Below are 144179 nucleotides of genomic sequence, written 5' to 3'. Positions count from 1 at the left end.
TTTTTCGTCATGAAATATTCATAGCCTATTATCTTGTTTTCATCGCATTCTGAGATTCATTTATTGTTTTCGCTTCAGAATGAACAACTCTTCCATTTCTCTAAACGACTTAACTGTTTTAGTGTTGAATGTTTTAAAAGTTTGATTCTGTGATGTAACCAATTACTTGGTATGGGTCTGATGTTTGGGGATATTATTTCAGATGATATTAAAAGCGTGCAATATAACTTTTGCAAACAGTGCTCCTAAATCTGCCAATCCTCAAATGTACGTATCAGTGATACTGTCCACAACTACTTTAAATAATCTACATTAGTCCCAGAAAATGGTTCTAGTCCAATGATCACTTTGTAATTTTTCAGGTTGATTCCAAACTGATGATAACGGACAAGATGTACGAGAAATCGAGGCGAAGGGGAAAGGTTAAGCCCTGCAGAGTGTGGCAGGTCAGCCCTGGAACATTCGATGCTGTGTTAGACATTATTCTAGCCTCGAACCCGGAAGCTTCCCCTATGCAAATAAAACCGCAAAAGGTTACTCGAAGGCCTGATATTTTGAAACATCTCTTGAGCAGGAGGATTAAATCACAAAAAATTGTAAGAATTTGTATTGCAATGTATATGCTTGCAAATATTTCACCGCAAATATTTCACCGCGAGTTCAATCGTATGCATGTATATGAACAAGAGATCAACAATACTAAACCTAGGAAAAACGAGCGCATCTTCAGTTGCATGTTGGGAGTGCTTCTCTTACAGTGGGAAGATGCCTGGGAACAGTATTGCGTGACGTCATAGAAATGGTTTTTCAGAAATGTGTATGCATCACGTAGCTAATGAAAAATACGCGTTGTGTAAGAACATTTAATGTATTTGATAAATCATGAAAATATTATTTATTATTCATTAGTACAAGGAATAATGAGTCTTCGTTGCCTTCACTTTAATTGCTTTATCCTGCTGAAACATGTACGTGGCACATTCATTTGTTCTCTTCAACTGAGAATTCCAAGATAAAGAGGAATAAGGGACCTAAGTAGAACTCACTAATTCGGATATAGTATTACAAGATGGCAACATTTACTACCATTGTGTGTGTGTGTGTGTGTGTGTGTGTGTGTGTGTGTGACAGATAAAGATAATTGCCTTGCTACGTTCGTATTCATTCCTGACTTTTGTCATTTCTTGCAGACAATTTCCTGAGCGAAGTCCTTTGTACACGAGCCGTTCAATTCCAAAGCATTGCTCGATAGAAAAGCCGTCTTGTAAATATGTCAGTCAGTATATGGGTACAGTAGGATCTGTCCTCCACATTCTTCCTACATTCGGATATTTGGAAGGGGATTTGCATCGAAGGAAGTTGTTAAAAACACCTTACCCACCTCCCTCCCTCCAAAAAACCTGAAGATTTATCCTCTTACTAAAAGAATAGCAAATTGAAGAAGCCAACGGGGTAAGAAAATAGACGTTGAAAGCCAGAAAAGACTTTTCCATTCAACCACAATTGTGGCAACGTTATATTACGTGGTGGCAATATGTGGTGAATATACTGTTTTTTTAATTATTCGAAGTCATGATATAATACTACCACCTTATGAAAATGTTCAACTATTGAAAACCGTGACGAATAAAAGCTGCTTCTATTTGTGACACATGCCCCTCTGCTGGCAAAAATATCCAAATGTTCATATATGCATTAAAAAATTAACTTTGGAAATTATGTATAACTCACCCTAACAAATTTTAGTCTAAAAGGTTAACAAATAAAATTGACAACGTGCTATTACAGCCTCATAACACACTCAGCTTTTTGTAATGGCATTAAAACACATCCTGCTTTGTGCAACGTCATCAAAACACATCCTGCTTTTTGTAATGTCACCAAAACACATCCTGCTTTGTGCAATGGAAACAAAACACATCCTGTTTTTTGTAATGGCATTAAAACACATCCTGCTTTGTGCAATGTCATTAAAACACACCCTGCTTTGTGCAATGTCATCAAAACACATCCTGCTTTGTGCAATGTCATTAAAACACATCCTGCTTTGTGCAATGTCATCAAAACACATCCTGCTTTGTGCAATGTCATCAAAACACATCCTGCTTTGTGCAATGTCATCAAAACACATCCTGCTTTGTGCAATGTCATCAAAACACATCCTGCTTTGTGCAATGTCATTAAAACACATCCTGCTTTGTGCAATGTCATTAAAACACATCCTGCTTTGTGCAATGTCATCAAAACACATCCTGCTTTGTGCAATGTCATCAAAACACATCCTGCTTTGTGCAATGTCATCAAAACACATCCTGCTTTATGCAATGTCATCAAAACACATCCTGCTTTGTGCAATGGAAACAAAACACATCTTGCTTTTTGTAGTGGCAATAAAACACACCCTGCTTTGTGCAATGTCATTAAAACACATCCTGCTTTGTGCAATGTCATCAAAACACATCCTGCTTTGTGCAATGTCATTAAAACACATCCTGCTTTGTGCAATGTCATCAAAACACATCCTGCTTTGTGCAATGTCATCAAAACACATCCTGCTTTGTGCAATGGAAACAAAACACATCCTGCTTTTTGTAATGGCATTAAAACACATCCTGCTTTGTGCAGTGGCATCAAAACACATCCTGCTTTGTGCACTGACATTAGAACACATCCTGCGTTGTGTTCACACAAGTTCAAGCTATAGTAAATAACAAGGAGTGTAATAATTCTGAATGCAATATTATGATTGCTACTTGGACGAAAATGTTTATGCTAAATTAAATTTGTCTAGTTAAGGTGGTTTTATTCAAAAACATTTAGTAAACCTCTAGGATGGCATTTAGATTTCTCAATGAAAGCAGCTGAGGTACAAAAGTAAAATTTCATCAAACTGAATTTTTTATGATCCAACTATGAAAGGTTGATCATCTAATTAAGAGGAACATGTCTCCTCTACTTGGGTGCCAAGAGCAAGCAGTTTGTTTGATATGCAAACATTGGGTACTGTTCATGGTACGCTAACATGCTAAGGTATGAAATTACTTGTATGATACGCTGTCAATACTATTTTCTCGTGTAGATTTGCTTAACTGTTTAGCTCACTTTTCACTTGTATTTAATAGGAAATAAAGGGGTATGTTGTAACAAAGAATGCAAAATAAACATTTTCAATAGTTTTGTTTCTGTTTATCAATCCATTCATTTTCCGGAATTTAAAATGATTTGTAATTTTAAACAAGGTCATTCTGAACTTGTTTTCTGTTCTGCTCCGGCTCCATTGACTTTAAAAGCAACAAAGTCGTACATCTCGTCATTGTTTTTATATCTAAAAGGATAGTTAAAAAGCGTAATGAAACTATAAGTACGTCTGTATAAGTACGTATGCCTGAAGAAGCATACATTAAATGCGAAACTAGTTGCACAGAATTTTCGGCGTTTGTGTTGTTTTTTTTAATCACATTTCTTAAGTACGTCTGTATAAATACGTCTGTATAAGTACGTCTATATAAATACGTCTGCTTCTCCTATTGTCATTAAGCAGGCCTAAGTGTTACTCGTGAGACGAATTTTGTTTCGGCTAGTGGATAGCGAAATCCATGTGCTCAAAGATAGATTCTACTTGTCCGAATAATTCACTTTGAATAAAAGCCATATCGAAACACTGGCACGATCTGACAAGTTAAATGTAAATTTCAGCAGTCTCAACATGCATTTAAATTGTCCCTGGCAATATATTAACTTTTGATATTGTCTCTAATTTAGAAACCTAAGTACTATTGGAAATATAAAGACGTAATAAAATAAAATTTTGATTACGAACTCCAACGGCTAGCCTTGTATGTTTCTCTCCTTTCTTGGGCCATACCAAAGTCACGGATATTACATTTTCAGCTACAATGACCTTGACGTAGCTACTGCTTCTTAGTAGGCTCCTGTAATGGTTGCCAATTCATTTCAAATTATCAATAAATTCAACTCCGATCGATATACAAAGCAACCCTCCATATAATGAGTTGAAACTGCATGCGCAACACGCAGGACACTTGCAGAGGTGGTTTTGTAATTTTAGATTGCAGGATAGGTACATGACAGTGACGTAAAATTGTCTGGGAAGAATTCTGCTACTGTGCAAACAGTATGCTGTAAAATCAGGCTACTCCTAGGTTAGTCTGACTGATATTAAGGTAGACTTGGATGAAGTTTGCATATGCAATTATGTAACATCCTACAATCCTGAGGTGGTTTTGTAATTTTAGATTGTCGTGAATTCATGGAAGATGACCCATGTTATGCAAAACCGTTCTCTGCGGTTGATGAGCGGGTAAAACAACTGCTGCGAACGTTGACATTGAAGTTGCTCGAGACAGTGGAATATATTTCATCATCACCGACATGCATTGCATTAAAAATTGCATTTCTCTTAACAAAGGCTTTACACATATCTAAGGAATTGGTGAAAGGTAGCATTTTCGCAATCAAAATATAAGTCTTAAAAAAAGATGTTTGTACTGGCTTACATTTGCATACATATTCATACATATTTGCATACATATTCCCGAGTCTGAGTAAAGAACTGGCTTCATATGGCTTAAGAATCTCAACGTATCAATACGCCATATCAAACTAACCATTCGGCCGAATCGTGAGCAAAACGTGTAGTTTTGTGCATGTGAAAGATTTTACATCGTATAAAGTTATGTCATGTGTAACATAAAAGTAATATTTAAACATTTACAATTTTTCTGTTACTGAAGTTTGAAATTGAACTCGATTTATTCTCCAGTGTGATCATTTTATTATTGATCTCAAGAATAAAAATTAAAAGGCCCATGATAAATACAAATATATCATAGATATACCACCTGCATCTTTTCGAGCTAAATCAATCATTTGATCATATCGATAAGATGCTTAAATTTAATCATAACCACGAGCGTATTGTAAACGATGTCTGGAAATCAAATTCTGACCTCGGTTTCAGCTTGAGCTTTAAAAAGAACTTGACGTTTGTAACAGTACTTTTGATTGGTTAAGACTCATAGCTTGATCTCAATTTCAATCTCGTAATTTTAATCATACATCGACCTGAACTCTTGTTTCACTAAAGGGCCAATGCTTTGTCCATGGAACTGAGATTTTGGATTTGGATTTTTTTTTAACGTAGCTTTAACAATTTTTCAGTCATATCGCTACTCATCCCGGGATAAATAGCGATCAGATTAGTTGAAACTATATGGGCTACACTGTCAGTGATTCTGTGCTGTAATTTGTAATTGCATAAGAAAGTTGTAGTTGTAGAAGAAAGGGCATTAAATTCCTGTATTTATCATCAACCTATCGCGCAAATGAGTGAGGCAAGCGTACCATGCAAGAGTCCAATGTTTGCCAGTTCTTAGTCTAGGTTTCCTCCTATCACTCCGGATGCTTTTTTACGTTTAATGTCAAATCTGAAGTCCAGTGAAATAGCACAAAGGTACAGTGGACAATGATCTGTTAGTGTCTGGGAGTCACGTGGTAATCCAATCTTCTTTCCATTCACTGGAAAAGGTACAGCTTCAGCACCAGTATTTTGCGCATTACCGGCCCCTGATCTCAACTTTCTCAACTTATTATTCGTATGCCTGGTTAAGTCCTAAAATATATATCTTAGAATGTCGTGAACATGTTGTCCTGAAATATATATCTTTGAAGTTCATGAACATGTTGTAGTCATTTAATCTGAAAAGAGCATCGCTATTGTATGATATGGTCACGTGCTTCACAAGCATAGTACCGAGATCGTTTACCAAGAAATATTAGGATCGCCTTTGACCTTCATATCAAACGACACTGATACGCGTACTGATACATTGCGAATTAGTTTTGAAATTGTTAAGTAAGGTTTGTTCAGGTTTAATTTGTGACAAAATGGGGTGTTAGATGTAGGCTTCTCACCCATGCGACAGAGAAATCGTGCTTTTTTTTTTTACTAACCTTACTTTGCTTATCTCAGTTCGGTCGTCTCGGTCATGGTGTCCAATCGCTAGGAACTACTTTTATCAAGGAACGCAACCATTTTTTTTTTTTTTTTTTTTTTTTTTTTGCCAGATGGAGTTGTTTTAAAAGCAAACAGACGCCACACTTTCAGAAATGTATCAAAATAGTTTTGGAGGAGAGAAACAAATATCTTAAAAAAGATGAATATAAAATGTGATAAAGATAGAAAAAAAGAAAATGGACTACAATCTAGGGAACACCGCGACTCTTAAAGGTAGGAGAGGAAAAACTGTAAATATTTACTGGGTGACTATTCCTTATATACAGTAAAAGTTCTGGATGATGAAACTTTTCAAAATGTTCCTAAAAATGAACTAGTAGTTTGCCAAGATTTGCCAAAGCATGATACAGAAGATCTTTCCTTTCCTTCTCGATTATTGTCAACAAATGAAATACAAGTGTATTCGTTTGAGAAAATAACAAAATCAGGAGAAGAAATTTAAAACAATGTGAAACAGTCAAAGAGGACAGATTGAGAGAAGTGCACAAAGAATTTGATATAAAATTTTGTTTTTTTAACATGAAAATGTGAATACCAAATGTGAAACGTTGGACACATAAACTTCAAGAATATCTAGAGAAAAACAGAAATACGCTCTATACATTAAGTTCCAGCACCGTACCTCAACATCATTCTGTTTCCTTTCAGTTCGTCAGAATGATGGAAATGAATAAGAGCCAACAACATCGAGAGGTAGAAGGGCCTATATGCTGACTACAAAATTTGAATTTAAAGAATGATGTATGAACAAATAAATGATGCACACCGCACTTTAGTAAATTTTAGTTTGTTAAAAGAGAAATTAATTTGTGAATGAGTACCGAATACATGGAACAACCGATTTCCACAAAGCATTATGTAATAAACAAGAATCTTTATCACATAGCTTTACAACGTACATTATATTATAGAATAAAGAACTTGACTCGTAAAGCAATTTAAGGTATCTCCAATGTGGATAAGACAGTATACAAACGAGAGAGAGAGAGGCTATTTGGTATCCCTAGCTACATGGCTTTTTGGAGTTATAAAAGTGATTTTTGCGACCCCGACTATCCATTTTACCTTGCCCCTGTAACTCACGTTCATGCACCTGAGCCAAATGAGCAATGGTTTTTATTGGCAGCTGTTGGAGCAAGAAAGCATAACACCCTAATGACGACATTAACTATGAATGCAAACTTGCCAGATTTGCTTTATGAATGCACTAAAAACTAAAGCGTGAAAAAAATAGGAAACAACGTTCCAGGCACACCGGCTGTAGACATCACTGACCACAAAATTCCTAACTCTCTCAACAACTACCAACAACTTAGAAAGCGACCAGAAATGTATTGTGTCAAACCTGCTTTCTTCTAACTTTGCTAATCATCCCCCTAGTGTCCCAGTTGAATCAAAGATGTACACGCAATCAGACAGGACAAATCATTTTGCTTTTCAATCAGAGCGCACATTTACCAGTTCACACGTTATTCCACAAACATTTTTCCATGCGGCATATCATCGCACTTTTAACAGCAACAGATGACATATTTCCAAGACAAAAATCAAAATTTTCCAAGAAACCGTGAACTTGAAAGTTCAACACAAGGTTTCCGTGTGGGGACTGTGTTTGGATGGGTCTTTCATATACGCGGGTAATTTTATAATTAGTATCAATATAACACTAGTTATATACGCGATAGTGGCACAGATATCTAATTAACTATAAATAATTGAACACATTGTCACTCATGCTGCATTTTGCTCCTCGTTACAGTAGAAGTGTGTATCAGTATCGTATAATTATTTCCCATAGAACTTTCCTTAATTAGAATTGATGAAAATGATACATTTATCTTGTAATAATATTAATTATCTTTTTTGCCAACCTCATATAACATATATTAAGTGCAATAATACCTTAATACAATCAAACGTTTTTATCTTATTATTTTCTCACGCGTAAAAATAGTGAATTTCGGACGGACAGGCCAGGAAACAGGCCTCATTATCATATACGTATTAATGCGCCTTATTTACACAACATTTGCGCGTGACTTTAGACCTCTTCGCGCACTACTTACAATACGTAACAGTTGTAACTGTTAAGATGTTGCTGTTTGTGGGTGAGGGTGCATAAGCGGTGCATATAGTTGGATTCTACTGTTTGAATATTCTGATTTTCATTAAATATCATAAGACCCAATGACCTACAGATGAATGCGAAGAAACAGTAGTGACTGATGAATATTGTATCCGTTGAATATGCTAAACAATATTGCAAAAATGAAGAGTTTTTTAAAACTAAAACGGAAAGTATTGGGTGAGGAAGATAATCTACGATGGGGTTTGTTCCAATACAAATAAATCCAAGTCGCGGGTTTTTTATTTGTCTTCTAACGAAGCAGAACTTCGTGGGGTGACAAATGATGTAACCCCTTGAATGGGATTTCCTTTTCTAAGCTCAAACCTCACCAAAGATTCTGTTGGTATAAGAAGGTTGGTAGAAATCATTCAGTTTTGGTTGAGATAAAATATCATCGTCCAGGTTGTTTAATGAATGAGTCACAAAGACTTGTTCTTTCAAGCTTTCGTTCAAGTAGTCAATTGTCTTTAAATCTGTTTTCACTGCACTGGGCGATTCTTTTTTTAGTACTCTTCATACATATCGATATCTCCGATTGTTTTTTTTTAAAGCGCCAAAATACTGAAATAACTTCAAATTTTGTTTTACTTCCTGTCAAAACTAAATGCTCAGATAGTTTGCTCCTTCCGTTATACCTGTTGCTTTAACTCTTCATTTGTTTTATTATGACTAACAAAGTTTGATTCTGAGATCAGTTTTAATTTGATACGGCGACGGCTCTTTGAGAAAGACCTCTGATTCAACAAGCCAACTGATAACAGTAATGGAAAATATCCATTTCATTGCAAAGAATAGATTTAGCTGTTCGGTATTAAAATATTTCCGATTAAATAAAATAATACAAATGCTTCTACATCGATGACAAGAATGAAAGTACTGTTTCTGTTTATGATGCTTATTAAAACTATTGCGAATTTTATTTAAGAAACAACAAAAGTCTAAAGATGGAGACAATGAAGATATCATTACTGAATATTTCCAACACAACTCAAAATTAAAATCACTTACGATAGCAATTATACAGTATGTATCCCCAACGACAATGATAAATTGCTAAGTCTCTATTGACAGAGAACTATACTATAACTTATACAAATTACGGGTAATAAGAACCAACAGATTTATATATTTTTCTCGACCAGATCAACAATACTAACCCTACACTAATGGTTATTATTTGCATCACGTGCGTATAAAATTCCTTGATTTTCTAATTATTTTTTTTCCTTCACAGCTGTCACATTAAACAAAATTAATTATCTTTCAAAAACACGACTGATATCTATGTATTGTTCTTCAGTCATTACTATGAATAGAGTAGTAGTTGCTTCTATTTCTCAACTGTTCAACTATTGATCGTATCGTCTTATGTAATTTTTGCTGTTCATTTTTTATACTTTAAAAAATCTTTTCACTTGTAACCATGTCATCTTGCTGTCTTGGTCTTTTCGAGTTATTTCTTCCAGTTTGTAAACTGCCTGATTACCCAAAAATCTTGTGTGATTTTCAAACCTTTCTTCGCAAAAGTTTGGAAGATATTCCTTTGCTAACATTATTTAATAGTTCAAACTTTGACTATTTCACCAATTTTGAAGTCAGCGTTCCAAATGTATCTGTTTTCAAATAACTGAATAGTCTGATCCATAGTTTCGAACCGTCTTTTTCCTTGTTCTTTTAGCTAGAGTCAGGTCCAATGACCTCTAATGTGTATTATAACAATACATTAGATTTTGTAAAAGATCAATCCATAAAGTGGTTTCATTATGCGTGAAATACTTACAACATTTTAACCTTCAATGATCTACTAAAATATTCCACCCTATATGCACTTTTGTTCAAGTAAGTTGAAAAGTAAGCAATGCGTTTTTTAGGAACAAATCTTTAATATTTTGTTGTCAAACAGCTTTCCTTTTCATCAAACGTTGTTTTTTTCAGGCTTTCTTTCTTTAAAGATTTGGTTGAAACAATTACGTATATCAATCTCCCTTTATCGTTTCTACTTTTTCAGACAGAGCGTATTTTTGGAAGATATATTTATCTGCCAACGTGCTTTTGTAATATACAGGTGGATTGTGCTGTTGAACCATTCTTTCAGTTCAGTGTATATTATTTTCTTTTTATCGCGTGTAATTTGTTCCCACAAGAAAATCATATTAGGAAAATGGATCTTCATGTTCGCAGTTAAAATGTCTTAATATTTTGCTAGCGATTTAAAACGGTATAATTCCTTCTAGAGAATACTTTGCACTTGCAACCTGTCTTTAGGCTTTATCAACAATCCAACAGGGCAACCATCTACCAGAGTACCGTTTATTTTCTTCAATACCTATGAACGTATGAATGATTTCAGATTTATGTCAAGATTTGCCACTGATATGGTTGATTGAAAGACAGCTATTTCATATACTAAATGGGCATGTGTTGCTTTTCATTAAATTGAGTCTTTCTTAAATTTGGTATGCATTGACGAATTTACGAGATCTTGGATTTGAACTGTAAATCCAGCCATATACAAATTTGTATTGGTATCCACATCAAATGCTTCAATTATTCCTTTCTCATACCGTACATATTTAGCCATCATGCTATCAAGGTTGATCCTACTTATTTCAGTGTTATAATCATTACATTTAATCGCTAAATCCGCAACTTTTCCTAAATATTGCTATCGTTTTGATATTGAAATCAATAAATAATTTATTTTCTCTTGAATGTTATTTTGTAACACAACTAGCTATCAATGCACCTTTCTCTAACCAGAAAGTATAAACATACACACGTTATTATTTGATACTGATGGTGTTCCGTTATGCTAGACTCGTGTAATATTTGTATCACCTTTCGAAAACTGTTGACTATATCACAATATAGCGTTGTAGCTCTATTCAAATTGTTCAAAATATATTTTTCAAATTGTTTTGTTTTCGCCTTGGTAATTCACCATTTATACTAGAAGTCATGGGTCTGCTCGTGGTGTTCCCTTAGCAGCAGGGGGGGCGAATCGGACATTTTGTCCAATCGTTATTTTGCTTAATTATTACTTTCTGCACTCAACGATCTAGTGTCGTCAGCGCCTGGTAAAAAAAAAAACGACGAAGTCGTTGGGGGATCGTCCAAACGTCATTTGGTTTAATTAACACCTTCTGCGCGTTGATCCCCAGCGTCGTCAGCGTCCGGTAAGCACATCGACGACCGCGTGGATGTCATCGCCCCCTCTGCTGCTAAGTGGTTATTTACAATGAAAGTCTTTATGATCTTACAAACAGAGTGATCACTAACTCCTCCTCTTGCAGATCAATTAGGTTATTTGACTGATCGGTAATTCTAAAATTAATTCTCGTTAAAAACCGATCATGGCATCGCATATAGACCGGATTAATCGGACTCTCAACGATTAAAAATCCCGGAGGGGCTGTTGGTGAAAACGAATAAAGGATATACCCCTGTTGAGCTTGATTTGATTGCTTGGTATCCACCTGATAACTCCCTTCGATAACATCACACACTAGATTGATCGCTATCACTGATGCGATATTTACGTTGTATGGAGCAATATGCCTACCACCATCTCCGTTATCGTGTCTGAGGATAGTTGATGGGGGGGGGGGTGTCCGCGGGTGGATTCTCAGGCCATCCTAGTATGGTTCTTATTGAACTGTTATAAATATCAACCATATACCCCGGTGTGCTTATTTCAATCGTCGACGATAACGTCGGTTCATGAACCGTAATAGCGATTTTTGATTCCTTTCCTGTGATCGATTTTATCCTGCGTTGAAATTCTTTATTGATTTGCTCTATTTGGTATGACCCAGTTGGTATTGTAACCTCCTCCCAGTTTGGGGTCCCATCGGGTTTATTTGTCCGTGCAAAAACCAGCGAGTTATTAGGTTGTTGTCCGTTAAATGCGTCCGCTCGGATATTAGGCCAACTGTGATATACTCGCAATTTTGCCAGCGCTATTTCCTTTACTGGAACCGGTGATGGGAAGTTCACACTGAATTCTGGCTTCGTTGATGTTATCGATATCATACTTGTTTGTACCGGAGTGGTGTTCTCCGCGATCCGCTGAAGTAATTGAGACCCTTCGGGGTTCAGCGACATTATTATTATTCGTTGTTTTTAGTGTCTAATTTTAACAACCAGGTGGTTTCGGCTTCCAGTTGAAAATCCTCGATTTTTGACATCGCGGAGCTATATAACTGGACCATCGTGGAGAATTCAACATCGGATACGAACAAATTATCAATCGATAACGAGATCAACCCGGATAATTTCGAGTATGCGTCGGATACTATTTGATGTTTTACTGTATACTCGTTGAGTTTTTTCTGAAAACACGATGATATCTTCCTAGTGATTGCGTTGGCAACTCCAGCAACTGTTGTCATTGCGGAGACAGCGATTGGAACAGCGATCGGGGTTATCGTGGTCACCGTGGATAAAATAACACCGGCGCCAGCTACTATACCCGACACCGAGTACACGACCGCGTCGATGGCGGTTATTTTACGACGGTATTTTTTTATTTTTACACGGTATTGTTCGGAAAGCGTTTTCAAGTTCGCGGAAAATTCTTTTGCGGTATCGAATCGATATTGATGTGACGTCGGTGATACCTCTGATTCAACTTCCTTGGTGGTCATTTTTATTTTAAAAGAGCTAGTGTTTTTAATTACTTAGATTCGCTGCAAATTCCACATACCATGTAATGTTTGCCCGGGCTAGATTTCTATCAACGGCATAAATTGTAAACTGTTCAGTTGCGTTCTTGTCTATAATTGTTGATATTGTATTGTTAAACCCGGATGAACTCGACGATAATATATTAAACTGCATCATTGAAACCAGTGTCAATCGATAAATGCCCTTAACAGTTGCGGTGATATTTACTGTATTCTGTGTAGGAGTCCAATCGAATGATCCATGCCGAATTGTGTATACTGTGTTGATGATGTTCTCATGAGGGATTTTTATTTTTTCGAATTGCTCTGCTACTCTCGGTAGTCCGTCTTTAATCGCTTCAACATCAGTTTTAATCGTTCCTATTTCCTGTATATGCGTGTCCACATCTTTTTTGTTCGCTGCAACATTAGTTTTGATTGTTTCTATTTCCGGTGTATTCTCGGTTATACTTTTTTTGTTCGCTGCAACATCAAGTTTGATTGTTTCTATTTCATATGTATGCACGTCTATGCCTTTTTTGTTCGCTGCAACATCAGTTTTAATTAATCCTATTCCCCGCCAATATGCGTCTACATTTTTTTTGTTCGCTTCAATATCAGTTTTGATTGTTCCTATTTCCTGTGTATGCGTGTCCATATTATTTATGATCGTTGTAACATCAGTTTTGATTGTTTCTATTTCCCGTTCATGCGAGTCTACATTATTTATGATCGTTGCAACATTAGCGCCGATTATTTCTATTTCCCGTTCATGCGCGTCTACACTCCTTTTGTTCGTTGCAACATCAGTTTTGATTGTTTCTATTTCCTGTCCATACGCAGTGATATCATTTATAGTTATTGTGATTTCATCCGGTTTGGCATTTTTTTTACCAAGGAATTTATCAAAGTTGTCATCGATCCTGTTAACATTTTTTCGTAACGAGGTAAATTGGCCCGACAGCGTCGTAAACTCCAAAATAGTATTTTTTATTGTTGCAAGATTCGGTTCGGTTACCGTCGGGGTTCCAAAAAAACTAGCGGTAGTGAGTTGTATATCGGTGACAGATTTTTTCACCTCGGTGGCAGATTTTTTCACATGCGCGTCAAGTTCGATCACGGATTCATTCAACCTTATAGTACCGTCTCGGATTAATTCTATTATTCTCTCTATCTCCACTATATGTTTACCTGATCTGAGTCGTCCGTCGCTGGTATACAGCGCGATAGCGTTCTCGGCGGCATCACGCTGTCGTATTAAAACGTCATTCAGTGACACATTACCGGATTTCAATTTACCCTGGCGGTCTTGAAATACAACTATTTCGCCCGGGTCAACACTTGTTAGATTCAACATATCAGCGATTTCATCCTCAATTAGTTTTTTTATGTCGACGGCGGTCGTTTCCGCGGATTGTTTCAGCGCCGAAACCGGTCGCCCCCAGATATCAATCATTATTATTGTAAATGTTATTCTCTAAAATCCGTTGAGCTTCTACAACCCCACTAGTGTATTCGTTTACAACCACATGAGGTGGTTTCCGCGATGATGAAATCGCCGCGAGTACGTTCAATACCTCACGGCCACATATCGGTGGGTCACTTAATTGCTGTGTTGGCAGCGTGGAATAAAAAACCCGGGCTGAACACGCCCGGACATACCGCATGAACTCTTTCGGCGGGGCTAACCCGTATGAATCAAAATAGACGATTGCACGCGGATCAATCGCGTACGCAACCCAATGAGTTCCCGCTCCGGAGGACCCATCGAGGTTAATTATGCCTGTTTCAGTATTCCTTGGGGCCGCCGGTAATTGATCCCTCATAAAAACACCTCTGAAGTTTTTTTATCGCTAACGCGTTTGCGGCGTCTATTAAATCAAAATTAGACATGGGAGTCATTGACTCAGGAGTCATTGACTCCCGAGTTAATAAACGGTTCCCGGTAGTCTTAGACCCTTTCCCGAGTACCATGAATACGGGGTTCCCGGTAGTCTTAGACCCTTTCCGGCTACGGGTCGTTTTTTTTTGTAGCCTTTCCCGGTTGCCTTCTTCAATGCCATCCCCGCCGCGGTACCAACGGCCCCCAACGCAGCCGCCTTAGCCACTGCTGGGGCCGCCGCGGCAATCAATGCCGGAATCGCAGCTAACAGCGGAAATATCCCACCGGTCTTTTCCATGTTTTTAATTGCTGCGGCTGAAAAATCTATTTGAACTCCCTTTTTATTCTTCATCGCATCATTGAAATGTTTTATTTGACGCGCCGTCAACGATATCTTATGATTACCACCTGCCATCTGCGACGGCTTCAGCGTTATTGTGGTCCCGCATTGTTTAGCCGACTTTGATCGTAATTTCTTGACTTGACCATTAGTCAACTCTACACTGACGACACTATACGACATTTTATTGTAAACGCGTTTGTGTTTTCAATTACATGTTTTCTACTGGTGCATCAATGATTCTCATTCGTCCACCAACACCTTCTAGCAGCATTGATTTATCGCTGAGAATGACAGCAACCGCTCTATAATTAACACCACCCGGGGCTATATGAGCTCGGAAGTGTATATCAACGACGGATTGTCTCGTTAAATCAAGATGTTCCAACGAAAAATAATAAATCGGATACAGGTTTTTAAAATCAAGTTGTGATATTTGCAAACCAGTGTCGACGTTTTGATCACGACCCATATACGACAGCAATCGATGATACACACGTGCGATATGGTTGTCGCCGTAATTAAGCTGTATATCCTCGGATGGTTCCTGTTGTCCGTTTATTCTCAGCGAAACATCCCTGACTCCTAATTGATCAAATATCATATGGCTGCGTTCTTGACTACCCAATCGTTCCCTATTCTGCAGCGCTATGAATATATGACGCGGGGCTGAAACACCCTGTTTTGACGCCAGGTGCCATGTAAACGTATCGGCGACGTTATCCTCTTTAGCATCAGTTGTTACCGCTAGCCAACTCAACAACGATTTCCCTCCCTGTTCCATAAATGCTAACAATCGTGCTTCCGTGGTAACTGATGGAGTCAGCACCGGCATCCACAATGCCATTTTAGTTAAAACGACTTTACCGGCAGCGACGCCAGCAGCACGCCATATTGCATTGTTATCATCGCCCCTTCGCGTCAGCGCGATTGTATGCTTAGCCCCATAGACAACTTTTCTGACATTTCTGCAGAATCCAAATATGTGATGGAGTGGAATCGCGCATGAAAACTGTCGGCGTGGTCCTTGCAACATTCCTACTCGTGCTGCGAATCCTAGATTGTAATCATTGTTGGTGCTTTTTATAATATTGAAATTAGCGCCTGGTCTTGCTCTGCGGTCTGGATTGGCTGCTTCAGCCTGTGGGTCAACTGCGGTATCTCTTTCCGCCAGCACGTTAACGTACTGAAGATGGTCAGCGTTATTGGTGGTGTCCTTCGAAAACATCATAGATGGGCCCGCCGATCTTGTATAATCATCCGAGTATCTCGCCAACCCAATTATCGTTGTTGCAACATCAACCTCGCGTTCTATTGATTCAATTTCTCGCCCGTCAATAAGATATCTGGCGCTCTCAAATAACGCCATGATACCGTTGTTGACGAAGCCAACTCGAACACGATGGTCATCTGCGTATGGTGCATTATCGGCGGCATTTGTCACGAGTTCTCCCTCGATTTCGATAAACGCTTCACACGGCAAAAAATATTTACTGGTATCTTGGACTTGAAGTTCAATTCGCGATCGTAGGTCGGGTTGCGCTGCATAATAAGAATAAAATTGATAATCACGGACAGAATCATCCCTGCGCACTGGGGCGTCCATATCAAACGCGGGATCAGCGGTTCGCGCAAACATTCTATTATTTATCATGTTGATGTTTTCAATTGAAATCCATCAACGTCGTTTTCGTCGTAAATTCTTTGAATTTAAACCACTCCCCGCTATCGCGTTCATGAGCGCGTTGGTTGCCGCATCGGCGGATGGCGAAGTCGCCAACGACTGAGTCGTCGCCAACGACTCTAGTTTTTCTTCCACGGCGTTATTTATTACTTTACTGACATTTGCAGGCATCACTGTCGTTGATGGCATTACCGGTGGTTTCTGTTTTCTTTTTGAAAATCTCTTGGATTTCACCAACGACATTAGTTTGTCCCGCGCGGCTGAAAGCGCCTTTCCGGCAACATCTCCAATAGCGCTGATTCCCTTATCACGAATAACATCAATAGCCTTCATTCCTAATTGTTTGGCTAACGGCGCTACTTTTGGAGCCATTCTTGTAAATAACCCCGCAATGGTGCTACCGAGACCATCTCCATAGTAGGCGCGGTAAACAGGTAATCGCGAGTTTACCACGTAGACGAGTACTGGTTTATCATGGTTGTAGTGTATGATCATCCTTATTAAAACACCAGTTTTCCAATTAATCATCCACGAGCTCGTCTATGAGCGTTCGATATGCATTAATGTCCATAATACCGCCTGCAAATAACCGCTTGCAAATATCAGCGGCCTCATTGATTATTTCCGGAGAGTTATTTCCGGCTCGTTTTCCTCCGATTAGTACTTCCAGCCGTGATATATCACTGAGAACACTATTAGGACAGGTAACGCCGTAGGATTCTTTACCAACAGAGTATCCTTTTCCTTTTTTTGGTGTTATACTCTTAACTTCCTTGTGGAATGCGTCGTAATCGGATTTACTACGATGTGGTAATGCATCTTTATGTTTACTCGCTAAATACACTATTCTTGCCCAGTCCTTTAACGACTTTATATTTTTCTCGTAACCGCTATTGATATGCTTCTTATCTCGTATGCTCTTAGCAAAATTGTTGGCAGCAAAATTAATTAATTCTTCCCTGTTGCTGAAGCCTCTAATTTCATCTATTGTGCTCTTCTTGAGTACAATACGGGGTATATTCCCCTCTTTTTCTTCCGGTATTTCTTCTTCTGGTGTTTCTTCGGGTATTTCTTCTTCTGGTTCTTTCGCAGTAGCACCTAATTCTTCCTCGTCGGCCATTGTAACATAAGGTTCTTGTGGTTCGGTTATAGCGAGTGGTGGTGGCCTCCGTGTTGTAGCAGCCGCTATTTTTGCAGGGAGTGTTTCTAAAGACCTTTTTGTTTGTTTTGTCTCTGCCGCTATCTTTTCAAGCGCACCAAGAACGGGTACAGTTGCCGCCGTAACATCCTTAGTCGCTTTAGTTACCGGGGCAAATAACTGTTCACTTCCAACAGCAAAATCAGTTTGCATTTGTTGTCGCGTTTGAAGTTTCTCTCTCACTCTGTCTCGTAACGGTATAAACTTTCTAAGCGCTGCTAGCCGCTCTCTGGCTAGCCGAGTAGTAAGTGATTCACCTACCATTATTGTAAATTGATCCGCAATTTTCTAATTTTCCGCCGAGTGTACCATCGGGGGCTCCACGGAGTTTTCGTCTATAATCCTTCTAATGTTTTTGATCTTACTAGAAATCTCCCGGCGTCGTTCATAAACACGTCCGAGTTTTTTTCGTATTATTTCAACGGCAGTAAATAGTCCAATGAATGCATTTGCGTCATTGTGGTACAAGTTTTCATTGATCGTATGTTGTAATCGTTTTATAAAAAAATACTCGCGGGCCAGGGTAAAACGCCCCCGTTTTGATTGCTCGTTAATAATTTCATAATCGGATAATATTTTTTCACTGTCGAGACCATCAGATAATTCAATTCCTTGATTTTTTAATTTTGAAATCTCGGCTAATATATTATTGATGTCTTCGATATTCATTATTCTTATAAAACATCTTGTTTTTAAATAAAAAGAAAAATGAAACCCCGTGTATCAATTCCGAAGGTGTTTAATAATTCGTTAGACGTGACCTCGTCAGCGCCATAGGCGCCGGTGACTTCATCACTCGCTGATTTCTGTTATATATGAAAATCGAATTCTATGCCCGGTCTTTTTTGAGATCGCTGAATTCTGTATTCCTTCTGCAACAAATCGTATTGAGGCGATATAAATGTCAAAATATTTTCCTGCCTCATTCATCGACTGAAATATTTTTTCCTCGTGAGTTGTTGTATCAAATGACTTTACGGGTTTTGCTTTCTTTGGGTATTTACCGGTTTGGCCTTTTTTGGTATTCTGACTTTGCGAGATAGCTTGCAAGTTTGTAAGAGAATTATCAGTCTTATTATTATTAATATGATCAATCACAAGCCCATTTTCGATTAATCCGTTGAATGCTTCAAATACAATCCTGTGAACATAATACTTCTTTTTTCCGGCACCAAACATCAAATACCCCTGATTACTTACGGTACCAACTGGGTTTTTTAGTCTACGATTTCTAACAATGCCGTCGCGAGATGCCTCGTAATTGACGACCAGGGGATGCGGCTGAAATTCTTGGTCCATTTGTATAATAATACTACTTGTCTAATTTATTATTTGGTTTAATTATGAATCTTTCAACGTAGTCTTGGGGGGTTTTGATGACGAAGTCGGCGGTGGGGTCAATGACGGCGTTTTTAATTCGCTTGTCATAATAGCGTTTTAGTTCCCTGTATCGCTTTCCGCCACAATTGATACACAACTGCGATTTTCCTCTTACACCGACGTGACAAACCAAGCACGGGAGGGGGCCAAGAGAACCATTACGAACGCTCTGTAAATGGTACCCGCAGAATTCACCTCTACATGATTTATTGCACGGAGTTGTCGACCCAATCATCAACCATTTGCAGTGATTCATTATACTATATTCTTTCATTTAAATACTTGTTTTAATTATATGGATGAGTTTGAGAGATTAGCAGTAATTAAGCCCTGGAAAAATATTAAGTTCAATCTCGATAGAGTCCTCAAGGACACACCAAAAGCGTTAATAAACGATAGAACCCTGTTGAGTAAAATACGCGATTGTATCAATGAATTCAAGCGTGATGGTGCATCTCATAGTTGGTCAACATTTCGAATTGATGGTGTTGTTGATGCTACCATGAACGACAACCGCGCAGCAACGATAATATCACAACTTGACGGTAAAAGGTATTTCTTCAGAGTAAAATTCATTGTCCGGGTGGAATCAGGCGATTGGATCATACGTGATAAATTTGAACCAGTTCTCAGCGACAAGAAAACAGTCACTGTCAGCCGCGACTCCAAGCCGGGGTTGTTAACCGGAATTGATAGACCATACTATGAACGAGCGTATCCTGAAACAGCAGTTGTTTATGGAATATACCCGTTAAATAAGAAACCTGATATCGGAAAACTGAAACCGATGAAACAGTCAACTGGGATAAATTGTGTAGCAGAACGAATAATAGAGCATTTTACAAATGCATGTCGAGGAAACAAATTGACTGATTTACGACGTAGCAAAATCAACCAGTGGGAACTAACCGTAAAAGAGCGTGGAGCAACCATCAGCGACATAGCGAGATTAGAAACATCGCTGAGATTTCCAATAACCGTTACAACGATAACCGGTGAAGTATTATACGAATCGAAGTATAAATCGAAGGGAGCCCCAATCAAAATTATCGATCATAACGAACACGCATGGACGCCCGTGATCACAATATTTCCACGGGATAGAACAGTAAAGTATATACCCGAAGAATTCCTGGGAGAACAATTCTCCAAGGATGGTTTTCTCGCGGAGAGGAAACTATTTGATGCTATTGCCTACTTATGTAAAAACGACCCTGTATCAGTGTGGTTACTTCGCAGCGCTGAAAACGATGCGGATACCTTTGATCAGTTTGTAAGACCAAACGGCGAATTATATCGCACTGAAGCATTTCACAACAGGATGAAAAAAACCGCCATAGAATTTGAGGAGCATGATGAACAACTGCTAACAAATTGTTTTACGATTCCATCGGTTGTAGCTCATGTTGCAGCAAGGAAAAATGCGTGGAGACCAACGCGCAGGGAATTTCTGCCGGATGTACAATCCAGTTGTTTGGAGTATTATCACGGTGGACTATGGAACACTGAATACAACCGCGACGCTATGATCTCGGTTGATATGGTTGCCTGTTATCCAGCGAGTTTTCTCGGGTATGGATCTGCCGCTGAGTATTTCAAACGATTTGGACACCCCAGACATGAAATGACTCGTGTTGCTATTAATGGACCACTGCCTGATTTTGATTTAACCGGATTCGCTCGCATAGTATCATTTGAATTCGCGGCAGGACTTCATCGCTGTTGCTATATTTGGATCGGTAGACACATGTCTGAAAAGAAGTGGCTGCCAATAGCGCTGCTACGGTATATGATTGATTGTAGCATGCTAGTTTCGTTGATTGTCAGTGATGCGATTATATCATACCGGGCGCAGACTGAAGTCTGGTTACCAGAACCGGAGCGTCTAGATAGCATAATTGACGAGTCCAGAAAAAACATTGATGCCGACGAGGAATATATCATCGAATGGTCCAGGAGGATATTTAACCAACGAAACCGCGAGGCAAAAGATCTCGGTAGAAGAATAATTGGTAAGTTCACACAAGGTGGAAAAAACCACGACTACAAACGATATTGCTCACGGCTGATTATAGATGACGCAGAATATGATTTCGTAATCAAGGACGCAGTGGCAAAAAATAGATACGTGAACTGCAAAACAGCTTTCTTGTCCAATGGAACGAGGTTGGGTACAGTTGTTACCTACAGCGATGGAGACAGCCCGGCGTATCCACATTTGAGGGCGTCTATGCTGGGTTACGCCGCTATTAATTTATTCTCGATGATAAATAGATTCCCCGACACCGCGGTTAGAGTAGCCGTTGATTCGTTTTATGTTAACGTAGCGTATAAGGAAAACGTAGCCGGGTTTACTAGTCCGGACGAGAGTTGGGGTACATGGAGAATTAAAAACGAAATACGACGCGATTATTCCCCGTCAGCAGATGTCACCGTTGAAAACAATTACTTACGCGGTGATAAATTATCAGAATGGTCTAATGCACCACCGTGTTCTGATCCAATTTGTAGACACAAAACAGTTTATTTAAGCGGCTGTGGCGGGTCAGGAAAGACGACTCGGGCAATTGAATTATTTCGAACGCGGGCAAGTATAATCGTGCTTACACCGACCCATAGACTAGCGCGAGAGATAAAACAACGAAATGTTGACGCCGTTACTTATCACAGCTTTTTTCGATACAGCGGCGGTGAGTGGACTCCTGATCGAATGGGTGAAAAATTTATTCCTGGGGTTATCATTTGGGATGAGATATGTACTGTTTCGTTAGATGTTTTACAAATGTTTCTTGATTGGTTGGTGCTCGCGAATACAGCGGTGATCATGTGTGGCGACCATGGCCAACCACCACCATTTGTCGGCGAGGGTCCACATGATTGGTTAAGGGGTTTTGTGGACTATTATGAAGAAACCGATACTGATTACCGAGCACTTGATGAACAACTGCGCGAGGTTAAAAAATTAATCAGATTACAGCCGGATAGAATTCAGTGTGAAATAATCCGCGAGGTAATTCCGGAAACGCCGTTGAATGAATTCTGGGAAACATGGAGACCAAACGATTTGATTGTAGCGAGTAGAAAGATAGTCAGAGACACACTTCAGCGGAAGTTGTTTACGTTGCATAAGGAAAAGTTTCCAACGCGCCCAGTGCCGTTATGTTATAGACCCGCGGACACACGGCGGCAAAACATTGAAGTTGAAATCCCGGGCCCGACAGCGTCGGGGGCAAAAAAACAAATTCTCGTGCTGAATGATATCGTGCTCGTTGATATCAGCGTCGTCGAGGACGCGCTACGTGCTGATAAATCCCCGTGGACGCTAGGATACGCAACAACAATACATTCCTCGCAGGGACTAACCATCACGGACACAATTGTTTGGATAGTTGATAATCGCATCGAATGGTCGAATCTAGTCTATCTTGCAGTGTCCCGAGTACGAAGGATAAATCAGCTTCGAAGAATTGTTATTGACGGAGCCGGTGACGGAGTCACTGACGAAGCCGGCGACAAAGTCACCATCGATGCAAGCGTCATTGATAGAAAACTCTCGGGTTACCGCCAACAGGATAAAAAAAAACAGCGGCGTTTTGATATTGATGCCGAATTAATAATCTCGCTACGACAACAACAGAATAATCACTGCGCGAGTTGCAATTGTATAATGAGTTGGCGTTATTCGGAGAAAGACACTCGCCAATTTACCGTGGATAGGATCGATAACAGTCTCGGTCATGTCAAAAACAATGTGAGGTTGACCTGTCTTGAGTGCAATAGACGCAACGGCGCTAGTTAAGACCACGTGGGGGCAATTGAGTATCGTTAGGTATCACTTGTAGTTGCTCGCGTGTAAATCCGCGCTGAGGAGCAGTTGAATCCAGTCTGTAGATCGGTGGTCTACCAGTTGATCGTGTTATCGTTGATATGTTATGTGTGGTAACACTCCAAATAGGATCAGTAGCTCTTTTTTTACCGCCTTCAAGCTCTCCTGGTTCATATAGATATCTAACAGTGACATCGCCGAGAATCGGCTTGGAAATGCTATTTATTTTTGATTTTCCGGGTATATACTCGTATTTAATCGCGTCGCTGGGCTTCATGTTGATTGCTCGGGTAATCTCGTTATTTAACGCTGCAATTACACCTGGCAACCTTTTAACCCATTCACGAGATCGTTTTTCTTGGATGAATTCCTTCGCGTATTGATATCCAAATAACCGTTCAGCGAGAGTCCGATTGAATCGTTCAACAATTGCCTGATCACGATGTAGTGCAGTATGACCTCGTCGTATCGCGACGCTATGATGTTTCAGCGTTGATAAAACAGCGCCGCGAAATTCACTACCGGGATCAACTTGTAATAGATTTGGCCAGCGCAGAGGGCCTCTTCGATAAATTCTTTCAAACGCAGCGGCTACTTCAGTTGCCGACTTTGTTTTTAACGGCTCCGCTTGTTTGTATCGACTCGCAACATCAACTACGGTTAGCGCGTATTTGTAACCGTTGTCATGCGGCAAAAATAGTATATCAGCCTGATGAACTTCATTAGGTACGCTGACATCAAAGCGCGAGAAGTTGATTTGTTTAGGCGGTGGTAGATAGATTTGCCATATAGCCTGTTTGGATAACCAATTAGCCGCAGTGGTCTTTGTTACCTTTGCAGCGCTTGCAAGCTTACCAATTGCGGCCTTCCCCTTCCAGTATCCTCTCGGAGAATAATAGATGGATTCCATGTTGTTATTATAAACGCTATCGTTTTCAATTACCAGCGCCAGAAGCTCCGCTTCCAATCATTAATTTACCTTTCATAGCCGATTTTACCAACCATGAGGCCAATTTTTCTTTGACGGATTTATCAGGAATAGCATTTAATGCGTGAATTAATTTTACATCCGCGATATGACGCTGTTGCAGATCGCTACTTTTGTAAGCAACATCATGAGCATGACACGCCTTATCGATAGCGTTTATTGGATACTCACCGGGTTTGGGCTGATTTTGATCATCGAGTCTAATATCTAATCGTGTTCCGGGGCCACAGTAGCTATATCCTGGGAGGTGTTTTTCTCCTGGATACTTTGCCCACGGTGTTCCGGGGAGTTTTGCCAATTTGGCTGCGATGTCACCTCCTCGCTTTTTTTTAAAACATCTCCGGGTCTAATAGAAATAAATCTAAATTTCTTTGTACCGCATTGTACACACTTGCCAGTAAGGGCCGATCTGTTATTTCTTGTTGTAGCGGTTGTCATATCATTTGTGCCAGTACGTACTCTACACTTCACACAATATAGATCCATAATTTATGTATAGAGATATGAATATAATTGATTTTTCGGCGACTAAAACAAGAGAACCAGTTAAGCATGTTGCAGCGTTACCAAACTCGATCCGGATGATTATCATCGGACCATCTGGATCCGGCAAGACGCAATTGTTACTCAATTTAATAATGAGATGGATGAAGTGGGATAAGTTGTATTTGGTTGCTCCTAGCGTGGATGATCAACGATGCTACGAGGTGTTGAAAGATTTCAACGAGAATGCATCAGCGATCGCTAAAAAAAATGTTATTGAGTTTATTACGGATATCAATGATGCACCGGGTATTGATGATATTGATGGCGACGTTAACAATCTAGTCGTGTACGATGATGTTATGTTAGACAATCAAAAAAACCCAGCTAGGATATTTTCCAGAGGCAGGCATAAAAACACTGACGTGATATATGTCACTCAACGATACACTCAGATTCCAAAAGTAATTAGAGACAACTGTAATATTCTTGCTGTGTTCAACGGCGTTGATACACACACGCTACGAAATATTTGGCAGACATGGTGCGGCGGTGACATGGACTTTAATGTTTTTCGAAACTTTTTTAGTCATGCTCAGTCGACCCCACATGGATTCGTAACGATAAATTTACATGATCCTCGGACACGATATCGTATCGGACTTGACCAAATATTCGGTTAGTTGTAAATAATTTTCATTGTAAGCAGCAGAGGGGGCGATGACATCGACGCGGTCGTCGATGTGCTTACCGGACGCTGACGACGCTGGGGATCAGCGCGCAGAAGGTGTTAATTAAACCAAATGACGACGCGACGATCCCCCAACGACGTCGTCGTTTTTTTTTTACCAGGCGCTGACGACACTAGATCGTTGAGTTGCAGAAAGTAATAATTAAGCAAAATAACGATTGGACAAAATGTCCGATTCGCCCCCCCTGCTGCTCCCTTGGCACTTTTGTGCAGGAGTTTGTTCTGAAGCATCATCACAGCACTCTATACTGACTTCTGGTGATTCTAGGGCTGGTCGGCTTGGTGTCAGGATAATGTGACTGGGTGGGACATCATGCTACATGTCTGCGGCATGATGCCCCCTCAGTGCTAGACATCACTATAAACTGTCACACTGAAGACATAGTAGAGATATGACTGAACAATTGTTAAAGCTACGTTAAAAATACAAATCACACACACACACACACACACACACACACTTCTGGTGATTCAAAAATATTCAAGCGTGCTTGACTTTTATTGTACTCAAAGACAAAATGGCAATGACAAAAATAATACAAGTGTACTCGCACTCTCATGTCCAATCTACGTTTTTCAGTATGCATTATGCTATATTTTGTTATTAGTTAGTGTAGTGTCCTCTAGAAAATGGTCTTTAAGCTTTATCAACAATCCAACAGGGCAACCATCTGCAAGAGTACCGACCGCTCCGGTGGCCTAGTGGTTAGAGCGTCCGCCTCGGATGCGGGAGGTGGTGGGTTCCATCCCCGGTTGAGTCATACCAAAGACTTACAAAAATGGTAATGTCTGCGGCATGATGCCCCAGTGCTAGACATCACTATAAACTGCCACACTGCAGACATCGTAGAGATATGACTGAACAATTGTTAAAGCTACGTTTAAAATCCTAATCACACACACACACACACACACACACACACACACACACACACACTTCTGGTGATTCATAAATATTCAAGTGTGCTTGACTTTCATCAGCAAAATGGTAATGATAATAATAACACAAGTGTACTCGCACTCTCATGTCCAATCTACGTTTTTCAGTATGCATTATGCTATATTTTGTTATTAGTAAGTGTAGTGCCCTCCAGAACGATGCTATACTCAGAAAATAAATACTGTGAAGCTTCTATGCGTAACCATGGAAAAAATTGTGCAATAATAGTTCTTCACACAGAGCAGTTCTGTTTGCCAACAATGGTTATAATGTAACAGATTTTCCAACCGACTGTCTATCTCTCTGTTTATGATTTTGTTTTAATATCTAAGTCAGTCAAATAGTTTTTAAAAAAAATTGTGTTCGAACCTCAAAGAGCCTAAATAATGCTCTAAATCATTTCGACTTCATATTAAATGGCAACGCAGCACTCTCACAAAGAGAGGAGGTTCGAGTTGACGCGGGGTCTGCTGTTTTTTGTGGATCTTTTTGTATTTGGTGAATCTAAAGCAGGGTATGGAAAAGTCCGGCCCGCTACAGGGTTTTATCCCTTAATTTACATCATAATTTGTGGCTTTAAAAAATCACTTATCCGGCCTGCCCCCTGGAGGAAGTTGCCCATGCCTATTCTAAAGCAAGCAACGGTAATTTCATCTCATACCTCGAATTTAACCATCAATCTGGAAAACAGTAAATGCAGAGTGGTGGTGAATTGCTTACTGAGATGATAGCTGTTTCGAAAACTATGGAATTTAGGGTAAAGTGTGGGGCAATAGTTTTTTCAAAGTTTTCATTCTTCAAGATCACGTGCATGTTGGAGACTCTTCTAGGTACTGCTAACCGATTTATGGATCCAACAATAACAATCTGTTCTTACAGCTATGCTATTTTTAATTCCTTATTTATGTTTGTTGTATTGACTTAGTTCGATGCAAGTTGTTTATTGTAACTTTACTACGTGTACAATAAATAATTGGACCGGATTTCAGGTGACATACCTGTAAGCGTATATGTCGTATTACTATAAAATCGATTGGTGATCTAAATAGCGATTGCAATAACACAATTTATAGCTGTTATGAAAGTGCAATAAAAAGCCATCACATATTAAAGGGCAATGTTTAACTAACAGCTCTTAAAATATAATTTATAGCTCACCGTTGACAAGATTTAGGTCTACATCATCAAATGAAATTTGTGTTTTAAGTGTTTTGAGTTTGTAAATGTATACAAGTACTCTGTCGCCACAACATTAAATAATACACGGACTAAAAAGGTACAAATAAAGTGCATAGCGTCAGGCATGTTACTCATCTGTACGGATAGTGGCATCATCATAGCGTACAGGTAACAAGCTTTCTTTGCATTTTCCTGTCCCGAGTTCGATTTCAGGTTTTGAAACGTGCACATATGGTAGTAGTAGTAGTAGTAGTCGGAGTAATAGTCTATCCAAAGTCTGTGGTTTCCATTGGTTCCTTGTGTTCTTCTTTTTCAAGGACCTGACGTTGAGATTGCAGCGCATCAGTTATAAACGAATGTAAAATGAATGTCGCTAAAACTTTGAGTTCTCTTAAACAAGTTCACAATTCACAGAGCAGATACATATGTTGAAACTTTAACGTGGCGTCCAGTTTTATGGGGCATTAAATATTTAGGTCAAGATGACATTTTGACCAATTATAATTGTACCGAAATAGTTCAGTCATTTAGAAGAAAATAGTACGGATCACGTATATATGCTTCCCCGTGTGAGTGTGCTTGTAGGTAAGTAATGTAAATCAGAAGAAACTTCAAACTAATATTTTCTGGACAATGTTGCATTTTGATATAGTCATTTGCTGCATGTATTCAACCTTGTAAAAATAAACGCATTTTCATGATTGTATAGTTAGTGTCAGCCTGAGCACCTATGCTGCTGCCCCTAGCAAATGAAAACTCCAGTCTCGCGGTGCCAAAAAACAATAGCATCCTGATGCCCGGATTTGGAAATCTGATAGTAAGCATCTGGTTTTGCTCTATGATGGTTGAATTACTGGTCACAAGAATGGTATTCTGGGCTCCCTTAGCACCAAGCTCGGATGGGGAGGAATGGGTAGAATTTGTTGGCGTATTGAGAAATCGTTATATGTAATGTATTATACTTATATAATGTTGTGCAACGGAAAACTTTATATTCGGTCTAAACCTCCTTATATTGCGTGCAAACTTCTTTATAATGATGAGCAAAGACGAAACATTCGCAGGAGCGCGAAGGGGCTTAAGGGGGATATAATGTCTCATGGGGCGGATTAAGGCTCACTGGTGCCCTAAGCACTGACAAATCTTGGTGCCCCCCTCTTTTCCACGTACACCTGGGAAGATAACCCTAGGGTGCACCATGATCAAGAAACAGAACATTATGATCAATTTGCACTAGTTTTATCAATTTTTTTTTACAAATCTTCATTCGTTTTTTTTCTTTTCACCCTTTTCTCAACTTTGTGGTGCCCCCTTTGGCCCTGGTGCCCTAAGCACGTGCTTAGTCTGCTTAATGGTTAATACGCCCCTGATTATGTCTCACTACACAGGTACATCAGGCGCCGTAGCACGACGTAATGGCTAAAATTCTGAGACGATTTCTGGACTATCTTTTATTTAGACCTTTACTGTGCAATTTGTTTTAATAAAAAAAAATCGATTTATCCCCCAAGGCCGCGTAGGTACTACATGATATGAGGACAATACACAACATATAAAGAAACTGGTGTATAATAAAGGACAAAAGTACATCATATAAAGAAGTTTTTGCACATTATGTAAAGACAGAAACAACTCATACAAAGAAGTTGGCACATGATATAAGGACAAAAGCACATGCTATAAAGAGGTTTGTGCATAATATAATTAAATTTTTCATCTTAAGGCAGGTCTGGTGTTCCATACAGCCGTATACTGTGCCCCTCGTTATTGAATGACGGCCGCTGCCAGCGCAGATTCACATGATTCTACGTCACTGTTCGATATAGGAACAAGCGCACTAGCAACGACTTTTGCAGTTTGTCAGCCCGTAAACAAAGCCAGAGATGTCTGAATTTACACAGGTATCAACACAGTTTAGTGCATGACATACATCTCGCTTTGTACAGTATTTCTATTCAGGCAGAGGCGGCGTTAGGAGTACGCGGGGCCTAGGGCCGACCATGACCGCGCGGGGCCAGAGTATCGGTATCTCGATTGGTATGCTACTGCAAACACTGATTATGTCTAGACTAGATCAACTTTCGCGATTCGGCGGAGAACATAGCTTGACAAACTCATAGGGGTGACCTTAGGCCTGAAGCGCGGGGTCCCCTCAAGAGCGTGGCATGGGGCTCTCGCCCCACTTGCCACCCCAAACGCCGTTCATGTATCCAGATATATGGAGGGGGGGGGGGTTTACCGCCATAATTCTATGCGTGTATTTTCTAATCTTCCTTGATGCATTATTGTAAATGGTTGCTTGCAAGTGCTACTTTCATAATTGTATCCATGTATATTGTATTCTTCATTGATGCAAATTGTACGTAGCAGTTTGCAAGTGCTGCTTTCTTTCTGCATCATTGTAAATGACTGCTTACAAGTGCTACATTCATAATTCTAGTCATGAATTTTCTATTCTTCATTGATGTAAGCTGAAAATGGCTGCTGGCAAGTGCATAGATCTACTTTTCTTCTGCGTCATTGCATCTTGCAGTTTGCCAACTACTGAATTGATTCTGTCATTTGTCGTATGGCAAACGCTATGTCAGTTATTACAAGTTTTGTATATTCTGTTTATAAACTTGCCATATTACAATTACATCATTCCAACTGCTGTTTTCATACATGCTGTTGAAATGTGATATTCCAGTCATCTGCGTAACAGGCAGATCTAGACGTTGTTCTCAAAAGTAATACAACTTTTTGTTAGGTCGTCATGTACAGACTACACATTCCGTCATAGGCTAGTAACAGACATCAGTCATATGGCTACACTGAGAAGCTGAATGAATATACTATGATCTGTTTCAAAATATGCTACATTAAATTTATTTAACATCCCCTTTTCTTTAAAGAACTAGTTATCTCTACTTCATTAAATGATTAAAAGAAATACTTGGGTATGCTAGACATATAATGTATAGTAAAATCCAAACTTTATATCTTTGCTGTCTGAATCTATTATCAGATTATCAGTTCATATTACTAAACGAAATAATGTAAAATTAACTGACTAGGATCTACATGTTAAGAGTTATTAATTCACTTGTAGCACACAAAGTCTTTCAGGTAAACAGGCTCCCTGATGTTTCTCTTGGGTCTGACTCTTTGTACAGTCGTTGTCATTATATCTGAATTTGGCAATATGTCATCATTAACATTCTCTGAAAGTGAAATTCTGGAGCTATTTGTTTCGCTTGGTGTTACAGTTGTTTGATCTTTGTCGCTATTTGTAGGTACATCATTGTTCTCGTTCACGTAAAGGTACGTACGTACTTTTATCTTTGTGCGTTGTATGTGCATACAATTCCGTCTATACGTTTCTTCATCCAGCCTTTCCACGATGTACGAGCGCTCACTCATTCTTTCCTTGATTCTACCAAGTTTCCAGTTTTTCCTTCCTTGTGTTCAAAGTATTCTGACTCTTCGATACTCATTGGTTATAAGGTTCGAGCTCTCTTATCGTACCATTTCTTTATCGAGCGTTTTCGCGCTGATCGGTAGTTATATTCTTTGTTCTTTATTCACATCACTTGTCGATGGGATCATTGATCGGGGGTTTCTTCCGAAAAACACATCACTTGTCGATGGGATCATTGATCGGGGGTTTCTTCCGAAAAACACATCACTTGTCGATGGGATCATTGATCGGGGGTTTCTTCCGAAAAACACATCACTTGTCGATGGGATCATTGATCGGGGGTTTCTTCCGAAAAACATTTGAGTCGGACTAAGTCAAGTAACCTGACGCGGTACGTTTCTAAGTTCTAACAAGTCTTCATATTGATCTCTACCATCTATGAGTGTCTTTTTCAACATGTTCCGAATGACCTTAACAGCAGATTCAGCCCTTCCGTTTGCTTGCTGATGATTTGGGGATGACGTTCTGTGATTAATGTCCCATTTTTAATGGACTATACGAACTCCTCTTCTGTAAAGTGGGGTCCATTATCAGATATAATGATGGTGGGAATTCCAAATCTGGAAAATTGTTTCTTAAGTGCGGTTACAACGTGACAACAACTTGCCGTACTTAAATAGTCCACTTCTGTGAAATTTGAAAAATAGTCGATCACAACGAGATGCTATCTTTGATTTCCAACAGATCCATGCCCACCTTATTCCAAGGTCTGTCTCCATCTCTGTGCTGTAAAAGCGGCTCTCACTGGTTTCTAGGTTTGCATTCCTCACATGCTTCACATGATTCACCTATTTGTTTAATTTCTCCTGCCATTCCAGGCCAAAATATCTTTCCTCTAGCTCACCTCATCATTCTATCGTAGCCTAAATGAGCGCTGTGAAGATGATTCTTCATATCCTTTACCAATGATTTGGGAATTATAACTGCCTCTCCTTTGACAATTATTCCATCTTAAACGCTTAAGGACAATCCGCATATCAAAATATGGTAACGCTGAGTATGGCATGTTGTCTCTAGCTTCAGGCCAGCCATCAGTAACGAGTTTCATATGTAACTGTATATCATCGTCTTCCAAAGTTGCTTTCTTGACTTCTTGCAGTCTCGCAACTCAGAAGTTGTCGAACATAACGTTCAGGATCCTTGGTCATTCAGTCTTTAAAACCAGAGTTTCTAGATAAGCTCGGCTAAGGGCATCAGCGATAACAAGATTTTTTCCTTTCACAAATCTAAATTCGATGTCATATCGAAACAGTTTCATCATAATATCTTGTTATCGTTTAGGGGCTTTGCTTAAAGGCTTCTTTAGTATCGCAGCTAACGGTTTCTGATCATTTTGTATTATGACTTTTCTTCTTTATGTGTACTGGTCAAAACGTTCTAAACCTTAATGCATCGAAAGAGCTATTTTTTCAATCTGCGCCCACTTTCTGACGGTTTTAGTGACCTCGACGCAAATTCAACTGATCTACCATCCTGAAGTAAGACAGCACCCAGTCCATTCTTGCTACTATCTATTTTTAGTGCGACTTCTTTGTTTACGTTAAAATATGCCAGCACTGGTGCTTCGGTCAGCCTTTTCCTAATTCTCTGGAAAGCAGCCTCGCATTCTTCAGACCAATTCCTGACAGAATCTTTACGTGTGAGTTGACGAATCGGTCCTAGTTCATTTGCAAGGTCTGGAAGAAATTTCGCCATATACTAGATCATGGTACATAGCCTCTTCACGTCAGAAATATCCGTTGGTGTGGGCAATTCGTGTATTGCCTTGACCTTTGTGTTGTCTGCTTTGATTCCTTCACTTATTATTTTGTGACCATGGAAAATGATTTCAGTCAATCTTACTTCTTCCTTGTCATTATTTAACATGATATTCCGTCCGATGCATCGTTTGTACAAGTTTTACAATTTTCTTTCGTTGTTTAGTTTCGCCTCTTGTTCAGAGCTTTTACATTCAACAACAATTATATCATCCGATATAGTGAAAACTCCATCCATATCTCCAAGTGCTTCAGTGAGTTTTTGTTTTAAATATTTCGCTCGAGACCTTTAGTCCAATTGGTAACTTCGCCCATCTGTAACGACCGAATGGTGTAATCATTGTAGTTAGCTCACTTGATTTCTGATCAAGTCTCACATGCCAGTATGCCTCACGGACATCAAATTTTCTGAAACATTTTGCATTAACAAGTTTCGGTAACAGTTCCTCAAGTGTCGGAAGTTTCGCGTGTTCGTTCATGAGCGCAGTATTTAGTGGCTGTGGATCTATGCAAATACGCAAATTTCCATTCTGCTTTCGTACAACAGCCATCTGACTAACCCACTTAGTCGGTTCGGTAACAGGTATTATAACTTCTCATTCGACTAATTTATCTATTTCTCTCTTCACATCTTCTTGAAGTGAGAGTAGCTACTTTCTGCACGGCAATATTTTCGCTGAAATTTCGTTGTCGACTGTAAGAGTTGCTTCCCCTAGATCACAGAGTTTTGTATTGTCGACAATAGGGGGCAGGGTCCAGTTTTTATGTACAAATTTAATGTCGCAATCAGCGACCTAGTATAAAAAATCATAAAAAATCAAATACACAAGTGAGGTCAAAAAGGTCCATATTTTTAGATACCTATATTAAAACAAAGCATAAGAATATTATTCACTTGACCAGAGAAGTCAATGGCAGTTCACAGCAGAAGAGGATCATGCACCCCAACCCCTATTTTATACCTGCATTTTTCACATCCAAATGCCATTTTTGACAGCATGTGGTGCTCACAGTGCAAACGCAAGCCCTTTCCCTGGATGAAAATTTTGAAAAACATTGTCTACTAAATAGTTTGGTGCAATTCAGAATAGTTGTCATCCAAGCCGTTTTTGAGATACTCTAGTTGCCTTGAACCCACGTCTTTACTGCTATGGGAGGCTAGCTCTTCTTCCTAGCCAACTATTGGTATTTCACTATCAACATACTGCAGAGCAACTATGGAAGGTGTACATGCCTGACATCAATTTCAAGAACAACACAAGCCCAAAACACCTAATTCACAAAAATATCCATATGTCTATCAATACTAAACAATAATAGCTGAAAATGTCACACCATAGCCTTAAGTTAAGAAATTTGCCAGGGGCCAATTTACGAAACTGGACCCTGCCACCTTAAGAATTTGGCTAAAATTGGTTTATGTCAAAAGTTGTGTACATATCACATATTTAGACATGATCTAGTACAATGGTATAAAGGAAAACTTTTTGGGCACAAAACTAAAAATGGTATTATGCTTTTAAAAAAGTTACATCTTTGCGGCAAAAAGCACTGCATTATTTACATTGTGAATTATGACTGACTCCATTTCTTGAAAGATTTCAAATTGTTTGCAATCTACAATGCTCTTGGTCTTTGTTTACCACCATAGCATCAGTACAAAATCAAAATTCCTTTACAATGTTTCATGAATGTCAAGAAGAGATCTGGAAGTTATAAATTTTAGGAGGGAATGACAGAAATGCTATGTTAGGTGTCAGTGACAGAAGTGAAAAGTTTCTATAAACTCTTCTAGCAAACTTAAAGAAATCATACATTTAAGTAAATCATGTGCTTTAGAAGTACTCTTAGACTGATATAAAAGAAGTGGTTCCTAACTTTTCATTATCATTCTGGAGATGCTAATAGCAGCATCAGTGTTGTGTCAGTGTGTGTTGTGGCGGGGGGGGGGGGGGGTGTAATCACAACACAAGTCTAGCTAGTCTGGAGAAGTCAAAGTTTAATCAATTAACATCAGACAATGCTGGAATATTGATATACTGATGTGTGTGACCCTAAAAGTTACAAAGTGACATATCAAATAAATTCATTGATACATAGCCAATGAAATTGACCATACATATACAAATTACCCAGTACAATTTAACAGAGAAATCTCTTCTCAGACACCGATTTACTTACAACTGACTTTAATGTTTTCTGGAGTTTACAAAATCATAGTAAATAATAAGATAAGGTATAGAACAAATATTTAAAGTGGAAAATCCAGTTCAAGGTAAAAATCATTTCACCGGCTTGGCTTTTGATAAGCACGTACCATAAAACAACTCCTGCAGAAGCTAAATCTGTCCATCAAAGTCACTCTCTTGTACACTTAGATCAGAATGAGTATCTGGATGAGATTGAAGCTATTGTTTCTTTCAGCATGACTAACCGATTAATCCTAATCTCCTACCATGCAAACTGAGACCTGCAAAAAGAAAAGAAACCAGTGATATTGATGTACTTTTAACATTCAGTGAAAACATAAGACTTTCAGAGGAGAAACTGTGTGTATTGTCAAATGCATGAAGCTGCCACTTAATTTTAAGCTTTTCCCCCTTTGTCAACTGAACCTTGAAATTTCAAGATATATACATAACACTGAAACATTTTCTATTATCACCCAAGTGTGAGATATGAATCTCTTATGTCAACTTCAGAGTGGGGTCATGAAGGTAGAAACTATGTCGGTGTGCTAAAACTTTCATTCTTTTCACCAAAATATAGCAAGTAATATGCCATATGCATCATTATTTCTAAGACCATTCAACTGGTGACATTCAATATTCACAACAGTATGTTTATGTATGATTCCTCTGAATTCTATCTGCTCCTGTGGAGTTAAATTACTTTAAAGAATACATGTTGACATGCTATGCAATTGTTTAGGTGTGTCTGTATTGAAATGTGAATATTATTCATAAAAATAGGGGTGCAAAACCTTGACAGCTACAGAAAATGCAAGACAATACATTATGGTTACCATTTTGTTCCCATATTTAGTAAGTTAAGTCCAAAATATGCTACTTTGTCATGATGTAAACAGTTCTCACATGGAGGTACAAAACACAGTTACCTCCCTCTCCAAAAAGCATTACATACAACACTAAGTGATGTATGGAAAAAGAGAGAAGATATAATAAAGTTAATGCATACAAATTATTTAAATAAACACAAAGAAACAAAAAAGTATAATAGATGTGGCTGACTGCACCATCAAAAAATTATCAATTTTCCTTAAGGGGGCAGGGTCCAGTTTTTATGTACAAATTTAATGCCGCAATCAGCGACCTAGTATAAAAAATCATAAAAAATCAAATACACAAGTGAGGTCAAGAAGGTCCATATTTTTAGATACCTATATTAAAACAAAGCATAAGAATATTATTCACTTGACCAGAGAAGTCAATGGCAGTTCACAGCAGAAGAGGATCATGCACCCCAACCCCTATTTTATACCTGCATTTTTCACATCCAAATGCCATTTTTGACAGCATGTGGTGCTCACAGTGCAAACGCAAGCCCTTTCCCTGGATGAAAATTTTGAAAAACATTGTCTACTAAATAGTTTGATGCAATTCAGAATAGTTGTCATCCAAGCCGTTTTTGAGATACTCTAGTTGTCTTGAACCCACATCTTTACTGCTATGCAGAGGCGTAGTTATGATATTTTGTGCCCGGGGACGAACTATAAAATTGGCGCCCCAGCCCCCTCCCCGTTTAATCACATTTTTGAATATTACCTTTGTTTACTTATTATAATGTAACGTTGTAAGCCTCATTTTGGCGCCCCTGTACCTTGGCGCCCGGGGACATATGTACCCCCCTGTCCCCCCCCCCCCCCGCTACGCCTCTGCTGCTATGGGAGGCTAGCTCTTCTTCCTAGCCAACTATTGGTATTTCACTATCAACATACTGCAGAGCAACTATGGAAGGTGTACATGCCTGACATCGATTTCAAGAACAACACAAGCCCAAAACACCTAGTTCACAAATATATCCATATCTATCAATACTAAACAATAATAGCTGAAAAAGTCACACCATAGACCTTAAGTTAAGAAATTTGCCAGGGGCCAATTTACGAAACTGGACCCTGCCACCATAGCAATAAATCTGTCACTGTTAACAGTAATCAAACCCATTTGCTGAATAGTTTTCGATCCTAGGAGGCTCGGTACAACTACTCGAGTAGCAGTTGTTTCTTCCCCATTTCTCAGATTAATAATTTTCAGATCAGCTTCTCCAAGTGGTTTCATATGTGACTTATTTCACATTTTTAAGTTAGTGTTGTCGGCCTGACTTGTTCTTTACGAACATACTTCTTGCAAATAAGTGTTGATGTCAGCTATCTAACTTGAAACGCACTTCACAATTGCTGACATTCATTAATGCGGAAATTCAGCTTTTCTGGGTTTGTTTTTGTCGCCATCTGCGTCCCATACAAATTGATCATAAATACCCAAAATATGCGGTCCTGCACAATGCAAAATTATGGCCATTTGTACCTCATCTTCTTTATCAGTTGATCCACTTGCAGTTAGGTAAATCTGCACTTGTCTTTTCCAATGCTTAAAGTTGTCAGAGACGTTACCGTCTGGTACATTTAATATTGGCGGTAAGCGGAATGTGCTTTGGAGACCGTCGGCCATGTTATTATTAGCTTTTCCGCCACTAGACCAGTAGTGTGATAAAAGATGCAAAACGCGTAACTTTTAAAATCAGTTTACCTCGGACTGCAGAATTATCAACGCGTCCTTATTTGGTCTCCGCTGCCACCATGTTGATATATTGTCCACTAGGAGGGGACATACCAGTCAGCTGCTTAACAGGCAGATAAAAAAAGACGTGTTCTCAGAGCAATACAACTTTATTAGGTCATCTAGTACTAATATTAGTACCCTTACTCGCACCTCGTGGACAGGGTACTAACATGAGCATATACGCGTTAATGGAGCAAGCGCCGGGTGTGATTCATACCCGGCGCTCTTTTAGCCTAATAATAACACTTTAAAAATATTCCTTGCATATAATCCAATAAATTGAGTAGTCCTCTTTTTTAATACCGGAAGTATCGAAAATCATTGTAGAAATAGTTGTAAAATCTCGTTTACCTTTTTTAGCCGATATTTTCGTTTAGATCGTTCGCCGTATTATTTCAAATAATGATTACTTCCGTTCTCAGCCTCGTTTGTTTGTGCGCCATATAAGGACATTGACGCCTTATTTGGAAATGTAAACAAATCGTAGTAAAAATTTGGCGCCGTTTGGGTCAGAAATTCTGCGCATTAAAGTAAATATGGTTTATCGGCAACTTTGAAATTCCACCAAGAAGCGATTATTCGCACTTGATTGATAATAATATAGCGTAGAATATCCAACATATGGTCTGGCAAGCCTTACGTAGAAAAGGGGTCACGGCGAGAGTCTCGCGTTATCTGTCATGGCGGACAGGATACGGTTAGAGTGACCATGCCAATTTATTTTATCGTGTAAAGGCTTAATAAATTCATAATAAGCCAAACTTCTTTCACAACATGATTATAATTATGTAGTTGATCTCTACACTGTTTGTTTTTCTCACTTTAGTGATGATTTTTTTGTGCTCCATTACATGATATGGGATTAGTTTGTAGCCTCAACAACAACAAATCAAGTTGAGGCTACGACATCGTAGCTATAGGTCATCATGTACATACTAAACATTCCATCATAGTCTAATAACAGACATCAGTCATGTGACTACACTGAGACGCTGAATGAATCTACTATGCTCTGTTTCAAAATATGCTACATTAATTTTATTCAACAATTTGGCCTTGCAACAATGTAAATACTAAGTTTTATCAGTATCGGCTTTGTTGTCCAGCTCGTGTTGTCAACTGTTTTAATGGCATACTAGAGATTAGCATGGCATTATGACAACAGACGGCACTCTAAATTTCTGAAGTGTTTCTGTTACAAAAAATAATTAATGCACCCCACAGAGCTTTTCTGCATTCATTTTGTCGGGATAACAAGCCAAATTTAAAATTTCATCTCAGGTTAATAAATATGGTATTTTTGAGAAGGTCAAAAGCATCAGAAATAACAAACTGACTAATAAAGTATACTCCTTTTCATGGTTTATGCTCATAGCAAGTGCAAACAACTTATTTTATTGCGTGCCAAAAAACAAAAGATTTCTCCAAAAAGTGAGCATTTTATGTACAGTGTGTATACTGAAAACAAAATCCAGTAATGGAATGTTTTTTTGGGGTTAATTAATGAAACAGTCACTAAAGAATATAACCAGACTGTTCTTGAGGCACAACTTACAAATGTATGTGGTATATAACAGGAAATTTGGGGGAAATGTGCCTCGGCCAATCCAGAAGTTGCAACTTTAATTACTCAGAATTTACAATTATGAGTGTATGTCCAATCCAAAAGCCAAATTATGTGTAAAGCTTGTTTTTATTCATGTGAAAGTGAAAACCAAAAGGGATTGATAACACATACCTCCTTACTTTTCAAAAGAAATCTATAAGGACAATGTAACAAAACAATCCAGGTATTTATTCCTTTTAAATGCCTACCTGTATGAAAATTTGTTTAGACTAATTCATCTAAAAATATTGTTTTATGACATTAAGTATGTATAAAATATTGATTTTTCTCTAATATTTCCAATAAAAAGTTAAAGACAGTACTGTATATACGTTTTATTTTTATTTATTTATTTATTTTCCAGTTGCTTTATTGCATAGTTGGATTGTGCTGGCATTTTTTGTAGCACTGAAGCGCCCTCTAGTTACGTTTTTATCGCGGCGGATTTTATATCGATGAACATTGTAACTCTTTTAGACCCCTTTTTAAGGTGTACGTTAGCAATGAAGGTTTAATCGTTCAATAAAACCTTGTGCTTTCTCGAAGACCTAAGTGATTTATAGCACCTTACGAAAACAAAAACGCATACACTACAGCAGAGTGGTCGATCATCAATCCAAGTTTTGACGCACTTAAGTATTTACTTTCATCGTTTAAGAAATCTACTTCGTAGTGATATCTCTCATTACTTTGGGGGGGGGGGGGCGAGTGGCCGAGTGGTCTAAAGCGCTCACCGTTACGGATCACTGCCATCTCACCTCTGTCTGCGTGAGTTCGAGTCTCGAATTCGGCTATGTGGTTATGTGAGAAAGCTTGCCAGTAGCTTCTCGTGGGTCGGTGGTTCTTTCCGGGGGTTTCCCGGGTTCTTCCTCCACCATTTATACTGGCCGCCATGTATAGCCTATCTCGTGCTGAAAAATGGCGTTAAACCTTACAACAACAACAACAACATTACTTTGGGAACATTAGTTATTTTAGCAAAGTAAGACTCAGACTCTTCATCAGACGACCCCTGGTTGCTAGGATCGTATTTTACGTCACCCATTTTGACGCACCTCTCAGACGCCTCTTGTAATACTATTGTACATAAGCTCCGGCAAAAATAATATATTTCAGAGCAACATCAGTAGCACATAAAAAAGTTTATAGGCAAAATGACATTAAAAAAAGTTAAGCATTCCAAAGGCCGAAATCAAATTGTGGAAAATCATGTTCATATCATGATACAAATGTTTACTTGCACTTAGAAGTATTATATTTAGTGTACGATTGTTTTCCAATACTTAATTTGCATTGTTAATGTACAAAACCTCAACCTTTGAATGTATTTTGTTTAAAAACAACAATAAAAAACAGCCTTAAAACTGGTTTGCATCGTTTAAAACTTTTGTCTCTAAATGTGGAAATAATCAGACACAAAATACATAATGTTACAGGAGATTTTACTTTTATTTATTGTAATTCTTACCATTATCAAGCCAATTAAAAATGACAAATTGGTTCAAGAATTGTAAAAATATAAATATAGCACCCTTAGGTTCTAATTATTCAGTAGCTCTTTGTCACATGTAAGATTGAAAAAAAACTTATAAATTGTTTTTGAAATAAGAGTGTAGTGACGCATGATTCTGACTTATTAAATGTGCTGCTCTTTGCAATATCAAAGTAGTTTAGTGAATTATCTATGATCAGATCAGAGAGAGAGAGAGAGAGAGAGAGAGAGAGAGAGAGACAATGCACCAAAACTGCACATTTCATTAAGTTATTGTAAGTGTATACATTTATCCGGGGTTGACGAGCGTGTTTTGGGACAGTCTTAGGGTCTTTCCTTCAGCAAGTATCAACGAGAGAAAAAAAACTACTGATCTTACTCGATAATTATACAGGGTAGAATTTCACTGATCAATGTCTTTTTATTTGGTTTAATTCTGTTTAATTGTCTACATGTATCCTGGGTAGTTGAGATTGTTTTCGGATAGTCTTGTGCTAGCCCCATGACTTTCAGGGTGATAGGCAGAAAAATTAAACTGTTGGATGTCTAATTCATGCATAAAAAAGTTGTTGGAAATAATCAAACATAAAATTGCTGGACAGATTTGGGGAGGCAAACAAGTGTTAAAAACATTGCCTAAGCTTTTAGAAATTTTTTTGCTTTAATATTCTTCAAAGGAATAGCCTATGGAAATCTTAAGAATGCACACATTATGGTCAATAAGTATTGGTTGCTTGACTTGGTTATAGGTATGGAACCGACAGTCCACCATTTTTCTGCTAAATGGCTTGTCCAATCCAATGGTCAAATGCATGAATAGGTAGCAGATGTGCCTTAGATATCTTCTGATTGGGATTTCCTACCATGTGACAAGTGTGACAAGATCTATGGTACTTATAAACTTCACTTTTAATTTTCGGCAAACAAAAATGTGATAAGTCTTACTGACACTAAAATGACCAGCATAAAGAGTTTTATGGGCTAGACTATGAATTTCCTGTCTATACGAATTAGGAACAACAATTTTGATTGTTCGCTGACCAGTCATCACCAGCAGGTACATCAGGTGGTCTTCCTTTTCTCATAATGACCCCATTTTTCACAAAGTAACAAACTGGTACTTGTGTGGCTTCAATTTCTGAAACCCAGTTTTGTGCCTTCTCTGAGGAATAGTACTTAGGGGCCTATAATTCACATTAAAATGCCTTGCATGCTTATAAAGTAGCTGTTACTTTCTTTTCATATATCTTACAAATGCAGCCAGATATTGGATAGTGGTTTCTATTATTCTGTGAAGAAACAATTTTACTTATGAATCTCTCTCTCTCTCTCTCTGAGTGATTAAGACATTTAATTTGTGGAATTTACCTTATCCATTGTTCCAAGGCACATATATTAAGGACAACATGCAAAATTTAAAATTTCATCTCAGGTTCATAAATATAATAGTTTTGTGAAAGTCAAAGCATCAGAAATAACAAATGATCAAATAAAATATAGTCCTTCTCCTGGTTTCTTGCTCTTAGCAAGTGCAAACAACTTATTTTATTGCCCGCAACAACAACAAAATTTTCCAAAAAGTGAGTGTTTTTGTACAGTGTATATATCGAATATAGACTCAGTAATGGAATGTTCTTTGGGATTAATTCTTGAAAGTGTCACTAGAGAATATATATATATATATATATATATATATATATATATATATATATATATATATATATATATATATATATCGTATTTCATGTAATTTTTCGTACATGACAAATAACTAGTAATTTCAGTGTATGAAAAATTATATGTAAAATAAATAATTATCATTTGGTGGTACTGGCCGTGTACGAAAAATAAAGGGATCGTACGTGAACAAGTTCTATGGAACACACGCTACTCGACAACCTAACAGTACAAACGTACAAAGTAAACGTATATTTTCTGTCTCATTCTGCACTCAACTCAAGAATCTAATTACAATAAAAATAAAAGTACTCAAAAAGATTTTTGTTGTTATTAGTGAGCCAGAGAGAGAGAGAGAGGATTATGTCTCGGTGTGCAAGCTCGTCTGCATTTAGAGCACATGTAGCTGTTATGTTGTGTAATGTTGGCCAAATGATTAAGATGGTTTGAACATGTATAGATAATTCACGAATGACGTCATCAGCCACCATATTCGTGGTCAGCGGGCAGATTTACCGTTAACTTTATATGGTGTTTGTAAGCTGAAATGTATTCATTCAATCTCAAGATACTTTAACAAAAATTACATATATAAACAGAACGCAAATCAGTGCTTCAATGTGCCTTGATGAAAATGATAATTTTGGTGATCGCATGTAGGAGAAACTGCCAGGTTGCCCATCGTCCAGGTCAACTGGGCAGAATATCGTCTGCTAGTGACCTTATCGAGAAGCATCTGTTAGTTATGGGTATTATTTATTGGTAAATTGTACGCAACGATACGAGTCCACATAGTCAACAAATAAAGTGCAACTTGTATTTTTACAGCAACTCTAATCTCATCAAATTGCAATAAAAAATAAATAACTTGAAATCACATTTTAGTTAATGCGCGTGAGCGCGCGTATGTATGCGAGAGAGAGAGAGAGAGAGAGAGAGAGAGAGAGATATGAAACAAAATGTTGTCAGTGTACAAGACAGTGTTTATTAAGGGTAGTTTTTATTTGTAGCTTTTGCAATGAGACAAAAAAAAAAAAGAAAAAAAAAGAAGGCTATTTTCAGTTACCTGACGATTGTGATAATCCTTATGTATTACGACCCTGCTATATTCCATTATCAATAAACACCGCTAAATCAACAATTCATTCTTGTATTAATTACGATGCACATGTACATTGTCACAACAACCACATGGCTATCCAGTGTTATTTACACGGTAATTAAACATGTTAGCGCTTTGGTTATCCAGTTGAAACCAGATTGAGGGCAAGAATGGACAGGAGAGGTCAAATCAGTGAGGCTGCCAGTAGGGAAACGAGGCTCTCTTTAGGGTTGTTGACACCTTTAGCTCTTCCCAGCATGTTAACTGGTTTGAACATTTAGGTGACACTCTGGTGTTCCGGAATAGGTGTGTTTCGGTGTGGGTTTCCCTATCCACCCAATTTGTGTTTCAAGTTTTTGTGTTTAAAATAATAAAATATTTACATAAAATAAGTGTAATTTTGTCAGGGTTGCTCTATGTTTTGTTCGTCAAATCATAGAGTTGAAATCATTCCAAAAAAAAAAACTTGGGGGATATGTTTCCTTCCCTTTGCCTGGGCTGGCAGTGGACCTGAATACTAACCTCCCTTGCTTAGAACTTAGGGTTGTACTACCTCCTTTTGGTCCCATTAGTTTTGTATGTTGAAAGTGACTCTGCCAAAGTCATTTTTGTGTTATGCAGTTGTGAGTGCTTTGTTGTAATGTTCCCTTTGGTTGTAAGGACAGCTATATTTAGGGAAATGATAATATGTCAATGTGCTATTGAAGCCGTTGTCCATACAGCAGATGTTATAAGGACAAGCGAGCATACGCATTACTTGTTATTCGAACTCGCCAATAAAGATACAGTGAGGTATATCGTCATGAACGGCGTTTTGGGGTGGCAAATGGGGAGACCGCCCCAGGCCCCGCTATAGGGGGGGGGGGCGGCAGCGTTTCAGGCCTAAGGTCATCCTTATGAGTTTGTCAAGCTATATTTTCCGCCAAATCGCGAAAGTTGATCTAGTCTAGACATAATCAGTGTTTGCAGTAGCATACCAATCGAGATACCGATACTCTGGCCCCGCGCGGTCATGGTCGGCCCTAGGCCCCGCGTACTCCTAACGCCGCCTCTGTATATCGTAGAATAGATTTGCAATAAAATGTTAATTATATCCACGTCAAAACAGAACAAGCACTTAAAAGATGGTGTGTATGTATGTATGTATGTATGTATATATATATATATATATATATATATATATATATATATATATGAATGAATGGATTTAACGGAGTCCGTGACTTTCAAATTTGCGATGGAAAATGACAAGGTTTTTATATTTTACGTTTGTATGACTATAATGAAACAATAAGACTAGTTGACCAATGGTCTGTGGTCTTCAACTTAGCATGTACTGAGATGTAATTTTTGTTGGATGAGAAAACATCAAAGGGTTTTCGAATTCGTTTTAAAATGCACGTGGTGTTCCGTTACGGTGATGGTCTTAATCAAGAGAACTAATTAATGATAGTATTTAAAAGTATGGTCTGTGAAGTCCTTTGGCCATTTGTTAATAAACACCAGTAGATACTGTAATGACAATAAGAGAGCTTATGCACACGGGCGCCCGCAGGATTTTTTGTTGGGCTTGGGGCAGTCAGTCACGGCCAGGAGAGTTAGTATAGTAAGCAGCCTGAAACTAAAGCTGATATTTACTAAGCGTTTTGAACTGAATCTTGTGACATATTTTCAGCTTCATTTGCATGAATAAACTTGTAAGGAATTTATCTATAGATATATATTTGCAGTATGATTTGGAGGGAAGGGTCATGTGACCCCCCCCCCGGACCTATGCTGCGGGCACCCATGCTTATGCATCAATCATTGTATTTTCTCACCAACAATTAATTATTAATTTTTGTAAAAACAAAAATGGCAATACGGTATTTTCGATATTTTTTGCAAACGTAAATCTTCTTAGTAGAAATTTTATGTCCGATAATTTAATAGATTTTTTCAACAAATACAAAGTGATAGGTACGAAAAATTATGATACATTTAAATAATTATTATTTTGATAACTGGATTGTGTATGAAAAATCAAAGGGTACGAAAAAATACATGAAAAATGGTATATATATATATATATATATATATATATATATATATATATATATATATATATATATATATGTGTGTGTGTGTGTGTGTGTGTGTGTGTGTAGAAAATCAAAGTTTTAAAATATGGTACCCGGTATTTTGGTTGTTGTTGTTGTTGTTCTAGGGTTGAACGCCATTTTTCAGCACAAGATAGGCTATACATGGCAGCCAGTATAACTGGTGGAGGAAGAACCCTGGAAAACCCAGGGAAGAACCACCGACCCACGAGAAGCTACTGGCAGGCTTTCCCACGTGCCCACGCTAGCCGAGCCTTGGACTCGAACCCACGCAGACAGAGGTGAGATGGCAGTGATCCGGAACGGTGAGCGCTTTAGACCACTCGGCCCCGCCCAATATTTTGGTGATAGACTCGGAGGGTTGGATTATCTTGGAAAGGTATAAGGTGATGTTTTATTCTAAGTTAATGAAACAGAAAGGGTTAGTGATGGATCCTGAATCGCAGTTTGATGTGTCTTGATGGTGGTGGTGGTGGGGAGAAGGGGGGGGGGAGGGTGGCGCGAAGTTCTACAATAATAAAATACTGTTTCACCTTTTTCAATATAATATCAGCACTTCTGGAGCAAATGCCATCTTGAGGCTTCACACACACACACACACACACACACACACACACATACATACATACATACATGCATACATACATATAAATATACACCAGACAACGGAAAGTGCTATCCTTGGATTCCTAAAGAAGAACGCTTAATAGTAGCAGGCAGAATTAATAATTTAATACAAATAATACTCTCATACAGGTTAGAGAATTTTTAATTCGTACTCTACGGAGATTCTAACCCCGGTCCACGGGTAAACGGCACTCATCGCCTTGCCTGCACACACGCGCTCATATTCCCTCACGACTAACCACTCGTCACCAAAACAAAATGTTACTCAATCGGTGTTATATGCACTCGTGCGTAGCAGAAACACTGGCATGACGAGACGACCAAGTAATTAATTATCATGTATCTACACATTCATTCCGGATTCCTATGAAAGAAATCAGGGTATATATAAATAATTATAGAGAATTATAAATATACACCAGACAGAACGGAAAGTGCTATCCCTGGATTCCTATAGAAGAATGCTTGATAATAGTAGGCAGCATTATTATTTTAATACAAATAATACTATAATACAGGTTAGAGAATTTTTCATTTAATTCGTACTCTACGGAGATTTGAACCCAGGTCCGCGGGTATATATATATATATATATATATATATATATATATATATATATATATATATATATATATATATATAACGTAGCATGTCTATTCTTTTCTTGATCATTGACAATGATGTTGCAGGTGGTCAGCAGCATGAGGCAAGTTTTTCTTTTGGGGAAGACGATGGATATCAAATGGCGGCGAAAGCAGTTGACAGGGATTCTGAAGTTGCTTGATGACAACCAAGATCGGCTGTGTCAGGCCTTATATGACGATCTTCACAAGGTGATGAACACCCCTTTAGTTTTTTTTTTTTACAAAACTTATTTACGTCGTCATACAAGTTGGAACAACAGCTAGCATGGATCAAGTTACCTTCGTGATTCGGGTTGTGGTTTGAATTTGTCTTAGACCACCTACCTTGAATATTGACCACATTAGACTTGCCATGTGATGGACAAGGAACCTGATTCTGAAAGATGTAAAGAATGTATTTTACCACTGTTTTATCCAGGTCTGCAATTGTTATTCATGTAATCTGGTGAGATTTGGTATTCTAGGGCACAGCAACCTTCAGGGCTCATAGGGACCCGAACTTGCGGCTCAAATATGCGTGAAGTTCTCAAAAGACGCGTCATTTCTCACTGCGACGCGTCTTATTTTCCTCCCCGACACATCCTTCTTTTCATTCTTAAGTCAGCATTGGTCTACTCGCCAAAGCCTAAACGTAAGTAAACAGGATGAAGCTAGTGTGACAAATTAACAGTTAATCTTGTTGTTGCAACTATCTCGTGAAGAGGACTGTCCATCAGAAGGTTAATGTGACGTAATTCAAAAGAAACCATGTTCTATTGAGAGAGAATAACTGGGAAATAAACGATGCCTTGTTTTGTTGTAATAGTATTTAAATTAAATTGGTGACAACGTGAATATAAATCATGAAAGTAATCAAAGCTTTCTCAGTGTCTGATTTGGATAATATTGTCAAATCATCGATATGCCATAACTATAATAACGCGTGATGACATTGACTGGCGGTTTAGGGAATGATATCGTCTATTCATTAAAATCTGCAAAAAAAATCTTGTCTGCACACATCAGTCTACATTTTATACACATACCGGTATTTCTTACGGCTGTGGAGCTACCGTCAGCTGAAGGATTATTTTGGTGACATGTACATTATATTTCCGGAGCAAATCCTAATTTGGCCACTTGTAAATCCACGTGGAACAGCACAACTCTCTGTCTTGTGGCCATTTTGAATTTCGCGCTAGATATGGCTGTTACTCAGTACCGGTAAGTGTCTCAAATGTACACAGGTGTGTTCCGGAAATATGTGCATGCAGCAGAATTGCACGTTGTAATGAACAGGTGTCATCATGCCCACATATCGTCCATCAATATCAACACAGATTGGGGGGGGGGGGATTTATCGCACTACTATAATAATTGAAGCTATTGTGTGATATTTACAGTGCATGGGACTTTAGTATCAGTAGAGACTTTATATAAAAGAATGCAGAAAACTATATGAACGCGTAAAATGAGTCAGCAAAATTTTCTGTTTTCATTTTTTGGGAAACGAACTTGTAATGAAAATGAGCTAACAAAAGGTGAAAGTTCCATTTGATCGGCTATATCTGAGTACTTAAAGCAGGAATGTCAAACTCGTTTGATATGGCGGACCAGATATGACATCAATGTACTTCACTCAGGCCGTACGTATCATAAATAAGAGAAGCATACAAATTTGACACCAACAAAAGATCTGGTCTACCGGCCGGACTAATTAGTCTGGTGGGCCACATCCGTCGGGCCCGGGCCGTATGTTCGACACCTCTAACCTAAAGCTTGTATGAATTCATGTTGACATCAGTTCAAATCTTCATTCTTAAGCTACATGTATATAGGTACCGTACATGTTCCAAGATAGCTCATTTTTTTTTTTATAGAGTCCATGTTATTTCATACCTTTCTTCCTTAGGGTCAGCTGCTAAGGCATATAACACTGTTTACTAATTAAGATATTTATTCTAAATTAGTTGGGTTTTTTTTGCACATTTTTATTCCGTCTTTGTTTAATTTAACATGGCATTTCACGTTGATTTGTACAGTATTGTGTAATGCGTGGTGTGGGTTTCTTTGGTGGGAATGGAGATGCATTTTATGTGTACAGAAAACACAGCATTCTAAGTGACCATTCTTGGGATTGAAACTTATTGTTGACAGTTTTATTGTTGTGGTTTACTTTTAGGGGTATCAAAAATGATAAATGTACATGTATAATGTTTAAACGTTACATTCAATTTACTACAATTTTTGTAGTCTGATATTATAAATGGCTAAGAATTAAATCCTGATATTAAAATAATTAGCATGTGCATTTCATATTCCTTCCTATCCTTTCGAAAGTGATGGACTCCTGAGTTTATGTCAGGGACTACCATATATAGGTTGGGGACTCATGAGTTCCATGAGTGAAGAGTCCAGGATTCATCATCCTGAAATTCTGTTGAGAGTCGGATTAATAATACACGCTCTTTGGAAGTAAAATATTCATTCGAGAAAATGAGTTCATAATTTTCATACAAATGCATTAACCTTTTTATTTATATATTCATTTTGTTACTGTAGCTAGGGCTAAATTGTAAAAAATACACAATATAAAGCAAAATAATTGAATTTATTCTGTATTCTAAAATAAATACACAACCGTAGATTCATTAATACTCAATAATACTGTTAATGCGCATATAGCACCGCCCATCAACCTTTGAACTTCGTCGCGCGCTCGATAGTAGTTTCAAAAAGAATTGTCGTTTTACTTAAAATTGAAATTTAGAGTAATATTATGAATGAATGTGCATTGCGACAACTTTTCCATTCGTTCCGGATTGGATGGATTTTGTTTTTATGTTGATCCAACTCAGTTCTGTTTTTCTGATTATGATGGACTGGATTATTGGGTCAATTTAGTGCAGATTTCAGTTGGTAATGTTCTCGAAATTCCAGTACAGTTTCGGTGTGTATCGGGTTTTGCTGGACATGTCATTCGGATTTGCAAAACTAAAAAAGGACATTTTGAAGAAATTCAATATGCATAAATGTAAGTATATTTATTACCATTCATATTACCTAATGGGTCATACATACATACATACATACATACATACATACATCTCAGATTGCCAGTAATTCACATTATTTTTGTCACAAGATGCAGTTATTAGAAACTGAGACATTTGAAAGTAAATAAGCCTTTAGTATAAAAAAAAGAACAAAAACAAAACCTATAAACTGAGGAGCACAAATTTATACACCGCATCAACCAACTGCAAATAGTAAATAAAGACCATGTGCGCTGATGCTACACTGGGTGAAATGACAAAAGTGTGCTTGTTGTGATGACTTGACACAAAAAGATATACCTTTAGATTTTAGAATTTAACTTTTAATATGCACTTTACAACCAGGATTGTTGTACGGTGTTACACACACACACACACACACACACACACACACACACACACACACACACACACACACACGTGTGACAGGAAAGATAGATCAGGTCAGGACAGATCATGAGAATCTAGTCAAGAGATTTAATTTGAACCTAAAGGAACTTCATTGACCCAACTTTTAGCATGCAAATCAACAAACCAACAAAAATGTCAACTATTGAACAAATTTAGATATTTTAATATTAAAATGTACACATCATCTCCTTTCACAGTAACTTCATGTGATATTTCAGGTGCTTAGATTATGGCACATTTGCATTGGTACATGTTGCACCCTTAGACGTTTTTAACACGGAAGCCAAACTGATCATGTTTCATGCCACTTGAACTCATTAGTAATCCAGTTATAATCACTTGACATTTTTAATCTTTTTGAAAAATGTTTGATCACACATTATATAGACTCTAATCCATCTTGACAAACTTTCAACGCCAAAGCTAAAACAACCTATGTTAACCCTTTTATGCAGCTTGAGCTCTTTAGTGACACAGCCATGATCAATTTACATCTTTCATCCCATTCTGATTACTTCGGATCAGACGTAATATAATCCATGTTGGTAAACTTTAAGTACTGAAGCCAACTGACCCTGCCGACAGAATCAAAGTAAATGTTTATTGTTGTAGAGCTCTTTTATAATCCAACACGTCAAATTAGCAACTAAATTCTCAAGCTTACTCTGTTCAAAATGGTGTATAGTCACATGATCACAAACTATTTCACTGGCAGTATACCGTATGTACTCCCTTATAAGACAAGGCCAAATGCAAACTGCACAGACCCAGATGTACCATCATATACTGAGCCAGCAGATCTCGGTCCGTGCAGTTTGTTAGAAGTAATTAGTAGAACAAACAACATCGACCTTGAGCTGCAGGTGCATTATGCTGTGGCAGATAGGGGTCTTTGTTTTTAGCAGATGGTCTCATCTTATTAGTGAGTACATGCGGTTGTATATTAGAAACAATGTATGGAAAAGAACGAATTTAATAACAATTTTGCATGTGATGGAGATTTAAGTGAGTGATGGGAGAGACTGGAGACACACCATGTTCTCAAGAGGCACGTGAGCGTTTGCCCCTTCTACATTCAAGAAATACCAATCAAACATTCATTGCTTCCGTGCAAGCTGTGAAAGCTCGCATGTGACCAGTAATTCAGATACAAATTATTTTTTACTGATTGTCCAAGTGAAATTAATAAAAAAAGAGAAATTTGTCAGCAAATCCATGTAAGCATGTGATTTACAAAAAATCCCCCAAACAATACTGTTCTGTTGACCCTATGTGCTTTTCAACATCAACCACTGTTCTCTAATATTTGTATCTCCATTGGCTGAACATACGTAGTACTGGAGTGAAGGAAACCAAATTTAACTGTAATGAATAGTAAATCTTAGTAATTTTACATTAAGCCTTCTCTTTCAGCCACGACACGAATCCTGTTTAATGGAGATAGGCCTTGTCAGGGATGACCTTTCACGCTGCCTAAACAACCTGAAAGATTGGATGAAGCCTGAAAAGGTGATGAATAGCAGCTAATCCAATAGTTCTAACATTTAAGCTATTGTTTTACTTCATTGATATTGTTTTAAAGTCTTCAAGAAAAGAGTTTTAGGGGTTAAACTCATCCAGATTTGCTGTGCGGTAACGAAAGGCATGAAGACTTGAATAACAATGACACATACAGCACTGTGCCCAAATTCATTTATGATTCCAGTAGCTTTACCCGGTTTTCATATGTTTTGAGAATTCTAAGCAGAAAAAGAGAGTCGTTCTTGTAGAATAATATATCACTTAATGTGCTATGTTATTGGTTCTGCTGATTACTTGTATAGTAAAAGCCACACACGTTATGTAGGCATTTAACACCGACCATTCGGTAATGAATATCATTTTTTAGAATTTGATTCTAGATACCTTTAAATGGCAATTGTTCCCTTTATTTGGATCCTTATACATCCAGATTAATAATAATAATAATATTAATAATAAGGACTTTGTATAGCGCCTAATCTTTAGAAGCTCTAAGCGCTTTACAATATTAGACAACACCTATAAGATAAAAAAAACAAAACATATAATGATATGATTACAAAAACAAACACCATGAAATTAGAAAACATTAAAAAACATCCTGAGAATATTTAAGGTAGGAAACATTATTAGGTCTTTAAGTTTGTTCTTGCACTCGAAATAAGTGAGTTTTAAGAGCACTCTTGAATGGGATTACTGTGTCTTTGTGTCTAAGTTCAGTGGGCAATTCATTCCACGTTGCTGGGCCCTGGTATGCAAAAGAATGCTGTCCATATGACTTTGTTTTCATAGTGGGAATAATGAGTATACGATTGTCAGAAGAGGAGCGTAAGTATCTTGCTGGTGTGTACAGATGGGTGAGGTCGGATAGGTATGTTGGACTAGAGTCCGACAGTGAAACGTAGCACAGAGAACAAATTTTGTGTTTGATTCTGGATTGAATTGATAGCCAGTGTAGAGTGCAGAGCAGCGGGAAGGTGTGCTCTGATTGTGGTACTCTAAGTATGATCCGAGCAGCTGTTTTTTGAACTGTTTGAAGTTTCTGGAGCAGATATTGAGATGAACCAGACAGAATTGAGTTACAATAGTCCAGTCTTGAAAGTACTAATGAACACACAAGTATTTTAGTGGCATCAACTGAAAGATATTTGCGAATTGAGCTGATGCGTCTCAGCTCAAGATATGCAGCCTTGCATATGTTCATGACATGTTGGTGCAATGTGAGAGTACTGTCCAGAGTAACACCTAGGTTTCGTACTGACTGTGTGAATTTAATGTTGGTGTTGCTGATATTTATTGTTTGAGGTAAAGGATGTGAATGAGAAAGTCTTTGTGTTGTGATCAGAGTGGCCTTAGTTTTATCATCATTCATCTGCAGCTTGTTACAAGTCATCCATGATTTCACATCAGAAATGCACCTCTCTACACCTTGGATGATAGCATCAACTTCAGTTGGGTGGCTAGATTTGTATATTTGGGTGTCATCAGCGTACAATTGGTGAGACACTGGATGACGATCTATGACACTTGAGAGAGACTGAGTGTACAGAATGAAGAGAACAGGTCCAAGAACAGACCCCTGTGGAACACCACAACATAGATCAACTGGGCTGGAGTGTATTCCGTTTGCAGATACAATTTGTGTCCCGTTGACTAAGTAGGACTTGAACCACAGTAAGGCTGTATCATGAATGCCAAATGCATGCTGGAGACGGTGAAGTAATATATCATGGTCTATTGTGTCAAATGCTGCAGACAAATCAAGGAGGGCGAGGACTGTAATCTTTCCGCTATCCAACGCAGAAAGAATGTCATTAACAACTTTTAGAAGAGTAGTTTCAGTAGGCCCTACTGTGACAAGGGCGATATGCAGATTGTACATTGCTAAAAAGACTGTTTCAATTCAGATGAGATACAAGCTGGGATAGAACAACCTTTTCTAAGATTTTTGATATGAATGGGAGATTAGAAACTGGGCGGTAGTTCTTTAAATCGTTATGATCTAGTGTTGGTTTCTTCAGCAGAGGCTTTACAATGGCAGTTTTTAAAAATGATGGGAATTCCCCGGATGAGAGAGAGGTATTAATAACATCAGTTAGTGAAGGCAATACTGGATCTAAGCACTCAAGCAGCAGTGACGTTGGAAATTGCATCAAGTTCGCATGACTTTGGTGCACTCTTCATCAGGATTGTATGTACGAAATCCATAAAGACAGGTTCAAATGCCGCTAATGGTTGCCGCTCAAATTCTGTATCCCAACTGTATGGTGACGACGAGTCAATTGAAATTGTGGTGTCAAGCTTATCTCTAATGGTTTGTACTTTGTCACGGAAGAAATTTGCATACATGTCAGGAAGGTTGACTGGAGAGAAGGTAGTTGCAAGTGGTGTAGATTGGAAGGTCATTATTTACACGCCCCGATAGGCACATATGGTAAGATCCATATTAAAGTACGTGGATATTTTTTGGACGAGTGGGACCTAAGGGTGCGATCAAGAGCAATCCTGCATCCCGGAATGTTTCATGCTGTGATGTCACAATGAAAGCTACACATGCTATAAGGAAATTCGTACTACCATATTGTGACGAGTAGATTCTACATACACTTTTCTTGACTCAGTTTAGTACATGGCCACCATTGTAAAAAGTCCATAGCGCTCAATAATTTTTGTCTGGAAGTTTCTTGACGACAGTTAAGTTGCAGAACATCGACTATCAGCGTTGAATAGCCTTTGCTTAAACAAAATTATCATAAAATTTTAAAACAAAAATGTATGTTTAATATAAATATAAATAAATATAAATAATTTCATATAAATAAATGTTCATACATGACCTGTACGACGTTTACTATAACAAACTTCACAATTCAGTATATGCTGGCATATTATGTGGATTATTGGTCTGTGCATTTTGCATTTTGGCTTGACTTATAAGTGAGGATATATGGTAAGTCCTTTTCAAACATTTCTTGTCCCCATGACAACTACAGAGTCATGTATCTACGGTGCAAGTCCAATACGGAAGACCCAAGTGTATCAGACGATGAGGTCATTCATCTAGTTTTGCCCTCAGCTATTGAGAAATCATCGACTTCACAGCATGTTAAAAGTTTCTTCCCATCTGTTTGTCCCTCCCTCTATACACACTTCGTTTCTGCGACAAACTGTTCAAAACATCCATATAAAACCTTATATGAATCTCAGATCTGAGGTCAAAAATGTGTTATAATATCTGGAATCTTTAGTTGTAATGTTCTTAATGTTTTATCTATCCGTGTTATTCTCATTTTTGTGTGTAGGGGAGCCAAACTCCAAAAAGTGATTTGTTCCAGGAGCAAAACACCTCAAAGTGTTCGAGAAAGCTAATATACAATGCTAAACAGGTGCACACACATGATGTCTATCACTTCCCTGTATACTTTTTTAATATGAACTTCCTGTTTATAAAATCAAACTCTTACATCTCCAAAATGACATTCTGGCATGGAAGGGTATATATATATATATATATATATATATATATATATATATATATATATATATATATATATATGACCCTATCTTCTTCTCTGAATAAATATAAGCCACTTTACATTTTCAAAGTCTTAATTCTTTATGTCTATATTTATGACAGCAAAACAGGGATAACTTCTTCACTAACACTAGCCGTTACGTTAGGACCCATCTAAAAAAAGGTTTCCTTCCACTGGGCAGATTTAAATTTTGTATTTGGTAGAACATGCTTCATTTTTGTCTTGCAAAGTCCAAATTTTTGAATACATTCTCATGTTTAAACTCCAACTCGTTTTTGCTATACTGGTTATAGACCAGACAAGCTTATGGAATGGCCTGCTGTCCATTGTCCGTAATATGTCATCTGTTGTTCAATGTCCGTCCATTAACACAAGTTTGCTATTGCTATTCCTAAACTACTTGGAATTTTGCCAAGAAACTTGACACTAATATTCATCCAATGGCAATCTTGGAAATCTTGTTATTGCTACTCATCTGGACTGGATGGTTTTCAACAAAAGACTTCTTCTAACGTCTAGTTGGTCCTAAATAAAAATTGTACCAATCTGAAATCCATTATGGTTACCACAGCAGTCATCTTGAAAATCTTGTCATTGCCACTCCTCCTGAATAGAAAGTCATATTGACATGGGGTTTTAACCAAAAGAGTTTTTATTATGCCTAGTTGAATCAGAATAAAAATGATGCTGATCTGATATCTAGTATAGCCACCATGTTGGCCATCTTGAAAATCTTGTAATCATTAGTCCACCAGAATTGATAGTCATATTAATTGGGTTTTCACCAAAATGCTTCTTATGATATATAGTTGGTCCTTGCTGACATCTGGTATGGCTGCCTCAATAGCATATTGCAAATCCTCACTTATTCCTCTGAATGGATGCTAATATTGGCATGGGGTTTTCATCAAAAAGTCTCCTTATGGTGTCTTGTTTGTCCTAAAAATAATGGTGCCAATCCTACATCCTATATGGTTTTGCCATCAGCTAATTTAGAGATCTTGTTGCTTAAGAATATTAGTGATTGCTTTAACACTCAGCATGTAAAAATAAAATGGTCGAATGTCTTAATTACCTGAATTATTTTTGGACAATAGAACACCTGTCCCTCAAAGGGACTTTTCATCTGTTGTAAAAGTAACCAGAGTTTTCAGTTGAGATGAAAAAGTATTTCTTACTCACATGGTCTTACTTATCAGATTCTAAGACATAGGGAAACTTTGTGGAATAATGGTGGTGGTGGTTGTGGTTGTGTCAATTTTCTTAAGATCTTCTGTTCATGTTTTATTTCTCCAGCTCTTTACGATGGTAGGCAAGTGTGACATTGTGTTTCACAGAAACTTTGTTTTAAAAACCAGAATAGATACATGCATGTGATAAGGGTCATTCTGATATTCATCTATTTTTTTCTTCAGGTAAATGCTGGGATACTTTTCTTCTTTGATGACAAGTATATCAAGAGAGAACCTTACGGTGTGGTATTGATAATAGGGGCTTGGAATTTCCCTCTACAGCTTGTCCTATTACCCTTGATTGGAGCCATAGCTGCAGGTGCAGTGTACTTGTCTTTAATTAAACTTCATACAAATGAGAAGTATTCTTAAATGATCATTCTCAAAGTTTGATTATGACATACCTGCATATTCTTTGGGAAATATACATTTATTTTGTATATACCATGTTGCCACATACTAGCAATTTGTTGGACAATTATGGTAGAAAATTATATTAAAACAAGAGTGGACCATACAACATCATTGGTTGAAATGGAATGCTTTGTGTTGTATATATATTTGTGTGTGTGTCTGTGATTTGGATTTTTAACGTAGCTTGAACAATTTTGCAGTCATATCGCTATGATGTCTGCAGTGTGGCAGTTTATAGTGATGTCTAGTACTGGGGCATCATGATGTCCCACCCAGTCACATTATCCTGACACTAGGCCAACAAGTCCTAACACTAACCTCTTAATGCTGAGCACCTTGCAAGGCAGCTGTTAGTACCATTTTTATGTCTTTGGTATGACTCGGTAGGGATTTAAAACCTCAACCTCCTGCATTCAAGGTGGATGCTCCAACCACTAGGCCACCGGAGCGGTTTATATATATATATATATATATATATATATATATATATAATTTGTTTCAGAATTAAACATGTTCTTGTAGAAGACTTTTCAAGCTGTTTATATCCAGAAATTTTTGTTACTGACAAAGTGGAAAATAAACTAAATGTTATCACTAAACTAATTTGTCATTATGGACATGATTGTAACATGACCCTAATCAGATTTTGCTTAGAATTCAAGGATTTTTCCCAGGATGAGACAATTTTGCAATATTTTAACAATTTCTTGCATTCAGAATTTTGAAATAAATTGCAGAAATATTCTGAATAATATCAGCTTTTGGAAACTGAAATATAATTAATATATCACTATGCTTGAAATAAATCTAAATCCTTTTTGAGCTCCACTGGTCACAGACCAGAAGAGTAAAGGGAATGACTTCTTGTTCAACATCCAGTGTCTGTCTCCATTTAGCACAATTTTGTTATGGTTACTCCTTCACAATCTTGTAACTGGGAGGATTGCCATCAATTGTTACACGCACATTCATCCCAAGGTCTAGTTGGTTTTAAATAAAAATGGTGCTCCTGGATATCAAATATGACTGCCACAGCAGCTGCCTTCAAAATATTATCACTACAACCCATGAACAGATGGTCACATTGACATGTGATTTTCTCTACAAGATTTTTTAAGATGTCTAATTGGTCCTAATTGAAAAGGGTGCCAATCCAATATCCATTATGGCTGCTACTGTGACCATTTTTAAAATCTTGTCACTTCTGCTGATGAATGGATGGTTGTATTGACATGGGGTTTGACTGATATATGTCTTGTGATGTTTAGCTGGTCATAAATCAAAATGGTGTCCACAGATATCCAGTACCACAGCTGCATTCTTGAAAATCTTGTTATTGTTATTCCTCCTGAATGGATGGTCATATTGACATGGGGTTTCACTGAAACCATTGTTAAATGATGTTAGATAGGATTCTTTGTAAGGTTGCTCAGGATGGGACATTTAAACATTTTAAATATTTATTACATCCAGATTTTTCAGAAACCTTACACAGAGAGAGAGATATTGACTGATGCCATCTTTTGATATTTGAAATACAATTCATAGTAAACTATCCTGGAAATAGACCTAAAGTAGCAAATTTAATTCAGAAGTTAACAAAAATATACTGAAAGCGACAAAGGTACCAAAATGCCAGTTAGAATATTTTCATTATTTTGACAGGTACCATATATACTTGAGACCAACTACATATATCATAGACCCTAATCTGCTTGAGTAATGATAATGTATTTATTAATGTCTTACAATGTGTGGTAAATAGATCAAACATTTGTTAGTGTACTTTAGATAATTATCTTCCATGTTATATATATATATATATATATATATATATATATATATATATATATATATATATATATATATATATATATATATATATATATATATATATTGTTTTTTTTTTTTTACAGAATTGGAATATCTTTCTGGATTATAGTTTATTTTTTTGTTCTCATGTTTAACATTTCTTTGGAAGTGTTTATCGTCCAATATGTGTGTGCAGTCCAGTTTTACATTTTTGAAACTATACCTTTAGTTGGCACCATATTGCCACTATCATGATGAGATACTGTTAAATGACACACACACACAGCCTTCAGGTAACAAAGAAAATTTGTTCATTTTATTGATGTCATGAAATGTGCAATAAACTGGTTATATATTTATGAATGTACTTCTCCCTAAAAATATTAAGCTTTAAATCAGGTTTCTTATATTAACTTTACAATGAAAGGGTTCAGAATTTTTCCATTCATTATATAGTTAAATGGTTTAATTTTCAACCAAACATAACTGATAATTCACAGAACACCTACAATCCATAGAATGCCCCTAATCCATAGAATGGAAGACTTGAGTAGGACTTCACTTGCTTCTTGGTACCATGTATACTCACTTATAGGTTAGGTCCAACTGCAGATAGCATAGTCTGTGATCGCTGTTCCATTATGCGGCCACTCACTTACCCAATCATGCGGCAGATCAGGGTCTATGTTGGTTGTTTCTACTGGCTATTTCAAAGAAACTGCATAGACCCAGATTTGAAAGATTTATAAGCACCTACCTATTAAGTATAAATTGTAGCTAAAATGTGGGTGGAGTTCATCTCACTAATGTCGTATAGTCAGTTTGTGGTAAATGCATATTGGACTTAAGTTGCTCTGTAGTATTTAAAACCTGAAATCAGGAGCTGGTGCACTCTTAAATATGGCCTTTAACTTATCGAAAGCCTTGTGACATTTTTCAGACCAATGAAACTTGCTTTTCATACTCAATAAACTGGTCAGAGGTTCAACCTTGATGGAAAAATTGGAGCATAATTTTCAATCATTTTCAGCCATACACAAGAATTGCATCAGCTGCTTTTAACTGATAGGCACAGGTAATATAAAGATAGCCTTAACTTCTATAGGTTTAACTTGACCATGTCACACAGTATGTCCTAGAAATGTAACACAAGCTCTATCTCCTTATCCTTTGTCATTCAAATTCATATCAAACATTAATGTGAAATGTTTATTTATTTATTGCAGGTAACTGTGCAGTTGTGAAACCGTCTGAGTTGTCAACTAGCACCATGCGCCTTCTGGAAGAATTGTTCCCTAAATATCTAGATACAGTAAGAGATCTTGCTTAAGTGTTTTTACCTGTGGCCACACATGTCCGCAAGAACCATGGGTTGTTATTTTTGTCATTGTTATTCTTAACACTACAGTTGCAGGGGCATGTAGTGTTACCCTTGCCAAGCCATATACCGTATCTTTTCATCACACCTTGGATATGATTTGAATTAACATTTACAGGCAGTGTAATGGGGGGGGGGTATCGATAGTCCTTGAATATGTTTCTAGTTGTTGGTGTTGTTTTTGAAGTTGTTGAAATTCAATTTTTTTCATAAGGCATTGGCAAAAAACATCACTACTGTGCATTCATCGAAAATCCGGAATGGCATATTAAGAGATATACATTTCAGACCATCCCATTTATCCACTCTGCTGTCATCATTCACCCCTTAAATAGCAAAATTTGATATACTGTTAAAGTATTCATATGTGCTGCACACAATCCATGAATTTTGAAGTTCTTTGATCAGTAGGCCATGAAAATTAACAATCAGCAGCTATGTTTGTCACTACCTGCTTATATAAACTTCATATAATGCAAGTAGTTAAGTAATTATAGGTTACTGCATTTGTACGGGAAAATATCCATCCGACAAAACGAGTTCATATTTTCCAGTACAAATGTAGTAACCTTTTTATTATATGCTCATTTTCTTATTCTACCTAACGATTTATATATATACAAAGATACACTACAAGAAACAAAGTAACTGAATGTATAACCTATTCCAAATTAAATACACAAGCACATGTTCATCATTACACAACAACAACATTATTAACGCATACATAACTCTGCCCAGATAAATTTGAATTTAGTTGCACACTAGACATAACTTTTGAAAGAAAATGGTGTTTTGGTCTACTTAAAATTGAAATTTTGAGTCATTTTGTGAATGAATGTGCAATGCAACAACATTTCCATTTGATCTGGAATGAATAGATTTTGGTATTTTTGTCATTTCTATGAAATTTCATGAGTATGGACTGGATTTATCTGTGCCTATTCTACATGAGGTACATTGGATTTCAGCAGTGACTGAGCAGTGTGTTGACATCTGCAAGTGTGTTTCTGTTCTGTCATTGAATGTTTGAAATCATAATGTGGGAAGAATATGAAGTCTTTCAATTGCAATTATCAAAAAGATGCTATGGAATATAATGTTTATTTCATTTTGAGTGCAGTAAGGAAGATGTAATTTCACTTGGAATATGGTCAAAATTACAGTACAATTTTGAAATGTGTAATCAAGCTTGAGAACCCATGACATGGCTCATGTAATTCGGATTTGCAGAACTAAGTACATTTTGAGGAAATTCAGGATGTAAAACTAAGTATATTTTTTGCCATTCTTATTACCAGCTAAAGAAGACAGTTTATGCCTTGTCACTTGCATGTTATTTGTAGAGACCCAGAAATTTTATGAAATCTGGCATCTATCACATGCCTAAATCCAAAACATTGTATCAAAAAAGTTAATGTGGAATGTGGCTGCTATGTGTTAGTCCACGAAACATCTGCTTTAGTTCATTCAGAAACAAATTTAATCAACAAAAACTTAAAGCGCCTACTACATGAGTGTACATGATTTGTATACAAAATAGTTATCATACAGCCATTGCTGCACATTTCTGATATCAAGTTCAGATGCCTGCTTCTTTGAAAGCTTTTTCTTTCTTTAGTCTATGAATTCATCCAAATTGTCAACTTTGACATCTCAACTTTCAAATGGCTCAAACAGTTGGTTTACTTCATCCACAGACAAATAAAATAAATCAAAAGTGCTGGCATCTGCATTCATTGTTTGTTTACAAATAGAAAGTAGTTCCTTTATTCATATGAGTTCAATATAAAGTGCACACATGTGCAATATCATAAAATATTGTATGAGTCTGACAATGTAAAGTTAACGGAGAAAAAATGAGCATATAATAATTATTAAATATTGCAAGATGCTAAGTGCATCTGTTATATTTTCTACCAATATTTGTATTTGCAGTTGACTGATATATAAGTAGACATGATAAATAAAATAAGTAGTTTATGAAAGTCAACTTCACTCTTTTTTGGGGAATAATTTTACATTAGTTAATGTACCTACAGTGGACACAAGGGGCAATGGATTAAGTGAATGGTGGATGTCCACCATTTCTGTCCATTAAGCAAAGATGACATCCACTTAATCTATTGGAATTTGGTTTCAGATTTTATTGCAGACTTTGTTGGCTTTATGTTCCCCTCATTGATTTATTGCATTCTTCCTGCAAATTGACACCTTCAACAAACAGATGGAGAAACTTCAGTGTCATAACCCAAGGATGTCCTGTACCAATTTCAATCCTTAGCTGTACAAACTGTATGGTAGTAACTTTGCCTGTGGAGTTTATCAGTGGTCTTGCAAGGGATACATACAGACAGTGTGTGTAATGCAGAAATAAATACCAGGTTTTAAACTTTTTGGATATCCTCCTACTCCTGTCTAAGTCAGCATGTATCAGGAAAATTGCCTAGCTACAATACACAGCCCTGTTGATTGACTTCATGCACATAGTTGTTAGCATTTACACATGCAGATATTTTGCATACTGTTCTGCATTAAGTAGAAATTAGATTTCAGAAAAGTGCTTGTTGTACTGGTTATTAATTTGTCATAGTTTCCCTTTAATTTCCATACATTTTCTAAGGCTCCCTTTGAAGAAATTATTGAAAGCTGTATAGAAGTACCCCATCTTATTACAAATGCTTTAGAGTTCATTTAAAATAGTTATCATTTAATGCATTCATCCATTAGATAAAATTTAACACAAGATTTTATAATGTAAACAGCTTAATTAATTTATCAAATTGAATAAATGCCAGTCACATGTGGCAAAAATAAATTTTGAAAATGAAAATAAATTTTAAGACTAATATTTATGACCAGTAGAGATTACAAATGATTACTGTACTATTTATAACATACATGCATGATGAAATACAAAGGATATAATGACATGTATGTGATTAAATTTATTCAGTAAGAATAATGTGGTATCATATATTGAAATAATACACAAATAAAATACGCAAAGTATGCTAGAAAATGTTACTCTAGCTTTATCCATAGGCTTGTAAAAGGACATTGATTATTTTGAGAGTATGGCAGTTGCTAAAAACACCAGATTTGTTTGCACTATAGTGACTGCATTTTATCAGTGGCCATTCATGTCATGAACAAAGTGATTTTTATGAAAGAGGTTACTTTTGATTGTCTCCTTTTGTGTGAATCTCCCATCAAGCACCAGCTGAGCAGTGACATTCTTACTTTGAAGTCATCTAGAATGCTTGTTAACAATGGTCAGTCAGTAAATACATGTACATGCACTTGCACTTTCTAACAAGTATCAAAATGTGTCGAGTTTCAGTGACATTTTGTAACACAAATATTTCAAAAGAAACATTAATGCAGGCCCAACCCTAGGATGTGCGAGGCCCCAAGCAAAAAGATTAAAGATTGCATTTTGGAGTTGATTTCCTGAAAGCGTCGGGCCCAAGGTGGTTGCCTCATTTGCCTTGCCCTAGGGCCAGGCCTGCATTAATGCATACCTCCCATGATGCAATATTTGATGCAAACAAACTCCAAGATTTTTGACACACCCTTGAATGATCATGTTTTGAAAAACACAGTTTTCATAATTTATAGAAGCAAAAAAATAAAAATTTTATTAAAAAATTGAGAGACAGACATATTTTTTTACCAACAGAATGTATGTAACTAAAATGTGGTATGACAAACAGTGAACTATCCTACTTAGAGCCCCTGTAAAGCAATCCTCATGCAGTTTATACTTATAGGTTACTGCATTTGTATGGGAAAATATGAACAAGTTTTGGGATGGAATACTGCATGACCTTGGGAGTACAGTATATCCTTCTGACAAAACGAGTTCATATTTTCCCATGCAAATTCAGTAACCTTTTTATTATATGCTCATTTTTTAAATTCTACCTAAGGTTTAATTGTATAAACAAAATACACTACAAGAAACAATGTAAATGAATGAATGCCTTATTCCAAACTAAATACACAAGCGCAGATTTGTCATTACACAATAACATCATTACTAATGCGCACATAACTCTGCCCAGATAAATTTGAACTTAGTCGCACGCTTGACATAACTTTTGAAAGAAAATGGCGTGTCTAGTTAAAATTGAAATTTGCTGTCATATTGTGAATGAATGTGCATTGCAACAACTTTTCCATTTGATCTGGAATAAATAGATTTTGGTATTTTGTTTCGATTCGATGAAAGTTTGTGATTTTGGACTGGATTCATCTGTGCAAATTATACAAGAAATACATCGGATTGAAGCTGCATGGGAGAAGCATGTTTACATCTGCAAATGTGTTTCTGTTTCTGTCACTGAATGTTTGAAATCATAATGTGGGAAAAATATGAAGTCTTTCAATTGCAATTATCAAAAAGACGCTATGGAATTTAATGCTTATTTCATTTTGAGTGCAGTAAGGAGGATGCAATTGCACTTATCATCGAAATTACAAAACAATTTCGAAATGTGTAATCCAGATTGAAAACCTATGACATGGCTCATTAATTCGGATTTGCAGAATTAAGAAAATACATTTTGAGGAAATTCAGGATGTAAAGCTGTAAGTATATTTTATTTTGCCATTCTTATCACCAGCTATTAAGAAGAGTATATGACTTGTCACTTGTATGTTATTTGTAAGGACCTTATCTTGCATCTGTTATATAATGTAGCTAGCTTAAATCCATAACATTGTATCAACGCGGAATGTGCCAAAACAGCTGGTATGTGGCAGTCCACGAAACATCTGTTTTAGTTCATTCAGAAACAAATTTAAACAACTACAATGTAAAGAGCCTCTTATGCAAGTGTACATGATTTGTGTACAAATCAAAAGTGCTGGCGTCTGCATCCATTGTTTGTTTACAATAGAAAGTAGTTCCTTTATGAACGTAAATGCTATATGTGTATTGTTGCGCGAGTTCAGTATCGGGTAATACTGAAAGATTCTGACAATGTAAAGTTAACGGGGGAAAAATGAGCATATAATAAAGTAGATTATGACAGAGTCAACTTTACAGTCACGTGATCTGAGAAAAGCTAGCACTGTTGTACTGTTGTATTACTTAATTGACCAAAAAGAGCTAGGGTGTGCTCAGTTAAATCCTTTGAAGACTGTTATGGGAGAGTCCATTTGGCTAATATTGGACATCCAGAAGACATCATTTGAAGAATGTTATGGGAGAGTCCATTTGCCTAATATTGGACATCCAGAAGAAATCCTTTGAAGACTGTTATGAAAGAGTCCATTTGGCTAATATTGGACATCCAGAAGACATCCTTTGAAGACTATTATGGGAGAGTCCATTTGGCTAATATTGGACATCCAGAAGACATCCTTTGAAGACTGTTATGAGAGAGTCAATTTGGCTAATATTGGACATCCAGAAGACATCCTTTGAAGACTGTTATGAGAGAGTCCATTGGCCTAATATTGGACATCCAGAAGAAATCCTTTGAAGACTGTTATGAAAGAGTCCATTTGGCTAATATTGGACATCCAGAAGAAATTAAGTGCAACTGCATATGTGGAAACTTTTTTTCCAATCAGCAGTTATTAACTAACTTAGCAGCACCCTTTTTTTGTGTTGTATACATGCATATCATCAGGCATTTAACCTGGATTATTATTGCTATTATTATACTGTGGAGTTCATAGTTTGATAAGTGATTTAATTTAAACTTGTTTTTGGTTGACAAAAATTCAGCTCTATTAGGGTGATTATATACATAATTTCAGTTATTTGCCATTGTTGGTGTAATGAACCGAAGGCAGAATTTTGCAGAATCAGAGCATATTGGCCAGGCGTCTTACTAGGAGTTACATAATTTTGGATCTCTAAATTGGCTTCAAAGGTATTTAATCCTTGTGCAAGCGGGGCTTCTGCTGAAGGGCATATTCGGGTCAGATACCCCCTAGCGCACCAAGATGGTGTGAAGAAACCTGGAAAAAACATCAAATGGTAGGCATATTGACTAATTAGGGATGAGAGAAGGTGGATCTTCCGCTGGGAGGGGCCATTACTTTAGGTGGGAAAATGCTTCATTTTTAGTCATAAATGCACACAGGCCTGTTAGTGAGCTGCTAATTCTCAGGGGAGAGAGACGTATTGTCTAGTAAAGCAGGAAGCTTATGTTGAGGAGGGAATTTTTAGCTAAAAGCCACTCTGAGACTTAACTCGTAAAAAGAAGGGAATTGAACTGGGTATACAGTCTTCTCAAAGGAAGTTCCCAAGGTGCCATGAGAGTCAGTGCTGAGATATTCCAGGGTGTACGAAGTGACGACACCGAGAAAATAAGAAGGAAGCCATGGAGACTTCCAATGTGTACACAAGAGGCACAGTGTATAGAAGGAGGAAGAGGAAGGAAGGAGGAAAGAAGAGAAATTAGATGAGTACTTGGGAAAACTCACTGAACAGAGACTCTCTCACAATATGACAGTAATTTCTATATGACAAAGTAAAGAGTTAAAAGGGCATTTGGTCAACCCGGCCATTATTGTATTATGATATACTGAGCTGAAGATTTATGTCCATGAACTTCTTGCATTCGTATTTTTGATAAAATTGTTATTTATCCAACCTTGAGTTGTTATATGTATTTAGAGAGTTGGAACTGCTGACTGGGGGCTTGTGAGTCATTAAACTTTAATGCACACCTTCTGCAGTATTATTTATAATACCGTAATGGATCAGCATTATTTATAATAAAGCAGCGGGGTTGTGACAGTTGGTTTAATGGGTAAATCAATATATAAATATTTATGCAAATCCTTAAAAAGATAATGAAGTCAAACTATATCAAGTTTGTAACTAAACTTAAATAAGACAACATTTACTTGTGTTATCTGCTGCAGCATAATTTCACTCTTTGTGGATTATCTGGTACTATCTGTTAGAAGTGACTGTTGGCCAGAACATTAATCCACACAATGGGTATTTGAGTCCGTCATTACAGGCACAGTTCTGTTGTTTATTAGTCTGGACGAGTTTTATACGATTGGATAAGGATGTTGAATTAATATAGATTGCTTTTCTCTAATCCTTACTATAACACTTATATAGTTGGAGAGCAGGTAGTTATTTACTAGGCTTGATTTGATACTGAGAGCAACACTGGATTTGTTTTTTTTCTAGATTTCAGTTTTAGTTTTACATCAAGTTGTTGGACCTTTTCTGGTGTTTGTGTGTCTGTTGAACCCTAATGTAAAATTGTTGGTGGTAGTAATGGGATTTCAATAATTCTGAAGTGACTAGTGTCTTGAATTGTCATTCCATTGGAATTGTATTTGACAGTTCTGGATGTTTTGGATTCAGCGAACCTGTGTGTTATTGGCAGTGACTGGCTGATCTGCAGTGTACAAAAAACAGTTGTTACTGCTCCGGTGGCTTAGTAGTTAGAGCTATGCTTTGGAAGCAGGAGGTCATGGGTTCAATCCCTGGCCGAGTCATACCAAAGACTTATAAAAATGGCACTAACAGCTGCCTCACTAGGCACTCAGCATTAAGAGGTTAGTGTTAGGACTGGTTGGCCTGGTGTCAGGATAATGTGACTGGGTGGGACATCATGCTACATGTCTGCGGTATGATGCCACAGTGCTAGACATCACTATAAACTGCCACAGTGCAGACATCATAGCGATATGACTGAAAATTTGTTAATGCTATGTTAAAAATCCTAATCACACACACTGTTAACTACTAAGTACACTATAAGGAGTGTAACACAGCAAAAGCCAAGAAATGAATGGAAAAAAACAATCAAGGCATTTCATTATCATCACAAAAAGACAGGAGTGTTGCCAAGGGAATGAAGTCCTTAATCTCTTGCCATCAGGTTCAGCCAGGTTGAAGACGCAGTGGCATGGTCCTTATGATGTGATTCACATGGACCTGTTAACTACCACATATCTGTTCCAGGTAAGCACGGTATGGAAACCTATCATGTAAACTTACTGCATGAATACAAGTGTGCTGTGCTGTTGGCAACACTGGAACAGACGAAAAATGCTATGGACATCAAGTTTCCACAGAGAGCCGATGAAGATGGTAGTTAAAGTGGGAATCAAGTTGATGAAAAAGAAATGAAAGGATACAAGATTTTTGCAAAGAATTTCAGGATGTTCTAACAAAAAGGTCTGGTAAACCAGAGATCTTAACTGACAGTATCAAGACAATTTCAGAGACAGTAGTTATGCAATGGCCCTCTAGAATACCTTTCACACAAAGCAAAGAAATGAAAACAATATTGGATGAAATGGTGGAGCAAGGCCTTATCTGGTCCTCAAACAGTCTCTGGAGATTTCATTGACTATTAGCTAGGAAGAAAGTTGGAACCTTTCAGCTACGATGTGTAGATTATCACAAACTTATCTGATGCTTATTCAGTCCCATGACTGAATGAATGATCAGTTTGAGAAGATTGGTTACAGGTGATACCTGTGTCAGATAGTTCTGAACCATGATTCATGAACCCAAGGCAACCTCCATTTTGTTAATGTATGAGAGGGCAACACTATTGTCCATAAGTAGTCTTACTTGCTAAATCAATATAAAGCTTGTACATAAACTGTTGATGAGAAGGCAAAATATTTCACTTGCCAAAGTACCACACTAGGACACCTTGAGGCCTGACATTCTATTTATTTGTGAGAAAAAGATTCATAACAGAGGATGCGAGAAGAATGAGAGTATTGATCATGTTCCCCTGTGATTTTTTTGCATTTGGATATCAGAAAACCTATTATGGTCTGAAATTTTAACCAAATTTCCAGATTTACCTTTTACACTGTTGAATTCTAACATTTCTTTGTCAGCAGGAACTGTGCCTGCCAAATGTACAATCACGGAATTGACTGTCAACCATACATTAGTACTGCCTACACTGAGACTAATAAACACAGGGCAGACAAAAAATGTGCCATAGCACAATGGATTGGTTGATTTGTTTTATGTCTTACAGATTTAAACTTTTTGGTCTTAGATTAAGTTTGGTTGGAATATTTGCAGTATATCATGGACGAGTTTAAATGATCTTGAACTATTGGGATAATTAAGTAAAAGTCACTGACTCTGTGAGAAACAAATTTTGCTAAAAAAGATAGATGTTTTGGAAAACATATTTATATTTATGCCTGTATCCAGACACAGTTTTCTGGTTATTGCAGAAAGTATTTCATGTTTTCAAATTTTTTAAAATTTTGGCCAAAAATATTTGGGGAAAAACTTTGCTAGCACAGTGTAGCCCAAATCATTCAAAATAGACAAATAAATTTGTCATTTATATTGGTTGGCATATATAGATGACTTGAGTAGAGTTCTTGCCATTATAATTTTTTAATACATATTTTAATTCTTGTGACTTGTTTTGTTAACAATATTTTATGCAAACACACAGTAAATCTCTTCTTTGGAATTTGAAGATTTTATTCTACTCACCCCATTTTAGACAAATGTTAAACTTATCCTAATTTTGGCAGAACTGAAGTGTTCTGTATACTCCTTAAATTGACCAAACAGTTTCAGTCTAATGGGAGTGAGACTAAAAGCTAGGACTTTGTGTATTACGCTGCTAAAATAGGTATTCTTTTCACTTTGCTAGATATTTTCTTTCTTTCTGTTAATTACCTTTGTCATAAAATAACAATGCCATCATGGTTGGTGGCCGAATGGTCTAAAGCGCTCTCCGTTACGGATCACTACCATCTCACCTCTGTCTGCATATGTTTGAGTCTCGGATTCGGCTAATGTGGGTATGTGAGAAAGCTTGCCAGTAGCTTCTTGAGGGTCGGTGGTTCTTTCCGGGGATTTTCTGGGTTCTTCCTCCACCATTAATACTGGCCGCCATGTATAGCCTATCGTGTGCTGAAAAATGGCGTTAAACCCTACAACAACAACAACCATCATGGTTGAGGGGAAGAGCATGTGTTTTGGTTTAAAAAAAATAAATCACTTCTAGTCCATGTACTGTTTTGTAATTTTTTTTAGGACATAACATTCTCAGGTAATCAGTTCGTCCAAGGGTTTAAAGGTCAGTGGGATTCAATTGTCAACAAAAACAAGACCAAAAATTCCATGAAGATGGAATGTCATGTTGTGTTACCATGGTATGCCCACCCTGCCCATCAATCCATTCAGCTGAATTTTGGGTTTAGATCACTTGAGGGGTATTTGTTTTCTATGAACTAATTTCTTGTTCTCAGTTATTAGATTTTCGTTAGGTGCTGGGGTATCATTTACATTAGAATTTGGTTCTGAAGCTTTCTTAAATCATATATATGGTGTGTATGTCATATGGAATTTGTAGACAAGGTTAAGATTTAATATAACTTTTTTGTCTATGTAGGAGTGTGTGAGGTGCATCACAGGTGGAGTACTGGAGACAACTGCACTTTTGGCAGAAAGATGGGACTACATACTTTTCACGGGAAGTACAGCAGTTGGGAAAATCGTGGCACAGGCAGCTGCAAAACATCTCATCCCTGTCACTTTGGAGTTAGGAGGAAAATGGTAATAATTTTACATGATTGTATTTTTCATGTGAATACAGTAGCCCCTTACATAGTAACACTATTTATAAACCTCTTGAAATCTGTTTATGGTTGAGCATATAACCATGTCCTTGTTTAAGTTTGCCCAAGTGTTCATTGACAATCTCATATAAGATAAAGAATTTTCAAACATTTTTTTCCTCATCTTCAGTATTATCTATTACTGATTTTATGGTATGGTTTATTCATGTGGATAAAGGTATTCAATATCTTAGACCTTGCAATATAATAAATAACAAAGTATTTTCAGTTTGCAAATGTCTGACTGTGAGCTAAGGCATTAAAAAGTTCAAGTGTTAGTAAGTAATATGAGTGTGAGAAACTTAAAATACCTTGCTTTGCATAACAATAATCAGATCAACAGAATCTTTATCTGTTCATGTATAGAACATAATTGTCAAATAATGAAACTATTTATCCTCAACTTAGTTTGAACAATTTTAAATGAAATCAGCTGGCCCCATACGCATATTTTATTAGAAACCAGTCACTTTTAATCTCATTACTTTCTTGTAAGTTACAGATAACATTGAAGTCTTCCATATTGTCAGGTTGCTATGGAAAGATAAACTGTACACTATACTTGTGTTTAGTCATCCCTACTCCTCCTAAAAATTTAAACAATATATTATCTTGTAATATGATCAATATTATTTATTAATTTTGATCCATACTTTACATGTTATGGAAATCAACTCATTTTATTTCTTCTTTAGATATGTTTAACTTACCTGATAATAATATATTAGGAGTGCATTCATTGCCTTACAAATCCAGCCCACTGTAGCTAAAAGAGATACTCACCATATTGTTTTAGCAAAAGTACTAAAAGGTCATCTGCTTGCCATGACAAATGTTGGACAAGAGTAGTCTCCCCTTGGATGTTGGTATTACCACTAAATTACATCACTCATCAGTTACTGCTCCCACTTGTTCCTGTAAACATGCTGTCACAAAAGTCCTTCCAGTTTGCACCCTTTCATTATTGGCAGCAATTTTTCAGACTTTTCCCATCTCATGGGAAGAACTATACTCCATCAGTTCTTGGAATACATTTAGCTCTTTGTTTTTTGTAGAGATATATTTTGCATTTCTATTGTCAAACTTTCTCTAACACACTAAGATAAACAGTGCCACCTTGACTGTCTGAACAATGATCTTTAGTTCATCTCAGTTACATTTATCTTTATTCAGTTAGAGTTGACTTAATGTTAAACTAAGTGTGATGCGTTACTGATTTTACCGGTAAATGAATTGTTTTGGTTTAGCTCATTACAGGTATAAACAACATTAGGCAGGATTAAATGAGTGGCAAGCAAGTACTCAATTACCCACCTGTATAAAATAATGGGTTACAGTTCAAATCATACTTGCAATGTTTGTGCCCACAGATTCAAAGGATAATAAGTGACTGTTACATCCTAGTAGAGACCAAAGAATTCACACACAGGGATGCAGAAGCCATCAGCATTGCCCCATATAATGTCTTAATTGCATTTTTCCACTTTTTTAACATCCTAGTAGTTGTCCCGAAGAGACCAAAAGAAAAGCACACATAGGGATACAGAAGCCATCAGTATTGCCCCAAACAATGTCTTAGTTCATTTATCCATCAAAGAGTAAGTGGAAAGAGATTCCATCACCATATGCAGACCATGGTACTGTGTATGGCTGATCATTGCCTTGATAGCTAATGCCAGAGTTTGGCACCAGATCTTAGCTGGCTCTGGACTGTGTCGACTAGCTCCAGCACCATCTCAACCTCTGTATTTTATCACCAAGCTTGATTACAGTGGTTGGTTTTCTTGGCATGCCTAGTTCGGACACAAGACAATGTCCAGCACATGGTCATTCAAGTTCCAACCTCACATCTGCTGCAGATGTTTAGTATAACCAGCACTGGAGTGATTGAACCAGTCTTCAACAATATCCGTTAGACCCATGATTATATTGCAAACCAGCACTGGACAGGTTGATAACCAGTCTGGCTCAGTCTAGAACCAGTACCAGCTTGGGTGACTTCACATTCAAGGATATTCAGTACCCATCACAGACCTTTGTTGACTTGTACGGTGAATGCCTGGAGATCACTGTGCCCTAGCATAGACAGACTCCCAGCCTCAATCACTGTCGCTGACAACCTGCTCCAACAGCTCATTCATCCCTAGCCTTATTAGAGGTTCTCTTTCACCCCTGTCATCTGAGCTCTACCACATGTTCTGAGACGTGCCATCTTTCTTCCTTGCTTCGACCATGTCCAGAATATACTTTGCTTACTGTCTATTGACTGATTAAGTCTTCCAGAGTTTTGTGCTGCTCTTGCATTGTCGGTTTCTTATTATCAGTTTTGCTGTACATTCACTTCCCATTACATCATGATAGATCCATGTATCAGTCATGCTTGTATATGCGTTCCATATTTTGATTCTTGTTTGCTTTCTCATTGAAGTTACATGCTTTAATTAATTCCACTCAGAAAAGGTGTCATTTTGTTGTATCCCTTGTAGAACTCTGTCTGCATCATTTTGTTAATTCTATTATTGGACTTCATGCATATGAGTATGGTGTCTGATTCATTCATCATTCAGTTACATTATGAATAAACATCTCATTCACAAAATTGTCTTCAGGTCATTGGTAGATCCAATCCCAGCCTACCTTCATACTGTTACAGTGGTGTCAGAATTGGGTTCAGATCAGTTTACATAGGCCTTGACTCCAGTAATGTTTCAGATTATGACCTTTTTGACAAGGATTAATGTTGGCGGGTGAGAAATATAATGCATATTGCAATATGCCATTCCTGTGTCTTTTCATCATAATCATGTTTATTTTTTTGCCCACAGAAGAGGAGGATATGGTTTGTTTCCCATACTTGTGCAATTCACATGGGATTGGTGTTCTTATGAACAGTATTAGTCTCTTTAAGATCTCATGGAGATGGGGAAGCAGTTTGGTTTTGAGGGTATGTTCCTCAGAACATTTATTCAGGAGAAACAGGTCTGGGAGAAGGATCAGAGATTTAATTAGAAGAATAGAGAAAAGGAAACGTTAGAGTGGCAATCAGAAGGGGAAAGAAGGGAATTTGAGAAAAGAAACATAACATTTAAGAAGGTGAAGATAAAAATAGAAATTGAGATGGAGAACAAGGAGAGAGAATTAGTGCAGCAAGCAGAGAAGGAAAGGATAGGGTGGGAAAGGGAAACAGAAATGGAAAGAATAGAACAGGTAATAGAACTAGAGGACAGAAAGTTTCTAAGTGAGAAATTGGCCAAATTTAAATCAATTGAGTTAGAAGATAGAAATATGGAAAGGGTCAGCACAGAAGGAAAATGATTTTGAGGTTAAGAGGGATGAGGAACAAGACTCTGCCTTGAGTAAATTAAGAGTTCCAGAATTATCTGCATTAGAGGATACAGGTTCAAACAATAAACCACTGCCCAAAGTGGACAAAGGATGATTGATCACTACATTTCAGTGTGTTGCTATAAGGTAATGTGCTGGATAAGTAATTTCGCGTCTCCCTGCAAACAATGCACTAAATTATGGCACACTAAGAGAGGCACCCCTTTAAGAGGTATTAGTTGACTGAGAAAGTATTCTGCAAGAAGTTTAAATATAGTAGATCTGAGAGAGGTGATACATTGATCCATTCATCCAGTTCATCGGTAGGTTTGGAAATTACAATGGTGGGTTGAATGTGGTAAGATAGATTAAACGTTCGAGGGTCTTATAGACTTTTTTTTAGGAACCAGTTGTTTGTGTTAAAGAGTTGTACCTATTTCTGATAGACAGTGTTACACATGTAAGGATTTGGGTCATGTATCTTTTTCACAACTGATAATGGAGCTGGCAGTGGTCAAGAAGTTGTGGTCTTAATGCGATACTGGTTGTACAGGCTTTGTGGTGAAGCGGAGTCTCATGAGGAATGACAAAATCTGCTTGGTAGAAAATCCCCGCATATATTATTAGATCAAACAATTGATCGCATTCCCATTGTATGATAAGAAATCGAAGCGACTTTCCTGACTGTCAAAGGGCTGTTTATGGACAGTCCCATATAAAATTTATGATTGGAAATGCTGAAGACTCCAAACTCCCAATTATATCAGATTTTCAGTTTCTCATAAATATACAAACAGTTGAAACTTGGTTGCAGGCATGAATGGGGGAAGAAGCATTGCATAAATTGAAAGTTCCAGTAACTATGACCAATATTTCATATCATGAATTAATGCATTAGCAAGGGCATGACACATCCTTAAGTGCAAGAGCAGAGAAAATTGTATTTAATACCATGAAGCATTGTAAAGGCAGGACATGTTTGAAATTTATACACAGTAAATGTATATAGAGTTTACCTTGTCAGAGAAAAACTTCTTTCAACTTATCTCCCAGAAATTCAGACCCCATGTGCTTAGAGTAGCCTACTGGTCTGGTATGCCAGGTCACTTGAGTAGGAAGATAACAACTGGGTGTAAGCTGAATTTTATCGATCTTTTATGAATAGTGATATATCACGACTCTGTCCATCATTAAATGGATGGAAAAGAGGTATTGTGTGAAGAGGAGCCCAGTGGCTAACTGAAATTAGATCCCAGGACAGAAATTCCCCTAGAAAGCCAAATAGGAAGGAAAAAAGAGTCAGTAGTCTGTATGTGTCCATAGTTACCTGAGGGTCAGCCTCGTCAAATCACTGAGATTTTGAATCAGTATCCAGAGGTATTTACAGGCTAGGTCATGCTGGGTTAATAAAGCATGAAATAAACTTAAGTACTTCCGAGTATGTGAAAAAGCTTGCCAGTAAGTTCCCATGGGTCAGTGGTTGTTACCAGGGTTCTCCCGGATTCTTTCTTTCTGCCATATATACCTTATCTTAAGCTGAAAAGTGGCGTTAATCCCAAAACAACAAAAACAACAACCAAAAGTGTGGCAGTTACAATGGCATGCAAGGTATGTTTTGAAGATCATTAGAAAATATTACAGAATCTTATTCAGCTATGTTATTTCATGCAGTTGAGGTAATTAGGTCAAAATTAAGGGATATTGAATTTACTTTTTTTTTCTTCAGCCCAGCTTATATTGACAAAGGGTGCAACCTGAACATTGTAGCAGAGAGGCTGGCATGGGGAAAGTTTGTCAATGCTGGCCAGAACTGCTCTGCCCCAGACTACGTCATGTGTTGCAGTAAAGACATTCAGGTATGTCTGAATTTACTCCCATCCATTGTTTTCTTTCTTCATGTTTTTATACTGCTTCCATTGTTTGAAAACTCAGCATAAAAAGGAAGTTTTTGTTAACTTGAATAAAATGTTGCTTTTGTGAGACAAGTTGCAAAGTATATATTCCAGCCCTGAGACATATTCTTCTATGTTACTTTTTTTACAGCAATAACATACAAAATATATTCCCTTCTCTTGAGACTTTTGGAGCAATGAAGATTACAGTGTTTCTCCATTAATCACATTAACATGCCACTACCTGTCCAATCCAACCCTCCTGAAAAGGTGAAACTTGTACGTCATATGGACAAGGGAAATAACTTTTTCTGATTATCTCCCCTTATCACCACTAGGTGACAATACAACAAGCAGTTATTTACCAATTTAATCTTTCACAGCAGTACAGTCAACATCACCCCACATTATCTGTTGATGTTCAAGAAAGAAAAAATCTTTAATCTACTTTAATCTACCGTTCATCAAATAATGGCCCAATCAAATACAGATTAGGGTGACTTGACTCACTACTACCTTTGAATCCAGCCCTTCCTGCATCCTATCCCTGTTCAGAACATCCTCCTTCACAGTGACAGTGGTGCACCTGGACAATATAATGCAAAAACATTTGGTAGGTTTGGTTTCAGTTTGCATGTACACCCTCATTTCCCTTATTTACAGTTTAGGGTGGATAGTCAATTTTGAGAATGTGGATCTTGTCCTAGCTCATCATTTTGTCCATGTAGGTATGGAGTTTTTAACTAGGTACATCAATAACATTGTTCATGCATCGGAGAAGGTGTCAGCCAAGACATTTACTTGTAATGATGGTGTTTCTTCAGCTCCTCAGCTAATATTCGATGAGCAATGACCTGTCGTAGCTTGGCCACCTTAACATGGGCCTTCTGCAGATGGCGCTTCTAGCACAATGATGCCTGATCTCAGGTCATTTAGATCACCATCTTCTGATCTTGATCAAGATCAACACTGCCCTCTTCAGTGGCAAATCAGGGTGGCTAGCTGCAGGAATACTCTTAGAAACACCACAACTGGAAACAAGGTCAGTTTGTAAAGTTGGTGAGCATACTTACTACGAGATTTTCTGACAGTCAGCAACATAAAGATGTTCCAAAGAGAATTTCCTCGTATCGACCTCTTGAAAATGAAGGCTGTTTTAAACACCTCCCACACATGAGTTTAATGCATCCAAGGAAAGATGGTCCTCAGATAAAGTTGGACAATTTGGTCACCGTGACTTAACTATTCCAACAAAAGAGGGATGAAATCATCAGACCTTTTCCTACCTACTGCTATTGGAGTCATCTTCATTGGTGTTCCCAATATCAGATAAATATTCAAGGCTGACTCTGGACAGGCTGCATGTCATGGCCAACTCATTATTAAGAAGAGACCGACTGCTTCATATGGAGTCATCTCTCCATCCATCAGTACTTCATCAAGTCATTACCCAATTTGGCCAACTAATGCTGGACCTATTTGTGACAATATGGAACAACGAACCACCCACCTTTGTCTCCTCATTTCTGAACTATAGGACATTGATACCATTTCAATCAGCTGGGAGGGATTTTATATATATATATATATGCCTTCCCTCCATCAGTTCTGATTATTCAAAACAGCTCTGATTGTCCCACCTATGATAGGGTATGTCCTGGATCAACAATTTGCAAGCAGACGACAGGCTTGCACAGAAAACTCACATTGACCTTCTCACTACTCAAGCATCTGTGGTCACTGCTATTTTATCCATGTCCAGAGGAATTCCTCCATCATGCCTGATTCTGATCAGTGATGCCCATTGTGGGAACTTCAGTCATGAAGAAGATCACAACTGATAGAAGGCCCTCCATTTTAATGGTGTTCGAGAGCAAATGGTGAGTTTTCAATGTCTGGCATCAGATCAATGATGTCACATTACTCTCCACCTCCATTCCTCAGTAGGCTAACTTCTTTCTCTTTCTTTTTGAGGGCAGAACATTAGCCCCAATCTCTATCAAGGGATACTGTACCATAATCTCAGATGTGTTTTGACATCATGGAAGTGGTGATATTAGCTGCAGCAAAGACCTTTCCAATATGTTGTCCAATTTTGATCATATCAGGATCATGCTCACTCACCTTGTTCCCACAATAGATCAGAGCTATATGCAGTTCCATTCTGATGGCTCATTTCTTGTAATGACGCAGTCCAGTTTCATTTTAAAGAATAATTTGACATCACCAGGCAACCAACAAATAACTATCCACTCTCCTTGATTGACCTGTCGAGAGAAATCTAGCTCCATGCCCCCAGATGCTATCTGATGCACACATAAAATATCTGCAGTGACTGTAAAAGACAATTCCTACCACTCTAAGCAGGAAAAGAAGACATAATTACACTGAATTCTAACACGCCTAGAATATTTTGATAATATACACAATAATACCACTCACGTTATTGAAGGATGATTCTGCTTATGGGCCAAGAAAACTCCGCAAAGATCTGACTATCTTTCATAGACATGGGTATCTGGCAACAGTTCCCACCAGTGATCTATACGTTGTCCCTCCTTAAATTCTGGAAGTTAATCAGTTTGGAGTTTGGAGTTATATTACTTCGAAATCATCGTGGTTCAATTCCTTGTCATATTTAGCACATAGGCTACTGTAAAGCTCTTTATGGTACAAAAAGCAAAATGCTAGTCCTGGCATTCAGTTTTCATACAGATTGACCAGTTATGTTCCCATCGACTTTGCATTCAAGCTATTCTCATTGCCGCACATTTTTCAAATGGTTATTCAAACTTTTATCCCGCTCAAAAATTCGAATCGCCATGTTTAGCAAGCATGCTCATTCCCATCAGTTTCCATTACACAATGATTCATTGGGCAAGGACAAAATTTTGACCAGTCAGAAGGCTCTTTACAGTGATCAGGTGGTAAATAATAAACAGAACAAATACTTATTAGAAAGCTCGGTGCAGAATGGGACCGGATAGAGCATTATTAAAAAAAAAGTTTCAGAGAAGATATTAGAAAAAGGGTCAATATCGAGGAAAATCAGATTCAGGTCAGGAGAAAAGCGAAATTCTGTTTTAAAATGGAAAACAAGAAAACAAAAATACAACAACAACAACAACAAAAACAAAAATTTGAAAAAGAAATATAAAAAGGAAAGATGTGGAAAGAAGTTATTGTGCCCAAAAAGAACAATAAAATTACAGCTATCAGAAACAGGAAATATAAATGAAATCATTCAAATTGTGCAAGAAACAAAAAATAAATTTTATTATATCTTATTGATATTTTTTATTGAAATGTCAGTGATATTACAATCACAAAATATCACTATAATTTCAGAATTTTTGACAAACTCTCAGTGAAATTTCAATCACAAATTCTCACTGATATTTTCAGAAATGTTGGCAGAATTAGTGATATTTCAATCACAAAATTTCACTGATATTTTCAGACATTTGGGTAAAATCTCCTAAAATACTTTAATTTTAGTGCAAAAGGACATTTGAGTGAATGTAAAAAAACTTTGTGATTTTGCTGAAATTTCAGTCACATTTTCACTAGGGTATGATTTTTGTAGAGCATATTTTAATAGGAAGCCAAAAAAATATTTTTCAGAGTAAACATCAGATTAAGTCCAAATTCCACCTTGCACCAAATTCCAAAGATTCATCAATGCTTGTACTACCAGATATCAATATTCTGATCATGTTTAAATTTTCTCTACTTTTTTGGTCGTGTATTTGCCTGTTTTTAAACATCTGAAGAAATAAATTAAAGAAAACTGACATGCATGTGTTTCTTCAAATTTCTATGAGTATATATATATTCATCCTTCCACATCAGTTACACTGGCATATACATGTACTCTAACTCCCACCAACATTTCTATTTGAATAAGATAGTTTGGTTATTAATTCTTCAGAGAGTATTTTCCATGATACTGTAACACATGAGCCTGGTTTCTGTATGAAAAAAACTGCTTATGGTTTAAGTTGCAACTTTTTTTCATATGGAATTTTCACTTGTCATGAAGTACTTATGGAATTGCTATGGAATAAATTGCCTGATTCCATAAGTTTTTCAGTCCATATCTCTTCCATACGGATTCCTGAAGTATTCCATACGGAATCCATGAGAAATTTTGATATGGGTGACCTCCTCTTACCTCTTCTAATATTAATGTTATCAGGTAATGTATTTGATGAAGACAGCGGATTGTTTAGTAAATTATATTTGTCCAATAATACTTACCAATCATGAGACCACAATTCCCTTCTGCCATTCCACATATTGTTAAAGGATTTTTTAAAAGTGGATACATCTGGGATACCAATAGCCACCTAGCAGGAAGAAAGGGATGTTAACCTGTAAATGTTGCTTCCATTTGTCCTTTTAAATACATTTTATTTTCATCTTTGAAGGAGGGCAGATTTGGAGGTTACTAGAGAGTAATTTTTAATGCTAATGTGTTCAGGAATGTATTAGTGGTATGTAGACTTTATTTTGATATGTAATTGTTAAAATTCAGGATAAATTTCATTATCATTCAACAAATGCCATGAACCATATGAAATATTTATTAAGGACATGTATGAACCCCTTTTCTTAATTTATTAATTTAGCTTGCATAATTAATCCTAATCAGTGGGACACATGTCCCAAAGGCACACATTTTGGGATCCCTTTAGTGTAATTTATATGTTGATTTTGCCTGATTTCAACAGGCTTAAAAATAATTAATTGAATTCAGTAATGTGTCCTAATAGAATCTGCAGTGTTTGATTAATTAGCACTTTGTTTTCTCAAATTGTCATAGGAGAGGTTAGTTGCTATCCTGAAGCAGGCAATCACGAAGTTCTATGGGGAGAATCCAAAGGAGTCAGCAGATTTTGGCAGAATCATCAGTGATTCACACATGAAGTAAGTACAAAACCAAACTCCTCTTGAAAAAGATTTATATGGTCCTACAATTTTCTTCTTGATTTTCTATGTATATAATTAAATAAATGAAAACTCCTCTTGTAAGAAAACCAAACAATATTTGTTATCCCAGATTTCATTTTTATATTGAAACAAACCCCGTAATTCTGAAACTTAATCCAAATTTGTTTCAGCCATAGCCTAGCTATGATGTTGGCCAATGCATGAGAAATAACTTAGTCATGCATGAATTAAAACAAAGTCTGGCAAATTAACTGGCACAGATTTCAGGATCATTCCTTGGCACATTTTGCTGACATGACAGCTTTTAGTTAATTGTTTGAATGCGATGTAGTGCCAGTCCCGAGTCAACTAGTCATTTTAATAGCTGCAATACATTACCTATCACTGTTGTGTAGCAATGTGCATTTTCATGTCAAGAACCCACCATCCATATGATGTGAATACATCCTCCCACAGAGTTGAAATTGTCAGTATGATGCAATTAAAAAATGCACCTGGCTTAGGTAGCCTGTAGAACCGTCATCTTTTTGATAGATGTCATGCTGATAGGACATTTTTATTGTGTCACCAAAGAAAATCTGCCTGTAGAACCAGTGTGCACCACATATAGAGGTCTTCCATTTACAGTTTTCTTTTGAGAATATCTCAGAGTTACACTGTCTGTTCATATTAGAAATCTGCGCCAGTAAATTATTTTCTCTGTTTAAAATTTTAATTCTTTAATGGACACCTCATGTATCCTACCCTTTACAGGGTTTGGGTAAATTTTTGTTTCTCAAATATACAACTGAGATATATTAAATATTGTCATAATAATAGCAACTATGAGAGACTAGCATATTTATCTTTTGCTGTTAGAAATTAGATTGATAGTACAAAATATTTTGGGTTGTTAATGTTGTATATTTATGATATCAATGAGGTGAGAAGGCTTTCACTCTTGTTGTAATTCCATGTATTACATATTTACATTTGTTTTCCCCCAAAAGTAAACATCTTTACTGACAGGAAAAATACAGGTAAATCTGGTCATTAATTATTTACCTAGTGTAAATAATGTCAGAACAGTTTGTGGGTCTGAGTGACCACAAGAAGGCTCTAGGGATTATATACTCACCCAGACTGTATCCATTGCTCAGAGTGTACACAAAAGAATTGTTGTGCACATCATAGATTATGGACCTCTGAAACCTGGAATCAAGGTGGATGGAGGAGGAAACAAAATGTTCCTTACCTGTCATCATCTGAATTTTCAGGTTTTTCACTCACAGACCACCCAAAGCTCTGTGAGAAGCTAGGTTTTTCAGCTCAGAAGAGCATTCTGGGGTCCCTGGAGTTTATGGGACCATCTATGAATGCCGCAGTTGATTGCCCAGCTAAAAGATGGACTGAATGTCTGATGAGTCAATTGCCTCCACATGGAAGGGAGATGTCGAACTCTTGTCATGTTCTTGGTAGCAGGTTGTTCTCTCCCAAGATGGAGGTGTTACACCACTCACCTCATGACACAAGTAGCATTTTGTCCCTCCCATTAGAGAGGTTGAGCACCATAAAGTGTGTTGCTCTCTCCCATTAAGGAGGTGGAGCACTGCACAAGCATGTAGCTTCCTCCAGTTAACATAGTGCACCACTCCAAACATTTTAAGGGTAGTATGTTGTGACTGTCAGATGATAGAGATCAACATCACACCAATGTGAGTGATGCACTAGCTGAGGATGTTGTATTATGTGATTATCACTTTGTGGCCTCACAGTATAGATATTGGAGATGTATGGTATACCCTCTCTAACTTCCCATCCTGTACAGGATTGGGAATCTGCCTACATGATTCAGACTGGGGAAAGGGAAACAGATCAGTATCCCCACTTTCCTATAATCCCAAATAATCATTATCGGATTGGAGGCCCTGCACCTCAGGGTCATTGATCTTGTATGGGAGGCCATGCACCTCAGGGTCATTGGTCTTGGATGGCCCTGTGGGCTACCAGACATTGTCCTCACAGTAGAGGTAATTATGTGGCTCATAACCTGTGGTCACCTCCTCAACAGGTCACATAACTCGTAAGGCCAGGAGTGTCACAGTGTCTAGGGTAGGCAGATGATCCCGTCTCTCCCTTCTAACCACTCTGAATTAAAGCATGTAGCACAGAGTGCACTGATGCCGCCTCTGATGCCCAACCAATTCCCACTTCAGAGTGTTCTAGTTGATGATGATACCTATGTATCCTCATTGACTCCAATGAGTTTGAGGTAGAAACAGCACCACTGACACCTCCTACCAGACCCACATCTGCCTCTCAATTATCTGATGAGAATGAAGTCTGGTGATTGATAAGGCAGTAAATAAAGTCCACCTCATTTAATCCCAGGACTTGTGCACAAAACCATTGAGCATGCAGTCCAAGAACATTATGTTTATTTTGGGAAAAAAATCTCAGGGGTAGAACCTCAACCAGACCTATTACTTCTTCCTCATTTCTCCATAATTGTTGAAATTTCTCAGAGGTTTGCTGCAGACCAAAATGTTGCTCAACATTGTTGAGGCTGGTTAGTCCCTTCTTTAATGCTGAAACCCCTGGTCTCCACTACCAGTTACTGGGTACATTAAAATGTTGGCCTATTAACACTCTCCAGTAGGATGCTGGTTCATCTTAAGTGGATATTTTGACAGGAACTTGGGCACGCTTTCCATTGAAACAATTGAAGCATGGAACAGAAAGCCAGGTTACTCATCACCATAGCATCACATACTGACATCTTCTCAGTTACATCATTTAGTGTGCTGAGAGAATCATCACTGAATCCAGCTGCCTTGTAACGATGCATGCTGGAAGCTGTGGCCAAGATGTCCAGACATGCACTTTCTTATGCAATGGCATTATCAGTGGACTTTCTGCATAATCACCCTGACATTGCTCTGGACTCTTCAAAGGTTTTGCTTAACCTTAGTAAAGTCCTTTATTAGGCTGCTCCATTGGAGGCCAAGTCCCTCTACTGGGGGCTTGTCCCTACAGCGGCTTCCCAAGACTTGGTGGGCCATCAACATCAGTCCTTCTCAACCACTCCTGGTGCATTGCAATTGAACAAGAAATGTGGAAATACAAATCACCTTCTTGGGGCATCCACAAAGCTTTTCTGACATATGTATCCCCTGTCCAAACTAGACCTCAACTAAACCTCAACCTCAACCACAACTCAACAAACTAAATGCAAACTAGACCTCAACTAAACCTCAACCTCAACCACAACTCAACAAACTAAATGCAAACTAGACCTCAACTAAACCTCAACCTCAACCACAACTCAACAAACTAAATGCAAACTAGACCTCAACTAAACCTCAACCTCAACCACAACTCAACAAACTAAATGCAAACTAGACCTCTTAATTGGTCAGGTTTAATGGTTCTTGAGAAGACATCGCAGACCCCCACATAGGAAGTTCTCTAACCCACCTTCCTTTCCTAATGAAGGAAGGGGGAGGGGGCATTCCTAGGAACCCAGACCCTCTCACGGTGAGAATTCCACTCCCAAGCATTCTCCTAGGTGCTCATCTAAGCCTCTTTTCAGAATCATGTTGAAGCATTACAGACAATGGTTGGGTACTTTCCATTGTTAGTGAGGGTTACTGACTCCAGTTTCAGAAACAACCCTCTGTATTAAGAATTCCCATGTTCTTTCGGCGGTCCAGTCTGTTGAAGTTGAGGGAGAACATGCACACCCATTTGCAAAAAGGGGCAGTAGAGAGGGTCATAAATTATCAGTCTCTCACTTTCTATTCCAGACTCTTCTTTGCACAAAAAAATGGGCAGAAAATTTCAAATTTTAATTGATCTTTCACCTTTAAATTTATTTCTTCTAGAGTAACCTTTCAAGATGGAGACCACTTCCTCAATCCATAATACTCTTTGTTCATCAGAATGGGCAATCTCCATAGATCTTAAGGATGCCTATTTGCACAAACCAAGAGTTCCTCCACATCACAAATACCTCTGGTTTTGTTTGGAGCAGGAAGTTTTTCAATTCAGGGTTTTGCCATTTAGAGTCTCTTCCCCAACCAGAGTTTTCTGATCCTTGTCTGCTAACATTTACGTATCCCACTTGGGTACCTTGAACACTGCTGTCAACTTGATTCCCCTAAAGTGACTACATTTGTTACCTCTATAATTCCTCTTTCTTGCAAAGGGGAAAGGAGGACCCAGAGATTCTCTATCAACCCCAATCACTCTAGGACCAATGTTTCATCATCATTTGCACTGGTGGATGAACCTGGACAGATTCCTAACTGGGCCGCACTCCTTCCTGTTTGCCTATGTGTCAAATTCCAGTTGGGGTGCTCATTTAGAGCCAGAAGTTGTAATTCTCCAAGGTCATTGGATTCTGGACAAATTGTCCCTTCACATCAACAACCAAGAAATGAAAGCAATATCTCTAGTGTTGCATGGGTGCATAAAGAGAATAAGGGGTAGATGTGTCATGGTTTCCGTAGACAACACATTCACTGTAATGTATTTCTGATATCAGGAAGGAATGCATGCTCCTTCTCTTTGCATGGCTGTCTGGGACCTCCTCTTCTAGACGACCTCAGACAACATCACAATCCAAGTCCACCACATTCCTGGGAAGAAGAACAGGAATGTCAGAGCCATCTTCACATAATGTCTTCACCACTCCATTAGAGAGTCACTCTTCATGCTGTGGGGAAGACCTCTAGTAGACATGTTTGCACTGAGGCTCAGCAACTGGCTTCACTTCTTTGTATCTGCTGTCCAAGATTAGGAACATGAGCAGTAGACACCTTCAGCTTTTAGTTTGATAAACTATTTGCATATTCCTTCCCACTATTCCCTCTACTACCTCAAGTTCTTTAAAGAGTCAGAACTTCCACTACTCAGATCATTCTCATTGCCCCACTGTGGCCCCAGTGGTCATGGTTCATTGACTTTCTATACTTGCTGATTGATAGACCCAGGTCTCTACCTAACAAGGGGGATCATCTGTCACAATATCGGGTATCTGTCTTCCACAGCAGTCCACTGGTTCTTCACCTTCACGCTTGACTCATCTCATCTCAATCTCTGTGCCAGAGCAAGTTTAGGACCAGGTTGCCAGTATCATCATTCCATCCAGGAGAGCTTCTATATCCAAGGTCTGTGATGCCAGGTAGAGGATCTTCTGTAATTGGTGCAGTAGGAAAAACATTGATACACTAGCTGTCCATCTGTAAATTCTGTTGCTGATTTCCATTTCTTTCAGTATCTGCCACCAAAATGCAGCAAGATTCATGCCTTATCTATAACCACATGTTATCTCTGGTTTAATAGAAATTATGATTTTGTTTCTCTCCTTTGTGAACTGGGACTGTGAGGAAAAAATTAGTTACCTTTGGTAACTCCGCTACCTATAGAAATCCCCACTCTCAGTCAGTTCTGTGCTGGGGATGATGAAGATATACTCTTATGCCCAGTTAGGGCCCTTCATTTCGATCTTAAAGCATCTAAATATAAAAGGAAGGGTAGGAAACATTTTTTCCCTCCTCTTAAGGGCTCCATAGACAGTTCTGCTGTCTTGTGATGGATCGTTGCCACAATTAATAGAGTGTATCAGTCACTTACCAACTGAGACCTCTCCTTTATGAATCTAAAAGCTGACATGGTTCAAGCCTCTTGGGATTTCCTTAATCACTTTTACTTTGGAGGACATCATGAAGGCAGCATTTTGGGATTTCCATACTATGTTTTCCTACATTTACCTCTGCTAATTAGCTCAACAAAGCGCAGGCATTTTTTCTTGTTGTGGCAAAACATGTGGCCCAGAGAGAGGACAATATTTATTAATGAAATTTATGGATCTCTCCTTCAGTGGTGAGTGCATTCATTTTCTCTGTCTTTGATCAATTATAATGAGCCTACTCACCTAACTGATAAACTCAGGTACACAGTAATGATGGGTAATGTATTGCTGCTATGAAAATATAGTTTTTTGTTGGGTGTGGGTGGGTGGGTGGGTTTTTGTTGTTGAGTTTAATTATAGTGGCTTGCGCACAATTGAGCATGTGCCAGTTTTTTCTGACTGCACCGCAGCCTGCTAGTTGTTCATGGGGAAGGGAATGGTGCCACCTCCCCCAGGCTTTTATGGATTCAAGGAACCCTGATAGTTTGGCCTCAATCTTTGGGTCCATAAAGGTCCCTTACAGTTGAATGGTTGGCTGTCATTAGTGGGAAGGACAGCTCGGGAACGGTCCTGCTTGCTTTACATCGCTGGTTTCTTGTTGCATTTGCCTGGTGTTTCTTGCGATTATTTTTTTTTGTTGATTTTTTTTTCTTCTTCAAAATGTTCTAAAAGGGGTGTGTGTTCTATGCTGTTTATAGAGGTTGTTAGTAGAAATCATGTATGAAGAGAGATTTTCAAGGTTATTATGGTATTGCTAGTCGAGGTGTTTAGGGTGTGCTTCTTACGTTATGTTATTTATAAGTTTTTAGATATTGCTTCTTTAAGTTATTTATTAATTAATGTTTTTAGAGATTGAATGTTATTTATACTTTATTTAGCAAGAGACCGGAGTCCTAGCCGATTACATGGTTCGTTAAGGTGGGTGGGTAAAACTAATTTTAATTATGCAATACATGCCAATCGCTATTATTAAATGCCCCCCTCTCACTCTCTTCTGACGTCCTGGCAGAATTGTCATCTGTGAAAAAGATGATGGTTCTAAACATTACCTATGCCATGTGCAAGGCTGAATTGTGTCATGCTAACAATTTCCATTCTGGAGAATGTATTCACATCATACGGACAATGGTTTTTTGACGTGAAAAGCATGATGCTACACAATAGTGGTGGGTAAGGAATGCATAATTAAAGTTAGTTTTATCCCACCCAAAAACTACATATTTACTGGCTAGTAACAACTTATCATATTGTGTAAATTTAAATAAAATACAATTGCAGGTGTTGAAACAACATTAGTAACAACACTTACAGTATAAACATCAACAGAAACTAGTTCAGTCCTCAAATCAGTACACACATTATGCTATAGCCAAGCTTGGCACATACCTGATTATTGCACATATGTGATTATTGCATCTCATTTGAGATGAAATTTGAGAACCACAGTAAACTAAAAATCACTCAAAACTGGAACTTTTACTTGGTTGTACAGGATTTTGATCTTGAAAGGTTCCACTGTGTATCAGAAATGTTTTGGTCCCATTGATGTAATATACCTATCACAAGTCAATGTTCCCACTATATGGTTTTTTTAGGTTTAGGACTCAATAGGACATTTTTGAAATCATTTCTATACCAGTCCCTTACAACTTTGCTAAGGTCAAGTTATGTTAATGATGCTGATGATAGGCTCTATTCAATTTCTTTACAGTGCAGTCATTCTGACGTCTCAAGTCCATTTACACTTCTGCAGAATCCCTATATTACTATATTAAAAGTCCCCTGCAAATCCTTGTGGTGAAATGTCATCCCTTTCAGTCATTTAACAAGTGCTCAGTATGTACATGTAGTGCCATTTTCATGACCATCTTCCAGAAGTCCCTTTTGTGCTGCCATTTACAATCGTAACAATAATTATAGATTGGATATTTATGATTATCTGGTGCTTCCATAATACTTTTGCGAATTTGAACCTTAAAAAAAACTTAATTTTAGAGCATTTGCAGCAAATATAAGACAATTTGAGTTATGTTTTAAAGATTTGTTTGTGTGTTCATTAGTAGTTTCAAGACTGGACTATTGTAACTCAATTCTGTCTGGTTCTTCTTAATATCTACTCCAGAAACTTCAAAAAGTTCAAAACACAGCTGCTCGGATCATACTTAGAGTACCACAATGAGAGCACACCTCCCCACTGCTCTGTACCCTACACTGGCTATCCATTCTATCCAGAATCAAACACAAAATTTGTTCTCTGTGCTACATTTCACTGTCGGACTCTAGTCCAACATACCTATCTGACCTCACCCATGTGTATACACCAGCAAGATACTTACGCTCCTCTTCTGACAATCGTATACTCATTATTCCCACTATGAAAACAAAGTCATATGGACAGCATTCTTTTGCATACCAGGGCCCAGCAACGTGGAATGAATTGCCCACTGAACTTAGACACAAAGACACAGTGATCACATTCAAGAGGGCTCTCAAAACTCACTTATTTCGACTGCAAGAACAAACTTAAAGACCTGATAAAGTTTCCTATTCTCAGCATGTTTTTTTATTTTTTAATGTTTTTCTAATTTCATGTTGTTTGTTTTTGTAATAATATTATTATGTTTCTTATCTTATAGGTGTTGTCTAATGTTGTAAAGCGCTTAGAGCTTCTAAAGATTAGGCGCTATACAAAGTCCTCATTATTATTATTATTATTATTATGTCTCAGAATTAAATTTGTACATTTACACTGTAATTATAAGACCATAAGTAATGAGTAATAACTATAAATAATAAATGAGATAGTATAAACCATAAATGATAAGTGATACACCATGTATTATAAATGATACTCTATAAATTATGAATAAAAAACCATAGACAGTGTGTTAAAGCAATAAAAACTTCAATAAAATTTGTATGATTTCTTTTATATATGTTGTTTATTTATAATGATGAAGATGCTGTAATTAAAGTTCAATGGAAACAAAACTTATCTTGAGCATGACATTCATCTATAACCTTACAGGCAGTTTTAACTGAAAAGTTATAAGTCCGCACAGCTCTTGTTAAATTTTGTGGTTTTTATTGGCTGCAGTTTCCAAACTTTCCATGAATTTATTATAATTCAGCTTCAAATGTTTGTGTTATTGTTAGTTACAATCTGACTAAAATCAGATCTCCACTGTTCTACTTGGGGTCTGTTACACATTTACTTAGAATCTGATAATTGTCTATAAGAGTCAATAGTTAGAATCTGATAATTGTCTATAAGGGTCAATAGTTAGAATCTGATAATCGTCTATAAGGGTCAATAGTTAGAATGTGATAATTGTCTATAAGGGTCAATATTCTGAACTGTATAATTTATATGAGCTTGTTACCCAGCTACAGCTTGTTTGAGTGAGAATCAGTTGCTTATTTTTGATTGGTGGTTGTGAGGATAATTCTCCAGTTTCCTCAATGATAAATACCCATACTAGGTCAGTGCTTGAGCCATCAAAAATGCATAGTGTAAGCTGAGAGAACTAGTACAACCAGTGTGAGATAGATAAATTGATATATGAAGAACATTTTTATTTTTTTTGTAAATATGCAGATTGCACTGGAAATTGGCAAATATTTGATATATACACACCAATAAAAATTAACACCTGTGACATGTTGGTATTAATAAAATGTATACTTTTGACAGATGCCATATTAAATAATTGTACTGACTAATGCAGATCCAAGTTTGAAAACACTGTGGAACCAGACAGCTTTCATAAATGTCTTCTTTTACTTGTCATTAAGTATTATGAGTGATCTTCCCATTTAGTACTCATGCAAGCAAATATTTTTTATTTTCAGACGTCTGAAGGGTTTGCTGTCAGGGAGTGGTAATGTTGTTTTTGGTGGTGAAAGTGAAGAAGAGGAAAGATACATAGCACCCACTGTACTGGTGGATGTACAACTCACTGACCCAGTAATGCAGGAGGAGGTTGGTGTTGTATAAAAGGGAAAGTAACTGAGTTTGTGAAAGTAGTTATGACAGTAAACTGTAAGACTTAACAGTTCATTCTTTTTAAAAATCTAAGCTTACATAAAATCATAGCTTCTGATTTTTAGCTGTACTGATCATAGATCAGAAAAGCTTATGGAATGGTTTCATGTCCATCGTCTGTTTGTATGTGGGCACAAGTTTGTTATTGATGCTTCCCCTAAACTACTTGGAGGATTGCCATGAAAATTGACACTATTATCCCATGGTCTATTTGGTTCCAAATGAAAATGGTGCCACTCAGTATGACTTCTGCAGCAGTAATCTTGAAGATGTTGTTATTGCCATCCCCCCAGAACTGATTGGCTGGCATTATGGCCATCTTGAAAACCTTGTTGAACCTACTTCCCCTGAATGGATGGTCATATTGAAATTGTGTTTTCACCAGAAGATTTATAATGATGTCTACTTGTCCATAATTAAGTGGTGCCAATCTGACATCCATTATGTCTACCACAGCAGCTAATTGGCAAATTTGTTATAACTGAAGAATATCAAACTGGCTTCAAAACTCAGCAGTTAAAAGGAAGAAATAGTCACATCTTGAATTCCTGGAAATTCTTTTGCCCAGTAGAGCATCAGTCCCATCGAGGGACTCTTGTTCAACCATGCATTTAGCTTAGGCATAGCAAATTTAGAAATCTAAAGATATGACTGGTGACGGGAGACAGATCTACAAAATGACAGGTATTTAAAACAGGAACTGATTGTATTTGAAAAGTGATTTTGAATATGAAGTAATATTGTAGGACTCTGTATGTTTTATGTCTGCATGGTTTTGCCAGCCATTCATTGTTGAACTGTTCCTAGCAGCAGCATGATGAACTTCAACTAAAACCCTATTGCTCTTTTGTCTCCTGCCTTTTGCAAAAAGTAGGGACATTGTGTTTGCCTTTCCAGCTGTTCTTTGGTCAATTCATTCATCTGTGTTCTGTGCCATTGTGTTCTGGCAAATTCTTGTACATGTCTGAGCATTTGAAGTCTTTCTGGGGTGTTTTGGCAAATTCTTGTACATGTCTAAGGGTTTATGGTGAGCTCTGGAATGCTGTGGCAAATTCTTGTATATGTCTGAGCATTTATGGTATCTATGGAATGCTAGGCAAATTCACATACATGTCTAAGGGTTTATGGTCTCTCTAGAGTGCTCTGGCAGATTCATGTAAATATCTAAGGGTTTATGGTTTCTCTGGAGTGCTGTGGCAAATTTATGTACTTGGCTAAGAGTTCATGGTCTCCCTAGAGTGCTATGGCAAAGTTTTGTACATGCCTAAGGTGTATGGTCTCTATGGAGTGCTGTGGCAAAGTCTTATACATCCCTAAGGGTTTGTGGTCTCTATGGAGTGCTGTGGCAAATTTTGTTTACATGCCCAAGGGTTTATGGTCCCTATGGAGTGCTGTGGCAAAGTTTTATACATCCCTAAGGGTTTATGGTCTCTATGGAGTGCTGTGGCAAAGTTTTATGCATCCCTAAGGGCTTATGGTCTCCATGGAGTGCTGTGGCAAATTTTTGCACACACCTAAAGGTTTATAATCTTTCTGGAGTGCTCTTGTAAATTTGTTCACACAGCTGAGTGTCTAAAATCTTTTCAGGATGCTCTGGTGAAGTCTTGAGCCCGTTAAGATGCATATAAGTATATTATCAACTATTAACTGCATACATTACCTACAAATTAATAATGCACAAGTTTTGCAAAGCATGACAAAATCTGTACTTAAACAGCATGTGTAATTACTGTGTTTGAGTATACCTGACACACCAGGTAAAAACAAACCTGATTTGTAAGAATGCAGCTTTATTTTTCTTCAGATATTCGGTCCCATTCTTCCCATCTTGGTTGTAAAGGATGAAGATGAAGCAATTCAGCATGTAGCTCAAAGGTGGGGCCACTTATTATTTTATTGATTTTTTTTCAGATACCTTGAAATTTGTTTCATTTTTGTCCACACTTTTTTTGCTACTTGATGAAGTTTAAAAAAATTAAACAAAAATCCAGTTTCAGAAATTTCTGAAAATCACAAACTGTTTGAAATGCTTTTTAGGAAGCATGCAACTATTTTGTTTAATAAAAAAACTCCCAAAAAACAACAGCAGAAAAATGACATTTGGGTCATGCCAGAATAATGACATGTAGATCATGGCTCAGATCTGTTCAACAGGATGTTTACCAAATCATGTATGCATTGCAGTGTGCCCTGCTTTAGTCAACTTAGGAGACACATGGAAAAACAGTCTAGGTTAAAGGATAACTGATACCTATCTTGTATTTTAAAATTTTAGATTATGGATCTATGCAATCTATAGGGTTTAACGGAACATCAGAATAATCCAGGCTGTACAGTGCCAATTAGAGATATCCTCAAAAAGACATATATAAAGGCAAGAAAGGGTAAATCCTTCAAAGTCTATTTTAGTTCGCATGGCCAAAGGCCAAGTGAGCTTATGTTATGGCTCTGTGTCATGCTTCACCTGTTGTCCATCATCTGTCATCCATAGTCACCCAATTAACACATGCCTGTAAAAATTCTAGAGTCTTCCATTCTGACCATACAACACTCTCGATAACTCGTGCCCTGATAGCTCATGAACCTGGTTATAATGCGGGGTCAGACATGGATCCCAATTATATTTACTTGAACATACCAAAAAATTCACAATTGGTAACTGAAACTTTGATATATCACTCGTTTTATCATTGAAAACAGTAGATAGGACCTGGAATTTTGAATTAACATTATGAAATTTTCAACTTTTAATAAGAAGTCATAAATTGTTTTGCAAAAGAACATTCTTAGTATACTTATATTTAACGAAATTTCAATCAGTGAACATATCACTTACGCCTACTGAGGCAATACTTTAATAAATAAAAACCAATTAAATAAGTTTTTTATCAAGTGAAATTTGTATTTTAGTTCTACCATTTAGTTGGGTTTAAGTGTAATGATCATAACTGCAATGAGCCCTCTTGTATTCAAACGTAAAATGTTTCAATCTACAGCTATGTCTTTGAGCATTTCTCTGAGAACCTAGTTAAGTGCTAACTGTGTTTTGATATCTGACTAGTGGAAGTATTTGTTGTATTGTTGCACTGAATTAGAAGCTGACCTTCTTTGTATTATTGTGTCTTTTGCATCTAATAAAGGATGTGGAATAAAAGTTATGCATAACAGGAATAATGTTAATGATCTTTCAAATGTTGGGCATCTTGAAAATACACATAATACCGGTAGATACAAAATAACCATCAACTTTGTTCAAAAAAGTGCTTCATTGAGAATTATTCTCAAAGTAATTATTAAATGAGTATTCAGCCAAATAACAGACGAGTTTCTCCTCCCACTCTATGGTTTTATCCAGCAGGGATGGCATAACTTCTGTTTTTTTTGTTGAGGTCCCTTGGTAACTTGTACCCTCTCTTATATTGCAGCCCATGTTTTGGGACCCCATTGTGCATGAGCTATTGAGGGAGATGTGTATTTTTATTAGACTAGGTACTATTAGGTTGGGTTGGAAATCCAGGCACTTTTTCACATCTGGGCATTTTCAATGCCCAGTTACGACCACCGATGTGAAAACAGCCGCCATTTTTCTAGGTGACCTGCATAGTGAGTGGGAGAAATTAAAAAGAAATAAAATAAGATATGCTATTTATATTCTCAAGATCTAAGCTGGGTGCAGTTATGACTGACATCCATGTATTTTAATAAGGTGATCTACCATATGGTTGGTTGAATTTGTGATCACTTTAAAGACTATAATTCCTCATGACCTTGAAATTCAGTGGATGACGCCTCTGCCCACACATGTTAATGAGGATAAAGACTAGATTATGAGCAACACCCACACATGTTAATGAGGATAAAGACTAGATTATGAGCAACACCCACACATGTTAATGAGGATAAAGACTGTTGATTATGAGCAACACCCACACATGTTAATGAGGATAAAGTCTGTTGATTATGAGCAACACCCACACATGTTAATGAGGATAAAGACTGTCGATTATGAGCAACACCCACACATGTTAATGAGGATAAAGACTGTTGATTATGAGCAACACCCACACATGTTAATGAGGATAAAGACTGTTGATTATGAGCAACACCCACACATGTTAATGAGGATAAAGACTGTCAATTATGAGCAACACCCACATGTGTTAATGAGGATAAAGAATGTTGATTATGAGCAACACCCACACATGTTAATGAGGATAAAGACTGTCGTTTATGAGCAACACCCACACATGTTAATGAGGATAAAGACTAGATTATGAGCAACACCTACACATGTTAATGAGGATAAAGACTGTCGATTATGAGCAACACCCACACATGTTAATGAGGATAAAGAATGTTGATTATGAGCAACACCCACACATGTTAATGAGGATAAAGACTGTTGATTACACTGGACAACAAATTTTTACAAAAGTCATGTTACTGAAATAAAATTAGTCAATTCTTATCAATTTTTATGTGCTGAACACGAATATGACAGTCAAATTGCAAAATTGGCTCTAGTTTTTTTGTAATCTGCAAGAAATTAATGTTTACATAACGAAATGCATTCCAATAGTAAAAGGTCAACTGTAATAGCCTACCTATAAAAAATCAAGTCATTGACTACATCTTAGATTTCTTCGCCTGTCTCTTGTACAGCTGTTCGGGAGCATCTCTGAGGAGTGTCCAGCAGTAGTCAGCCAGCATTGTAGTGGACCATTTTCCCTGGTATCTTTGTTCCATTGTTGCGATATCTTGATGAAAACGTTCGCCGTGTTCATCACTAACAATACCACAGTTGCTAGGAAAGAAATCCAAATGGGAATGAAGGAAGTGAATCTTTAGAGACATATTGCAGCCAAGTTTCTTATACTTCATCAACATGTCTTCTACTTGTTCCTTATAGTTTTCTGCCCTAACATTTCCGAGGAAGTTTGTAGAAACTAGGCGAAAAGCATTCCATGCTTGTTTCGCGTCACCTTCCAGCAAGTTGTTGAACCGGTCATCTTTGAAAAGCTCTCGAATCTGAGGACCCACAAAAACTCCCTCTTTAATCTTTGCTTCGCTGAGTCGAGGGAATTTTTCATGCAGGTACCGGAATGCTGGCAAAGTCCGGTCAATGGCTTTCACGAAGTTCTTCATCAAACCTAGTTTGATGTGAAGGGGTGGTAGCAAGATTTTCTGAGCCTCAACCAGAGCTGGGTGTTGGATATTCTTCTCTCCAATGGCTACATTCTGCCTGTGAGTCCATTCCTTCCTCATGTAGTGCATTTCCCTTGCTCGGCTATCCCACTCGCATAAGAAACACATGTATTTTGTATATCCTTGCTGCAGTCCCATTAAAAGGGCAACTACCTTCAAATCACCACAGAGGTGCCAGCTGTACTTGTTATACTCAATGGAATTCAGTAGCTGCCTTAAGTTATCGTATGTCTCTTTCATGTGGACAGCATACGCTACTGGAATAGATGGAAGAATGTTTCCATTGTGCAAAAGCACAGCCTTGAGACTCAGTTTCGAAGAGTCCACAAATAGTCTCCATTCTTGTGGGTCATGAGTGATTTTTAAAGCATTCATGAGGCCCTCAATATCGGAACAGAATATCAGATTACTTTCCTTTCTGAAGAAAGGCTCCAATTGCTGGTGGCGCTTTCGATATGCAGTAATTGTGACATCTTCTTCTAGAAGATTCCATTGTTGGAGTCTTGATCCTAGCAATTCTGCCTTGTTCTTTGATAAGTCCAAATCACGAATCAGGTCATTTAGTTCTTCCTGTGTTATTCTGTGTGGGGTTGATGATGCACCACAGTGAAAATCTGGATCACTGCATGCTGATGGACCAGGAGAAGAACAGGTCAACTCACCTTTGTCTTCGTCAGATGAATCAAGAGAATATTCTGCTGGAGGTTCTGGAATAGGAAGTCCCTCACCATGTGGAACTGGTCTCAATGCAGACGGAATGTTTGGGTAGACTATTCTCGACTTCTTTCGCTTCGTTATTCCGCCGGAAAGAGGAGGAACCAAGCAGAAGTAACAGTCATTTAGGTGGTTGCTTGGCTCTCTCCACACCATTGGGACTGCAAACGGCATTGATGACCTTTTGCAATTCAACCACTGTGAAAGCTGTGTTGTACATGTAGCACAGCATATATGCGGAGCCCAAGGCTTGTCTTGGTCACCAACCTTGCATCCGAAGTAAAGATGATATGCCTTCTTCACTTGAGAATTGATACTTTTCTTCTGGTTGGCAAATGTCACTTCCCCACAAATATAGCAAAAATTGTCCGCGGTATTAACACACTTTCGAGGCATTACTGTTCTTTATTGTACGTAAATGGATAAAATAATAAGTTTTATGTAACAGTAGCTTGAACTGTCTCGCACAACGTCTAAAATATTTTAAATGCTGAACCTATCTGATTGGGCTTTATATAGTACACTGCTTACGTCAGCTTCAGCAGCCGCCTGGCATTAGTATAATAGGCCTACACATGTATAGTACACTGCTGACGTCAACTTACTTCAGCAGCCGCATGGCATTAGTATTGCATTGCATCAGAAAATGATGCAATCAACTGTGGATGATGTGAGCATGATGGTATTATGCAATGTTACATCATTATTCCGGATGTTGCTGCAGTCCTACTGGAGAAATTTACACAGTGAAACATAGAAAATGAGGTATATGAATATCTTCAAAACGAGAGCCAATACAAATTTTTCACGGTTATATTCGTGTTCGGCACACCAAAATACTACAGATTAGGGCCTTTTCAAGTCAGTAATGATTTCACTGTTGACCAGTGTTATGAGCAACACCCACACATGTTAATGAGGATAAAGAATGTTGATTATGAGCAACACCCACACATGTTAATGAGGATAAAGACTGTCGATTATGAGCAACACCCACACATGTTAATGAGGATAAAGACTAGATTATGAGCAACACCTACACATGTTAATGAGGATAAAGACTGTCGATTATGAGCAACACCCACACATGTTAATGAGGATAAAGAATGTTGATTATGAGCAACACCCACACATGTTAATGAGGATAAAGTCTGTCGATTATGAGCAACACCCACACATGTTAATGAGGATAAAGACTGTCAATTATGAGCAACACCCACACATGTTAATGAGGATAAAGACTAGATTATGAGCAACACCCACACATGTTAATGAGGATAAAGAATGTTGATTATGAGGAACACCCATGCATATTAATAAGGATAAAGACTAGATTATGAGCAACACCCACACATGTTAATGAGGATAAAGACTGTCGATTATGAGCAACACCCACAATGTTAATGAGGATAAAGACTGTCGATTATGAGCAACACCCACACATGTTAATGAGGATAAAGACTGTCAATTATGAGCAACACCCACACATGTTAACGAGGATAAAGACTGTCAATTATGAGCAACACCCACCCATGTTAATGAGGATAAAGACTAGATTATGAGCAACACCCACACATGTTAATGAGGATAAAGACTGTCAATTATGAGCAACACCTACACATGTTAATGAGGATAAAGACTGTCGATTATGAGCAACACCCACACACAGAGGCATAGCTGGGGGGGGGCAGGGGGGTACATATGTCCCCGGGCGCCAAGGTACAGGGGCGCCAAAATGAGGCTTACAACGTTACATTATAATAAGTAAACAAGGGTAATATTCAAAAATGTGATTAAACGGGGAGGGGGCTGGGGCGCCAATTTTATAGTTCGTCCCCGGGCGCAAAATATCATAGCTACGCCTCTGCCCACACATGTTAATGAGGATAAAGACTGTCGATTATGAGCAACACCCACACATGTTAATGAGGATAAAGTGTCGATTATGAGCAACACCCACACATGTTAATGAGGATAAAGACTGTCGATTATGAGCAACACCCACACGTTAATGAGGATAAAGACTGTCGATTATGAGCAACACCCACACATGTTAATGAGGATAAAGACTAGATTATGAGCAACACCCACACATGTTAATGAGGATAAAGACTGTCGATTATGAGCAACACCCACACATGTTAATGAGGATAAAGACTGTCGATTATGAGCAACACCCACACATGTTAATGAGGATAAAGACTGTTGATTATGAGCAACACCCACACATGTTAATGAGGATAAAGTCTGTCGATTATGAGAAACACCCACACATGTTAATGTGGATAAAGACTGTCGATTATGAGCAACACCCACACATGTTAATGAGGATAAAGACTGTCGATTATGAGCAACACCCACACATGTTAATTAGGATAAAGACTGTCGATTATGAGCAACATGCACACATATTAATGAGGATAAAGACTGTCGATTATGAGCAACACCCACACATGTTAATGAGGATAAAGACTGTTGATTATGAGCAACACCCACACATATTAATTAGGATAAAGACTGATCAGATGTATGGAATTGTATCTGCAGCCTTCTGGTCATAAGGTCAACAACTTGACCATTCATCCACTGAATTTCCCTTGGGTGAGGACCACAATGGTTTCCATTATATGACTCCAGGCATGGGCCCCTAAAGGGGTAAGGTCTGTTCCAGAAATCCATGCTGACTGTACATTTTAAATTCTCTTCAAAAGGCCAAGTAAGTGTATATGCTTTAAAGGTGGGATGATGGATAGTTTCTAAGTTATGAATCACAACCTAAGTCGCCACGAGGAAAGGACATATTCCAAAGGACATTAAGGACAATGTATGTGCAATAAATGACTTGTCTTATTTCATGTCAAAATGTGGTTGTTTCTATATGGTCTTGGAAAAAAGATAAGTGACCCCAACAATTTGCAGCACAATGTCACAGAGATAATCATGATGTTACAAAGTTTGTATGTATTGTAGACCTGCCACACTCCCAGACAGTGTTGCAGGTAGTCTGAGTTTCCTCTGACCCTTGTCACCCCATTTTTGATATTTGGACATTTATGTTGGGGTGTAGGGTCAGAGTCCATTCCCTATAAAAAAAGTTGGAATTCACACCATTTGGTGTCGGCTTGGGGTAGCTGCTTACTAGCCGGCCCAGCAAACTTGAATGACCTTTCATCGATATATACCTGCATGAAATCAATAGGAATATGATTTATTTTCACAAAAATCATGAGCATAGCATTCGTCATGTTTTTAATCTGCTGACAGACGAGATGAATGTACGTCGTTGCTGACATTTGACCTGGATCTGGCCATTTGCATTCTGAGTCACATGACTATGCAAATCTCACAGCCTACACAAATTGTGTTGGCGAATTCCAACTTTTCAATAGGAAATGGAGTCTGACCCTACACTCCAACAAAAATGTCCAAATATCAAAAATGGGGTGGTACGGGTCAGAGGAAACTTGGACTATGTTGCAGGGGGAGAGTTGAGACTCTAAACTTAATTTGAGGTCCAAGGAGGGGTCAGTGTGTGTTACTGAAGTCATGATGATGTTCAGTTAGATTAAGTTATCAAGTCATATAGGCCTTAAGAAAATTACTGGAAATTAAATTTAGACTGAAAAAATAAAATATGTTTTCTTTGAAGCATTTGATAATCATTCAAGCAGAAAATAGTTGGTAGACATTATATTGTCACATATCATCACACACACACACACACACACACACACACACACACACACACACACACACTATTAAAACAAAACACACCAAGTTTTCATCTTTAAAATCCACTAGACATTTGAATACAATCTTAATTACTTGCATGAAAATTCCAACAGCTGTGTTCATAGTATGCAATTTTATTGTTGTTGGCAGACTTCTCTTTCATTTGAATTATCAATGTGCAAGCTGTCAAACAAAGTTCTTGTGACTGTTAAGTGATGCAACATAACTTAAATCTTAGCAGACAACGAGATTAAGATGCCCTTTAATAGAATGCCTTTGTCTTAAGTGATCAGTTTGGTCAAACGACTCATTACACACACAATTTACAATTGCACCTCGCTTTGATAAGCAATATTATGCAGCACTTTTAATCACTCATATTTGTGTCCCATCACAGACTTTTTTCTTTGTCAAGTACAGATATACTTTCATATTTGAATGATTATCATGTGTACATAATTTCTTTGGTGCCAGAAGCACAGCTGCATTTGTCACATGATTGGTCAACAGGAAGTAGTTAATGTATCCAACTTTGTTAAATAAAAACAGAGCATCAAAGAGACAGATAGAGTTTTGGAATGAATCATGAAATAGGACATTTCTGTTGGCCATATAATAAGAAAACAATGGAACATTGTTAGCTTTATGCATTCAGACTTATTTCCAGACTTTTTCTATTGTAGCTGAAGTGTTGTAGGTTTCCCCAATAACATTTGTGATTTGTGAGCAAGATTTCTTGACATGTAATCATAGACAAATGTCTGTCTACCTTTAAACAGGGTGATGGAGGAAGGTCCTGAAATTTAGGATATTGATGTTAAACACACTGTGAAAAGTTTTTTTTTAAAGAAGAAAGTTAATGTAGTATGTTTGGCTGTGATACTTAAAGATGAAATAAAAAATGTTAATGGAATGTGGTCATTTGTTTTTTTTCTTGCAATGTCTTGGTAAATTTTTTGATTTGAAATCAAATTAAACTATTTAAATAAATTAATACAGAAAAGGATCTCTTCCTTGATTCTTTCAAGATGCACATAAAATTAAAAATAGCAAGGTAAAGCTATTGAGAAGAATTGTTGTAGTTGTAACATTACGGCCATATATATCACCGTTTTTGCTTTGGTTTTCTTGTACTATAATTCTAAATATTTCGCAATGAATGAGCATCAGCAATCTGTTGACAAGTATACTGGTGACTCAACAATATATGAATAAGTTTTGAATTATAGCAAGGAAAAAAGTACCTTATTAGGACTCCTTTTGACTGAGATTTTAACTTTTTAAGAAAGGAGACTGGACCACAACTTTCAAAATCCCATGAAGAACTCTGCAAGGTCACTGTAACTGAAAGAAAACAAATGGCTTCAGCACAATAATTTCATTTCTACACAGCATCTATTTTCACCAAACTTTGTGAACAGTTTGCACTTGAGATGAGTATGATTTCAGGGTCAAAAGGTCAAAGGTCACTGGTACTGTGACTGAAAGAACACAAATGGTTTCTGCACAATGACATTAGTTCTACCTCATGTACCAGGTCAAATCGTTGTGGAAAGCTTGCACTTGGGGTAAGAAAGAAGCCTAGTGATTTGGGGTCTAAAGGTCAAGGTATCTGACTGAAAGCAGAAAAGCTTTTATACAACAATGTTAGTTCTGCACCATAGACCTGGACTGATCTTTGTAGATGGTTTACACATGGGGAAGGAATATCCTGTTGAATTTGGGGTTAAAATGTCATGGTCACTAGTGGCTTAAAGAGGAAAAGTGGTTAATCCATATAAATTCCAGTTATCACCATAGAGGAAAAGTAAATATTGGGCTGGCATATAATGTGGTTGGTATTCATGATACTCTTGTTGTGAATTGCATGAGAGGTTTTTTTTTTCTCAGATGGCCTTGTTGAAAGAAATCAAATTTCGAAATACAGTTGCAACATATACCCTAGCTATGAAGAAAGTAAAACAAAGGGAAAATAATATTTAGCAACAGTAGTACAAATCTGAAGATTACAGGAGATTTTTACTATTCTTATTGTCAGTTATAGTCATTAAAGAGCAAATTGTTTTGTTTGATATTATTCTGTATTTATAGCCTATATTAAGTGCTTAAGAATTTTTAATCACAAACTTATTGTGTTCATTATGTAAACAGAATCTATACATGAAGTATATATGTCTCATTATAAATTTTCCAGAGAGAAGCCATTGGCACTGTATCTGTTTTCCAATAACAAGAGAGTAATTCAGAAATTTCTGACCAGTACAAGCAGTGGTTCAGTTTGTATCAATGACACAGTCATGCATTTAACAGGTAAGCCTAAATAGCGTTTGTGTAATTTAATTTAATCTCTTGGTACATTTAGTTTTGGCATGTTAATACTGATTAAAAAAATTAAAGGAACAATATCTAGAATAAATTTAGCATCGTGGATCTTTCAGAATTGTCTAAGTTTCATTTTTTATTGTACCTATTTAATTTTAATGACAAATACATTTCAAGTTGGAGAATAAATGATGCTGAGGCTCTTTTCTTTAAGTGTTAGTTTTATACATCAGATTTATCAAGAATTAGGGGCCATGTTGACTGAGAATTTTGCAGTTGATTTGTTTACAGAAGTGGTGCCTAAATCTTTATAACTTGCAGGTTTTTGTTCTTGACAGTCAAAATACTTTGAAAACTTTGTGTAAGTAAGGTCATATAATTGATATAATTATTCAGAAATATGCAGAATTAAAGCAGTATTTGTATTCATTTGCAATTGGATGCACCATGCAAGCTAATTGCATTATAATGAGTATTGGATGCACCATGCAAGCTAAATGCATTGTAATGAGCATTGGATGCACCATGCAAGCTAAATGCATTGTAATAAGTATTGGATGTACCATGCAAGCTAATTGTATTGCAATGAGTATTTGATACACCATGCAAGATAATTGTATTGTAATAAGTATTGGATGTACCATGCAAGCTAAATGCATTGTAATAAGTATTGGATGTACCATGCAAGCTAATTGTATTGCAATGAGTATTGGATTCACCATGCAAGATAACTGCATTGTAATGAGCATTGGATGCACCATGCAAGCTAAATGCATTGTAATAAGTATTGGATGTACCATGCAAGCTAATTGTATTGCAATGAGTATTGGATTCACCATGCAAGCTAAATGCATTGTAATGAGCTTTGGATGCACCATGCAAGATAATTGTATTGTAATAAGTATTGGATGCACCATGCAAGCTAAATGCATTGTAATGAGCATTGGATGCACCATGCAAGATAAATGCATTGTAATAAGTATTGGATGTGCCATGCAAGCTAATTACATTGTAATGAGTTTTGGATGTACTGTGCAAACTAACTGCATTGTAATGAGCTTTGGATGCACCATGCAAGATAATTGCATTGTAATAAGTATTGGATGTACCATGCAAGCTAAATGCATTGTAATAAGTATTGGATGTACCATACAAGCTAATTGTATTGCAATGAGTATCAGATGCACCATGCAAGATAATTGCATTGTAATGAGCATTGGATGCACCATGCAAGCTAAATGCATTGTAATAAGTATTGGATGCATCATGCAAGCTAATTGAATTGCAATGAGTATTGGATGTATGATGTAAGCTAATTGCATTGTAATGAGCATTGGATGCACCATGTAAGCTGATTGTATTGTAGTGAGTATTGGATGTGCCATGCAAGCTAACTGCATTGTAATGAGTATTGGATGCACCATGCAAGCTAATTAAATTGCAATGAGTATTGGATGTACGATGCAAGCTAATTACATTGCAATGAGTATTGGATGCACCATGTAAGCTAAATGCATTGTAATGAGTATTGGATGCACCATGTAAGCTGATTGTATTGTAATGAGTATTGGATGTACCGTGCAAGCTAACTGCATTGTAATGAGTATTGGATGCACCATGCAAGCTAACTGAATTGCAATGAGTATTGGATGATTCATGCAAGATAACTGCATTGTAATGAGCATTGGATGCACTGTGCAAACTAAATGCATTGTAATAAGTATTGGATGTTCCATGTAAGCTAAACGCATCATAATGAGCATTGGATGTACTGTGCAAGCTAATTGGATTGTAATGAGCATTGGATGTACCATGCAAGATAATTGCATTGTAATAAATATTGGATGTACCATGCAAGGTAATTGGCTATGTATGAATTGTTTACAGAATTTTTAAAAAAATCAATGATTCAGGTCAGGTAGAAAATGAACTTGATTTTGGACAAGGTTAGTCCAAAATACAATTATCCATAGAATATAATGAAATACAAATCCTAACAAACAATGCAAATTAAATATACATAACAATAAGCTAGCACTTATTATAAATAAACAACAAGGTGAGTTTTGATTTTTTAAGTGAATTGAGGTTGCAGAGGTAATTTTGGTTTAGAAATGTTGCAAACAACTAAGCTTGTTTCAAGCAGTCTAACCTTCTTGTAAAGGCCATCATTAGACCAGAGAATTAAAAGTAGGTTACTTTTCAAACATATATCTATAAGGACCAGGTTAATTTACCTATGATGTTCAATTGGCTGTGAGGTGATATTTTTGCAATTATTATTGCTATGGTTTTTTATTTACTGTTTATAGCTCTACTGGTGTGATAGACAAGGTCAGCTTATGGATGTCTTTATGTCCATAGTCTGTCATCCAATGTCCGTCTGCCCATTCACACAAGCTTGTTATCCCTTCTTCTCCTAAAACTACTTGGAGGAATGCCATTAAACTTTACACATATATTCACCCTAAGGTCTAGTTGATCTGAAAGGAAGCTGGTTTTGCTCAGACGTCAAGTAGCAGCCATCTTGAAAATCTTGTTATCGCTGCTCTTGAATGTGGTTTTCACTAAAGACGTCTTGTGATGAACTATTTGATTCTAAATGGAAATGGTGCCAATCTGACAGCCAGTATGGCTTCCATGATATCTAGTTGGTTCTAAATGGAAATGGTGCCAATCTGGCAGCCAGTATGGCTCCCATGATATCTAGTTGGTTCTAAATGGAAATGGTGCCAGTCTGACAGCCAGTATGGCTCCCATGATATCTAGTTGATTCTAAATGGAAATGGTGCCAATCTGACAGCCAGTATGGCTCCCATGATATCTAGTTGGTTCTAAATGGAAATGGTGCCAATCTGACAGCCAGTATGGCTCCCATGATATCTAGTTGGTTCTAAATGAAGATAGTGCCTCAGAGACATTGCAAAGAAAATATTTTAAATCTTGTCTCTAATTCTTCAAAATTGGCATGGAAGTTTCACCCAAAGTCTTCTAATGGTGTTTACTTTGTCCTTAATGTAGATGGTGCTGATTTTGCAACCAGAATGACTGCTACAGTGGTTAATTGGTAAATCTTGCCACTTAAAATATCAGAGATGGTTTCAACATTCAGTGTTTAAAAAAGAAATGGTTTTATCTTGAATTCCTGGAAATTCTTTTTTTGACACTAAGGTGTCAGTCCCTTAGTGAGATTTTTATTCCTTTTCATTCAGTCACAAAATAGAAGTTGAAGTGGTTACCAAAGTAGTTGATTTATATTTCAGTTTTGCAGTTTTTAGATCCATCTTCCTTTAAAAGTGAAGTTATTCTTCCTTTCCATTTCAGTTCCGTCATTACCTTTTGGAGGGGTGGGACACAGTGGAATGGGAAGCTATCATGGCAAATTCTCCTTTGAAACATTTTCTCACAAAAAGGCTGTTTTGCATCGAGGATACAAGTTTGAATCATTAAATGAGTAAGTTATTTCTCACTTTTCTTTAGTTGTTTATGCATGAGAGAGAGAGAGAGAGAGAGAGAGAGAGAGAGAGAGAGATCACCACTACAAAACTGTTTTTTCTTAGACTTTGTAATATAAGCACAGGTTCCAACAACAGAAAGCAGACTATTTCATGAACAGTTTTCTAAGTTTTAATTTTATCCAAAGCAACTAGGTTAGACAGTTATATATAGATTTAAGTTTAAATTGGACCAATGTTTGTTGTTGAAATGGGTTCTTTATGTTAATTACCTACTTCACATCATGTAGGCAATTATATCTAATAAATGATTGTTGTGAGCCTTTTTTCATCATGATACTCAACTTGTCATGAACCTTTTTAATCATGATACTCAACTTGTCATGAACCATTTTTCTTTTGATATCATGATACTTGTCTTGTCATGAGGTATTCTTAATCATGATACTCAACTTGTCAAGAGCTTTTCAAATCATGATACTTATCAAAACCTTTCAATGATGATACTTGTCATGAGCCTTTTGAATCATGACACTCAGCTTGTCATGAGCCTTTGTAATCAGCTTTTATTTTTCTGTTAAAAAGTTTGACATTTTGTAGAAACAGTTTTGAAGAAGAGTGTCTTTTGTTTCAGTGCACGTTACCCTCCATACAGTGAAGGCAAGCTGAGAAAGGCAGAATTCTTTATGAAACAGTCTCCAAAAAAGAAGAATTGTTCTTGAGGCCATGGGGATTTTTTTGATAATAATGCATAGCCCTTACCAATACCTTCTGACCAATCATAATGGGAAACCCACTTAAATCTCATACTGACAGTGTCTGATTTTTGCAGCTGTCATTTATCTCTGATACTGTACCAGCCCTAAGCATTCACCTCCCTTAAGAAGGCAAAATTATCCAACCTCTAAGGTGGCTGGTAATAGTGAAGTTCCACTGTATTTATACACTGGAGTATGGGTGATCATTTTGTGTACTCTTCTCATTTTAAAAGTGTCAGATTGATTGTAAATTTACTGGAAAAGTTATATTGTTAATGCTAGCATAAGATGCTTTTATTTTTGAGTCCTTAAATAGAGATGATATAGTCCTATAGTTTTCACCTTTTCCATTCATCCAACCATCTCTCAATCCATTCACAATTCTTCTTATTACCATAGCTCAGTAAACCTTAGACATAATTGGATGCCATTTGGTAGGTGAACTGCCTACTACATACAAAGGTTTGAAGCTCTTGTCTTTTAAGGTTCAATTTTGACAGAGTCATTGCCCTCTGTCCATCAATTTTAAATTACTGCAGTTTGGTGTATACGTTGTCTCGCAGATATAAAAATGCATTTTGGGGATTTCTTACTCCATTTTGTATAGAGTTATGGCCCTTGACAGTTACTGTCATATCTTCACATGGATCGTGGTTTAAACAACCTTGATGTCACAATGAATGCTGCAAGTGAAAAAACGTCCTCTTTTCTTGACCCACTTTAGTACCATGCCATCATTGTAAAAATCCATAGCAATCAGTCATTTTTATCTACAATTTTCTTTGGTGACATTTAAAATGCAGAATAATCAGGATGGAATAGGTTTTGGTTAAACTATATTAATATTAAATTTTACAAAACTATTTAATATTTTAATTTAGATGAGTAAATGTACCTACATGACCACATTGACAAAAACTTTACATAGGTACAGAGTAAGAGTGTTTCCACATCACTGTTATGATTTTAATTCATACTGCAACCATATTGTTACAAATGAAATTTTATTTGTTTGAAAATCACTTAGCTTTTCTAAACATTTTTTAAACCGATGCATCTGAAGGAAATAGGTCTCAGCGTAATTTTACATATATTTTTGCAAGAAGACTTTGTGACTTCTGATGTGATTCAAACTCTTCCTGTACCATTCAAGTTGGAGACTTTAAACTTTCTGATTATTGAAGATGGAGTTGGAATGGGCAATGGACTGGGAAGAAGGGTGAAAATATTAACCTAATGTTGGAATAAACTGCTGATTTGTTGCAGATGTTTCAGTTTTGCCCAACTGCTTGAGGGGAGGGGGTCAATTCCTGAGATGGTCTTGCATGTACATGTGCCTGTCTGTCTAGTGAGGTGTACAAACCTTCAGCTGATAAATGAAATTATATATATATATATATATATATATATATATATATATATATATATATATATATATACATACACACCTTTATATAAAATTCAATTTAAATGCTATTTAGATGATTTTTATGATTTTTGGATAAGGTTTATTAAATTTTGTAAAACATTTTAGACTTAAAAACTGTTACATATTTTTAGAACCCCATATTTTCAGGATTTTATGTTTTGTACCTTTATTTTGTAAAATAGTACCCTTTATCCTGTTGTATTACTAGTTTATGTATATTTGGAAAGGTTTATCATCCTAAAATATATTTATTTCTTTATCTTTACATTTTTACATCTTATCTTTGAATCAGCTTCACATATAGCCAGTATAGAACTAACATGCCATGAAATGAGGTACAAGCCATTAAATGTTATACATGCCATTAAATGATGTACATGCCATTAAATGTTATACATACATATATGAGGGTATTTGGAAAGTTCTAATATTTTGTTATAATGTTTTGTTTCTTTGAATCTGTCAGTAAATTTAATGCTGATCAATAGACAAAATAACATTCTATAAAATAATCTGCATGCCAGCTGCACATACAGTACACTGGACACCTGCATATATATGCATGTTATGTAACATAGGTAAATTACAGTGACATAAAAATGTTGAAGGAGAACAATTCTGCTACTGAGCAGCATACTGTAAAATCTGAGTGCTCTTAGGGTCCTCACTGACTGATATGAAAGGCCTGCATGTAAAATCTGTGTGCTCTTAGGGTACACTGTGACTGATATGAAAGGCCTGCATGTAAGACCTGAGTACTTTTAGGGTACAGAGATACTGATATGAGAGGCCTGCCTGGATCGACTTTGTGGATGCAAATCTGTCATATGATACAATTTCAAGGTGTTTTCATCATTCTAAAAATGATCGCAGATCTGCTGAAGATGACCCACATTGTAGAAGACTGTTGTCTGCAAACGGAATGGGGAAAGTGGCTTCTGTGAAGGGGGCTATAGATGAAAAATGCTCCATACGCAGTGGAAAATATTTCTTTATCATTGGCGTTAATTCCTCAGCTGCTTTTAATATATTGAAGAATCATTTGAAGCTCAGAATAGTTTCTGTAAGATGGGTTCTCCATTGGTTGATGGATGATCTAAACCAGACTTAGGTTGTAATTTCCAAACATCTGTCACCAAAAGTAAAAAGAGTGGCCAGACATATTTTCATCAGATTGTTACAGATGATGCAAAGTGGATGTGCTCATTTGAACCTGACTCGAGATATAAAAAAAATTAATGTTGAATCGAATCAAATGGACAGAGACCACAAATCACTTGACCTGGTCAGACTGTCTAGAGGGTTTTATATGCATTATTTTTTTATGCTAAAGGTCAGAATATTAAGGGACCTCTGCTTCACTTGGCTAGTGTCACTTGATGTTTGTATGCCTCGAAAGTGTTCCCAAAAGTTGTGGAACACTACCAAAACACCAATCTATGCATATGTATCGAGATTTCCATCTGCTCTAAGACAAATCACTTGTGCAGAAATATGCCATTGTGACAGACTTCCTTAAGAACCACTGCATTCAATTTGTGCCACATCTTCCATACAGTCTAGATTTAGCTCCAAGTCATAGTCAGAGATATGACAAGGGGCAGATAGTTTGAAAGCCACCACACAGTTAGAATTGAAGTTTTCCATTGTATGAACAACATACAGAGAAGTGAATCCAAAGATTCATTTAATAATTGGATAATCAGATTTGAGATAGTATGTAGAGGTACATATTCATGAGTAGTCTGAGTAGATGAACAGATGCACTGTTTACTAATAAATAACTTTGATGTACAATGCACTAATATGCAGAACTTTTCAAATACCTATCATAGATACATACTACCAATTGGACTTGGAATGTTTTTAGTGAAATCTTGTTTACAGGATTACACTGGAACATTTGACCTAATGTCATCTGACGTTTATATGGATATGTTTGAGCATTTTTTTGTGAACTTTGTAAAGTTTAAGAACTTTCTGAACTTGGACTATTTTGTGTGCATGGGGACATACTGTTACAAGTCTAGTTTATATTTTGGTTAATCAATAGTTAGTGTATGGGGGCATACTGTTACAAGTCTGGTTAATCAATAGTTAGGCTTGCAACCAGATCATTTACTTATTTTTATTATTTGTGGAGTCTCAGACCTCTAGCTATAATAAGCTAACAGAAACTTTATTTTATATCTTTATGTTTTCCCCATAGTCTATTGTTGTAGCTATATCCATAAAAAATAAAAAAGAATTTTGAGATGCAATTTAAAATAAATTTAATATTATTTTGGAAGAGGGTTCCATTTTTACTTTTTCATTGGGGCCAGCTTGTTTAGGTTCCCACCTCCAGGTCCCCATTCATTCTGCCTCCTGGCCTAAAATAACTGTTTTGTGTGACTATGGTTCATACCCACCCCCACCTCATCAGGCACTGCATCTTATGATTGATTACCTTGACATGTTAAGATAGCTTCTTTACAGTGATCCTTGCCAGTGATCTATTTTCGCCCAGTGCATGCTTTAAATGTTGTGTCATGTGTTTTAAACCCTGTGTACTAGTATGGACTGGCCAATATAATATACCTTTATTGCAGTTTTTACTTCATGTTTCTTGAGGAGAAAACAAACTAAAATTTATAAAGAGTTTGATACTGAACAAGTGTGGACAACATACAGCATTTTTAGCTTGTGTCAGGGAAATAGATGGGCATCACCCTGACCACCACATTTGTTAATGGGAGTCAGGTATTTCCATCCATCTCTGTCCCAGGGGTTATACTCTGCTCTCCCCCAGTCTCTATAGATCATGGTCTTCAGGCTGTGCATTTTACATTTGGTTCAAATAATTTTTTTATGTTTTATATGCTAAGAAAATAAAAGGAAGAAATAAATAGAAGAGATGTAATAAGAGGAGAGAAAAGACAGCATGTTTTTGTAGCTTGTGTTTGCATGTTGTGTATTGGTCAGCAGTTTTTAGTATTCTGTTTCTGTTTTCCCCATTTATGTTTTTATTTTCATATATTGGTTTATGATATATGCCCTCTTATTTTCAGAAACTTTTGCGATCAATACTACTTCAAGCCTGACAGCATTGGCATCACACCTTCTCATTACATATATGATAATTAGTTATTCATATATTTCAATATTATCCATATTGTTTGTATATAGAATATTTTTGTCTTGAAATTTGCAATATTTGTTTTGTATTTTATTTTATAAATAATATTTCTTTTTATAACAGTTTCTTTACCATATAATAATACATGCTACTTTGTATATGCATATGTATATGTATATATTTCTTGCACATGGGGAAATACTGGTAGTTGGTTTTTCATATGTCAGCTAAGAACTATTTTGCCTGTAATCTTGCATCATGTAAACATTTAGATTTGTTTTGTATTTTGTTTATTATATTTTTTTGTGTGACAGTTTCTTTCTTAAATACATTACACTATCATCATTCTTTTGGAAAACTAATACTACCTTGCAAATTCAGCCCTCTCAGGTTAAAAACTTTTTGCTGAAAGCTGAAAGTTATCTGCTAACCTAGTTGGCGGTTGGGCAGAGTGATATCCCCCTTGATTTATGCATTGATGTCAGATCCCAAGAATATTTCTGTTACTACTTCTGCTGATGCTAAGAAACATGTTTTCACCATGAGAGACCTCACAAAGCCAGAATCAACTTTTGGAAGATATACCATTACAAGTTAGAAGAGTCTTTTCACTTCTAAGGAAAGTATAACCCAGGTTGGCTATTTTTCTCTATGACTGGACTTGGCCATATGACTCTGATTGTAATGGGCCACAACCACAGTTTACAAGGATACTTCATCAATCTATCTTACCACATGGTACCTCAATACTACCAGTGTACGCTGTCCATTTTGGGGCCTCAGATTTCAAGAGATGTTTCTTCACTCCTGCCCAAGCCTCTGCCATCAAAGAAACTCTACTTTTTAGCGACATGTTAGAAGTAACGGGACCTGACTCATAAGTGTAGTGGGCCACCATCATCATCATTGTTCTCCAACTAATTCACGGGTATATAACCAACGAAACTAGCATTCAAGTTCCACGTTGTTATTAGATCTTACTTCTATGAGTGAGACTCTGCCTTGCAAGATTAAACTGAAGTTTCCTGCCCTTTATCACTGGACTTATGTCCTCATTTCTCTTCATCACATACAGGGTCTACATTTCTGACATCAGGTTAAAATTATCAATGGAAGATTCCTCTTTCAATTGCTTCCACAATCAGAATCTTTATAGGTTACCACCAAATGACTCATCATTGTTGGCTATTCCTATGGACCTTACAATCTCAGGGTTCAACTCTATTTCTATTGCTGTACAGCAGGGGAATGAGCTAAGCAAACAGACAAAGTATCCTTTTGCATAGCAGATGCATGGACCCTTTACATAGAAGAACAACCCAACATAATGAATCAGATAATGCCCTCTCCACACAGATGACTAAATTCTGTTTTCAACTGGACTTGGCCATACACAAGGGATCGTTGGGTCCACGACCTCAACACATACATAAGTCACAGTCTCAAATCAAAGTGTCCCACGAGTTTAGTAAAGAGAATAAGCAGTGGCATGTTCACAGAATGGTCAACTTCATAACAGAGATGTAACATCTTATAACCGTAATAGCAGGTATTAACATACAACGGGTGCTGTCAGACCAGTCATGCCCCAAGATAAACTCGCAACTTTCATCATCTAGACTAATGATCAGGCTGACGGAATTCGCAGTATACCACCACCACCCTCAGTATCATCAACGGCGGGGGGATTTGGATGGCAACCAACAAGGTCGCAGGGATGTCCCTAGAGAGCATGCCATTAGGAAACAATCCTTCAGCTGAGTGGAAGAGTCATTTGGAGGTCTCTTGTTTTTACCAGTGTTACAAGTGACCATCCGTATCTCAATAACATACATACAGCCCGCACTCCACCCCATCCCACCCTCATAACAGATCCTGGTAAGGAGAAGGCTCGGATATTTTGTGGCTGAACGGTGAAAATTTCCCATGCTATATGGAGACCTATCAGTTTCTGGGAAATCGGTATCATGTTCAGCGACCCTACAGAGCCTTTGGCTAGAGTTCTTTTAGCTCAAACGTGGAACGTATCATTTGGTCCCGAATCTAAGCGCATTCAATCAACTCTGTTACGCTCTTGGTTTTGAGATGGAATGCAACAACTGGCCGTAACACTGCCCATTACTAAGAACGTGCAATCAGTGTGAACTTGCAAGATGCATAATTTCACGACCTCACTCAAACGGCCTCCACAAGTGATAACACGCTCCAAACAACAGTCGAGCTATATTATTGAGCAATACATGATTTTACGTGTTACTCTTTAAATCTCAATCTCTTTTCAGCAAGAACATCTTAGATCTCGCACCCTTTGAAGATTCGGTTGACTAGGTCTGGACTCTTAGAATGTGTTCACCGGGTACGAGATTTCAATCCATGCAATGCCTTTTAGAGCAATCCATCATCTAGAGTATGCATTCGCCATCTGAATTTCGCTCATTACGGCAACTGACGTCTTAGTCTTTGATCGCTTTATTTGACTTTCATAACAATGATTACGAGGCTGAACCTTAACAATTGAACCTTCTCTCTGTCTGCAATCATTCAAGGTTGCATCATGAAGGTACTTTGGACTCGCATCTGAGACACATCTGAAACACATCCTGCAGCAGTCACAATCATTACGGATGCGCATACAGAGAGCTGAGGAGAGCATGTCTCCTACCTTTTCTGACTGACATAGGACCGTGGCCCTCTCAGGATCATTATTTATAGTTACAAGGTGGAATGCCCACAGTCCCAAACTTTGTCACACCAATCCTGGCCCAAAGGCCTGGCTAATTGCTGCTTCCTATACATTGGAATGGCCAAATGTTTACACATCCAAACACCTTGGATTCTGAACGTGATACCGGAACCAAAAGTATGTGAGTGTCTCTTCATCCTGATTGCTATACTAAAATAGGGAATACGTGACCAACCAGATCAATCTATAAAGGCAGTGGAATATAATGTCCGTGGTTCACACTATATTCAAAATGATACGTCCATTCCACGTTATCTAACTTTCAAGGCTCTTTGATGAGTAACCGTTAACACCCATCACAATTAAACGTACTGTTCCGCGATTACTAGCACAATGTGCTATCATAGAAGAGAGGATATCGCACGAATCAAAGACATGTCTGATATTCTATTCGTTTGACTTTCACCTGGCCAATGACACTAGGCCCTTGCTCAAGTGGACTTTTCATGGGGATTAACCTGGCTCAGGAGGACACCAATTGAACTGCTCTCAAGAGCGTAATTGATTTACCTATCGTACAAGTCATGCCCTCTCACTATTTTAGCAGTCGCAGGCAAAATGAGAAATACATTTCTTGGTGGAACCATCTACTTTCAGTTCCGACATGATGGATCAATATCGTGCATGAAGCCACACCCCACCCCCTTGCAAAGACATTCATTGACTCGCCTTTCTTACAAGATCTTCTTCCTCATTGGCGCCAGCTATGGCAGGAAGAATCAGCGAAATGTATGCCTTATCAGTGGACACGAATTACATGCAGTTCTTACAAGACTGGTCATTTTTACTGGTGACGATACCCTCTTTCATTGCCAAGAACAGTCTCTGGTCCACGGGTAACCAGACTTTTGTAATAAAATCATTGGGTACTCTGGACACTTCAGCTCACCACCTACAACATTCAGTACGAGGTTGAAGTGGTATCTTAAAATGACAGAGCCGTTGCGTCGAGGGAGATGACACTTATTTGTTACGCAAGGTTAGAGCCGTTGCCAGAAGCATAGCATTTGACCGGAACTGTTCTCTAACCGACATTATCCAGGCCGTGTGAATGAGATCATAGTCGACACTCTCCAGTTTTTATCTAGATCTTTCATCCCAGAGGGCTCAACTCGATCTGATAGGATCTATAGTCGTAGCGAAACAGGTCACCTTTCCAGGTCATTCGACAGCTTCATAAGACACGGCTTCACGACTTCCGCTACATATGCGGAAGAGAAAATTTGCCATTTTCGAAGCCGCTTCCAGGCAGATGGAGTCTTCTCCGGCCGGGTTATCTAAAAGCTGTCTCACATACCTACGGGACCGGTATGGCATCTCCCTGGTAAGGGGCTGTATCACCTCCACCTCTTATATGTTAATTCTCCTATGGTATTATGATTGGATAATGTGTTTAAAGAAAAAACTAAACAATTTCTAGTAAAATGTGTTTCTTCGAGAATAATACACATATACACTCTCCAGTTACATCCATATAGAGAAGCGTGCCTTCCGCTCTTGTAATAACTGGATTTGGCCTCATAAAGCACCCCTATTTAAACAAGAAATTATTCGTTATAAAACACATTACGCTGAACGTTTAGATTAATATCGAGGTCATAGTCCATTATAGTCAACGGTAGTAACGGCATTGGTATCGTGTTTTCTTTCCAAATAAAGAATCCCGCAATGCCAGCAACAGTCGCAATGTTTAAAAAAAGTTACGAATTTTTTTAATAGCACCCGGTTGAGCAGCAGAGAGACTGAGCCCACCAACTATTCCGTCCAATAGAACCCTCTATCGAGAACACTCTTGATAGAGAGTCTTATTTCACAAAATAAACCCTCTATTCAGAAAACTATGATAAATAAGCCTTCTCTGCTGACTAGAAGAGTTATTTCATGAAAAATAGCTAACTATAAAAATACTTCTTGACTCCGGGGTCTACTAGACGAAACATTCGGTGGCATAGTCTCTCTGCTGCTCAAAATACAAAGTATTTCTAATCCTAAAGGATTTCTGTGAATTTAAAAATTTTAAAATCAGTAATAATGGCAAATATCGGAGAAGCATATAGTGTTAGATTAGCGCGAGAGCGATTAGAAGCAATTAAATTTCTTCCTGTCCGTGATAGTATTAGAGAAAAACTTCAACAACGACAGCAAGCACAAGTTGAATTTAGAGAGGGTACAGAACAGTTATTTAAACCAATCGTTGAACCAACCAAAAAGATCGCTGAAGCCACAACAGCATCACAGCGAGTTATCGCGGAATTACCAAAACAGATCAGCGAAGCAATGGAGTTTGCTAACAAAACACGTGCTGAAATCGAAGACATTAAAAATTGTCGAGGATCTATCTAAACCTAAACTAGAATTAAAAACTAAATATTTTACTCAGCAGGGTTACACACATGTTATGTCTGATCCTGTTACTGTTGCTGCAAGGGGATATCAAACGCGTCATCTGATTCTAAAGCCAGAATTTTATAATACTCCAGAACATGAGTGGAACGCGAGGGTATTTCGTGAGTATAAAGGTATTTCACAGATCAGCAAAAAATATAAGCGCGAATATGATGATTTTAATGAAAAAGTTAATGAAATGAAAGGGGGTATTTCAACACCAACGAAGCAGCGATCTCGACCACGAAGACAACCATCACCTGACCCGGGTGTAACCGGTAGTGGTTTGGAAAGTCACATTACTTGTCCTGATAGTGTTCTCAATGATGTATCGCGGTTAGAAGTTCTCATCGGAGGCAGACGAGCTGGAAATAACTCACCGGAAATAATTAATCAAGCAGCTGATATCTGTCAGCGATTATTTCAGGGTGGTATCATGGATGTTCACGCGTATCGAGAACTTATCGATGAAATCATTGACTGAAATCATCGAGTTGGATAAAAAAATAAATAATAATGATCATACATAACGCTCACCGTGGACCCGTCGTGGTCAGGGTAATAAATTCACGACTACCTGTTTATAGAGCAATTTACGGAGATGGACTAGGTGATGTTATTCAAGGTTTATTCAGAAGACTAGCACCCAAGGCAGCGCCGATTGCAAAACAACTATCAATGAAAGCTATTGATGTTATTAAAGATAAAGCTCCTGGTGTTATCGGTAATATTGCCAACAAGGCATTTACTGCAATCAAGGAAAGATTAGCGCGATTACGCAGACCAGTTAAATTACCAGCCACCACAGAGATGCCTGCAGATGTCAGTAAAGTAATAAATCAAGCTGCAAATAAAAAACTAGCAGAGATACTGGATCAACCAATAAATACAAGTATGATATCAGGAAGTGGTTTTCGTTTTAGATGACTATGATTTACTATAAAATGTTTAAACGCGTGTCTGAACCAGCTTTCGATATGGATGCACCAGTACTCAAGGATGAGTCTGTGCGCGATTATCAGTACTATTCTTATGAAGCACGAGAACCAAATCAGCAGGGCAGAATTGAATTACAAGTGCAGGATACAAGTAGATATTTCTTGCCTGCGAAAGCATTTATTGAAGTTACAGGTGAAATCGTAACAAATGTTGTCGGTAATACGCCATATGCAGCTGATGTCCAAGTTGGCTTTGTAAATAATGGCATCATGGCACTATTTTCCAGCGCCAGATATCTCATAGACGGCAAAGAAGTTGAGACAATTCAAGATAATGTAGATGTTGCTACGACAGTTATTGGGCTGGCAAGATATTCAGATGATTACACTAGATCAGCTGGCCCAACTATGATGTTCGCCAAAGACAATTCTAACTTTCCTGATGGAAGACCTAGCATCGTAAGGCGACCACAAAACAATGCCAGAAATGCTAATGCCGATGTGGAAAATTTACCCTTTCCCAACACTGAATACAACTTAGGGTTTGGAACACGAAAATTAATGTTGAAAGGTGATAATAGAGAATTTTCATGTGCGATTCCACTGTCTCACATCTTTGGATTTTGCAGAAATGTTAGAAAGGCCATTTTTGGAGCCAAACACACAGTTGTACTTGTGAGAAAAGGTGATGACAATGATGCTATCTGGCGAGCAGCTGGCGTTGCTGACGGTAAAGTAAATATAAAAAGACTTGCTCTGTGGATGCCGGTGATGACTCCGTCACTCGCTGAAGAACAGCGGTTAATTTCTTTCATGGATCAAGGTGGTAAATCAATACTATCGTGGCTAACAACAACCACTGACGTTAATCAAAATTATGTTGATGGGCTATTCACGTGGCATATATCATCACAGCAAGGTGTTGCGGCACCAAGACATGTCTTTGCTGCGTTTCAACTTAATTTACGATTAAACAATCAAGAACGTTCTCACATGATATTTGATCAACTTGGTATCACTGCAGTATCCTTGCGAATAAACGGACATCAAGAACCATCCGAGGATATAATATTGAATTTTGGCACTAATAATATAGCACGTGTATATCACCGTTTGATGACATTTATGGGACGTGATCAAAATATTGATACTGGTTTGCAAATATCACAGTTGGATTTTACGAGTATGTATCCGATTTATTACTTTTCGCTGGGGCATCTTGATTTAGCTAAACAATCTGTTGTTGATTTACACTTCAGAGCTAACGTAAACTCAGGTAACCCTTACAGAGCAATCGCGGTCATACTCTCTGATAAAACAATGCTACTTGAAGGTGCTGGTGGACGAATGAGAGTCCTTGATGCCCCAGTAGAAAATATCTAATATTTTCAGAAAATATGTAACATTGCTAGCAGCAACGTGTAAACAATTAGAGCAATCTTGTATTAAATAAAATGTCATACAGTCATGTTAATGTCGCTCTGACTCCTGGTCAGGTGAAGAAATTACAATCGAAAAATGCGAGCACATGTGGGACAAAAATAACACTAAAATACGATCAGCTAATGGGCGGTCCAAACAAACTGTCATTAACTAAAACCCAACTAAAACATTTCAATAAAGCAAAGCAAGCAATGATTGGAACTCAACTTGATTTCTCTCCAGCCGCGGTCAAAGATATGGTTAAAACCGGCGGTATATTTCCGTTACTTGCAGCGATACCAGCATTGATTGCCGCAGCAGCACCAGCAGTAGCAAAAGCAGCCGCGTTAGGGGCTGTTGGAACAGCTGCTGGAATGGCTCTAAAGAAAGCAACAGGGAATGGATACAAAAAAAGGGACGCGGCTTAAGACTTCCAGGAACTCCACCCTCATGGTACCCAAAACGGTTCTGAAAACCATCGGTTTTCTACCGATGTTGAAGCTTCCAGCTTCTAATTTTGATTTGCTTGATGCTGTTAAACAATTAAATATAAAGAACTTCAGAAGTGTCTTTATGAGAGATCAATTCCCAGCATGACCGAATAATCCAGAAACCGGAATTATTAATCTTGATAACAGTGATGGTCCAGGAACTCACTGGGTTGCTTACGCGATCGATCCACGTGGAATTTTCTATTTTGATTCGTACGGGCTAGCACCGCCAATTGAGTTTTTTCAATATACAAAAAACATTCCATTGACAGGGAAAGTTTGGTATTCAACGTTACCAACACAAACACTAACCGATCCTCCAATATGTGGCCGTGAAGTATTACATGTTCTTGATGCAATCTCGAAATCAGCGAGTTCTCCTCACAAAGTCGTGCATGAATACACGTTGAAATCACAGATGTGATTTCCAAATTTAAACAACCCCATAACTAATAATGGTTCATATTTACGGAAGATCAAGCAGAACAAAGGAAGAAAAAAAAAGATATCGATTTATCGAAGTATGCGACCAAAGATGAAACTGATAATCTTTTAAGTCTGACCGGGATAGACCCAGATGAGGTTGTAATTTTTCAAGATCGACATGGCAAGCTAAAAACCAGTAACATTAGGTGGAATGACATAATTCGCAGGGTTATTGGAGCTACCACGGACAACATCGTTGTATTCACTGACAGCGGCAGAATCAGAGATTCGCTGATATCAATCGCGGCGCTTCGAGATGATGCACGAAAAGCCGCAGGGGAACGTGTAGCGAAGACCGGTGATACAATGACAGGTGAACTCAATCTCGGCAACAACAAAATAACCACGTTAGCGATTCCAACATCCCCGGAAGATGCCGCAAACAAACAATATGTAGACACCATTGACGGTAAACTAACCACGTTGCGGGCAGAGTATGCTGTTCACGTGAGCGCGTTTACAAGACTTCGAAGAAACTTCGCAAAAACTGATGAGGCCGTGGATAAGTTCTTTGAGACTCCTCCAGTCATCGACATGAAACTTTCTGAAATCATACCAAATCTTACTAATAACGCCAATGATATCAACAAGATTAATACCCGGTTAGGTGTAGTACGAACAGATAGAAGTTTTTCAGATCAAATCGCGTTGATACAAAATAGCATTGACACGATCAAACAAACACAGCAAGATATCGTATCGGGAATTCCTGAGATCGTTAACAAAACCAGTCTGATTAAAGTCCCCACTGGAGTTACTTCTGGGCATATCACCAACATAGTATACACGGTATCATCTGGATTCGCAACATGGTCCCGACAAAATAATACTATCAAATATACAGCAACAGCCACTGGCGTGTATAGACTGTCTGTATTCAGTGCTGCAAAATTTGAAATCTTCACAACATATCCCTGGAGACATTCTACCGATAAATATTCCGGGGTTGTGACTATCATATTAAACAAGGGAACTGAAGAAACATTTATACTGGAAGCCGCAGACAAGAAATTAACCGCAACATCTTACTGGTGGTGTTTGGAATTTGTAGCTGAAACACCTCAATTGGTTACCGCGTAAAATAATAAATGCAAAGTGTTTCGGCATCAACGACAACACTAAATGCTCAGCAATATAGGTATGATCAAGTACGCGAATGGCAGTCAGAGTTAAAAACCACTATTGACAATTGTGCAACAAAGATAAAAAAAATGCAAACGGCGTGTAACTGTATTAGACACAATAGTGTATTCGGTATCCGCGGTAGTTGCATCTACTGGGGTGCTATTATCAGCGCTGACACCAGTGACAACTGCAATCGCGATTACAATCACAATTTCAGCATCAACGACGATTGCAGGAGTTGCTAATATAATTGCAAAAAAAAATATCCTCGTGTGCGCTAACAAAATTACACGAATATGAAAAGTTAAACAGCGTGGCCTCGAAATTGTCCTCGTTGATATCATCCAGCCTTGACGATACAACAATATCCGATTCCGAATTCACGTTGATGTCCAGCGCATACAACGATTACAAAAACACAAAGTGTTTTTCAAAGTACTTTGATTTGAAAACGATGAAGATCAATAATGACGGAATTACTTCAGCAGATAGCCGCAAACACAGCTCCGGAAAAAACATCAATGATAACAATATCTTCAACGCAACCAGAGTTTAATATTAATTTTCCAACTGCGATTCCAGTAAAAGAAATCGCGTTGGCACAATTACGAGTATATCACAGTTGGCCCAACATCAGGTCGACATCATTTCACGGACAGTTGCCAGATAATTCATTTGTATTTTCGTATCAGAATAAACCTGACGCGCAGTCATATCACGGAATTACCCCGTCATACAAACAACATCTGGATCACGTGAAAATGGCAATGTTTAATGGCGAGATTTCCCCCTATAAAGATGACAGCGATATTGTGTGGGAATTTGATTCCTCAAAATTTTTAGATAGGGAATCTTTTGTGGTTTATGTTCGTCTAAGCCAAATTACTGAATATATTGAAATTGTTAATCAATTACATAAAACACAACTAGCGCATCTACGGCAACGCTTCCAAGAATATCTTTCCGACGTAACGGGTTCACGCAGCGAAATCATCAAACAAATTGAGATATTAAATCAGCTTGCCGCAGATATGGAATATATTAACCAGCGAATAATTCAGGCAACAATTGACAGTAAACCCGATGATAAACGACGATTTCTAAATAAATACTCGCTGAAAGAAGATGAGCTACCGAATTATAAATTTCCAGGATACGTTTACCCGGTCATCTTGAAAAAAATTGTTACTAATATCGTCGATGAATACTTCAATGACATACTTGACCAGCACAAGCGAATACTGCCATCGCCAACTATCCTCAGACATGACAATTCCACAGCGAGCGATGGCAGACATATTTCTCCGGGAATCGTAAATATCACTGATGTCGTCGCGGTCAATCTTGTGTGTGACGCAATCGATGGCAGTTACAACATAGACACAACAGTATCAAATCAAGCCCAGCAAGGGTTTATACTATACTCATTTACTCCTAAAGAACCACCTGGGTTTTTGATTGTACAAGAGCCAATTAATCCAGTATTTCTGCAGTGTTTAAATCCAATGCTGACAAGGATAAATTTTAAAGTCACTGACCAGCAGGGTAGACTTTTGGACCTGAGAAATGAAACTATTAGTATTAATTTGCTGGTAAAATCGTAGTCTTCCAATCGTGAAAAATCTTCGAAAATTTTTCAATTAATAATGTCATATTATAATAATGTCCAAAAAATCTTCGAATTTCCGGAAGTATGATGATGATGAAAATCTCTCTGACAGTGGTTTTATTGTTAGTGATGAAGATGTCTCTGACAGTGATTTTATTGTTAGTGACAGTGACGACGATGATGGCACTGTTGGTAACATCACCATCAATGACAGCACTGTCACAATAAATTATATTAAATGATAAAAAAAATATAGCATGTATCAGCACGTGAAATGTTCCATATACGACAAACAAACACTTGAAGAATGTATCAAAAAATTATTCAGCGGATCGTCGTCGATTTCATCAATGATGAAATTAGGTGAAGTTAAAATAGTTATTGATAAATACGGCAATGATGATTTTTTACTGACAGAATCGCAGTTGAAACAACTACAAGAGAATCATATCATAGCGATCACATGTTTTCCAGACCAAATCATGAATTATGCTCACTCGTATATTTCGCGGGATCATCTTGATAAGACACTGCAGTAAAAGTCAAGGGGGAAAAAAATCACTGAAATCGGACGATTTCACGATGATTTTATTTTTTTGTGCAGTAAAAATATTTTACTTTATATATATATTTTTTAACACTGACAATTTCGCTGGTTTTGATAGGGTATTTGCTAGTAAAAACCAGAGAAAATGTCCAAGTTGCTAATCTTGATAGGGTATTTGCTAGTAAAAACCAGAGAAATTGTCCAAGTTGCTAATCTTGATAGGGTATTTGCTAGTAAAAACCAGAGAAATTGTCCAAGTTGCTAATCCTGATAGGGTATTTGCTAGTAAAAAACAGAGAAATCGGACAATTGCATAATTTTATTATATATATTTTTTTAACACTGACAATTTCGCTGATTTTGATAGGGTATTTGCTAGTAGCAACCAGAGAAATTGTCCAAGTTGCTAATCTTGATAGGGTATTTGCTAGTAGCAACCAGAGAAAATGTCCAAGTTGCTAATCCTGATAGGGTATTTGCTAGTAGCAACCAGTGAAATCGGACAATTGCATAATTTGGACAGTACAAAATGTAATATTTTTTTTAATTTCGATTTCACTTCCAAGTACTCGATTTCACTTCCTTGATTTTATCAAGGTATTTGACTTCGTCAATGACGAAATCAAGGTGAGGTATTTACTTCCTCGTTGATTTCATCGCTGACAGTGTCAGCGGACATACAATGTTTCAATTTTCGGACGCGATTATTTATTATCTTTTTTGTTTCATACTCGGCCGCCAATGCCAGCCTGATCTTTTCGATTGCACGAGACAGTGGAACAAATTCATTTATTTGTGCTTCTTCTACGCTGGCCAAATTATTTTGGATCATCTTTATGAATCGATATTGAGCAGGAAGAATATAACGCCCTGCGCATTTAGCTTCATATAATGATTCAAAATCAGACAAAATTGTTTCAGGATTTAGTAATATATTAAATCCTTGTTTTTCTAATTTTTTAATAGTTTTTAATATATTTTTATATATTTAAAATAAAAAAACATCACATCTTCTAGCTTATCAAATGATAGGCTACCAAACTCAGGAGCGGAAACACTACCCCCAATGGGTGTGTTTGCGAACGACGAGACATTCCCCATTTGTGAACCCCCTAGCTGACCATTTGATATGCTAGGGACAACACATAACATGTAGTATTTACATCTGTAAAGCTTCTAAATTGCCACCGCATTTTAGCAAGCTTACACAGTAGTATAACTTAATTCTAACTTATCTTAAGACGGTACAAACACATAGTATTTACAATATTTACAGTAGAAGCATATTTACAGCAGTTGTATTTACAATATTTACAATAGGGACGGTACAAACATATAGACAACACAGACAGATGCGGGGTTATATTCTACGTTCAACAAAGTTGCACCCCCACCCCCAAAATCAATCCCGTTGGGTGCTAAAAGACCACCCCTGAACGGGGCGATAACGGAGAAAGTTGTGCAACTTCGTTGGGTTTCGAAACCCCGTATATTATTCGGACGATATTGTATATAAACCGACTGATACCTGGAAGTTCAGAAATAGCTCAACGTGATTTGTTTAAAACGTATTTTCTTAAATATGATCGTGTGGAAAATACAGATGTACCATAAACCCGAACAAGTGTAATAAAATAGTGATATTGTCTGTAAAAAAAAGATAAATACGCGTTTGTCCCTGACAAAGTCAGGGATAAAATCATTCTTGACGCTGTCACCTTGATAAAATCAAGGGTGATAAAATGAAGGGAAGTTATTTACTTCCTTGTGCAGAAAATCGTCTGCTGTTACCTGTGAAGTGTTATAGCGCGCTGTCAAGGTGACAAGGGGGAAATAATTGTATCATTGACTTCAAAAATCCTTTGGATTTTCACACAGTCACTGCAGAGTTATCTATATAAAAAAATATAATCCAGCTATCAAACTTACTTGAAAAAGTTGATTTGATAATATTTTCTGCAACACGTCGGACAGAACTGGGGTGAATACCAAAATACTTCGCAGCTAAGCCCATTGAGCGAAATATATTTTCTTTATTAGTATTTTTGTTGAGAGATCTGACAGCTCTGGGAATTTTTACAAATTTACCAGTGCCACCTCGTGCAGAATTCTCGCTCGGAGTAATGGATTGTAAATTTTGGAGAGAGTTTTTAAGTTTATTATTATCTTTGTGATCGATTACAAGACCATCTTTGATCTCTCCAAAGAAACACTCGAACACAAACCTGTGATTATGATAGTTTCTGTCCCCAGAAACCTTAAATCGGAGATAACCAGCATTAACAACAGCACCAACTGTTTTTTTCAATCTGCAATGTCTCACTATTCCCTCGCGAGATGCTTCATAATTCTAAATGGTTGGATGTCGGACAAATTCTTGATTCATTTATACTTCATGTATTTGTCTAATTTATAATTTGTCTGAGAACTTAGTTATATAATCACTCTCGGATTTCAGCGCATCTCCATTATTTTTTTATTGTAATATCGCTTGAGTTCACGGTATCGTTTCCCCCCGTACCCCGCACATAACTGTGTTTTACCCCTGACCCCAATGCCACATCGCAGGCATGGGATAGGTCCTGTGCTTCCTCGTTTGATGCTTTGTATATGTTCACCGCAGAATTCCTTCCTGCAGGGCTTATTACAGACTGTTACGGATCCAACTTTTAACCACTTGCAGTTATTCATTTGTATATATATATATATATATATATATATATATATATATATATATATATATATATATATATATATATATATATATATATATAATATTTCTTATTTAAATATTTGTCTTAAATATAATATGAAGGGTTTTTTTGGCGCTGGGAGATTCGATCTTGACAGGCTAAACAGAGACTCACGACGGCGGAATCTAACTGATCTATTTAATATTATCAGGGAGGGTAAAAAGAATTCCGCGACGACGGCGCTTCTCATGTATGGTCGTCATTTAAAATTATCCGCGATATTGACTCTGTCAATGTCGTTGACGAAGTCATCGATGCTACAATGACTGATGCCCGAGCAAAAACAATTATTGATTATCTATTTGATATTCATCAAAGCGATGAACACAGTAAGAAATATTTTTTTCAGAATAAAATTTATTGTGCAAACAGATTCCGATGAATGGATTATCCGTGACAAACTCGACCCTGTTCTTGCTAACGGAAAGACCATTCTGTTAAGTAGAGATTCCAAACCAGGAATGCTGACCGGGATTGATAAACCATATTACGCTCGAGCGTATCCTGTGACCGCAGTCGTTTATGGAATCTATCTGGTAAAAAAGCCAAAAATTGATAAACTCACCCCGATGAAGACGTCATCAACATTGACAAAGTCAATGACTACGTTAAATTGTGTAGCCGAGCGAGTAATGGAACATTTTAAAAACGCAAAACGAGGAAACGGTTTAACCGATCTGCGACGTGAAAAAATAACAGCATGGGCTGAGCAAGTCAAGGATACTGGGGCAACAATAAATGATGTTCCTGTGCTATCAAGTAAATTAAAATTTTCAATAACAGTAAAAACACTAACCGGGGAAATATTATATAGTTCGAAGCATTATAAAAAGTCAGGATCACCGATTGAAATTATTGATCATAACTCTCATGCCTGGACTGATGCGGTTACAATATTTCCACGAGATCGTGTTGTCAAACTTTATTACGGAAACATATTTAATGCTATTTACACACTGAGTAAAACCGACCCTGTGTCAGTGTGGTTATTTAAGAGTTCCGAAGATTCCGAGTATGATCAATTTGTAAAACCCAACGGGGAATTATACCGGACGGAGTCGTTGCAACAACAAATGAAAAAACTCGCAGAGAAATATGTGAGAAACGCAAGCGTTTCTGAAGACATTGAGCAGTTATTGGTTAATTGTTTTACAGTTCCAAGTGTTGCCGCTCACGCCGCCAGAGAAAGAAATTCGTGGAGACCAACCCGAAGTCAGTTTCTTTCGGATATACAATTAAGTTGTGTCGAGTATGGGCATGGCGGGTTGTGGAATACCCCGTATGACTACCGGGATATGATTTCCGTGGATATGATTGCTTGCTACCCAGGAAGCTTTCTCGGGAACGGCGAGTGCAGCGAATACTTTAAGCGATTTGGACATCCCACGAACTCGATGACACGAGTTGCTATAAACAGCGTTTTACCCGATTTTGACCTGACAGGATTTGCTCATGTGACTTCGTTTGAATTTGCTAAAGGGCTTCATCAGATTTGTTATGTTTGGTTTGGCAGACATTTCAGTGAAAAGCGCTGGGTACCAATAGTGTTATTGCAATATACGCTTGACAGCCGAATACTGGTATCGTTGACTGTCAGTGAAGCAATCATATCATATCAACCGCAGACCTCAGTTTGGTTGCCAACACAGGAGCGTGTCAGTGTAGATGAAGTTATTAGCGAGTATGCACGAGAGAGTCCAAATACCCCGATGGATGTCATTGTCAGTGAGGCTCCTAAAGTTCTTAAGATCAAACTCAGCAATAGTGAAAAAATAGCAAAAGATCTTGGACGAAGAATAATCGGTAAATTTACTCAGGGTGCAGCATTTGATCATAAAATGCATCACTCGCAACTGATTATCGATGAAGCTGAATTGGATTTTATAATTGCTGACGCTGTTGCGAGAAATATATTTTGTAATCGGGAGGATGTGTTCTTGTCCGACGGGAAAAAGTTGGGCACAATTGTAAGTTATATCGACGGAGAATCGCCTCAGTACACACATTTAAGATCTTCAATGCTGGCTTATGTTTCTATAAATTTACTATCAATGATAAATCGATTTCCTGACACCGCAGTTAGAGTTGCAACGGATTCATTTTATCTAAGTAAAAAATATTCAGAATCACTGGTTGCTATAATTGGTTGCTATAATGAAATCCGTGGGATTTTCGGATGAATGGAGTTCGTGGAGAATAAAAGCGGAGATGTTACACGAATATTGTGAATCCGCCGATGTTGCAATTAAGGATGATTATTGTAAATCATAAATGTCAGAAATGTCGAACGCACCATCTGTGTATGATCCAATCACTAGACACAAAACCGTTTATTTAAACGGGCCGGGTGGGTCTGGTAAGACAACTCGAGCGATTGAATTATTTGGAAAATCGGATATGATTGTGCTAACACCTACACACAGGCTTGCCAGGGAGATGAAACAGCGAGGAGTCAATTCTTGTACTTATCACAGTTTTTTCAAATACAGCGGCGGTGTGTGGACGTCACATCGAATGGGAACAAAATATATTCCCGAGAAAATAAAATTTGGGATGAGATATGTACGGTGCCGCTGGAAACGTTAAAAACATTTCTTGATTGGCTGCTAACGAAAAATACTGCAGTGATTATGTGCGGCGATCACGGTCAAACACCTCCGTTTGTCGGCGCATCTCCGCATGATTGGTTAAAAGATTTTGTTGATTATTACGAAGAAGTGTCTGATGATCATAGAGCACTTGATGCAACGTTGAAAGAATTTAAAACATTAATCAGATTACAACCGAATAAAATTCAATGTGAAATTATGCGCGAGATGATTCCTGAAACTTCAATGAGCAACTTCTGGAGCTCGTGGAAACCAGACGATTTGATAGTGGCAAGTAGAAAGATAGTCAGAGACACACTTCAACAGCAGTTATTTCAATTACAACAAGAAAAGTTTCCAATGCTGCCAGTGCCGTTATGTTATAGACCAGCTGATACGCGGTTACAGAATATAGATGTTGATATACCAGGGCGCCTGACTGCGTCAGGGACAGAGAAACAGAATTTAGTATTGAATGATATTGTGTTAGTTGATATTAATGCTGTCAAAGATGCACTAAAAATGAATAAATCCCCGTGGACGCTAGGATACGCAATGACAATTCATTCATCTCAAGGACTAACTATCAGTGATACAACTGTCTGGATCGTTGATGATCGAATCGAATGGTCAAACTTAGTCTACTTGGTTGTGTCCAGAGTCAGAAGAATATCTCAGCTGCGAAGAATTGTCTTGGAAGATTCAATAGCTGATAAAATTAATAATGAAAACAACAGCGATGGTGATGTAATAAGAAAAAAACTCGCCGGTTACAAACAGTGACAAAAAAATAATCGCGATTTCGACCTTGATGTTGACTTTATTATTGAGAAAAAACAACAGCAGAATAATCACTGCGCAAGCTGTAATTGTATAATGCTATGGCAGTATTCGAATAAAAATTCAAGACAATTTACCGTAGACAGAAAAGATAACAATCGCGGTCATACACGTGATAATATCATGTTGACCTGTCTTGAGTGCAATCGACGTCGGGGTGCTGCCACCCTTGGCGCTAGTTAAGTGATCGCGGTGGTAATTGTGTGTCCTCGGGAATTACCTGAAGTTGCTCACGTGTGAATCCACGTTGAGGAGCAGTTGAATCCAACCTGTAGATTGCTGGTCTGCCAGTGGATCTTGTCACGGTGGTTATCTTGTGTGTGGTAACACTCCAAATAGGATCAGTCGCTCTTCGTTTACCACCTTCAAGTTCACCCGGTTCATATAAATATCTAACTGTAACATTACCCAGTATTGGCTGTGCTGAAGAATCACGTCGTACGGGTATATGTTTTTTTGTGATCGCGATGGCAGGTTTCATGTTGGTTGTTCGTGTGATCTCGCTATTTAGCGCAGCTATCACGCTTGGTAATCTTGCAACCCATTCGCGAGATCTCTTGTCCTGAATGAATTCCTTCGCGTATTGATATCCAAATAACCGCTCAGCAAGTGTTCGATTAAATCGCTCAACAATTGCCTGATCGCGATGAATTTCAGTATGTCCTCGTCTGATGGTGACGTTATGTTGTTTCATCAGTGATGATACTGCACCATGAAATTCTTTGCCAGGATCAACTTGTAATAAATTTGGCCAACATAGACCACGTTGATAAATTTTTTCAAACCCAGAAGCAACCTCGGATGCTGTTTTAGTCGTTAACGGTTCCGCATCTTTGTATCTACTTGCAACATCAACTACAGTTAACGCGTACTTGTATGTACGTCTTCGGATAGTATCATGTGGTAGAAATAATATATCAGCCTGATGAACCTCATTTGGCACACTAACATCGAAATGTGCAAAGTGAATTTGTTTAGGGCGCGGTAGATAAATTTGCCATATTGCCTGTCGGGATAACCAATTTTTAGCAGCAACTTTTGTAACTTTTGCTGCTTCAGCGAGTTTACTAATTGCTGCGCTACCTCTCCAATATCCCTTTGGGGAATAATAAATCGACTCCATTATGTACCAGTACCTAACGCTAATTTACCTTTCATTGCGAATTTTATTAACCAGGATACTAACTTTGCTTTGAAAGATTTATCAGGGATGGCATATAACGCGTGAATTAATTTCACGTCCGCGAGATGGCGCTGTTGTAAATCCTTACTTCGGTAAGCTACATCATGAGCATGACACGCCTTATCAATAGCGTTTATCGGATACTCACCTGGATTGGGCTGATCCTGAGCATCAAGTCTGATATCAAGTCGGGTTCCAGGACCACAATAATTATATCCTGGAAGATGTTTTTCTCCTGGGTATTTAGCCCACGGAGCCCCTGGTAACTTGGCTAACTTGGCTGCGATATCACCTCCCTATTTTTTTAAAATAAATCTAAACTTTTTTATACCGCATCGTTCACACTTGCCTGTAAGCGCTTGTCGATTATTTTTTGTTGTAATTGTTGTCATATCTGCAGTTGGGGTATGTGCTCGGCATTTCACACAATATTTATTTTATGATATATCTAATGGAGATCACTGACTTTTCTGCGTCAAAGCAACGAGAGCCAATTAAACATAACTCAGTGCTACCAAATTCAATTCGAATGATTATTATAGGTCCATCTGGGTCGGGTAAGACACAGTTGTTACTTAATTTAATAATGAAGTGGATGAAGTGGGATCAATTATATTTGATAGCACCATCTGTGGACGATCAGCGATGTTGACAGGTATTAAAAGATTTTAACGAAAGTGCAAAATCGATAAGTGAAGAAGATGTTGTTGATTTTATAACTGATATTGATGAAGCACCGAGTATCGATGATATTGATGGGAGTATTAATAATTTAGTTGTGTATGACGATATCATGTTGGACAAACAATCAAACCCCGCCAGGATATTTTCACGTGGACGACACAAAAACACCGATGTGATTTATGTAACTCAACGATATACACAAATACCAAAAGTGATCAGAGATAACTGTAACATTCTCGCGGTATTTAACGGCGTTGACGCACACACGTTACGAAATATTCATCAAACTTGGTGCAGCGGTGACATGGACATAAATAAATTCAGAAATTTCTTTAGTCGTGCTCAGGCAAAACCACACGGATTTGTGACGATAAATTTACATGATCCTCGGACACGGTATCGAGTTGGGTTAGATACAATTTTTAATTAGAAATCCTGAAGGATTAAAAATGTTTACATTTCTAGCAGCAGAGAGACTAGGCCACCGAATGTTTCGTCTAGTAGACCCCGGAGTCAAGAAGTATTTTTATAGTTAGTTATTTTTCATGAAATAACTCTTCTAGTCAGCAGAGAAGGCTTATTTATCATAGTTTTCTGAATAGAGGGTTTATTTTGTGAAATAAAACCCTCTATCAAGAGTGTTCTCGATAGAGGGTTCTGTTGGACGGAATAGTTGGTGGGCTCAGTCTCTCTGCTGCTGGTTGCATCTTGATTCAGGGCCCACGACACACTCTTTGATGTCCCTAATCATCCCGTCAACCGAATTAGGGTTGTTGGACACGCTTTCCATCTCATCCCAAGCTTCATTCTGGGAAGCGATCAGCATGTTGAACGTATTGCTAACATTGCTAAGCTCTCTTGACTGTTCGTGTATCTCGTCCTCCAAGCCAACACAACGGCTGTATTCGATAATGGAAGGAACGCAAGGCACAAGCTCATTCATGCGTAGCGACCTCGTCGAAGACGTTTGTTCTCCAAATGGAAATGTACCTTTCCGTGAAGCGCGCTCACGGTGTTATCCTGCTCAAAGGCCGCTTCCCGTGCATTTTCTGGCTGTGGACCCCACGCAGGCATTTGCTGCCCAAAGGACCTCAGAGTGCACTCCACGGTGTTTGCGACCCCTACGCATCACTTGGCGTTTATACCGACCGCCATATTGAATAGAAGCGGTTGGTCCCATTGCCAAACTGCCGTTTAGCCTCCTCAGCCGAGAATTTACCGAGGAGGATTAGTATTTATTATATTTGCTCTGGTGTCAGGTCAGGCTTTGGTGCCAGTGTAGGTCTATTATTTCACGTCAGGAAGCTCACTCATCTAAGAATCTCACAGCGAGCTAGGTCAACCAGAGTTGAGGCTGCAAGGTCACAGGTTACAACAAGACACCATGCCTGCCGAGAATGTAGGCACAGATTGATGAGATTCGGTCTGTACTGAATATCCGGCTGCAGAGGAGTATATTTTGTAACGTATCGACGTCGGCGTTGGTATCGTGTTTGCTTTCCAAATAAGGAATCTCGCAATGGCAGCAACAGTCGCAATCTTAAAAAAAAATACCAATTATTTTAATAGCGCCCAGTTGAACCTCTGGCTGAACCCGCAGGCCGAGAAAGGACACCAGAAATAAAGATAATCCACAGTATAACCGCTCGATGATCGAGCGGTTCCCGACAGATTTCACGACGCCCAACATTCACTATCCCAAGTGTGGCTGCCCGGCGATAACCAAGTTGACAAAGTATTAGACAAAGCAAATGCACAGGGTGTGTGATGTCCTGTACGTTTACGTGGCTGGTCTTACGTCCGGTGGTGCCCGTATGCGCCGTAAGGAGGTGCGAATGGTTGTCTCGTGACCGATGCTGGAGGGTTCCTTGCGGTAATGTCCATGTGGTTAGCCATCTTGCGCGATGTGTCTTTTCATGTCCAGAGTGGATAAGAATATTTTGTTCGTACTGTTAACGCCAATCATGTGGAGCCAGTTTCAGAAGGTTAACATGCCTCACTGGTCCGCCGTTCGCACTTCTTGGCTGGCAGCTTGGGCGCCAGGGATGGCGGCGGGGTTGCGTTGACTCTGTTCCGGAAATCCATTTGTTCTAGCAGGCCGGTGAGTTCTAGGGCTGTCTTTAGGGTGGCATTGTGGGGTGGGTGGGGAAGTGCTGGTTTGGGTAGCGAGCTTGCGATGGGTCCGCTCCAAGAGGCTAGAAGAGTCAGTTGTGTGGTAGTCCTCGGAAAGGTCACCTTACTCCCGTTAGTTTCATGTGCCTAGTGGGGCTCCATACCTGCATGGGCGTGGGACTGATGAGTCGTCTCTGCGTTGTCAGCGGTCAGTTGGCGCCTTCTGCCTTTAAACACCCGTTGGAAAATAACAGCGCGGTCAGCTACTCGTGGGAAACCGCAAACGGAATTATCAAAACTGAATTTAACACAAAATGTTGTATTCCTCTTCCATAACGAGATATTCTTTGTCACATGATTCCAATCACCAGGGAATGATCTGGGTAAAATAAATAATAATTGGCATACGATAAAATTGAAGAGTGTCTTTTTAAAGTCAGAATCAGACTTTCCGCGACATTTTTCATTCTAAAATAGACAAACTGGGACGATAGCCCGTTAATAGGGTGTGTTTTGATGACGTCATATGTCTCACGAGAAGACTGGTAGTGACCTTAATTACCTTTGACTGCAAGTGACCTTGAGTTACCTAGCTTGAATCTGATGAGTGGACCCAGTTTATTTAGCATACGAGCTTTGGGGTTGTTGACGTCATCGACCACATCTGCCGTGGTAACATTGAATGATCTTGTTTGAAACTTGGCTGGCGAAGATGCCGCTAAATGTAAGTTTCTTTACTCGATTGTTTTGGATAACTTTTGAACATTTTCATGACCGTAATTACTTTGCTTGTCCTATGTTGATACGTTGTCCATTAGTAGGGTACATACCAGTCAGCTGCTTAACAGGCAGATAAAATCAGACGTGTTCTCAAAGTAATATAACTTTATTAGGTCGTCCTGTACATACTAAACTTTCCATCAAAGTCTAATAGCAGACATCAATCATATGACTACACTGAGAAGGTGAATGAATATACTATATCAAAATACGTTCCATTAATTTTATTTAATCCCTTCTCTTTAAAGAACTTGTTATCTCTACTTCATTAAATGATTAATACAAATACTTGGGTATGCTAGACATATAGTGTACAGTGAAATCTAAACTTTAAATCTTTGCTGTCTGAATCTACTATCAGATTATCAGTTCATATTACTAAACAAAACAAAGTAAAATAATTGACTAGGGTCTACACGTTTAGAGTTAATAATTCACTTGTAGTATACAAAGTCTTTAAGATACGCAGGCTCCCTGATGTGTCTCTTTTGCTTGACTCTTGGTACAATTGTTATCATAATACCTGAATTTGGCACTAGGTCATTTTCAACATTCTCGGAGGTAAAATTCCGGTTTTTGACTTTATTCACTTGGTGGTGCATTTGTTTGATCTTTGTGGTTATTTGTGGGTACGTCAGTGTTCACGTGAATGTGAAGGCTCCCGGGTGCCTACTTTAATCTTTGTGGGTCGTACGTGCACACGATTTCGTCTATACGCTTTTTCATTCTGAATTTCCACGATGTACGTGCGTTGAGTCAGTCTTTCCTTGATTGTACCAAGTGTCCATTTTTTCCCCTTCATTGTGTTCAAAGTATACTGCCTCTCCGATACTCAATGGTTGGAAGGTTCGAGCTCTAAACCATAAAGCATTGAAAGAACTTCCTCTTCAATTTGCTTTAGTGTCCTCCACTCAAATTCAACTGGTCTACCATCCTGAAGTAAGACAGCACCAGTCCATTCGTCCTAGTATGTACTTGTAGTACGACTTCTTTGTTCACGTCAAAATCTTCCAGCACAGGTGTTTGTCAGTCTTTTCTTAAGTCTCTGGAAAGCAGCCTCGCATTTTTCTGACCAATTCCAGACCAAGTCTTTACTTGTGAGTTGAGGAATCGGTTCCAATTCATTTGCAAGGTCTTGGAGCAATTTTGCCATATACTACATTATGGCACATAGCCTCTGCACTTTAGAAATATCCGTTGGTGTGTGCATTTCGTGTATTGCGTTGACCTTTGTATTGTCTGCTTTGACTCCTTCACTAGTGATTTTGTGACCATGAAAAATGATTTCAGGCAATCCTACTTTTTTATTGTCATGATTTAACATGATATTCCGTTCGATGCATCGTTTGTACAAGTTTTGCAATTTCCTCTCGTTGTCTAGTTTTTATTTTTGTTTCGAGCTTCCACTTCAGCAACATTTATATCATCCACAATAGTGAAAACACCATCCAAATCTCCGAGTGCTTCAGTGAGTTTTCTTTGAAATATTTCGCTTAAGACCAAAAGGTAACCTCGCTCATCTGTAACGACCGAATCATTGTAGTTAGCTCACTTGATTTCTGATCAAATCCCACATGCCAGTATGCCTCGAGAGTAGTGAAGTGGGTCACCCTAGCGACAATGGGAATTAGCATTACAGAGACCCCTGGGTCACTCTAGCGACAATGGAAATTTAACATGGGGAAAAATCGTGGGTCACTCTAGCGACAAGGGGAATTTAACATGGAAAAAAATCGTGGGTCACTCTAGCGACAAGGGGAATTTAACATGGGAAAAAATCGTGGGTCACTCTAGCGACAAGGGGAATTTAACATGGAGAAAAAAATCGCGGGACTGTCTAGCGTCAAGGGGAATTGAATATGGGATTATTTTTTTTTAAAAAAAAAACCCAATTTTTTTTAAAAAAGGGGGTAGGCAATTGAAAGTCATTCTCTTTTCGAGAAATGTGGGTGGCCCTGAAAAGGGCCTTTGGCTTTCTTCTATTTCCTCCATTTCCTCATCCAGCCCCTAATCTTTCCCCAAATTCCTTTGTTCTTCTTCTTCTTTTCATTTTCCGGTATCCAGTCCGGGTGCCCCATGGCTCGGAACTTCTGTTGGATTTTTATCCAGTTATTGTTCAGTCTCTCATATTCTTCTCTTTTCTTTCTATTCTCTTCTTCTTTTCTATCTTTTGCCCACCTGTCCTTAATTTTCTGCACTTCTTCCTCTATTATCTTTTTCATCTTTTCTTCCGCTTTCTTTAGTTGTTCAATGCCCCTTTTAACAAACTTCCACTCTGACCATTTCTCTAGCTCTTCTAAATAGCATCTCACTGCTTTTACCTTGTCCATAGACTCTTTTATAGTCCCCACTCTTACATACTCTGGTTGAATCAATCCTCTCAATCTCTTAACTTCTTCCTCTATCATCTCCTCTATCATCTTCCTCGCTAATTTTAGTTCATTGACATAGTCAAGACTTTTTCTCAACCTCCATTCTCTTTCTATCCTTTCAACAGTATATTCTCCATCCATCATCCAAAAATAAACATTTCTTAAATCATTAAACAACTCCGACACTTCCATCTTGTATCTGTTATTCCGTAGAATGGTGCGAACGACGAACTTTGTGATTTCTTATACGAAAAGCGCGGACGTGAAGGAAAACATCCCCTAAAACATAAAATTGATCTTACCTAGATCATGACCATAAACAACGCGCGGACGTGAAGGAAAACATCCCCTACTTTCTCATTTCATATAATAAAACCCAAACTATACTCTCCACATACGCTAAGAAACAATAAACAAACCCATAATCTACTATTCACACAAACTTACGTGAGCGCTTACAAACACAAACACACAAACACATACCCTCACACTATAAAAAAAGAGTCAGTGTTTATATTCACACTACTCTACCTACACACATTGGCAAATTGATGGTTATTTCTTTTCTAGAGTATTGGGTAGCCCTGAAAAGGGCTGTTGGTTTTTTTTTTGAACTCCAGATGCACCTATCTAATGATGGCACCTTCCTAGCCTGGCGCCACACACACATCTTCTTCCCCAGTCTCCTTTCACCTTTCTTCTTGGGAGTGCAGAGGCGGGATATGTGGCTTCAGAATCCCAATTTTCTGTCTCTGGGATTCTGAAATTTCCTCTCTCCTCTTCTTTGTTTCTTCTCTCCTCCTCTTCTTTTCTTCTTCTTTCCTCCTCCTCCTCTTTCATTCTTGCTTCTTCTACAATGGCCTCCGCGGCCAGTTCATTTAGTATGCGCCTGGCATATTCCAGGTGCATCTGGAGTTCTAGCAGTTTCACAATTCTGGTATTCATTGTTTTGTCAACGAATGAACAGGGTACCTAGACTGTCCAGCGAGTTTCAATTTATAGTGAAAGCGCGGACGTGAAGGAAAACATCCCCCTAAAAACATAAAATTGATCTTACCTAGATCATGACCAAAAAACAACGCGCGGACCTAAAAGAAACACTCACTCACTTTTTTATGCTACCCATCACTATTCTAAAAAATTTTATTAAACAAATAATATACTATTCACATACGCAAAGCAATCCAATCTAACCTTAAATCTACTCTCCCCACACCTCAAACACCAAAAAAAGACATGATCTTAATCTACTATCCACACCAACGTACGTGAGCACTTACTAACACACAATCGTATACACAAACACATACCCTCACACTATAAAAAAGAGTTAGTGTTTATATTCACACTACTCTACCTACACACATTGGCAAATTGATGGTTATTTCTTTTCTAGAGTATTGGGGTAGCCCTGAAAAGGGCTGTTTATTTTCTTTGCTATGGCAATCTTTTAGTTTCTAAGAATGCGATGTCCTCTGAGGATAGACTTTCTGGCGATAGGTCTGCTTCTTCGGAAAGAGAAGAAGAACTCTTTGGTGTCGATACGACAATCGACAAAGCCTCTGTCGGGTTCAGGTTGCTGCTGCTGCTGTTGCTGCTGCTGCTGCTGTTGTTGTTGTTGCTGCTGCTGCTGTCTCTGAAGTCTGTACTTCTCTGTCCATTCTTCTTTCTCCCTGTTCGCTTCTTCTCTGAAGAGCTCTTCTATCAGGTCTTCAGTGACTTTTAAAATTCTCACATTCTCTATCTCTTCTGGCTTCGGTATCAGACTGTGTCTGACCCTATGCAAATTCACGTAGACTTCGTTTAGCTTAGCTAGTTTGGAGCACATCTTCTTAGGAGGATGAGTCGACAATGGATGGTTAGACTGAAAACTGCCCCGGTTCTTAAAGTCAAAGCGCGGACGTGAAGGAAAACATCCCTCCACGGTTTTCGAGCCGCAACGTTCAATGAGTGTCATGAAAGGGATAGTAAGAAGTCAAAGAGAATGAATCAAACATTCTTATAGCCAAACAAAAGACAAAGGCATTTTTTTTCAAAACACAACATTTTTTATTCAAAATCACTTAACACTAAACAACAACTCTAACATTTTTTAACAATAATCCAACAATATAACATCAAACATTTTTTCAAATCTCAAAACATTTTTTTCAATTCACACTCTACTTTAAACAGGGCTGACAACGTTGTGAATGAAATTGTTATTTCCACTGTTGGAAATCATTAGGCCATTGATGGACACTACGTTTCCTAGCTTGAGACAAAAGATAAGCATAATGGTCACAAAACCATCGATCTACTTTCACATCATTTCTAGAAGAAGAACGAGGATCAAAATGAGTCACTAAATGTTCTAAGGAATAGCCCAGGCTGCGATGATGCAGAAAATACACACAATATTGTCCACACACCAAGGAATCTGTGCCTTGTAATTTCACATTATTGAATCGGGTGGTCTGAGCATTTCTTCTCATAAAGTCGATGATATCGTCTTCCAAAGGGGGCAATCCGTACGAATCGAAATATTCCACACATCCTTCTTGAAGAAAGTAAACGGCTACCCAGTGGGTTCCTGGGAGATGACTGTCGTCCGTGTTGATGACATAAGCTAGATGGTCTTGAGGTTTGCGATGAGGGAGTTCATCTTTAGCACAGACGACAGGATTCCAAGAGCCGTGTACGAACTGTGGTTCAAAAGGTGATAAAGATCCCAGGTATCCATTGTTTTGTGTGTTTTCTTCTTCACAGGTAATATTAAGTCATCAATTCGATCCTGACTTTTTGCTTGAAAATGTCTGACAAATAACCGTTTCTTCGTTTCGTCTCCTCACTTTGATTCAGGAGAGCTTCGATACGATCCATCTCTTGAGTGGTTAATGGTGGACAAGAATGTTCACGCAAGTCTTTATACCACTGATGCAACACGTCTTCGTCCGAGATGAGACTCCTAGCATCGTCCAGATACTCGTCCTATTTTTCTTCTTGACTCAGCATCAGGCATTTATCGTGTTGAATTTGACTGGGATGATCGTTTTGACATCCATAGCAATATTTCTTGATCAATTCCGTCATTTTTTCCACCAAGTGTTTGGCAAAACAGGAGACTAAATGAGCTTCTTGTTCTGGCCATATTGACTTCATCATGATCACTTCTTCTTTTTCCATGGTCTCCTCACATTCCATCTCCAAAGTTTCTCCACTCGGTAAAGAGGGATAACAGTCTTCCATGGCTTCTAATAGTCTAGAATGACTTCTCTCAAACTGTTGATTTCTATGGTATTATCGAATTCTGCATACATGATGACGTTCACCGTCTCTGTTAGATTTGTAGTAAACTGAATTTCCACACGAATCTGGCCAGATTTTATGGGGTGGAAATGTCCCTCGTCGCTGCCTTGGTCTGGAGTGAAATCGAAAGCCCACAAAGAGTAGCCTCCTGCGTAATCCTCGTACGTAATGCCGTGACTGGTGTTGGTTCCTAACTGACCAGTGGCTTCGTACAGGGACAAGTACGACCTCAAGTAATTCTTCTTGTCAAAGTTAGGTTCGAAAGGTCGGGTACACAAGGTCTTGCCATCGCGACTGACCTCGATCTTGGACACGTCAAAGTGTTGAAAGTGGAAAGGATTTTTAGCCAAAGCTCCGTTGAAGGCTGCATTCTCGAGGATACCAAGGATCAAACGTTTGGGTAACTGTCCTTGGAATAGATGATCTTCGATCATGGATCGCAGCCCCGTAGGAATGGTGAAGGTTTTCACTTCCACGCGTCGTATGGGATACTTGGCGGTCGTTCTGCTCAACGTCTGACTGATGTCGTTACCCACTTTAGGTAACACTTCCACGCGTCGTACGTAGAGCCTGGCTTCCTCGATGACAGTTTTGCAAGCACTAGTACCTATCAAATGGAAAGCGGCACTACTACGATTCAGTCTCAGGCGGAGATTCACTGCGTTCAGCAAATACTTTTCTTGCAACCACATGTCCAAATGCAAACGATCCATCAGTTCTAAACTTTTGTTGGCTCCCATGATTCTGTCTCTTCGTTCTACAAATCCCGCATTGTGTTCTTTCTTTGTATCAATTTCGAATTCTTCAAACTGGCCTGCATCGTCAGCTTCCCATACCACACAGGCATTGATATGAGTGTTCTTGGCGTCTATTCCGTACGTCAAGAGATTTTCCAGGTACGCTCGATAAGGGTAAGTATCCATGCTGCTACTGACTAGTTTGTTATTCAAGTACAAGTCCATTCCACTGAACAAGGAATGCATGAAATTGTTGACGGGAGCTATTACCTCATCACCATCTAGGGGCGTATTATCCTCATCGACAACTTTGACTTTCAGGTACAAGTAACTGCTATTCAGATCGATGTAATCTTCGGGCTGTCCTTTGATTTCAAACTCGATGGGAGCGGAATCGGTCAATGAGGAGACGGGGTGAAATTCCACCCACTGGGATTCTTGCATCGTCATCACGGTGGGGGGCATGGCAAACAGATCCAGTTCCGACTTGGAACAAGCGCAAGACTCTCGGTGCATCATTTTTTTCCTGTTTTTTTGTTCTTTCTCAATAATCGAAAACGTCTAAGTCTCGAACGGTTCTTCTTTTCTTGGCCTTTCTCGGTTTAGACGTGTGAAGTCTGGTGAAAGGGTATTTTCTTCGTCGTCTCTTTCTGCCTTGTCCTTGCTGAATGCCTGACTCGGTAGCGTGCAGGGCATTTATAGGTGTGTCTCGTCGGCCTAAAATGTCTTTGCCCGTTTGCAGCAAGACATTTTTGCCTGCCCTCATGAAGGCTTCTTTAGGGTTTTGTTTGTCGATGATGACATTTTGGAGAAATTCTTTGCCTTGCGTCAGTGCCGCATCTTTCAAGGCGTGCAATCCGCGTGTCACCATCGGTTTCAAGACTGGGGCCACCGAACGAAAGGCCGATTTCAGCATATCTCCTAAACCGTGTCCTCGCTGTCGAGCAACCCCTCGGTGCACTGGATACATGACTTACGAGTCGTGAGAGAACCGTTTTCGAAAATGGAGTTTTACCGTGACTTTTCCTTTGGTGAATGGAATATTTTGTTCCAGATCTCCTTTTATAGCAATGTTGACCGTGTCCAAATAAGACTTACTGACCGGCAAATAGTGAGGATGGACAAATTCGCGGTGAACGTGGTAAGTGTTTCCACCTTCCTCGTCAGCGTTCGTGGCAGAATCCACTTTGAAAGGAATGACACGCAGTAACGGTACGGAGGTGTGTCCCACCACGTTGTTCTCCACCACATCGGAGTACACAAACATCAAATTCAGTCCTTGGTTCAGTTCTACCGGGGCACGAAATAACTTGCTAAAAGACTTGTTGTCGTAAACGATTGGTAATTCGTTTTTCTTGATCATGGCCATTCTCATGTCTCCACCCAACATGTCAAACAATTCAGGACAAAATAAAATGGACAGGATTTTACTCCCCTCAAATTACATCAAGAAGCGACGAGCTGCTTTGTGGTATTCCATGGTGACACTTTTTTTGACACTTTCCAAAGCTTTCAGAAACACGACATTAAACCTGGAGGCTATGGTGCTGACCAAATGTTGACCAGTAAAATAATAGCCTGGGGGAATGAACAAGTGATAGGTGGTGTACTTTTGATTTCTTGTGCCAGAGGTTTTCTTGTCATATTTGCCATGGGTATCCAAGTACTGTTGCATTTGCTCGTCATAAACTTCCACATCAAAAAAGTTTTGATTGGGAAGGACATTGAGGACTTGGGTCGGGTGAAGGATTTCCACTAAAGCCACTTCCCAATGGGCTTCGTGATCTAAAGGGATGGCCTGAGGTAATTTGGCCGTGTAACAGCACAACGTGTTCTTGGGAAACACCTCAATGGAACTGTCACTGGGTAAGGTTAAGTAAAATTGGTTTTGGTGACTCATAATTCCAGAGTTCTGTGGCTGTCCGAGGGGTTACTGGACGTCAGAGGCGTGTCTCCGCCTAAAATGGGGTTCTGGTTGTGGTTGGAGTGGTGACTGGCACTGGCACTGGACACAAGGTTCCCGTTCGAGGAGAATTTCAGGGAGGGATTGGGAAGCAGGTAACCGATGCAACTGCTCAATAAAATGGTCCACAATTGTTTGTCTCCTTGTTGCAGACTCAAATTGGCGATGGCTGCCCCGATGACACAATACACCACGAAGATTTGGCAGAAAAAGACGATTTGCATTTTAGGCACACGTTCTCCGCACCACACCCACAAGGGTTGTTTTTGTAAATCTTGCACAGAAGAACTGGGTGAAGGAGTGGTCGACGTAGCTGCGTCTGTGTGAAAAGGCATGATGGTCACTTCTTTTTATAGTCGATGACTTGCGAAGCGTCGATCCAAGAATCAAAACTGGGTGGATATCCTTTCCAACGTACTTTGACTTCTTTGACACGTCGTTTGCCCACTTTACGGGTTCTGCGTTCGAGAATGCTTTCTATGTCGTACACGTCGTCTTCTTTTTTGGTGACACGTTGTAACTCGGGCAAATAAAACGTTCCTTTGAGCACTTCTCCGTTCATGTCTTCCAATTTATAGACGGCAGGATTACGGCCATGCACTCGTCCAGTGACGCGAAACAATTCGGTAGTCCAGTTAGGTAAGTAACCTTTGTCGAAAGTGCGTTTGGTTTTGCCAATGCGCACCCAATCTTCTACGGTCAACTCTCCACTTTTCTTGGGGACAGCCCTCGTCAGGGACGTACCAAACAGGCGCTCAAACACCAACACTTCGTTCTCGGGAGTCACGTCTTGTGGGGCACGTCCGATGCTTCGATGGTAAGATTGGTTGTACGCTTGCACCAGGTGCGGTAAGATGTTGATGTACTTCAGAGTGTGGTGATGCGTAAAATATTTCCACATGCGTTCTTTCAAAGTACGTTGAAAACGTTCCACGATGCTGGCTTTGGTTTCGGAATTCTCGGTGGTAAAAAAATGAATGTCACGTTTATTTAATTCTTTTTGGAAAGCTTGGTTCAGAAATTCGGTGCCTTTGTCCTTTTGCCATCGAAGAGGGTGACGACCGCTTTGTTTCAACACCCGTTGCAGGGCTCGCACTAACTCGCTGCTCGATTTGGAAGTCAAGGGCACGACCCAGGCAAATTTGGAAAAGACGTCGATGACACAAAACAAATATTTGTAGCCACGATTGTAGCTGGCCAAATGAGAGACATCGGCTAAATCGGCTTGCCATTGATGATCGATGCCTTCCACTCGGGTGCGACTTCTGGCAAACTTGCGTCGAATGGGTAGGTGTAAAGTGTAGGTAGCTTGTTCTTGTAACCATCGTTGCACTTGAGGTAAACGGAGACTTTTCAATCGAGTTTTGGCAGCAGGATACAATTTTTGAACTCCTGCGTAACCTGCAGGATGCGAGGGATCGTAGTAAATGCTGGCTAAGACTTTTTCCATTTTTTGTGTTCGTATGTTAATAAGACACCCACTCTTGGAGGATGCTACTCTTTTTCTCTTGGGGTACTTTCTTGGACTGCAATGCTTTGCGTGTGCGACGGGCAATAGGTGTTGAAGAGGAGGATGTCTGAGCGGGGGATATCGGTTCTTGTTTCACTTCTGTCTTCACTTCTGTCTTCACTTTCTTTTTCTCTTGTGATGAAGAAGGTGTGGCCATCATCTTTTTAATCCATCCAATTCTGGAGGTAGGTGGTGTTGTTAACTTGCATACTTTTTCTGGTGGAGTTTGAAACCCTTCTTCTTCTTCTTCTTCTCCTTTTTCTGTCTTGGTCACTGGTACTGGTACTGGTACTGGTACTGGTGATGGTGCTG

At 38.0% G+C, this 144179-nt stretch overlaps 2 protein-coding genes and 1 long non-coding RNA gene across 7 annotated transcripts in view; 2 read left to right on the top strand and 1 right to left on the bottom strand.

The window, feature by feature from the left end:
• Nucleotides 1-3171, top strand: part of LOC149787716 (uncharacterized) — a 28040-nt gene extending 24869 nt beyond the window's left edge. Inside the window, exons 8-9 of the mRNA XM_089975585.1 lie at nt 363-596; nt 1191-3171. Coding sequence (XP_089831711.1) covers nt 363-596; nt 1191-1202 — 246 coding nt within the window. The 3' untranslated portion in view covers nt 1203-3171. The remainder of the gene's footprint in view (nt 1-362; nt 597-1190) is intronic.
• Nucleotides 3172-27577: 24406 nt separating this feature from the next.
• Nucleotides 27578-111588, top strand: LOC149787714 (aldehyde dehydrogenase family 3 member B1-like). Of its 3 annotated transcripts, XM_089973909.1 has the most exons (14): nt 27578-27648; nt 29204-29381; nt 46795-46938; nt 51609-51704; nt 56668-56803; nt 59937-60022; nt 70465-70628; nt 75741-75870; nt 80732-80835; nt 90386-90515; nt 92383-92453; nt 102424-102539; nt 105876-106005; nt 106641-111588. In XM_089973909.1, exons 2-14 carry the CDS (start codon nt 29364-29366, stop codon nt 106726-106728), a joined length of 1413 nt encoding a protein of 470 aa, XP_089830035.1. In that variant the 5' UTR covers nt 27578-27648; nt 29204-29363; the 3' UTR covers nt 106729-111588. The 3 variants fall into 3 exon arrangements, with proteins under 3 accessions (XP_089830035.1, XP_089830036.1, XP_089830037.1); XM_089973910.1 differs by lacking the exon at nt 27578-27648 and having other exon boundaries at nt 29153-29381; XM_089973911.1 differs by lacking the exons at nt 27578-27648; nt 29204-29381 and adding an exon at nt 31184-33280.
• LOC149787715 (uncharacterized) lies at nt 34677-37876 on the bottom strand. 3 transcript variants are annotated; one of them, XR_016424381.1, is made up of 2 exons: nt 37854-37876; nt 34677-35167 (listed from the first exon to the last, which is right to left on the bottom strand). It is a non-coding gene; the product is annotated as an uncharacterized LOC149787715 (long non-coding RNA). The 3 variants fall into 3 exon arrangements; XR_016424380.1 differs by lacking the exon at nt 37854-37876 and adding an exon at nt 37470-37608; XR_016424379.1 differs by lacking the exon at nt 37854-37876 and adding an exon at nt 37248-37433.
• Nucleotides 111589-144179: the final 32591 nt, after the last annotated feature.

Source organism: Sinohyriopsis cumingii, chromosome 11 (genome assembly GCF_028554795.1).
Source record: "Sinohyriopsis cumingii isolate HCF-2022 chromosome 11, ASM2855479v2, whole genome shotgun sequence".
NCBI classification, from domain to species: domain Eukaryota; kingdom Metazoa; phylum Mollusca; class Bivalvia; order Unionida; family Unionidae; genus Sinohyriopsis; species Sinohyriopsis cumingii.
The sequence above is the reverse complement of the archived record's forward strand: the minus strand, read 5'-3'. Positions and strand labels throughout refer to the sequence as shown.

What these genes read in the sequence shown, in the direction of transcription:
- LOC149787714 (XM_089973909.1), top strand. An exon ending in TATATGACGATCTTCACAAG is followed by an intron (nt 46,939 to 51,608) that starts GTGATGAACACC and finishes CTTCTCTTTCAG; the next exon opens with CCACGACACGAATCCTGTTT. An exon ending in TCCCTAAATATCTAGATACA is followed by an intron (nt 60,023 to 70,464) that starts GTAAGAGATCTT and finishes TTGTCTATGTAG; the next exon opens with GAGTGTGTGAGGTGCATCAC.